We start from the raw sequence: 144179 nt of genomic DNA, 5'->3' as shown, positions 1-144179 counted from the left end.
TGCTGATTTCACGGTCTTCAGCGGGACGGCAGGAGACTGCACGGGACAGGGCGGCTGGCGCCTCCGGGATTGCAAAGCAGGCTGGGAAGGGAAGGGTGGCCTGCAGAAGAGTGGGGGAGGAGGAGGGGAATAAGATAGGGATGGAATAGTAGCAAGGAGGGGGAATAAATAAAGAGCAGCCACACAACATCTTCAAACTGATATTTACTCAGCAGACACAAAATATTTTAGAAGTCCTCAAAAAGAACAACAGCGATAGTCATTCCAACAAAACAATTTAAATTCAAGTCATGATGAGGGGAGTGAAGAAAGAAGTCAGGTGAAGTTATGGATCAAAGAACCATCAAACTTTAACACATTGTTTCCAACCAATATGCAAATATTTTAATATAGTATTTACTTGAAGCCAAACCTTTCCCAAAATCGCATCAAGTTATTTTTTATTGCTGTCAGATCATCAAACAAATGATTTTTTTAAATGATTCGTAACGGTTTGGGAGGGCATTGAAATGTGATTTCATCTCCGTTAGGCACAATATGTCCTTATTTTCCAAGAATACCCATCACGATATCAACTTGCTGGATAAACAAATAGCCAAAGACTGCGATATTGCACGTATTATTTAACTGATTAATGAATGAGAGATTATCAGAAGAAACTGCACTTTAAAATGTAACTTTTATCGAATCATTCACTCTTCAGCCGACTTCCCTTACATACCTTGATCTAACATGCCAGAGGCATTAAATTAATACAACAAACAATTTGTGGTATATTAATGCAGTTTAGCAGAACTAAATATCGCTTAATAACTAGTATATGTTTATTTATATGATTAGTATCGCCATATTCAACGTTTTCAAAAATTCCATATTTTTCTAATTTAGGATCAGAATATGAGTTTAACTTCAAGCTGTTACAAACAATGTATTTTGTTTAAAACTACTCTGTGACTGTTTTTACTCACACCATCCTGCTTACTCTTTTTTTCTCCGTCATACAGGAATATAAAACTTCAGGTGATCGCTCTGCACATCGAGCCTCTGGAGGACTTGTGTTTCACAACTTGTCTTCACTCCAGCAGCTGTTGTCATTTCCCTCCTCCTACTCAGGCCCTCTGCTAACCAGCTGCCTCACAGAGCCGGTAAAGCATTGTGAGGAACTGCCAGCTTGTGTCATCTGCCTTTCACTTCCACAATACTGTAAATACACATACGACTGTATAATGAGACGGTTAATTAGTGGATTATGGTGTTTTTCTTGTTAAAATGTGTGCATTATCCGAAGCTAGCCCAGCTGGTTCCTAAACGTGTGTAAGAATTTGTTAATGTGCTTTTTTCTGTTTGGTCTATTTTCGTACTTTATGTTCTCATCAGTGTTTTTACATATACAGTCAATATTGCACGCTGAACAGATGGGCGCTGCATGGGTGTGATCAAAGGAGACCTGAACCCTGTTGTCCTGATGGCCGGTACAAACCCAACAAATACCAGGAGACTTGAAGGCTCTGCTCAGAGGTCAACACATGTCCGGGCTGGCACCAACACACACTGAACAGATGTGTGATTCAGATCTGGGGACAAATAGCATCCCAGCAAAGTGCTTTATTCTCTCTTTAAAGTAGCTTCACAGCTTTTGGGTTGTTATTTGATCCTTAAAGACCGCTCTGAGATTTAGATTCTCTCCTTTATTTGAGTATGAAAATAAAAGTCATACTGCAGCTCTTGTTCATACGATATTAATGTAAAAAAAAAAGATTACAATTAGTTAATTAAACCAACGTTTACTTTTGGTTTAAGTTACATCAACATCTGTTGAATCATTGGCAGCTCTCTTCAGGCTGCATCACTTCCAAATCACTACAGAGTATCGCATTTATACTCATGTCAAAAAGGTAAAGCTCCTTTTGAAAATCTTTGCAAACTCTGGTAAAATTGCCCAATTAACTATTACAACCTTGACCATCTCAAAGAAAATGCAGATTGAGGATTACCCTCTAGACATGCACTGTCACCTGTCTGAATTCTTAATGTTATGAATTTATCCAGAATATAGAGTATTGATGTCACAAAAGCAAAAAAAATGCCCATGGCATGTACTATACTTTTAGCTACAATGGATTTTATAGAAGTGATCAGTGATGACATAAATGATTATGATATTTTTCCTGAAAATCTCTCTTACTGTTTTTAAAAGTTGTGTGTCCATTACAGAGGCAGTGTTAATTAACGAAGGGAATGTTTTGAGACCAGGAGAAAACTAATGTAGGGAGCCCTATCAAATCAAACGTATTTATTCGGTCATAATCAAGAAAAAAGTCACAATAACACAAAGAATACATATGCTGATTTCTTAGTGTAAAAAAACAGCTTGATTGTAAAGTCAAAGTTCTCCTGGCAGTTTGTAATCCCTCCCTGTAGCTCTCCCGGTGTCTCCACAGGAGGGGAGAAAGTTGACAGCAGCTTTGATGGATGACCTCCAGTCAACTCTCCTTCTCCATCTCCTCCTCTCTCCGTCCCTCTCCTCTGGCTCTCCTTATCCTCTCCATGCATAACACAACGTCCCCTGGGCAGATTGGGACAGGGGGCCGGTCTAGGAGGCCAGACCCGGAAACAAAGCCCCCCCCCCCCCCCCCCCCCCGGACCCTGTCCTCCAGGGAGAGTGCTCCGCTGTTAATAAGCTGCTAATGAGGAAACAGACCTTCCTTCACTGCTAACACCAAGACAGATGGACGCACCCGACATGTTGGTTTTACACTTCCTACTGACATGACGGATTAGAGCACAGAGATGCTGTGATTGGTCCGTTTGGCTGGATTAAGAGGCATTGGATTGATTGGTAGTGAATTTAAGTGCTATTATTAAGAGTTGAAGTAACTTAATTCAAAGAAAATTAAAAAAGCAATATGATTGTGTGGTTGGTCATGGCTAACAGGTTTTTCAAAAATGTATGTTTATTTAATTCCTTTTGCTGCTGTATTGCACAAAAAATAAATCCAGAGATAAACAGGTGCTGAATCAAACACAAAGCACACAAAATAGCTGCAGAATAAAACATTAAATCATTAAATGTGAAATGTTTGAATCTTTCTGAATCTTGCCGATCATAATCACCGTGCATGTATTGCTTGTTCAGCTTTGAAATGGTTATTTGACAATGCATGTGGAAGGTTTTAGCTATGATCAAACTGTTAACTTTTATTCAATGTCCAAATCATTTATTTGCCTGATTCTTACAAAATACAACCAGGGCTGTTGTATCATGGAAAAATGTACGTTAGCACTTTCTACACTTCATAGTGTCCATGTCTATACCAACAGCTACTTCTAACACCTAAAAACGCTCTAGCAGACATCAACAGAAATAAAAGTTTTAAAAATATCAGCTACAGTCGGACTCTCTGACATGTGACTTGATTTAGGATGACAGCAAAACTATATAAAGTTAAGGATGATTAGATAGTGATGAACAGAACATGGTAAAAGACTGGTGGCAAAGGCAATCATACATTCTACATCAATTGCATGTTATTAATTGTATGGTACAATCTGTTATTTCAATGAAAGCATAATGAATCACTGCATATACAGACTGCTCAACATCACAGTCTGATTCCATGTGTGTCTTTGCCCTCACACACTTTCTCCTCACTGCAGCATCCTTTCTCTCAGCTTGTTGGAGGAAGTGGCATGCTGTAAACTCTGCAGGCCAGATGTGATCCAAAGAGACAACTGATGGTATTAAAGACACCAACAGGACTAGGAAGTGTGCCTTTTCAAACTCTGCATTGTCTACTGAGGTCCATCAGTGCAACAGGAGGACTGACAGGAGGTCCGCACTCAAGTGGCACGCTCGCATTTAAACCCCTTCCCCTCTCTGAGGCAACAGGAGGCCCATGCAGTGCTGCCTGTGCCGGGCAGGCCGCCTGGCTGTGTCTAACGGTGGGAGGTGTCACAGACAGGTATTCATATGGATCTCTCTCCAGTAGACCCCAGCAGAGAGCCTGGGGACCGTTAATGGGCCTCTAACGGGATGACCAGTGCGGGGACGGCCCCCTCCGACCCCCCAGCTCTCACAGAGAAGAGGAGAAGATAACAGATGGAGGGGTTTCTCCCTGTTTGACGGACAGAAGGAGAAAGGTGGTGGTAAACAGGGGGTTGGGCAGGGGGTGAGTGACAGCTCTTGGTGAGGCATCAGAAAGTGACACATCAGGGAAAGTTTTTCTTTCGTAGGCACCTGTTACTTTAGTTTGGGAAGTATTGCATGGGTTGCTTATCAATATTTTTGAGAGATAAGCACTTTTACTTCTGATTGTTTGTCTGTTTCCTGTCTGTTTTTACTTGTGCACAAAATACAAATGTATTTTTTTGATTAAATAATTTACATTTGATTGAATTGAAATGCATTGCTGGTTCTAATACACTTCAGATACCGTAGTAGTGTCATTGGTATCATTTGCCAGTTTTCTGCTTGTATCTAATCTCCTCAGTCCTGTTTTAGTTTCTTCAAAGTGTGAATTTTCACAACCAGATTCAGAGAAAGGCCTTTTTCGAGTGAAACTGCACTGTCTGTTTACAGTTTTTTTTTTTTTATATATATATATACTTTCACATTTATGAAAAAGTTGTAAGTAGCTTTTTGGGTCTCTAGAGGAAGACGCGCAAATCCTGCTTTGGGGCTGCTGAGGAAAAACATTTGGGAGTGTGGAGGATAGGTATAGTATGAGCGTACCATACCTCAGAAGCCCACTACTCAGGTCTGTTTGAAGCCAGCATATTAACACTTTATTAGCCACTAGCATCATTCACCAACTTTAGGTCAAGTCAGGTCAAGTGACATTGTTGGAAATATAGGTGCTAGATTTAGAAAAGGAATACAAATGTATGCAATCAAAAAATGCAAGGTTCTGTTGCATCGAGCAGGTCTGACACTGAAGACCCTAAACAACACTTTCAATGCAACACTTTTCTCTTTGGCTGTGGTTTAAGCCATTTCGCTCAGCAAGTATAAACTGAGTTTTATGTGTTGTATTGCCCCTAAAAAGTGTGAAAAAGTGTTGTGTGCTGCTCCTTGACTGCAACAGGGTTGTGCATAACTTGGCCGTTCTCCCTGGTGGAAGTTAGTGTCATGGTTACCAGCTGCTGGATTCCAGTGCAGCATCCAGCGGCTATTAGCACAGCATCTGCTGCCGCTGACATCCTCAATACAGCAAATCAGAGCAGTGCTGCTTTTATGACACTGTGTACTAGAGAAAAAGATTGCTGCACAAAGCTACTTTCCCGTAGTTATGCAGAGCAGGACTGTGTGTGCATGTGTAAGGTAAGGCAAGGCAAATGTATTTATAAATCACCTTTCAACACAAGGCAGTTGTGCAAAGTGCTTTACAAGAAGGAAAGACATTAAGAGCATTAAGGATTAGTGCAGCAGAAACACATTGTAAAATGGTGTATGTGTTTTATCACAATTGATTCTAACTTGGATTAAGATTAAGATCCAAACACTGAATCGCAAATGTCATATAGTTGCAATCGCTTTGACCAAGGGAGGCTTTTTACTTTTTATATCATGGAGTATTTACATGTTCTGGAGCTGGCAGACACGTTGTTCCATCCTTGGAAGAATTGCATATATTTGCTTGAAATTCAATATCAGCTAGACCTATTGCATGTTCTCGTCACCTTAACAAATCTGAAATATGAAAGGCAGGGTTTTTAAGTCTTTGGGCCTCTATATCGTAGATTGCAAAAAAAGCTTTTTGCCTTACTCTCCACAACATCATCATATCTGAACCAGATACCAGATACACCAGAAATGAATGGAACAATGTCAAGTGTACAACTTGATCTGACTGCCTACTTTCGTCAGACTCATCTTCAATAAAATCAAAAATCTTCCATATCCATTGATGTGTACAGTATAGCAACAAGCTGTTCAATCATCCAAAAGAAGCAAACTAAAAACTGAAACAATTATTAAAATTAAACTTCCAATCATTTTGGGGAGAGCTTTTTTCCTTGAGAAAAAACTTATTTTATCCCTATTGAAAACAATCAAGTTTTTCATTGCTGTAATCCTCTTTTAGTTGATTTGTAAATGTGTTTTGGTCCCCCCTTGTTTGGTTGATCATTTTGTTTTACAGAACTTTGCAGTAAAAATCTAGTTATTCTTTGAAATATGCCGTAGTCAAGCATGAAATTACTCTCTGCTAGCAGAAGGGTTCCTCTCTCTCTCTCTCTCTCTCTCTCTCTCTCTCTCTCTCTCTCTCTCTCGCAAACACAAACACACATACACAAGATGAAAATATTGCAGATTTCTAACAAGATTTAATGACATGTATGAATTTGAATATGAATTATCGTTTCTACCACACACACACACACACACACACACACACACACACACACACACACACACACACACACACACACACACACACACACACACACACACACACACACACACACACACACACACACACACACACACACACACACACACACACACATCCCCAGGCCTATTCCTGTGTCCTGTCTGATTGGGTGAGGTCTCGAGGGAGTCATTAAGTACAAAGCGTTAACATCTGCCAGACATTACCGAGCCAGAGCAGTTTTGATTTGTCCATATGATGACTCTGGCCCATACAGACGTTTGGTGTGTGAGTGGGTGTGTGTGTGTGTGTGTGTGTGTGTGTGTGTGTGTGTGTGTGTGTGTGTGTGTGTGTGTGTGTGTGTGTGTGTGTGTGTGTGTGTGTGTGTGTGTGTGTGTTCCTAGTTGCCCACTGCTGCTGTCACTTCTGGTTTCACACCCATGATAATGCCTGTTTATAATTAGAGCTGTGCTTGTGTTTCCCTCTCCTCGCCGGCGCTGCGTTCACACTGCTTTGCCAAGGATGGCCATCTTCAGAGCAACACGGGGATCTCAGTGAATTTTGTGTTGAAGTGCTTTTTAAGGAAACTAAATGTCTTATTTCCCCTTGATTTGTGTAGAGCTGATGCCTTTCCAGCTATAAGGATGCTGCCGCTGCTGCGTATTAAGCTATTCAAATGATCAAATATTGCATCTTCTTTTTCCAAACACCAGATTATAGAATCAAAGAAACCAGAAGAGGTTTAACATACATGACTAAAATAGCACATTACAGTTAAAATAGAACCATAGGTATAACGTATGACCAGAGTTAGCATCTTCCTTGTTGGCTAACATGTTAGCAGTTAGCTCACTAGCTAATGTATTTCCTAGCTTTAAGAAGTTCCGACAGTGCATCACTCTCTGATTTAATAAGGATCAAACCATTTCAACTTCGAGATAATGGTCAGATTGAATATGAGAGGTAAGCTTCCTTAATTTAGGTGATCCTTGTTCGACATTCTAGGTAAATTCATAAACTCTCGTAGAATTCAGAAGTTTGCTTTCTGCACAATATTTTGATTAACTTTAACAGACATAGAACGCATAAAGTACTCTGTTGGTTAAAACAAAACATATACTGGTTTTACCTGGTGTGTCCAGTAGATCAACCTTGATTAAAATATATTCTTCCGCATCTGCCCTAGGAAACTGAACTCAAATCTGGAAAATTAAATTGGACAGAAATGTTATGGGTTTTTTGTGTTAGGTCTCCATAGGTCTAGCTTGTTTGTTTTTCATTGCTTTTATGTTTATGTTTATTTTATGCATTCATATACAATATTAAATATCTGTTGGTTTGTTTTTTATTGGCTACTAAAAGGTGAGTTTCCCTCTGAGAGGTAATAACATGAAGTGACATAAAGTGAAGTGACACCATTTTTTTCATATGTAGATGTACACACACACACTGATATCCGAGGTAAAATAAATGTGTTTTTCTTGCCCTCTCCACCTATAAACACCCCGTCCAGAATGTCAGAACGTGTTGACGCATTATTTACATGTTTGTTTGTTCTCCAACAAGCTGTCTGGGTGTTGTTAACGTTGATATTGATCAAAATCACCAACTGTGATGGAGTCCGCCTGGCAGCGCCATCAATGAGGTCCGAACGTGCCAGCTGAATCCAGGCCAAAGGGAGGAGGCTAATGTCTGCCCTAGCTTCAGCGCCAGATCGCAGAGAGGGTTCGGTAGCGGGCTAACGCCTGGGTTAACAGAACTGCCAGATCACATACTCAGACCTGAGGAAAAGGTTTGAATCCTCTGAGAAACCCTAAAGCTGATTGAGTTTCTTTGTTGAAGACCTTTTCAGATATACTTTTGATCAGGTCAGCTGGCACGTGGAATTGTAACATCTGGACAGACTGAGACCAGTGCAGAGGTGTAATGTATATGTTACTTCTGCTGCCAACTGATGCAGGACAGACAAGAAGAAGGTTACACTGGCTGTGGGGTGTAAACGTGTGCCGATGCCAAGCCACGTACCTCCAGTTTGAGGGGTGTAATGTCTGTTTTTAAACTGCTGCCAACAGAGATGTTAGTGCCATTCCCAAAGGGCTCTTCTTCAGTTCAGCTACAAAAGAAAGAAAAGCTAAAAAGAAGGGTCACGTCAGGCAGTCATTCACTTTAAAAACAATGTTCTCCTTTTGCTAATTGTGCGATACCATTAAAAAGTCAAAGAAATAAGACTAAGATGTTGTTAACTTATGATATAATTTAAATATAGTTAAATAAAGTTACTGTTTGGTATATTACAGGCTATGACACCGAATAGTTTTCTTTGCTTAATTTAAATTGTATATTTGCCATGTTCACAAAACGTATTTTCTGATCAACTGGAAGGTATTCTTTATTAAACCCCCAAGTAATGAAAGCAACAGCCCTGTTTTGACAGCTAAACCAGTTTACTGTAAATGGTAATACTGATCTAAACAATAGGCTAGGTGAGGACAAATTCATTTTTTTGTTAATTTTTGAACACAGCCCCTTACAGCTGTTGTACAGATGTGATTATAAATCTGAGATGATAACTAGCTTCAAATCCATGTTTAGAATAAAGACTGGAGGCAGCAGAAAACAGATAGCTAAAGGCAGCTGGCCCACAAGATCATTTAAAAAATCTTAACTGATGTTGAAAATGTGATACAACCCAGTTCAATCTATTCTATCCACTTTTTATGATTTTACAGTGTGGTTCATATGGTGTGTGGAGAGAGCAATGATATTGCCAAAACATGCACCAAACACAAACTGATTCTATCACCAAGTTAACAAGGTACCGATACAAAAAACAACCTTAAATCTCGCGGTATCTCCCGCGATCAAACGTGACTTTGGAGTAAACAAACATGGCGGACGCCGGGCAGGAATAACGCGGTAGTTTTTGAACTTTTTTGCTCTTTCATCTCACTAAGAAAGAATATGAATGAAATAATAGAGATGTTGTGAACATGGACTTTACATGCTACAGGTGAGTAAAATCACAAACAAAACGTCTACCTTTTGCTTTGCGTTTGCTTCTATGGTTTTAATTTACCTGCGGTTTGTTGCTCTTCCTACCTGCTTGGTTCCCAATTGGCTGTCCTTTCCGGTGGTGTGAAGTAATTAAGTACATTTACTCAAGTACTGGACTTAAGTACAATTTTGATATGCTTTTACTTTGAGTATTTCCACGTTTTGCTTCTTTGTACTTCTACCCTACTACAATTCAGAGGAAGAATACAAAGACTTATTCATAAACAGGACATCATTTCGACCTTGACCTTTGGGTGAACTGCGCTCCTACACATAGAGCTAGGAAGCAGCATTATGAAGACTCCACATTTTCTGTAGAGACTTTAGCGAAAACAAATTACGTATGATAGCGATAGCGAGTAGGGAGGGACTTCCACAGGCCGGCCGAATGCTCATTGGAGGATCATGTTGCCAAGAGACCTTTTTCAAAGTCTGTGCACCTACCAAAGAGAACCAAGTCTAAACCACGGTATCTCTTCAACTAGTCTTGACCAATCATAAATGTATGGGCAACGCCCCTTGTAATAAAAAAGGTATTAGGCTTGTTTGAGACAAGCGAGACCTGCGCAGACCTGCGCAATTTCGATCAACGTCTTGCTAGTGCGTTGCATGATGGTTAGTCATTTTTGTTCGACTTGCTCTGGAGGCTGGTAATGGCTAGAAAGGATCCGTCTAGTGTAAATATGACGTCACGTTCTCGTTGTAATTGGAGCGACTCGGAAACACATCTACAGCAGTAACATGATGCAACATACACATTAATGCAGTAGCAATATTAATAGAGAAACTGCGACAACGTTGACTTGCCTGTGAATAAAAAATAAACCATAGTGTTGGTGATCTACAGTGTTGTCATTCTTCTTTGAACACCAGCAAGACCGCTCACACCCTATTTCAACAATCACACTCCCTGTAATTGACATAATTAATAGATAGTTTAGCTTCTCATCATCATTTGCTGTGGCCAACTGATGTTAACGATCGTAACTGAAAGGCTGCCTGCCAAACGTAAACATTCAGCCACGTGACATTCAGCCAAACTCTCGCGAGAGTTTTACACAAGACGGATCCTTTCTAGCCATAACCCTGGTGGCTCGCCTACATGAGAGGTTGAAATCTCGCGGGACAAAGACGCCCGCAGCCTTGAGAGCGAGGCGCGGCGAGGCGGCGCAGTTCCTCTCCACGGGCTGCGGAAGCGAAATGCTTGATGGGAAACGACTCGCTGGTATCTCGAGCTGAGCGCTTTGGTGGTTTTTACCACGTGCTGGTGATGAAACTCTCCATTGGCTCGGCAAAAGTTTGTTGTTGTTTTGTGTCAGTTTGACGTCGCCCCTTCCATTAACATTGTTCATCATTGTTCCACAATGTTTATCATCATGAAATTAATATCCATATATTTTATACTATACTTGCACTGCTTACCGTTTTCATACTTTATATATCTTAGCATATTCATACACACTGTTCATACTGCTTACAGGCTGCTGTGTATATTCATACCCCTCACTGTATTCATCATTCAATTCATTCTATATTTTATTCTGTAGATTGTGTACATTACTTTTCACTTTACTGCTTGTTGCACTCCTGGTTGGAAGCTAAACTGCATTTTGTTGTCTCAGTACCTGTAATATGTGCAATAACAATAAAGTTGAATTTAATCTTGAGCAGGAACAAATGTATTTACTTAGTACATATCTGACATTAACGATTAAATGCATGTGTGCATTCTTTATAAATGCAAACCGAGTCAAGCCGACTCCGGAGGTGGCAGTGTGCACCTTAAAGTTGTTTGCAATCCGCCAAAAAACCGAGAGAAGAAGAAGAATAATAAGAAGAAGAAGCCGACTCGGAGCTGTCCGACTTCAGGCAAGCTTTTTGAGACCTCCCCCGGCTGCGATCGGCTATTCTCGTCTACTTTCGAGGCGAGTCGCAACGCGTCTCAAACAAGCCTATTGTCGCACGAGGCTCTTTTCCGGAAATAGTGGTTACAGATTACAGTTTTGGTGCCTGTAATTTCTATGACGTGACGGAGTCCTTGGCCAAGTGAATATATATCTTTTGCTCTCTTTTAATAAATAGTTGAACTTAGAAGTCGTTTTTCTTTCCTGGAATTTTGAACACAACATACTTTAAGTATATTTTGATGCCAATACTTTTGTACTTTTACTTTAGTTACATTTTGAATGCAAGAGTTTTACTTGTGGAGTATTCACTCTGGTGCTTCTACTTTAACTACAAGCTCTGAGTACTTCTCCCACCTCTGTTTCTTTCTCACATTAGTGTGGCTTTTTCAAAACACAGACACATATCAATGAGGTAACCCTAACCCTGTTTCTATACATAATAATAACCTAAAATGTGATGGTGAACTATGCCTTTCTTTAAGCCACTGGCATCTATTCACACTGATGTGAGACCTGAGTTTGCAGTGTATTTTGTTATAATAGACATGTTAGATGCCAGTGTAAAACAAATAGATCCTATTGAGGATTGGTTTTGATTCCTTTTAAATGCTGCCTTTACTTCTATCTGTTGAATAGAATCTGTGTTTGCCTATGCTCACTCTCCCTTTTACCTGTTTAGTTCTTCTTCCAAGTCTTTTTCTCTTTGCTTCTCTTGTTGAATGTCCTTGTTTTAAGTCACATTTGTTTGAAAGCGTCCATAATCAAAGTACTTACATGCCAGGCAAAGGCAAAATGCGATTTTTCTGCTCTAACAACTGACAACCTCTATAAACATTCACTGTATCAACTACAGAAGGGCGTCATGTTGCGTTCAATGCCAAAACAACTTGGTCCACATTCAAATTTCTCTTCATTCAAGAACTTTTTGTTGTGTGCCATATTTTCATTTTGCCTTCAGTGAAGGAACATAATCAAACAGGTTTTTTATTTCATTTTGAACTGGACCGTACAAAGAGGTGGACTGATCTCTCTATTCGTGTTGTCTGTTCTTGGCTTCAGTCGTGGCTCGCTCTCCTCACGACCATGTTTCACTTTGTCGCCTGACTCTCCCCGCTGAGAGGGGACTGTCACCCAGCGCTGTGCCAGGCCTGGAGCTGACACACGCACGCACGCACGCACGCACGCACGCACACACACACACTCTTCTCTCCATCTCCCATATTTAAGAAAGGCAAACAAAAAGTTCTGCTGTGTTTTCCCTGGTTCATCTTGCTGAGAGAGTTGCTCCTCCGGGCAGATTTGAAGCATGTGGTGGCCAGAGATTTAGATAGATATATCTCTCGCATTAACATCTGCTCCCCTGGCCTGCTCTGCTCTCTCCAGAAGGCCACCACACACACACACACACACACACACACACACACACACACACACACACACACACACACACACACAACTACGCCATGGTTCAGCCATGGTTGACAATCAAGGACAGTTGGTTTTGAGCAGTGTCAGGACAGTTAGACTCTCACGGGGAGTCTCCAAACTACAGGCGACTGGCACACAGACAAACACTCAGAGAGCACATTTACGGCCAAACACTGAACGCCATCTGTCAGTCACTGTAGGAGGACATTACTGCTGACACACACACACACACACATTCACACTAACACACACACGCAGGCTCTTTCTGTCTGGCTGAATCTGTATTTGTGACACAAAATTCACACCCAAACTGGCTTGTGTCTGTATTTGTGTGTACACTAGTTTGTCTTCTTGTGCATATTTTGCCTGCTGTGTAAACACAGCATGTCCGTTTTGTCAGGAAGGTTGTTTGTGTGTTGTATGTTCTTTATTTTACGTGGCCATAATTAATAACGTTGACAGCGATCATGCTCACATGGTGATTTGCTTGATAAAAAGTAGTAAAATCCTTTATTCAAAAAGTATAATCAGCAAATGATACTTAATTATATAAGCACGTAAGATTGGTGTGTCTCTGATATATTTATATAAGTTCATTGTATTTTTTTTTATATTGAACATCTCGGGAAATTGCTAAAAAGGTTTTGTTTGACTAACAGTCCATAATTTAACCTCAAAGAAATTAAATGGACTTTTCTTTAGAAAATTGAAATCCTCATAATAGGAACCTGGAACAAGTGAAGGTTTGGCTTTTTCTTTCAATCAATCTCCTGTCATTCCTCCAGCTAAATGATTAACCATTCGTTATACATTTAACTGAAAGCTATAGACACATCTTACTTAAGATTGACCAAATAATAGAATATATTATAGGTCAAACTAGCCACAAGCATATATTGATACACATTATACATCATAATCGACAGTTAAATAATGTAAGTGGCAATTCTGATCCACTATAGTTCAGTAGTTTTTTAAGTACTTTTCCTTATTTCACAGCTTTATTTATTTTTACTTATGTAAGTAAAGGAGTGTCTGAAATAGTTTTCTTTTGAGTTCAAATTCTCAACTACCTCAGAATTGTATATAAGTACGAAACTTAAAATGAGTGGAATTATATATTTAAGCCACTTTTGTCCTTTTCACATACTGAGAAATGACTTAATTACAACCAACTTACAAACAGCAAAGTGGTTTATGTATGTATATTTTGATGAATCTTCAATCACAAGTAATCAAATTAACTTCATCTTGTTTCCATTGTGTTAGTATAAGTCCCATGATAACAGATGGAACAATAACACACACGAATGTCATTGTGCAGCCCCATCCTCTCACTTCCCGCGACCCTGCATGGACAAAGGGAAGTGTCAACACCACCTCTCTAACTGCACAATTAACATGCAAATGAGCCCAGTCGCTAATGGCGATGGCAAAGCGCTCTTATGATGGAAATATGCTTTCTGTTTTGGCAGTATGGGTTAAACATTAGTCGGTGGAATCAGCTGAGGACAGGAGGGCAGAGGGCCCTGAGGCTTCCCTGAGGGCAGGAGGGGAGAGAGGGAAAGGCCTCTGCACCTGCTTCACTGACTACAAAACACACACACACACACACACACACACACACACACACACACACACACACACACACACACACACACACACACACACACACACACACACACACACACACACACACACACACACACACACACACACACACACACACACACAGAGCACGACCAGGCAGTTATAATCAGCCTCGTTCAGGCTGTCAGCCCGCTCAATAACTTATCCCCTCAACTGCTTTTGTTCTAGCAGCAGCAGCTCGGCTGATGCGGCCGCTGCCCCTTATTCAACTGACATTTATTTTCAATTTCTGCCCTCAGGCACCGCTCACTGACCGAGCAAGTAAACAAACCAGCAGTTCACACACTCCACACGTCAGGACTCTTCAGACTCAATGCAGCGACAATCTGCCGTTGCCATATCAGATGTTTAAACTCTGGAGCTTTAAAAGTATGAAATAGTCCTTACACATCTGACTGAAAAGCCTTATATTTGAAGCTTTGAAAAGGTGTAATGGAGCTGGATAGCATCTATCCGTTTTCTTAATTAAAAATACGTCTATTTTTTATTCAGTTTTTTCCATAAAGGCCGGCTGCAGGGACACGATGGAGTCTGACAGCATTTCTTGCCTTGTTAGCATCCCTGTCAAAAGGCCTGTTAGTGTGTGTGTGAATTTGTGTGTGTGTGTAGAAGCTGAACAATGCTTGGCTCTAAGTGATAAACCTCGAGTGGCTCCCAGTAACAGGTGTGTGCTCTATAAAAGGACCAGTCGTTTGTCAAACCTCATGAAAAGAGGAGGTGACGGCCATGAGTCCATTTAGTCATCGCTAACCGGCCTGAAAAACCAAAACTCACTCTCTGAAGACATTAAATCTATTATCTGTCCGTCAGTGTTATTTATGCAGTGTGGACAACTCTGTTTAAAAAAAAAAAAGAAGACATAACCTGAAGCTTTGAACACTAGACTGGTAAACTAGGGACACTTAAGGTATTATAATTTTAGGTTTGTCTGCAATTATTTCCAGTATGTATGTACCTCCGATTTATGTCTTTCGTACTCTTATGCACACTTTTTTCAGACGATTTATTTTCTGCTAATTTTTTATTTTGATAAGTTCTTATGGGTTTTGTTAAGCTGCTGTCATTTGCACTATAAGATCGTATTGCACTGGCAATACACTTGACTCATGTATTTTGGCTAATTTATTCACGTTTTAGGTTTTGATGCTTGCTGCAGACTTTTACAAAGCAGGATAAGTAAAGAGAAAGCAACAGAAAGAAAGTCGAGAAGTGCAAAATAAGTTCTTATTTTAATTTAATTGCCATTGGTAGAATAAAAGGTTGCTTGTATTCCTGCATTTTAAAGCCGTTTTCACAACTTTCTGCCTTTGCTGGGCATCTCTTAATGAAAACCATGCAGGAATCTCAGTGGGATTTACATGATTATGTAAAGTATAAATACACATTGGAGTCTCATGAGGATAATGTTTGTGAACCCTGCTAGGAAGATAAGCTGCACCATTAGGATAAACACAGTGGCAGAAAAATGTATAATTCAATCATTGTTTACAAGTGTTTGATTACTTTTCCATTTACTTGTGGAGTTTTTGTCTTAATTACAGTGGATACTTATTTTAATTTCATAAATACTCCGGTTGCCACATTTGTAACATAACAGAAAAGGCAGTGATTTACATGAATCTTTTTAACATTCAGCTGGCATGGTGTGCATGTGTCCTCTGCATGTTATTTGCATGTGCATGAGTGTTTTGTGCATTATGTGTTGGCTCACTTACAAATGATCCCCTGAATGTAACATGTTCTTGATGGCAGCAGCAGTTGTCTCTGCTTTCCTCGGCTTCTAATTAGCCAGAATTAAGAAGTATTTCTCGGCCCATTGAAGAGTCCATTTCCTTTGAAACCAGAGCATAATAAACCTTAAGTAATTACCCCAACTCATGACTATTAACTCGCAAACCGCCAGCTTCCCTTGACAACATCCTCCTCAGTGTTGTGTGGTTAAAAGGCCATTGCAGCTACCCAGCTATTTACATCCCATCTGGCAGGGTGCGAGCGAGAGACAGGCTGAACTCATTCCTAAAGACAAAACCCGAGACCCCTTTCACTCTTTCTCAACTTGTGTTTTCTTCCCTCCAAATAAGTTACAAAAGGGCTTCTCCTTTTTCTTTTTCCGTCTTTCTTTTTTTTAATCCACTCACTCATTTGCATGCACCGAGGCCGAGGTGGGGGTCTGAATGTATAATCTTCCTGCATTTAGTAGCCTGTAATCCCGACGCTTTTCCTGTGATGTGATTTTCTCCTCTTGGTCCCCCATGAACAATTAACTTGTAATCTCCACAAACATACATTCTGTCGCTGCAGAGATGAGACGGAGGAACACCCAAGGGACCCGGCGGACAAACTGCTCTGCGCTCCCCGAGGCGGAGCTCCATTCAACCGGGCTCCATTACCGCAGCCCCGCGCCTCATCTTCCCTTTCGTTAACATTCTGTCAGCTGGTCGGAAATGTTGAGTAAATCCTGTGTGACCCTGTATCTGTTTTGGTTTATCATGAGCTGGTTGGGCAACATGGGCTGAGACACAAGAGAAATTAAGTACCTGATAATATGATATCAGATTTGGGATTTTTTTTCAAGTGGCGGGTGGTTGCAGGAAATTGACCTGAATAGGAATTAGGGATTTATTAACTAAATTGTATAGTTGTTTCCAAATATATATTTTAATATACATTTCCTTAAAATCCTTAAAGCGCTGCTTTTCCCTTATTTATCCAGGGAAATTCAATTCAAAGGAGGAATAAAGTAAATTATCAGAGAATATACATTTCGTTTTGGCGTTTGAGTTGTGTTAATAATCAACAAAAACGAGTTTATTCTATTATTTAAAATATTGTCTGTAAAAGGAAACTCATCATAATGTTTTTAAACAGAGGAGGGCTTTGAAATAATACACACAACTATTTTAGATATTTAAAAATCAAAAATATATAAATGTTTTCATATAATGATAATATAAAAATAAAGTGAAGGTATATGTTTGAAGGGTTTAAATTAGCACTTTTGATTATACAAATAGGTAAAGTAAAGAATAGTAGGCTACACTTTAATTAAACCAGATTTTAAAAGTGTAACTTGACCTTATAAATGTTTTTTAAATGTTTGGGCAGTAATAATATAAAAACCAGGGGAAGACGGTGAGATATGATCCACAATTTCAGTTTTATTGAAATTTCAGCCAAGGACGCTGGGCGATAATAAATATTTCATCAGTCACCAACAATGTACAAAAATAAAGACACGGGGTCTCTTGGCATAACAAATTAAGTTCAACAAAAAACAATCATGCTGTGATAATTATACCGTCATGCAAAAAAGAAAAAACGACTGACAATAAAAAATGGAAATCAGAGCACAAATTAACACACAGTGAGCCACCAAATAAAAATAAACCTACAGAATTTAAAACAAATATAGCCAATAAAATAAGCCAAATACATAAATGTCATTATTTTCATTTACAACTCAAGTTTAAAATCCTTGGTACAAGGCACAGAGAGCATTCTTCGTTTTCACAAAATGACGCCTGATACAAAAGAAAGGAAAATCAAATCAAAATGTTCATGCAGCCTCCTTCCACTTTTACACTGTGGCGTGAGACTATAAAACTCAGACACACGGAGATGTGGCACCTTGTTGCATGACACACAACTTTTCTTTTCACCTTAGATCGGCAAAATCAGCAGTCTTTAAAGTCCTTGTTACAAGGAGGAAAATTACTTTTTTTTTTCTCATACGCCAAACAAGAAAACAGACAAAACAACAACATGCACCAGTGAGACCAAACCCCCCCTCATGCCCTGAATCCTGTATTTACAAACACCATCACATGGCTCAGTCTCTGCGGGTCTGCACGCATCATTTCATCAGGTCCTTGCCCTCCACTGAGAGTCTGCTGAGGCTGGAGGAGCTGATGGGCATGTGTGGAGGAGTGGGCACCTGGCAGATGGTGCAGGGGCACGGCAGCCCGGCCCAGTGCTGGAAGCCGGGGCCCAGCTGCAGGGCCTGGGGAGCAGACGGGACGCCCTTCATCAGGGGGTGGGGGGCTCGGATAGACGTGAGGCCCGGCAGCGCGCTGGACAGCGAGGAGGATGTGGGTGTTGACAGCGCGCCGCCGAGCAGAGGGTGCACCTGGTGCGCGGCTGCGGCGGCGGCTGCAGCAGCGTGGGCGGCAGCTAAGGGGCCACCGGCGTGCCCACCCGGGCCCCCGGGGTGACCCACGGAGCCGCAGTGGAAAGCCGAGTTGTGCCCTCCGTAAATCTCCCCAACCAGCCGCTTCATCTCGTCCAGGGAGCTGTTGAGCATCAGGATGTAGTTCCGGGCGAGGAGCAGCGTGGCGATCTTGGACAACTTGCGCACCGAGGGCCCGTGCGCGTACGGCATCACCTCGCGCAGGCCGTCCATAGCCAGGTTGAGGTCGTGCATGCGCTTCCTCTCCCGGCCGTTGATCTTGAGTCGCAGGTGGTACATATCTTCTTCCGTGACTGGCTTCTTTAGCTTGAACTTGTTGCTGTCGCCGCTGCTGCTGTCGCCGCTGCTGCTGCTCTCCACTGACTTCGGGTCTTCGGATCTCAGGAGGTCGCTGGCGCTCAGCTTCTGGGTGGAGGAGGACACAGAGGATCCGACGAGGTGGTGGAGGTGGTGGTGGTGGTGTGGATGGTGTTCTCGGAGTGACATAACGTCCATGTCCGGGGAAGAAGCTCTGCTGCTATCTGAGTCTGAATTCATTTTATGGGTTGGCTTCAGAGGTGGTTGTAGGAGGTCTCTCTCACTTTCCCCCTCTCTCTCTTTTCTCCCTCTCTCTGTCTCTGGTCACCTGATGTTGTCCCTCCTGTCCCACGCTTTTGTCCCTCTTATCACATCGGTGTCCACTTTCTCTCTATCTGCCTCTCTGTGTCTCTGCGGTGAGGAGGACACTGATAGTGGGTATTTATACACGCAGGGAAACAAAAGCGGCTTTCCTATTCATAACGCCTTAGGAGGATGACGTGCTCGTTAGAAAGGGGGCGGTGTGCTTTGACTGTCCCAGTGACCGCGGTGCGCAACCATTCACTGCCATTGTCAGGACACTGCTGGGGGGCACAGCGCGCCTCTCTTCTTCTTCTCCTTTTTTATTCTCTTCTTCCCTTTCTCTTCTCCTCCTGGGATCAGAAAAGTTGCTCCTCCGGGGACGAACATGGTCAGTTTTGAAATTGCTTCTTATATTCGATTTTTTTAAAAGACTATTTTATGTCATAGAAGTTGTTTTTATTAAAATACGTTTTTGTTGTATTATATTTTATCCATAAGCTACCAAAACACCTGTAATGGTCTTGTCTGAGCATTTTATGTGCTGCGTAATTTGACTTATACGCACAAAATCCTTGTTATAACATCGCCAAAAGTGTTGCTTTTTATTTCAGCTGTTTCAATACATATTTTTTTGGTCATATGCAGCAAGAAAAGTAAAGACTGTTCTCTAAAATACCTCCCCAGCTTCTCACACATTGTTAATTTTCAGTGTTTTTCGCACGGTCAAATCTCAAGGCAAACTCTCGCTGGTTGCCTGAGGGAGTGAGGAGGAACGAAGGGAAATTGCTTCCCCATTCAGCAGCTCCTGTGCCGCAGGGAGCCGGACTCCGCTGGGACAGAGAGGTAACAGAGAGGGAACAGGCCGCTCCGACACTCCGCACTCTGCTGGCCATATGGCAGCATGTGGGCCTCGTGTCTGGACCTCCATAAAACCTCTCATAGCTCCCACGTCTTATACTAAAATAACATTTTCGTTTAATTTCTTTCATTTTTTAATATCCGATATTTCATAACTTATAACTGTGTTTTCCCAAAATTCATTCAAACAATGTTTTCCTTAAAAATGAACAAGGAAACTATATTTGGATTAATAACATTTAGCATATAGTTATACATTTCGTTTTAGATTTAATGACAGTCAAAATACTGAAAAAAAACTGCTCATATAACAGCCATTCAACCATTTTCAAAAATGTCATTACAAATACTTTATTCTTCCCTTAAGGCGCTGTTTGAGGCAAACACCACACACTGAAATCTACAAGTACAAAATAAGGAAGAATATTACAAAATGCCATGCTACAAATATGTTTAAAAAATAAGGCAATAAACATTATACATTGAAATCACATTGAATTATATTTCACAATAAACCGATTAATGAAAAATAAAGACAACACATTTAGCCTCTTCAAATATATTTTATTAAGCAATCAGACGGATCTCTAAAGGTGTGTTTGTATTAAATTAATAGAAGAATACACTAAATTGAGTCAGCATTGTCTATATTGAGCTGCTGAGAGTGCTCTCTCCACTCTGAAGAGTCTCCTCCAGATCTGTTTTGTGAAGGTGGAGTGGAGGAACAGGCCTCCAAACAATAACATGTGGAAGTAACTCAAGCACGACCACCTCAGCCTCCATCCCTCCATCCGTCTGTCCGTCCGTTCATCCAACCGTCTGCACACCCACCCACCCACCCAGCACTTCAAACCCATAATAAAGTCTGTCTCAAACTCTGCTCTATCCTTCGCCAATGAGATCCCCCTGGTAGAACAGTAAAAATGAGTATTCTCGGCCTCATTGTTGGCCCTGCAAAAGAGCCCTTCTCATAAAGGTGCTGCCAATGCAAAGAAAAGCGCTGGTCGGCTTTGCTCTCTCTTGGTGGCATTTGAAAGTGTAAAGCTTTGAATACCAATTGCTTGAACTGGACATATGTGAATCCGCTGTAAGCCTACTAATCCTGTCCCCAAGTGTTTCTTTGTGTGCAGGGCAGCCTCGCACACCCGAGAGAAAGTGTTCCTAATCCGGCCAATGTGGAGAAATGTGTGAATGAGAGGGCCAGCGAGGAGGTGTGTGAGCATGAGTGTGTGTCAGGTATCAGTGTGTGCAGGAAACACATGCTTTTTGAATGACTTTATTTTGCTTTATGAGTGTGTTTTTGAGTGTGTGTGTCCATCTGAGGCCCCTGGCTCCACACCACCAGGACACTGGTCTAAATGGAGGCAGTTATTCACCGTTCCACACAGCACTGTCGCAGCAGGTCGCCCCTAATGTGCTCTTTTCACTGCGTAAGCTCCTCGCTTTCCCTTTATTCCTCTGTTCGTATCTTTCTTTTTTTTTTTATCTCTTTCCGTCTCTCCTCCTCTCAAACTGTTCCTCGCTTACTCTCGCTTACTTCTCCTTGGTTTCTGGCTGCCTTTTCTCTTTCTCTCTTCTTATAAGTGGCTCTTTGCCCTCACTTCAGATTTTGTTTTGGCAGCAAAAGGACAGCTAGTTAGCTGCTAATAGCCATTAGATCAAAATGTGGGTCAACACTGGGTTCCCTTTACACTTTGAGAGGGGAGTTATCTTTCAGCACAAATTAATCAGACAGTAAATTAAAGGATGTATGGGGAATGTGATCTTCCTTTAGAGAAATACAACACTTAAGGTGATTCATAACATGTTGCTGAGTTACAGGTCATTGTTCTGAATGCTATGAGTAAATGACCTAATGTCCAAAACAGTGAAAATCAGTTACATCTTAAAAAACGACTCATCAGAAATACCTGTATACACTTTGCCACATGCCACACCCTTTCTATTCCCCTCATATTCTTATAGATTGAACATCTTTTTTACAATTCACTGCTTCAAAGTGTATCTCCGAATGTGTTTTATTTTCCAATCAACCCGATAACTTTGTATTTCCTTGTTTATATCGGTACTTTATACGAACACAAACAAAAAGACCAGGATGTTTTTTAAAATCAGCTTATATGCTCAAAGTACATGATGTCTTCAAAGCGAGTTTGATATTACCAATGAAGAGACTGACAATGTGAAAGGTGTCAATAGTATTAATGATCCAACAGAGAATCTCCTCTTTAATATACAGCTTCCCTCTTTATGGTTATCATTTATAATAAAGTTTCAGCTCATTGTTAAAATGTCAAACCCACATATTTACTGTTTTGGCTCACTCATTGCTCTAATAGCATCATTTCTTGCCACAGCATGCAACTGTTTTCAGTATAAAAGCTCTAAAAACCAATTGTACTCTACCTGTTCAGCACCAAACAGTAGACAGGCACACTTATGGTGAACATATTTAGGCATTTAGCAGCTAAAGAGCCCATATGTCCATCAGGCATGTCTAAAGAAAGACCAAAGCAAATAGATTTATATTGGACTTAACTGTCTCTTACGTGACTCCAAATGAATTATGATGTTACTTTGTCACATGAAATAACTTTAAAGATCCAAGGTGAGTACAGTAGTAGTTTGGTTATACTCACCTGTGTATTGCAGTTTTAAATTCCTCACAGAAGTAAATCAACACGTTCCAGAAGGCAAGGCAAGTTTATTTATATAGCACCTTTCAACACAAGGCAATTCAAAGTTAAGAAACATATTATAAAATGGCATTTAAAAACATTCATTTAAAAGCAAAGATAATGAAACATGAATAACAAAGGTACATGAATTGAAGTTACAGCAGTGTCAGATACACACATCTGAAATTTTTAGGTCTGACTCTGTCATTGCGAACTTTTTAGCAGAAATAGTTTTCTTTGACCTCACTTTCTTTCTTTCTACTTTCTTTTTTAACTGATCCTTTAGTTATTTCAAGTATTTTAATCTGCAACCCAATATTCTGAAAATTCAACGGATCCTGGCCATATTTGTGTAAAATTAATTTGCTCCCAGACATCCATGTGGCTTGCTAGTTTTGGACCCCATCTGTAACCCCAAAACAAACTATCTCCTCCCCGTTCCTCCCTCCTGGGTGGGCCACTACCCCCCCCTCTAATGAGCTCAGGGCCGTAAACAGTCAATGGGGGCGTCCCTCCAGCAGCATGTGAGGACAGTAGTCGGCTGTTTCACCATCACTGAGACACAAACGGTGTCATTTAAACATCTCTGGGTTGAAAGGAGCAAACACAATATAAACTCGGAGGGAGACACGAGGTCAAGGTCGCAGCCAAAGGTTTTGAAGGTCGATATTCAAGTGAAACATTATCTCTTGCAATCAACCGTAGTATGCATATTCATGTGAAATCCACAATAATAGGTACGTTTTCGTTACTGTTTTTGAATATCTGTTGCAAACGGAATCCATATCCTTTTATTTTTTAATTTCAATTTTATTATTTGAATACTGGTCATCATAGAGATTGTTTTCGGTGTCAGTTTACTGAAAATAGCTCCGATTTGTTACTCCGTCTAAAACATGCCGGCACCTTCTGAATAAACAGCTGCTGCTCATTTGTTCACATTACAAATTGTGTCCCTGTTTTTACATCAAGATATCATAAGTCTGATTAAGTGGGGGTTTAATGTCATGTAGTTAAACAACGAGTGACAACTGTTTGAGTTTACCAAAAATATATATGATTATCATCCCCTCAAAACGTGACAACCTTATCATAAATAATTGAATAAAAAAGTCAGAAATAGGTATTGTTGCGTCGTTGTTGGTTCTCTGGAGACTCGGGGTCAATTGGGGAAAAATACTTCTTCCAAATTATGAAATGAACTGCATGTATTCAGGATGACTAACTCATGAGGGACTCCAAAATGCCAGTGGGGCTTCAGAGAGATTCACTTACTTAACTGTGTATTGTCAAAGAAATCAACACAAACTGTGCCTGTTTGCTTGCACCATGTTGATGTACAGTATACAGTATACAGTATGTTTGCCAAATGCACGAGTAACTGCCGATCTATTCTCCTTTTATTTTGCCTGTCAAAGCCACCATTTGAAGTTGCACAAAGAGAGATTTCACGAAGGTTGCAGCATTTGAATGGCAGATGGAAGACGGCAACACGAGTATAGAGATCTGAGACCCTCCAGCCATCTTTAAAAGTATATTTCTCACATTCCTATATTTTAAATTAAAAGCATAAAAAAGTAAAAATATGTGCTGCACCTCTCAGCAATGTTTGGGTAACTTTTTCAATTTTCCATCGCTTGGTAAATTCTGTGTAAAAGAGAATATCAATAAGATTTCTGTCTTTCTCATTCCTTTTTTGTGAAAAAGTAAACAAACCTTCATATTACAGCAAGCCTTTAATTAAGGAGACGATCAAACAATTAAAAGCTCGTTAATTACAGACCTCACAAGCGTCTCCGCCAACATGAATATTGAGGTCCTAATTAATATTTGTGAGGCTGTTTTGTTCTGTGAAGACATTGGCGTTAATTAGGCAGGAACAAGTCAAATTAACATTTCATTAATGAAGAAACCTACCTTCATGTTCTTATTTCTCTCTGTCTCAACACGCTCTGATACACATTTGGCTTCTCAAAGCTTTCTGAAGCATGTTGATGAAGAGTTTTATCAAACAGAAGCAAGTTTTCTGTTATGGATTAATTTCCATCCCGATGCATACTGCTCGAGGTGGGTTTTCCCCTTTTTGAAAGAGAAATATTTACTGCTGTTTGAAAAGTCACAATTGAGTTGAAACTTTGCTTTCTTTGTATGCGAGAGATCTCAAATCCTGATTTAATGTCAGATTTGCTTCAAAGACAAATGTCACTTTATCTCAAGTTGTGTTCACCTAATTCATCAAGTCAGTTGTTTAAGTTTACACAAAAGTTCAACACTGTTTTAAGGTGCAAGGGCGATACGCTTATCCACTTTCTTGAGGAGAGATGGATGAGATCAAAACCACTCATTTCTGTCCATAAGATTGATGGTAAGTCGATGGACAATGTTTCCTTAATGTCAAATTGTTGATTGTGAAGCTACAGCCAACAATAATCCCAAAGACTGACATCTAGTTTATATCTTGTCAGTTTATTTGAGATTTTTTGTATTTGATTAAATTATCTTTATATAATGATAACAATATCAAAAACGTGGGAATGTCACAGGTCTGTAAGCATTTTCAATTGATTTATTGTGCCTGCATTCAATTATTGCATGGTTAACCTGTTTTTCTGCGCACACCCATTGCCATGATCTTCTACAAAAAGGCAGCTGAGTACTAAAAATAGCCATGTTCTTATGGTAATGTTAGGTGGTGGTTGGATATGGTTAGTGATGAGTAGCAGTAGTCCGGCAGTGCACGTCGTTCATTTAAATGCTGGACTGTCTTTCGAGGAAGTCCCTGGGATGTTTGCATACTTTCAAAATAGCCTTACTTTTATCTGAACAAAACTGAAGTGGAAAAATGATGTTTCTCCATTTCCCAATTGTTTTGGCCATGATTGACTTTCTTGGTTGTCCACTGGTTGTCTTGCAACTGTTGAGCGGCAGGAAGTATTAATGTAATTATTTCTAATTGTTGTTTTTGTGATTTAGCTTTTATACAAATAAACAAGAAGGTATTCTGGGTTGATTGGTGAGATTGAGAGGTGCTTGAAGGCAGATTTGGTTTTCTCTGGACAGATGCAGGCTAGATGTTTCCATTGTTTATGCTAAGCTAGGGTAATCAGCTGCTGGCAGTAAAGCATCATATTTAACAGACCAAAAGTGGTATCAATCTTCTCAAAAACAAAAATCGGACTATCCCTTTAACATTTGTGCCAATCATCTCCAGTATCATCCTCACCTCGATCATCAGTCACCCTCCTCCTCCTACTCATTAGACTCACACACACACAAGCACACAAAGACACACACAGAGTTACACACACCACCAGCACTTAACCAGCCTCCAGCCCGGCCCACCAGCTTTTGCAACAAGGTTCTCCTTTTAACTGTCCCTTTCAGCGCGGGACAATCGAACACCTCCCATCGCCTCTTTTCAGGCTGCAGCTCCAGCCTCCCCCCCTCCTCCCTCCATACTGCTCCCTGTGTCACTTTGTGTCCGCTTCGCCCCCTCGCAATGGGTGCACATGACCAGAAAATGAAGCAGGGGTCTCTGCAAGCGGAGAATGAAAGTGAGTATGTTTGTGTGCGTTTCAGAGAAAAGAGGGAGAAAAGGAGAGAGATTAACATGTAGGATTTAAGACGGTGTGATGGGGTGAGGGTGCGGGGTGAGGTTACATGTAAAGTTCTGTGTGTGTGTGTGTGTGTGTGTGTGTGTGTGTGTGTGTGTGTGTGTGTGTGTGTGTGTGTGTGTGTGTGTGTGTGTGTGTGTGTGTGTGTGTGTGTGTGTGTGTGTGTGTGTGTGTGTGTGTGTGTGTGTGTGTGTGTGTGTGTGTGTGTGTGTGTGTGTGTGTGTGTGTGTGTGTGTGTGTGTGTGTGTGACCAACCATACATCTCAATCTTCATCCAACAGAATCCCTAACAGATGTTGTGACCATGCAACAAGCATATCATTGTACATTGACTTAATTACTAAACAATTTAGCATATTTTTGCTCCTTAAAATATATTTTAATACTGTTGTCTTTTTCCTAAAGTAAAGCTTTAAATGCATGCTTGTACTTCTTACAGTATTTCTGAACCTCACTAAACTAAACGTGTTGTAGTTTTACTTTTACTGTAAGTACAAACGATGAATGTTGGACTTCAAAGCACACGCACACACTGAGAGTCGTGCAGCCTACAGGGTGTAAAGATTGGTTACTGTAAGAGAGATGATCACTTCATTAGCTGCTGATGAAAAATCAATTCAGGCAGCTCTCCTCCTGCTCTTGTGCTTTGTCTCGCACCGTCTGATGTTTTCTCACCAATCATTTGATTTTTTCCACACTCAACTACAAAAAACCCACTGTATTGCTCATGTAACTGCATCATTTAAAGCTTTTAGGCACTATATGCATATTCCTACAAACATATATCTATATTTGACCCTCTTCATCATTATCTAACAAATACTGTAATTGTACTTTTTTGGTCTATTCTAATCTATTTCTAGGAGTTTTTCCTTGTTTGAATCAAAGGTCTAAGGAAAGAGGATGTCATATGCTGTACAGACTGTAAAACGCCGTGAGGCAAATGTGTGATATTGGCTTACATAGACACGACTTGACTATTAATTCAATTGTTAAAAGAACCTCTTTGACCTGCTTATTCACGGTACCATTTAAGGAAGTGTCATACTTTCTTCAATCACTTTTACAGGGTTTTGTTTCGATACATCCAAAGGTCAACACTCCTCTTAAATAGATCACCAGCATGCCTTGTGTGCAGAGACAACAGCAGTTACTGTTAAATCAGATTGTTCATCATCGATGCTCATCAAAGCTGATACCAGACCTCCTTTTCTGGGGCCTGAAGGATGAATCGTTAAGGAAATGAATCGTCTGCATATTTTAATGCTCTGAGAGAAACTTTATGGCGTGAGAGAGAAAGAGACTTCATCAAACACATCATCTGTCCTGTGACGCTTTGCCTTTTGACACCAGTTTGCTCCTGTGTACAGCACTGTTTATTTATGTGTCTGCTCGTGCACACTGTTCTGTACGTGTTTGAAGGTATGTGTGCCGTGTGTTTGTGTGTTTTGACTGCACGCAGCAGTAATAAAAACCGCACCAGCACAGGCCACATTTTTCAAGTTTGTTTGACGCATTTAAAATGCTAATAACCAGTTTATTATGTGCTACATCAAATGCAAATGCTCTGTTTTACTGCCGTGAAGTTGGGCCGACGTTAGCATTTGCATATCTTATGTCTGTCTCCTTAGCATGCATGGAGGAACTGGATAGCGGGCAGACTCTCAATAAATAACATTAACAGGCACATTAGATAAACAAGCTCCAATGATGCTGCTATTAGGGAATGCAGAGCCATAGCCCGTTTAAATGAAGGTGTTTGACACAGCAGCATATGGTGTGCAAATTCCCCCAAATCAACCTAACGCCAACGTTATCTGGAAATGTCAGGGAGAGCAGACGGATTGAAAAAACATCGCTTTAACGGCAGACGCTTTACGATGTTGAGAAAATGCTGCGGAAGAATTTGCCTCTTTAAGACCAACTGGCGGCTGGTGCCTCTTGTGTGTGTGTGTTTGTGTGGGTGTAGGAAAAAGAAAGCAGTTTAGGAACTGTAATTGTAAATGAGAAACTTTGTCTGGTTTAATGTTTGGTTCACTTTAAGTCTTAATCACCTTCAGGCTCCATTCAGAAACCCACTAAGATGTGCATTAAACATTGTATAAAGAAAGTTCATACGTTCACATTAAAGCATCTTTGACTATCATAGCAGCAATTCATTATGAATATGAGATGGGACATGGTGACACTTTAAGGAGCTTGGTTTTGTTTCTTTACAGTGAGTTTGTGATGGCATGTTGACAGATGTTGCCACTAAGGAACTTTGTTGATATACAGTGAAAAGTTTACTTTTTATCCCCAGTACAACACAGTCAGATATGAGAAAACACACAAGACACTAGAGGGTTATTTTTTCAATTTAAAGGGCCCATGTCATGCTTTTCCGGTTATTACCCGTCCCCTTGTGTGTTATGAAGGTTTTTATGCATGTAAACGGTCTGCAGAGTCAAAACCCCTCAAAGTACACCCTGTAGCAAGTAAAACTCTAACACAGAAAAGACCTGTCTATGCTGCCCCAAAACGCCTCGTTGGAGATTTCTCATTTTCCATTGTTTGCTTCCTGGGTTCTGTGACGTGTGAACACCCAAATCAACAACAAATGACCGGATTGGCCCAAATGGACCAATCCGTGGAGCACCTCACACACCGGGATCCCTTGGCTAACTAACAGGGACTCCCCATTGACTTGCATAGAGCTCCCTGAACGCTGGTAATAGACGAGTTGGGATCGCGGAGAAATGCTCTCCGTAGACCCATTCTCACAGCGTTATAAACCTTTTTCTTACTCAATATCAAGCTACACTTATTGTTTTTACTTCGGCTGTGAGTGTTTGTGTGTGCTCAGGATGAGTTTCGCTTGTTCTCGCTGTATCGCCGACCCGGAAGCCTATCCGCTCCTCGCAGCAACAAGCCTCGCAACGTCCCGACCAATCAGAGCACACTGGGCTCACAGGGAGCGGGGGGGGGGGGGGGGGGGGGGGGGCAGGAGCTCCAACAAGCCGTTTAGGACAGAGAGTGAATACCTGGTGAATACACATACTATACAGAGATGCTGTATGAGAAACCAATGTGATTTTGGAAAACTGCACAATTTAAATCTATTCTAGTAGACCTCAACAATGGAAATATGATCAGTAGAAATGGCCATGACATGGGCCTTTTTAAGTTTATGACAGCAGCATTAAAAAAGTATTTGTAATACTGTAGCCTATATCCTGGTGGCACATGGAAAACTCTTTTTGGTGCATGCACTCTTTGTTTCGCTGCTGCTGTTTTTGTGCATACAGAGAAGACATAGAATTCATATTTATGAAACATGCATGCATTAAGTCATTTACATGTTATTTACATTTCATAAAGTAAAGTAAAATTACAAAGATTTTAGCTAATGGTGATTAAAAGAATATAATTTTGGTAGAACGCATTTGCCTCATATATCATGATGACATGTTTATTTAAAGCAGTAAAAGTTCATATCGAGCTCAAATCATATTTTTACATACCATTTTTTTTGTAGTATTTTGGTGGCAAAAAACATAATTCAAAGGTGAAGAATTGTTCAAACACAGCGTACAATATTAAATGTTATAAGGAAAATGGCTGTTCAATGTTCAAAACCAAAATGATATGTGCAGGATGCAATATGATCACCTCAACCTCCACTAATGTCATGGATATTCTGCAGCATTTATTGAGTTCAGCACGTTAAATTACAGCAGGAAACATAAACAACCGGCACAACTCAATATATAGCTGACCTGACAGTTGGATGGAAACCTTATTTCCTCTCTTTTTTAAGTGTTGTGGTATAAATATGTAATTATAACCGTGTTAAGGACTGTCTCTCTTTAACCCAACATAATCCCCTCTTTAGCCCTTCTCTCGTCTTTGTTAAAGGCCACTTGTGCCGAGAGGCCAGCGTTCACCTTGTTCCTCCATTTGTACTCACTGTAAGCCGGTCACCTCCGGACGAGTGACAGCTATAGCACAAACAAATGCTGAAGTTTAGATGCTAATGCTCTCTTTCTGTCGTTCTCTCCTTCCTCCTTCCAGCCTGCCTCATAATCTCTCATCCTCCTCCTCCTCCTCCTCCTCCTCCTCCTCCTCCTCCTCCTCCTCTGCTCTCCCTGCTCCTAATCCGCTTCACAGCCGTGAAAACTCTCCATGAGGGAGAGATGACCCGTTCTAATGGGTGGAGGCAACCACCCACACACACAGCCGCGGAGGGTCCCAGCCAACACACACACACACACACACACACACACGCACACACACACGCACACACACACACACACACACCACACACACACACACACACACACACACCCACACACACACACACACACACACACACACACACACACAGAGACACACACACACACACAGAGACACACACACACACACACACACACACACACACACACACACACACAGAGACACACACACACACACAGAGACACACACACACACACACACACACACACACACACACACACACACACACACACACACACACACACACACACACACGCACACGAAAACATCAGATCCACTAAGCTGGCCTTGCTTAGTAGATTGTCTGAATAAGACGCAGCGAGCCGGGAACACGCTACGTGATTTAAACCCCCATTATAACCCATTTCAAGGAGAAGAGAATCTGCCCTGCTTTTCAGCAAAGAGGGTCAAAACACGTGTCTGGTGCTGAAACTGTTAGTTCATTAATTGATTAATCAGTCGACAGATCAGTTGTTATAAGTCAGATTTTCTCAGATATTTTCCAGCTTCTAAAATGGGAGAATTGATTGAGTTTTATGTGATGCAGAGACAGAAAACAAGCTATTTGAAGACATGTTTGGTTTTTCTGACATTTCACAGATGGGTAATTATTCACAGATTAATCAGTAATAAGAAAAAATCTTTGCAATTTTAATATGCAATGGTTCAAGCATTTAATTATCTTTATTCCTGTTGGATTCACCAACAAATTACGGATGCAGGTTAGTCACGCGTGAGAAAAGTCGAACAACTGGTAAATGCTGCATCTTTGCTTAAATATCCCATGTAAGAACATTCAAAGTCATCAGGTTTCAGTGCCCTACAGATTATTAAAGTAAACAAAGATTTACTGAGCAGCAGTAAAACATCCAGTGTATCAGAGCAGCTGTTTGTGTGAGCTGAGTGTGTGCAGGTGTTGAGCTCTCAGTGGGATCATTCAGCCATTTTCCTGCTGGTTCCCGTACACTTGTTTATTAGACGCTTTAAGGACCATACAGCTGCTTTTGAATGCTGTTGACCAGTTAGGCACAGATTGCTTAATGTTTTACATCCCTGCTGACCATTTACCAGAGCTTGCCAAAAAAATGTTCTCTTCACTTCACCTTTAAACTATCAATGATGCAACTGCAAACTTACTTGAGAGGCAGTCAGTAAACATGATTCCCCATTTTTTCAGTCACATGTCAGTACCCTCAGGTCGGAGAGTTGCCTGGTAAACAAAACAGTTGTGATTGAAGTGATCGTTTCATGTACAGTATCCTTTTCACGATGCCAATGTTCTCTTTTTAGCTAAATATTTCATTGTTAAATTGACTCAGATTAATGTACCGTAAGAAGGTGAATGTCGGCGAGGGACTGGATTATAGAAAACAAGTGTAGGTTGCTGCTAAATTGCTTATAAATTAGGCCTCTTCAATATAAGAGAAAAATAATGTGCTGTTTCTCATTAATAACTTATGAAGGCTCACGTTTTTATTGGTGGGATCGTTTACGACCAAGCTTAAATTATAAAAAGTCCCCCCAAAAAAGAGACAATCATTTTATTTTTGTTGGACAAATGTGCCGGGGAACATCTGCCCTGGGATGCCCTGACACACACCCTGCATCCAACAGAAGCACACACTCCTGCTAGTTAGCAACAGCCCGGCTAGCCACAAAGCTACAGTAGCATTTCCTCTAGACCAGCTCCTCGGGTCCTGCTTCAACAGATGGCCCAACTGGTCCCTTGACAGGCCTGCAAGGAGGGGGGAGAGTGGGATGATGGGAGAGTTAAAGGGGGATGGAGGGAGGATGGGGGAGTTAAAGGGGGATGGAGGGAGGTTGCGGGGGGTTGGCACCCTCTTAGGAGGACTGGGGGGGAGGGGGGATGTGGGGAGGGTGAGGGAGGGAGGTGGAAGACATATGTCCACAGCCCTGGCCCCTGCCGACCGACTGTCTCTGCTGGATGCCTGGCGCACACACACACACACACACACACACACACACACACACACACACACACACACACACACACACACACACACACACACACACACACACACACACTGTTTTTGAAACCAAAACAGTCACCGAAACACAAATCTTAAAAGTTAACCATGTGGGGACAAAAAGACGGTCCCCATAAGGGAGGTTAGTCATCGTGATGTGACTGTGTAAACATACTTTGGTCCCCGCCATGTCAGTAATATGAGTTTACACACACAGATACACAAACTTACTCCACTAAACCTGGCACAGCTCCTCTCCCTCTCCATCTGCACCTAAAAGACCCACGCGCCCCGACAATGAGGTGACCATGTCACTGCCTGAGCCGAAGCAGAGGGAGAGAGTGAGAGAGTGAGAGAGGAGAGGGAGGGTACGAGGGAGGGACACATTAACAAGCTATAATCTCAACTGCCTTATCCATAATGCATTGTGTGGGCCAATTTACATGGTGCTGGTCCCTCTGGGAGAAAGGAGATCATCCATCACATTACTTTATTAGCTCCCTCACAGTCTCTCACAGATGCACACACAAACACACATACAAACACACGCACACAGACGCACACACATACAAACACATGCGCACACACACACACACACACACACACACACACACACACACACACACACACACACACACACACACACACACACACACACACACACACACACACACACACACACACACACAGTACAAACACACGCACACAGACGCACACACATACAAACACACAGCGCACACACAAACACACACATACAAACACAGGCACACAGACGCACACACATACAAACACACGCGCGCACACAGACGCACACACATCATTATTGTCCTGCCTGTCCTTCTCTCTCTCTCCCTCTGTTTTGTTGGCCTGTTTTGTCATGGTTGTTGTTTTAAACTGCTGCTGCCTCTATAAAACAACTCCACACCGTGTCGTGTTGTGCAGACTGTGACAAACAGGCAGGGATTTTTCTTTTAAAATATACAACAATAGGTCATTTAAAAAAATACGACAGCCTCGGGTTTCAGGGTGAGTCATGGAGGAGTTTGGAGTCAGAGGATTTAGGTAAATGTCAAGAATCTGATGCCAGGCTTTGTTTTTCTGAACTAAACTTTGTTTTTTTGTGTGTATGAATTAATAAATCTCGCAATAGTAAATCCACAAAGTATCTTTAATCCCCGATAATTTTTTTCAGATTAACATAAATTGAGTCACTTTTTAGGGGAGATTTGAGGACATCTAAAACAAATACAAACCTTTTGGGACAGCAGAGTATTTAATATTGTGTACATGCATTTTGGTTAACTTTTCGTCCCCACTGACTTATAGTAGACACCCACTTTGTGTTTGTATGTGGTCATTTCGCAACAGTCTCATCTGTCCATCTGGGAAAATATAACTCCTTTTTCTTGAGATTTTTTTGAGATTATTTGTTTTATTAAATGAAGACATTATCAACATTATTGCAAATAATCGTACTTTGTGCATACATAAATGTTGTTGTTCCTCTCTGAAATATCTTTCAATCACTAGGGTTTTTTATGCAGATTCTAGTTAAATTGAATTGAACTGCACTTTTTAAGGACTCTAGTTAAACATCACTGAATAGTTTCGATTCTAAAATCAGGATTAAAAATCATAGTTTCAAATATGTCGTTTTATACATGATCATTTATAAAACAAAAACATGTTGAGCACACGTCCAATTTAATGCATATTTTTCAGATGGTATAGTCCATATACACAACATAACTTGGAATTGTATTTCATATGAGTATCTCAAGGCTTAGCCACACTTATAACCATTCAGTTAACTTTATTTGTATTGTTTTTATTTAACCAGTTATTATGATCTAATTATTATAGTGAATAAGGAACTACATTAAGGTTTAAGATGTTGAGAGGAGAAATTATTTCCTTTTTAATTCTAAATCAGTCCAGATGATGCATAAAGAACACATTAACTTGTCCATAAAACTGTTCTGAGTTCTGTGTGTGTGTGTGTGTGTGTGTGTGTGTGTGTGTGTGTGTGTGTGTGTGTGTGTGTGTGTGTGTGTGTGTGTGTGTGTGTGTGTGTGTGTGTGTGTGTGTGTGTGTGTGTGTGTGTGTGTGTGTGTGTGTGTGTGTGTGTGTGTGTGTGTGTGTGTGTGTGTGTGTGTGTGTGTGTGTGTGTGTCTCTCTAATGACTGGATCGAGTGAAGTCTTCCGTGCATGTGTCTGAGAAACGAGTTGTTGGCACCTTAGCCACACACACATACACACACACACACACACACACACACACACACACACACACACACACACACACAGAGATCCATCAGTAGTGAATAAAAGAGCTGTAATTGCAATCATATATGTGGGGCTTCAGCACTACGCGCCATACCGTACCATTAGTATCACAAATAAGTAATAATTTGCTAATGACAACATTATGTTGAGTCAGTTTAGGGGCAATTAAAGTGAGTGATATTTACATATGCCCAATGAATCACCGAGCGTGGCAGTTCAGGCGGTCTCTAATGAATATTCATCCAGGCATTTCTCCCCTGCGCGCTGCAGTTATAAACTGAATTATGGCTGATTTGCCCTTTTAAAAATGAACATGGGCGCATCTCCCACAAGGAGGCGGCGAACAATAACGTCTGATTATAAAATGTTTTACTGCTAAACTGCCGGTGAGGAGACGGTGGCAGCGTGGTTAAAGGAGGGACCTAAAATCAATCCGGTTTAGTCCCCGCCTGTCCACCTTTTAGACACACATATTACGCATTTAGAATATCAGACTGAACGTAATTGATTTGATTTTTTAGTAATCAGATCTTGTACTTAGGGAAACGTAGAAGTAGATTTTAGGAATACTCTGTTACAAGTAAAAGTCCTGCATTCAAAATGTTACTCAAGTAAAAGTACAAAAGTAGGTTACTAGCATAAAAATGTACTTTAAGTAAAATACTTATTATGCGGATGGGTTGGGTAGAAGAACAGCAACAAAAGTAAATACTCAAATAACGTAATCTGAAGTGTACTAAAGTACCAGTACTTTTTACACCACTGGTAGTTTGTCTTCACATTATCCCAAGTGAAGGTCACAGTTTCTCCCCAACCCTTTAGGTTGGATTTCCGTAAGGCGAGGCTGCCTCAACAACTCATCCGGGGATTTCTCCGGTAATTGCCCCGGTGTTTGTCGGGGGCGGGGCTGACCTCTCAGGTGCAGGATCAACAGGCGACATCAGTTTACATTCAGGGCGCTTAACAAGATGGGCTGCACGTTTATCATGCAAATAAGCAGCTCCCTAGCAGGTGTCAGCATACACACACACACACACACACACACACACACACACACACACACACACACACACACACACACACACACACACACACACACACACACACACACACACACACACAGCATGCAGCGTCTTTAAACAGGACTGCAATCATTATCAAATTAACAAATGAAAACAAAGACACACACGTCTTTTTTTAATGACCAATGCAGCTGTACCTCGTAATGAGTATATTTAAATGTACAATGTAAAAGCAACAACATTTTATTTGTGTATAGCTTTAGATTGGTCACACCTTTAAAATGTGACACAGACGACAGACCTTAAAGCATTTCTTTATGAAACTCTAAAATCAACAAATGGTTTATATGTATAATAATAGATGTGCCACTGTGTATCATGTACACATATTGCATATTTTTGCAACAATTCCCTCCTCACGTGTCTGATGGTGGAGTTCATTTGATTTGGACAGACCAGGTTTTGGACAATATTAATAATTGATTTACAAGTCATGAGTTAATCATTTATTTTTGTTTTTGTTGTAAACAAGTGCAAGCGATAACATTGTTAATTTCACTTTTGTAAACCAATAAATATCATGCCACACTTCATTTACTCCGAACAATGTATCTCGCAACAATGTATGTCATTCATCAAAAGCTTTTAAAGTGCGGAAATGCTTCATGACACATTTGTGGAATTTAATGTTTACTGGATTTTTAAAACAGTTGAATACCTTAAGAACAAAAAGAAGAAAAACATGTTTTATCTCCTGCTGTCATATTTATGTATATTATCTCAGTCCTTCCTCAACACTTCAGTTTGCTTCTTCCTCTTTTACTGAGATGTATCTGCTGCCATCTTGTGGTTTAAAGCTGCATGCATTTCAAAACAAACTTCAATGTCCCAGAGGAGATATCTGTGCTGTTACACAGGGACCAGAGGTTAGTATCAGCTGGAGAAAATGAAAAAGCAGAGCTGCGAAGAATTCATTCTGTGTCCAAATGTGTGGAATGTCCTCCCTCCTTAAATACTAAACCCTCCTGTTTTTCTCATCTGATAAACATGGCTTCCTGAACCGAAGAAAGAACAGCCAGCAGCTTTTCATTCAGTCTGGATTCAGACGTTTTGTTGGATGAATTCCTTGATGGAAGTTCTCATTTCTCTTTTTGGTGGAGAGGAAAAACAAGAGGAAAATAAATGCTCAACACGTTCAAAGCCACCAGATTGTCACTATCATTTCGTATTAGGGATTACACCATTATCTCATTTCAGTATTTAGAAACAAAGGACTCGTCAGCTGGAGGGGGTTGATATTCTGCTCCCTCAGGGGGTCTCTCATTAGTTTACATATCTTCTTCTATCATGCTGATAAACAGCTGTGCATACTTTCCAGTTCGCTTGGGGAAAAATACAATTAAAGCTATTTGATAATAAAATCGTATGTCGTTTTCTAAGGTTCTTAGGGAATGTCCCTAAGTAACTTAGGGAGTTTGTATTTCAAGAGCCTCCTTATTTATTCATCAAAATATTGAATAATCTCTCCTTATTTCGGTACCACGACTAAGAAACTTTCCCTTTATACGTAATTATCTATCTCAAATTTGAGTGTCCATTGCTGTTTTTGCTCAATCTTTGTATTTTTCAATGTATGTTATCGTATGTGACAATGATAAATACAAAGTAGTTTAGCCCGGCCATGTGAGGAAAGATTGGTGGCCATTGGTTAGAATGTTTGGTAACCAAGGGAAAAGCAATCGGGAAAAATCCTACTTTAGATTCTCCTTAAGAAAGAGGATAGTTTCTGAAACAGGACCCCTGCTGAGCAAGACAGAGATTGTTTGCAGGTCCTGAACACTGGATCCTCTTCCCTCTGTTGTTCTAAGTTACTCAGTATCAGTACACAAAGCTGACATATATGACAGAGGTCTCTGGTAATTTCGGCAGGTGGAGGTCCTGAAAGGGCAGCATGCCGTCATTGTCTATATGTGTTTGGACAGTGTAGGCTTTGGCCTCCGCCCCCCACTCCAGCACGGAGCTGTGGATGACCCCCAGTCGGGCCTGTTCATGAAACGCTGCTCCCAGCTCCCTGCCCAGGAAGATGTCCTGGATCTGGGATGGGGAAAAATCAAAGGAATCTCTCTGCAGGTCCTCAACCATTTCCATGTTTGTGTCTTCTTCCCTGTTGTATCTATTTGAGTCAAAGTGAGCTCCATTATCCCTGTCTGGGTCACTGTTTGAGGTTCTAAATCTGTTTGCATCTGAACTTTGATAAACAGGACTCTGTGCCATGTTCACCATGGTCAGTCTCTCCAGGTGCTGCACAGAAAAATGTCCCTCCAGGGAAGAAGAAGGTGTCTCTCTGGATCCACAGTGGATGAGAGTTAGGTGCCTCACCTCAGAGTTGTTGAGCAGACGTGCCGTGTTTAGCGGCGACGTGAACCAAACTGTTAAACGTCTTGCCCCGAAAACAGGGGTGGAGTACGACTGGATGTCCTTGCATCTGCAGTCTGTGAGGGACGACAGGCTGCAGGGCTGCGGGAGCTGGCTGCAGGAGTAGTAGAAGAAGCTGTTGTGGGTCACATAGGCCAGGCGCAGGTCAGAGCGCTGCAGAGCCACCGACACACACAGCAGCACACATAGGAGCGGGGCGGGGGGGCTGAGGGCCGCCATCACTGCTGCAGGAGGGTCTCAGGCAGCATGTTGACTCATGTGGGGGGGGGGGGGGGGGGGTGTGTCTTCAGAAACACACCTGAGCCTATAGAAAAGAGAACACAATCAATATCAGGGAAGTACTAATCAACATTTTACACACTGCAGTGTTTCCCCTAGGTTTACTGCTTTGGGGGGGGGGGGGGGTGCTGCCTGAGCTGGGGGGGGGGGGGGGAGGGGGGGAGTTGGGATATAGATTATTTTTTTAGGGTCAAAAACACTAATCTTACTACGCAGCGCTCCTCCAAGACAATGGTAGGGGAAACACTGCACTGTATACTGTATATTAAAGGGAACAAATTATGCTTTTGGGGTTTTCCCTCTCCTGTAGTGTTGTATAGGTGTCTGCATGTAATGGTCTACAAAGGCTACAATCCCAAAGTTGCCTCCGATGGGAGTTTCTCTCCAATACACTTCCCCCCCCCCCGCCTGAAGCGCCTCCATTGGACTCCTTTGTTTACTTCCATGACATAGTGACATCACTATATAACACCAGCGCTTCTATTGGCTAGCGCTCCAACAAATTGTACAAAATAGGCTAAGGGACGGAACATCTTTAAGCAGTTTACTCATCACAACAGAGCTGGCCGGCTAACTAATCAGAGCAGACTGGGCTCTGGTTCTGGTTCTGGTTCTGGTCTCAGGGTGAAAAGAGCAGCATGGAAACATGTCACAAATACCAATTTTAACCTGAAAGAGAGCAGAATAGGGCCCCTTTAAAGGTGGGGTAGGTAAGTTTGAGAAACTGGCTCGAGATACACTTTTTGTTATATTCAATGGAATGCTCTTAACATCCCGATAGCAATGAATATCTGAAGTGCTTTGACAAAAAATCCATTAAAAAATGTCATCTGTGTCCATCTGTGCACAAATTTATCTCGTGCCCTCATTGGTCATGTGCGCGTTCGTGTGTGTTGGAGGAAGAGCTCTGTAAGGAAGTGGAAGATTTTTTCCGGCTGTGTATTTTAAAATTCTAGCGCACTTGAGCTGGTTTCTCCAAAATTACCTACCCCACCTTCAAGTGAAAGATTTGAATATTTGTTCACTGCATTCCAGCAGTATTATTTATGTTGTATTTGAATCTTTTGTTAACACATCGGTCCTCCCCATGTCCGATTCTATTACTCCGGTTAATGATTTACAACAACCCCGGGTTGCTGGTGTGAACTTTCATTTCATCAACACAAAATAAAGTTACCTCGACATAAGATAATAATCCTGACATTTTTGTGGCCAAAGTTCAACTGCTGTTCAAAATCAGCATTAGTGAGAGAAATGTTTATATAAAAATCTAAATGCTTGGGTCTTATAAACAAACTCAGGACTCTTTCAGCGCAGGTCAACTTTCATACGGGAGATTCATGTTATTGGATAGCTGAGTGAAATGCTCCGAGGTCGCTCCCCTGTGTCTCTCATCCACTAAGTATGGCCTTACCAAGACATGAAGAGAGGGGATGTGGACACACTGACAGCTGGTTTGGATCAGCTCTCTGACACACACACACACACACACACACACACACACACACACACACACACACACACACACACACACACACACACACACACACACACACACACACACACACACACACACACACACACACACACACACACACACACACACACACAGGCACACACACACACACACACACACACACACACACACACACACACACACACACACACAGGCACACACACACACACACACACACACACACACACACACTTGGCACTTGGAGCCCTCATTGAATTTCCCACATACACACACATTTAGAAAATTATAACTATGAAGATTGCTTTGAGATTCCAGGGAAAACATTGTTTAGAAATCTTGGCTTTCACAAAGGTCTGGGCCACGAACACGACTCTGCCTGGTTTTGAAGCCAGGGCAGAGTTGACCACCACATTCTTCCTTCCTGCCTCATGTGACTTTAAAACAGAAGTGAATTATCTACAGTACATTTAACATCCTGTTTCTTATCCCCCTTTTATGCCTTTAATGTTGTACAAATATTCTTATTTCGCAATGTCTGACAGTATTAGTATGTGCTTTAAGATTTTTATGGCTGCACAATTCCATAAAAAGGCTTGTGCATCATTTTTACGCACATGTCACACTGATATTTTTGGAGACACAGTTTGGAGGGTCTGAACAGTGTTTGGCTGCATTAGTTTTTACTTACTGACCACAGCAGGCCAGAGACTTTTAGGATTCTTTACTTTTCAGATTGTGCTTGCTTATAAAAAAGATCTCACAGTAAATAACATACTGAATTTGTTTAGGCATGAAAAATAAGCTATTCAACTAAATACATTTGATGACCACAGTGTTATTGACATTAGGTATAAAGATGTGCTTAAAGGTACATCTTATGATGCTCTGAATTTGTTAACTAACCCTACAAAAACATCAAGACTCTTTTGGTAACAAGCGTTTAGCTAAAGCTATAGACCTCCATCGTTCCCAAAACTATTACCGTCTAAGCTCAATGAAAGCCCATGACATGTTTTTTTCAAACCGCTGAACACAGGAACAGCTGTTTAATTTGCGTCAATGGGTCATCCATCTTCCTGCTGCCTAACACATTTCTAAATTACCAAATCAAATACAACTGCAATATTTAATTATGTTTGAGTAACATTTGCTCAAATCGGCGGTTGCTTTTTAAAAAATCTTTACGTTTTTTTTAACAAAACAAATGCAGAGTATGATCGCACCTTTTAAGCACAGGTTCACACACATGTCAATAACACTGCTGTCATCAAATGCATTTATTTTAACAACGTATTTCTCATCACTAAACCCATTTATTTCGACCTGTGTGTCTTTATGTATAGGCTTAGGGCTTAGAGCCTCAGACAGGCTGGGGAAGTTGTAAACTACACTTTGATGGCTTAATCTCTAAACATGTAAAAATATCAGCAGTCCTTCAGTAAAGCTTAAATTGCTTCCTTCAAAAATGTATTTTCTCATTCAATACAATTAGATTATTTTACAGTAGTTGTTTGAGTTTTCTAAACTGTTGTTATGAGTCTAAAATGCTGCCCTCACCACTTGAATCAATCGCAACTCATGCAAACCCAAACTGACCACAGCTGCCATGCTCAGCGACAAAGCAAGTCACAAACTTTGAAGAGTCACCTTTCAAGTGTGCAGACAAAAGGCTTTGGATTCTCATGAGGTACAAAACGGGTGGATTATCCCTTTGAGATGAACATACAGGAATAGTTAAGAATCTCCTTCGAAGAAAAGCCACAGCTTCCTTGATTTCAGTGTCCAAACAACAACAAAAGTCTGAACTGACAAACCCCTCTAGCAGCCGTAGTAATTATGACGGGAGCAAAGACCGCGAGACAATGTTGTTTTGTAAAGCTTGACCACGACCGTTCCCGAACCTGAACAGTTTATTTTTGAAGCCACACTGACAGAGGTTGCCTGGCAAAAAATAGTAATTTTCAAACCTTTGTCACAGATTTATTTTTCAACTCTGAAAGAGTGTTCTTTTAGAGGTCATGGACAAACAACATGGTTTGCTGTTGGGAGACTTTATATGAGTCACTTTCAGGCTACATTTTGGGAAACAAACCTCATTCATTTCTTGCTGAAAGATGGATGACAAGAGATACACGGTAGTACTAAATTATATAAGCAAACCACGAAGCAAAATCACTTCACCAGCACCTCTAAATATCACTTTTTACATCTTATATTTAATCTGCACAAGACAAAAATATAGAAAATTAACTTTTTTTCCTATTTGGATGTTTTGTTAACTTTAGATTTAGATTTTTACATTTAGATTTGACAATTGACATCTTTTATTTATTATTTTGACCTATAGAACATATTTCTAAAAGTTACACAAAACAAGGTTAAATCTTTTTCTAAAATGTGAGGGAAATTAACTATAACGTTTTCACTGGAATTTTGCACCACATTTTTTTTTGTTCAGTGCCTTATCATCTCGGTAAGAAAGCATATTGCCCAAATGCTGAGGTATTCTTTTTAAAGCGATAAGGTTTTTGTAAAAACAAATGATTTAAATAACCATGGCCTCTCCATACTGAAGATATCCAGGGCTAATGCACTCAAACTTACAAAAAACGTTTTAGACGCCATAAGAGGCAAGACACAAAGCTAGTTGAATGTTTGTTTTTTTATAAATATGAAAATTATATTTCTGTTATGCATATTGATGCTGAGAACAAAGGGAAAAGCAGTAGAGGAGGAAGATGTTTTACCAGCGTTATAAAACACTTATTGATAAAAGCTCAATTTGACTGTCACAACCACGTAGCTCTGCCCAGCTTCGTGGAAATGTGTGAAGATTTACTTTCAGATTGCCACAGTTTGGTTACTCAGAAAGTGGTTGTGTCCTCCTGGCTTTACAATACTTTCCACCCACAGAGATTACCATGAATGAATGTCTGAGCACATATCTGAAAGAGCTATTCACTCACTTGAACATGAAGTGACTCAAGCCTCAAATATTTGGATAAAGAAAAATGTTTGTCCTGAAGACATCTATAATTTATTCTCACAAGGTAAACATTCAGAAGTTCACAGTGGGATTTAACGGTCAATCCAGCATCATAAGCAGCTGCAGTGTTTCTCAGTGAAACATTTTACACCTTTTCATCACAACAGATGCGGGAATGTTTCTATTACATAACTCTCAGACACAGGAATGTAAAAGCTCTGTAAAGTAATATGAGAATATACAGCAATGCTTGGCTCTCTGTTTCTTTTACGGTCCAACTGCAGGGAACATGTAAGCTGTTAAAGTACAGGAAATAATCACCAATGCTAGTACAGTACTAGTTAGAAAGTGTTCCAGATTGCTGGGGTGTAACTCACCTCAAGTTGCTGCTGAAGAGCTGATATGTGAATGCGTCAGTTTGAGGCTGGGATGGGGAGGAAAGATCACATCCAGCTGACGTCATGATGGGGGAAGTGTTCCACAGAGGAAGCTGTAACTCACATCAAGTGCACATTAAGTTCAGTCTCAAGAACTGCAGACGAACTTATGTGTGGTCTTACCATAAAAGACCTGAAGCAAAAAGGGCATCCCTTCATTGTCGATCTTTATGGGCCATTTTATGTTTGCAGGTCCATTTAGTAAGTTATCTTTTGATATAAATCCCATAATGTTTACAAAAACATAGTTTTGAAAACTGTAGCCATACCTAATCAAAAACATTTAGATGTGTTTGTTAAAGTATCATTTATAAAATTTTATGTCAGGTCCATTTAATAGGCTATATTATCTTTTGACAGCAATCCAATCCCATTTCTTATACATTTGTTTCTATATTCGGGATTGTGGGAAACGGTATATTTGAATCTCTCTGTCTGTACACACAAATTGGAAGATTGACAATAAAGTTGACTTTGACTTGACTTTGATACAGATATGTTAATGTTTACAAAAGTACATGGTCATTTTGAAGCCTAAAAAATGTAAATTAATAACTCAAATAAAACTCCAAACATCTTATATTGGGTTACTTTTTTGTAAAGCTCTTTTAGTTTTAAACCTGATTTTTATAAGCTTCTTAGTTTTTGCAATAGTCTGTAAATATACACAACTTTATAATAAAATACACACATGAACGCGCAAACGGAGGGGTAGGGTGTAGGGGTAGGGTGTAGTAGGGGGCGGTTTGGGAATGGGCTGTCTGTCTCTGTTTCCTGTTTGAAAAGTGTTCCCTCTCCCATTTTGTCTGTTGCTGCTGATAGTGTTCACCTGGTGCCCTGTGTTGTCTCCTCCCCCCTCACCTGTGTGTTGTTGGTTTGATTAGTCAGTGTGTATTTGGGCTCGGTTTTTCCTTTTTGTGTGTGTGAGATCCTTGTGGCTGCTGACTGTGTTCAGGGAGGACAGTCATATTGAGGCTGTCAATCATGTGCCCATGATTTAATAAATGCCCACACCGGGTTATATTTGAACTCTCTGCCTCTGCCTCCTTGCTTGGTCGGGCCGCTCAACTGTCAGCTTCACACCGCCATAAAGAGTACATCTTTCTCAACAGGAAATACAGAGGCCTTGAAATCGTCCTTGGAAAACCTGGTTATTTCCCGGCAACGTGAGATACTGTTAACACACAAGCCAGCTTTTGCTGCATTCAAGTGCTGTCGGATATACGAACTGTAGGGTGTTCACGTTATATTTTTATTTTCTCCTTCAGATTTAAGTCGTTTTACTGTCCTGGGTTATATATCATGGATACAGAGATAAACATTGGAGGGGTTTCACCGACAACAAAAAAAGGGTTATCACTTTTTCAAATTTTTATTTTACAAAACATTGATGGCAGGGGGGGAAAAAAATCCAATATAACATGTTGCGTGTCGTTTTGTCTCTTTTTTGGCATACAAAATAGCTTTATTTGTATGCAAAGGTGGTAAGTAACCAAGTACATTTACTCAAGTACTGTCCTTAAGTAAAAAATGTAGGTACTTTACTTGAGTATTTCCATTTTATGCTACTTTATACTTCTATTCCATTTAAAAGGGAAATAATGCTATTTTACTCCACTACATTTATTTAACAGCTTTAGCTACTTTTAACCAAATGCATCTCTAACAATTTAATAAGTGGACTAACTCTTAACGTCACAAAAGAGTCAAATTATTTAAATATTTTACAAAAATTCAATCAGAACTGTGTTGGTCTCCAAACTTAAAATGCTACTTGATGCAACAGTATTATCTAAAAATATCGCATATGTAAATATAATTTCCATATGCAAATTAAAAAATTACTTTTACTTTTGATACTTTAAGTACATTTAGCTATTTTTGTACCTTTACTCAAGTAAGATTTTGAATGTAAGACTTTTACTTGTATTGGAGTATTATGACAATAATGCAATGGTACTCAGAGGTAGAAGAAGTATTTAGATCATGCACTTAAGTAAACGTATGTACCAGAATACTCTGTTACAAGTAAAAGTCCTGCATTCAAAAGGTAACTCAAGAAAAAGTACAAAAGTATTGGCATCAAAATATATTTAAAGTACTTGTTTCGCAGAATAGCCAATTCAGCATTATAAATTATATGTTTTGATTATAATTATTGATCATTAAAGTGTTATCACAGCTGGTAATGGTGGAGCTCCTTTTTAGTATGCTGCAGGGTAGCTTGTTTTACTCCAGGTGTAACTAAAGTATTATTCAAGTCACGTATTGTTTATATTTCACTTCGTCATTAGTCAATATCTGCAAAGTAACTAAAGGTATTAAATAAATGTAGTGGAGTAAAAGTACACGATTTACCTCTGAATTGCAATGGGGTAGAAGGTACAACTGGTAGCACACTTTTGAAATACTCAAGTAAAATACAAGTCTCTCAAAAATGTTACTGAAGTACAATATTTGAATAAATGTTAGTTACTTTACACCATTGCTCATTGGCCTACCATTTCATTTCTTAAATGAATCAACAGCAATTTGCATCTTTATTTTCACAAGTCCAAAATTACGAGGTTTGGGAAAGGCAGCATTAAGGAAGGTCACATCCGCTTTTGGATCTCCAGCGGATCACATTGACAAAGCTGCTGATTGTGGGAGACGTCCTGCTGCTCACACTGTAGCTGTTTGCCTGCAGCTTCCCGATGCAGCTGTAGATACGTTAAACTACACATTTTACGAACTTTAAAAATATAATAACAATAAACATTTGACTACCAGTTAAGTATGGATTTGGCGACATTTCATCCCGTTATCCTGTTTCTCGCCTTGGTACAAGTTGTGTTGGCCCTGGGTAAGTTGTTGCTACGTTACTAGCTTACGTACATCCATTAGCTAACTTAAGTCAGTGTTTACATCGTTATGTTTGTTTGTTTTCAACACTTATATGAAGCCGAATTATTAAGAAGGTGTAAAAATACTCAATTATGGAAGTTCTTTACTGAATATCGTGGTTTATGTGGCATTTAATGAATGTTTAGTATAAATAGGCGATAGGAGGACGGGGCCCTGGCTGCAGGAAAACGGCGAATAACTGCTAACTAAAAGCGCTCTTCGTGCTTGTATCGAGGAGTAGGGTTTTTCTTTACTGTAACTTTTCAGTAATCAAGATTATTATTCCGTGTTAGTGTTATTTCAAATCTTTAAAATATATGTATTCGATACCCTTTACAGCCAGAGAGAATCGGCTAGCGTTGCGCACATCCATTGTACACTAGGCTATGTTTGGGCATGCAAACAACTGTAAACAATCTACTTTGATAGGAGAGGAGTTGTAAGGGAGGGAATTAAATCTTTAATGGTAAATCTACTAAACTAATATATACTGTACAGAGGTGGAAGAAGTACTCAGATCTTATATACAAAAGTATTAGCATCAAAATATTCTTGAAGTACCAAAAGTAAAAGGACTTGTTATGCAGATTGGCCCATTTCAGAATGATATACATTACACGTTTTATTTTACCCTTGACTGTTATCAAAGCTGGTAAATGTGCACCTAGTATTAATTACGTTTTATGCAGCAGGGTAGCTTAAATACTAAAAGTAAAGTACAAGTACCTTAAAATCGTGCTTGAGTAAATGCACTTAGTTACTTTACACCACTGAGACTGTGTGAACATTTGACCCCAAAACACAAACATATACTCTTGTTAGATCCCATGAGGCTGATCAAACCGACTTTGCCGAGCTTGGTCTTCTGTTTTCGGGGGGGTTTCCTTATTTCCTCTTTGTACCTTTCAGTATTACCCAAGAGACTGTGTTTGTGCAATTCCTGCATTTTGTTCATTGTTAGAAGCACGTAAGCAGACTTTTCAATAAGTAGCCCAACACATTCACAGATCAAAACCTGCAGAAACCTACAATACATCAGTTCTGAAGTAGACTCTGCCATTCCTGCTCACGTTAAAGAGTAACTTGCAGGTTAGAGACACCCGTTAATAAATGTGTAGGAAAATGATGAATACACTAGATTTTCAAAAAAATATACAGAAATATACACTACAGTGAAATCTGGCGTCGTTTTAGGAAGACATTTTCACTTCCGCATAAAAAAAGCCTCCGCGCGTGACCTCCCGCGTGTGACGTAACATGGGGGAAACAACGGGGAGAGCGGCCGGTCTATGGGTCTAACGTATGAATAAACATGGATCACAATGCTAGTTTTGACACAGAAGAGGTTGAAAATATATATTCGAATGCATATGATTATAATTATGAGCCTGCTATGCGTCCAAGAGACCAGGAGCAGCCAAGGATTAGAAAAAATAACGGCCATCGGAGAGAAATGGAGCTTTGGTGTGTGGAGAACCAGTGGAGAACAGAGCAGCTGTCTTGGTGAGCGACCGGCGTTAGCTACAGTTAATGTTAGCTAACGTCAGTCACATCACAACATTGTGAAGTTAGCTATCATATATCAGGCTATAACTAAAGTAATATTGATTATATAGTAACGTTACTGGCAGGACTGTTGATACTCATCCATAACAGAAACTAATGCGCAAGTATCAGCCGTATCTCGCGTTACCTAATGCAACTCCACACTACGGTGCTGTGTACCGGAGGAGAGAGAGAGATACGGCTGATACTTGACGATCTGGCGGAGAAAGGTTGTGGAGCCTCCGTTGATAAGCCGTTGTAAATGGCTTGATGGAAAGCAGGTGTGTAGTCAGGGAGGGTGCACAGCTGATTGCAGCAGGTGAGTGGAGGTTGAGCCGGGAGCCAGGAGTGACAGCCACCACGCACACACAAACAACACAGACAGGGGGAAACAAACAAACACAAAGGAGACGGCTGGAGCAGTACAGCCACCACAGCGTTACCTAATGCAACTCCACACTATGTCTTACGGTGCCGTGTACCGGAGGGGAGAGAGAGAGAGAGCAGCGAAGGGGGTGGGGGGGAGTGAGATGTAATACGGTTTCTTGATAAAGCTGTGGAGAGTATGTGCTGCAGGGAGGTGGATGCACAACGCACCCAGGAACGAACGCTAGCTCCGGTCCTTTACCCGTGAGGGAAACTGTGGACTCGATGTCCTGACAGGCTGGAGTTTGTGCAACCTGCACAAACACAAGCTCACCATGATTACAAATGGTGAACTGCAATGTAAAATTACCGAAAACATACCAGCTCACTAAATCACAACCGCTCAAACCAACTACAAACTACTACCGCGGATTGGGCAGAGAACGAGTCCGAGAGAGTCGCTCCCCCATGTGACGTAATATGACGAGTTTGACGTATGACGTTAAAAAAAAAAGCAGTTTTTAGTAGCAGAGCTCAAAACGGCTCCTTTTCCTCTGAATTCCTGCCCTTATGTCTTGTAAAACATATCAAATCCTGCATTAACATTTTTAATTGTAATTTTCAGGCAAGGTTAAGCATAAATGTAGTAAAACAAAAACCCTGCAAGTTGCTCTTTAAGTTTCGAATTTGATGAAAATGGTTTGCAGTTCTTTACTCTTTTTGGCATTTTTACACTCACAGAAAAGACCGTCAAAGGGGGCAGGGTGGGTGACAAATGGTGTCAAAAACACGATTTGAAACCGGCCGCTGGAAGAACCACAGACACTGCTCTGCTGCAGGATGATTTAGTGTCTGTTATTCTTTGTGTGGTGTAGCTTACATCAGCTCTATCCTCTCATATTAAATGTTGTTCACAGTCTAATGTACTAGTGCCTCTTTTGGCCCTCACTGATGGAGGTGAGTGGTAATAAATAACGCTAATGACCATTTTTGGAACATATCCTATCATCATTTATTGCACTTTAATCAATGCATGGTATCTAACCTCTGCAGTCTGTGGAAATTTCTGCAAGACAATGAAAGCTTAAAAGCATCTTCTCGGTGCTATCAGCAGCAAACGGCTCTAAACTCAAGCATTAATGCCACCAGACTCTATAAAGAGTGGAAAACACTCATTACTTTCAGCTCTATTATTCATAAAGCAGTGATTAAAGGTAGGGTAGGTAAGAATGGAGAAACCAGCTTGAGTGCGCTAGAATTTGAGTGTACGCAGGAGAAAAAAAATCTGCCCCTTCCTTCAGACTTCCTTACAGAGCCCCTCCTCCAACACACACGAACGCGCACATGACCAATGAGGGCACGAGATAAGTTTGTGCACAGATGGAAGGCTGACAGGCAGGTAGGCCATCCAGGTATTTTAGCCGGGCCGGCACAGATGATTGGTCGTGCTTTTTACAGCGCCACGGCTTCCACAGATGAAATGTTTTAATGTATTTATTGTCAAAGCATTTCATGTATTCATTGCTATCAGGATGTTTAGAGCATTCCATGGAATATAACAAAAAGTGTTTCTGAAGTGAATTACCTACCCTACCTTTAATGTTGAAAATGGAAACCTTTTGACATTCCCCACATATAAAGTAAAATGTGTGAGGGGAGTTCAAATCCTTTCAGACGAAGCATTTTAAGCATTCTTCCTGATATATCGGGCCTGTTTTGCTCAATCGTCTGAGGATTACTCCGATCAATGACACAAACACTTTTAACATTAGACGGAAATCCTACCACAGAGCAGGATTTGATACTTAATTATACACTTTTTATGACTTTTACAACTTCCTAAAGATGCCAGTATGCATCTCTAATAAAGAAGTTAATGTTTCAGTACATTTTTTTCACAGTGGTATCAAGACTCAAGTAATTACTCGGTGTTGTTTTTGATTTCAAAATGTCTGGCAAAGTGACATCCCCAGTTAGGAGTGATTTCCTTCCCTAGGAGGTGGAAAAGGACAGGCACAGGACACAAGGTTAACTGCTTCTTATTCCTGCATAGGTGACTTGTGGAGCTACATGAGGGATTGAAAACCCTCACGTTTCCTTTGGTTGAGAGTTCATCGACATCCTGTCATTTAGAAACAGGAGGCTGTGTAATGCGGTGAAGGTGTATTTCATGTTGTCGTCAGAGGGGGGGCTTGTGGGTGTGAACTGCTTTGTATGTGATTAGTTTCCACCGCAGCTTTCACAAAGTCTAGGTGTGTTTATACGGTAAAGAGTATCGTCAATTTCTTGTAAAACACAACTGGATAGTAAAGATCTCCTGTTGTCTTGTGTGGAGTCTGGACATATTGCCATAATTCCCCTGAATTTAGACAATTGTGATGAGTCAACCAATACCATCACACTACTTGTGTCACAACAAGTTAAAGTCAACAATATATATTAAATGTATATTACATTACAGCAGGAATCAAACATCTCCTGTTTTTGTAGCATAGGCTGAAGTATGTCCTTAGACGATTTTATTCTAAGTCAGTTGCCAGACATTTAAAAAGCAACTTTTACGACTATCAATGAATCAATACGTTTCCTTTTGTGCAAGTGAAACTGCCAACAATGACCAAATTCCATCTTTTCAGTTGTGAGGATGTGCCTCTTTTCTCAGTTTACTTTTCTTTTTTTTGAATGTTATTTAGTTGGCTTTAAAAAAAAAAAAAAATCCAAATGTTATCATCCGTCAGATGTTACATTTGTAATCTTGTTGGTGTTCTTTTTGATTGTATTGCTCCTAATTTAAGATGACATTTTAAATGTAATCTGTCTGTGGATCTTGTGTGACTGATTGCGTTTTAGACGGTTAACATTTGAGAACTTTTGGCTCTGTCTGTTAGTATTTCTTAGACTTAGACAAAAATAGCTTTGACTAGAATGGAAAAAACGATCCCAAGACTGCCGTTATTTATTTACAACAAAGACAACATGGGTATTCAGTGTTTCCCACAGAATTGGATTCTATTTGTGGGGGCACCCCCCAGCAAGAAAAGCCAAAGGCCTCTTGACCTATTCGGGTGGCCCACGCATCCACCCCCCCCCCCCCCTCAAATAAGAAAATACATGCGAGTTCATGGCTATTGTAGACAACGATCTTGTTGCTCTGTGTTGCGTTGTTAATGAGTGAGACACAGCGGAGTTGAGGATCTGTGGGGTTTATTCTCCCAAAAATATCATTTACAATTTAGGCATTTAGCAGACGCCTTATTCCAAAGCGATTTACAACGACCAATTACAGGGACATTCTCCCTGGAGTAACTGAGGGCTAAGTGCCTTACTCAGGGGCACACTAGTGGTGGTGTTCCAGGCGGGATTTGAACTCGTAACCTTCAGATCATCAGCCCACCTCACTATCCATTAGACCACCAAAAAAAATAAGACTAAAGTTTTTTTTTTTTTTTTTACCCTAAATGAATCCACAAATGAATCGATGTATGGGAAACACTGATCAACATTGAACAATTCTTGAAACGCCTGTATTAGCTTACATTGATTGTGATCTGAGCAGAGCTTGTGTTGCTTGCCAAGTCTTTATTTACAGTGCAGTGTTATAGTGTCATGTCTATATACCAACTAAATACCTACAGTGAAGGCAGCCATCTGTTTTGTAAACACTCTTCATGCAACATGTGGAAACGTCTGCAGTGAGAAATATTTCCGGCTCACTGATTAAATCTGTCCGAGACACTGCACCGACAGGAAAGCCGGGCGTAGCTGTATCCTCTGTGTGTTGACGCATGGTTTGGCGGTTTTATAGATTTTAACTTAACAGTTTGTGTTTGTATCTCCTCGTTCATCTGCTCTGTCCTTCCTTTCCCCTCCTTTGTGAAGCTCTTTCACGTCTGTGTCTGTTCTGCTTCTGACTGCACATTTCAATAGAAGCTCCACTATCATGGTCACAACGAAACTGTGATCTGTTGCAAAGTTATCCAGAGTTATACATGTACAAAAATATATCAAAATATAAGCAATGCGGTGTTAAACTTTGATTACTGGGCGGCGGACTGACCAACAAGTGCTATGTTTTTATTTATTTTTTATATATTTGGTCTTTTTGTTCCATTTATACACATTGTTTGATCTCTGCTTTTGCATCATGTTATTAATAATGGACTTAGACTCAGAGCCCTTAGATTTGTTTTTTGATGTTGATTTTTGTCCTGTCACAGTCCATTTTTTGTTTTGTTTTTATTTATTTTTTCTTGTTTTGTCTTTGTTTTTTATCCTGTCGGACTCTAATCACACTGTTGTCATCCTAACTTGTTTGCCAACTGCTATTGTGCTGTCTGTCTGGCTGTTTATAAAAAGTGTTTTTTTTTAAATATAAGCAATGTAGAAAATGAAAGTATTAAAGGCATGATTTTACAAAAACAAATCTAACAATAAAGACAGAAAATCAATGTAAGCTAGGAAATACTATTCCATGAAATATATTATTATCAAGAACTAAGTACTAACTACTGTTCCTCCATACGTCTATTTGATCTACACTCAACCATTTTGTTGCACATTGAAACAACACAAAACAACAACTAAAGAAATGCTTGCTTTCACGTGTCACTTTTTAACATCTATGTTTATTTTGTAAGTTTAGAAAGTAAGATATTTTTCACATCTTACTTTCTGTGAAAAATAACAGTTTCTTGGGGTAACCACCGTTTTTAAACTCAGTTTGAAAATGTTTTGTTTGCTCAAGCACTCAGGAAGGTTGTCAGTTATTTTGTGGCGATAGCAGCACACGTCAACAGTGACCTCTTTTTTATGTCTGATAGGCGGAGCTCTCTCTTCCTACTTTCTGAAATATGTTTTTTTGCTTTGTTTGCACAAATCTGTCTGCTGCTGTGGCTTCTGCAGTCGGTCCCGCTGAACTCTTATGAACTGAGAAACACGCTCAGTGTCGAGTAAACATTACTGAACAATACTCTACCTATCCTCAGCTGGAGGATTTAAATGATTTGTAAAGTTCACCTCCTGCCTTTTGTAAATCAGTGGCTCCTGTTCACTTGCTGCAACATGTCTTTTTTTACACCAGACTTTCGTAGGACAGCTTTTTAATATTCCCTCTTTCAAGTTCATGTCACGTTTGATTTTTGTAGACCTACAATTTGGTAACTCTGATTTGGCATTTAATCAATTTGATTCGAAGATACGTTTTAAACATATGAATAAAACCATAGTTATAACTATATAACATAAAACCCAAGTTTAACACAAACATTTGGTCAAAAAACATTTCAACGTGGACCCACTCCAAAAACTCTCCAGAAAAAATGTATGTTTGGGAGGGGGATTAAACGAATTTGCCTCTGTATATTTTCATTATCAAGTTTCTTTTGGCAAAGTTCAGCATTCATTTAAATATTATTTACAGAACATAAAGTTGTGCATTAGCCACTGGATGTCCTCGCTCTTTAAGCCAGTTTTTCAATATTTTAAATCATTTTTCTCAGACGGCATTTCATGGTAAACACTTATGGCGCATTTCCACTGTGCCAAACCCGGCCCGTTTTTTTTGTTGCGTTTCCACTAGGGGTAGTTCCTGCTGATGCCGAAGTAACAACATACTGATACCGGTTAGTAAAAACCATGAATTAATGCTTTGACAAGTCTGCAGACAGACGGGAGGCGATTTTTTTTTTTTAAATGTGTGTTGTCTAAATGGAGATAGGCTAAGCTAACGCAGCATATGCTCCGACCGTCCACACTCACAACAACGGCCTATACAGACATAAATAAACCAGCGACTGTATTCGCCATGACACAGACAGTCTGTGGTTTGTACTTGTTTCACTTTTGTCTAGTTTCTGAACAGATATGAGGAGCTGTGAGCTTGAGTGCTAACAGCTAACGGCTGATGTTGGTTTTCTGTGGTTCGCATTGAAGATGACGTCACGGCTCCGCCTACAATGCGTTACTATAGTTACTGCCCCAGCTACTAAACTATAATGGAAATGCAGCATAAAGTGAGCCTGGCCTAACCATACCGTACTAAGCCCTGCGAGGCCCTGCAGTGGGAATGCGCCTCTCTATGCCTACTTTAAGTTCAGAGTCATTCTTTTTTTATTGCATTTTCAGATGGTGTTCAGAAAACACTTATGATGAGACATTGAAACGGAAGTAAAATGCTGAAGTGAAATGTCGTGGTTACACGTGTGGCCCCGTGCTGCAATGTGGTGAACGCCTCAGACCGACTTCACTGCTGCGGTTAGCACTGTAAAGATTTCCCTTTAACACCTTCTCACGACTCAACCTAGATTTGAGGCTTTGGTTTTTGTGTAGGCGTTTGTTATCACGTGCCTGAACGTAAATGTTTGTTCAGAGAGGAATTGAAACTGAAATGGATGATAACGGGGACGACTCATAACAATCTGTTGAAGGAGTGTTAAGGAACACATCCGTAGATTGTTTGAAGCCTTAGTCTTTTTTATTGAACTTCCTTAAATTACCTTCCCAGGCCAAGGTGTCATTGTTCATATGTTATTAGTAATTGTTTGTGGTGTGTGTGTGTTGTGCAATGCTCTGAGGCATGGTTTCCTGTAACAGGTGGTTACCACACATATTTTCACAAGTATCCACCACAATGGTTGAACCTGCTTTTACAATAAGTTGGTCTCATGTAATGTACATTCAGTGAAAGTGAAAGAGCTGAAGTAAAAAAATCAGCCCACTTTTCAAAGTGAAATCAATGTTCATTTTTTTTAATACTCTTTTTAGAGATCATGAGCAAGTATGTGCAGGCTTTGTGGAGTTTATTTGTTTCAGTGTCAGAGGAGACCTGCATGAGGTTTCCTGTAAATTAGATTACCAATCTGCAATTTCCACATTGGCTTAAAGCCTTAAATCTCCTGACATTACTTCCTTTTTTTAGCTTTTGTGTCTGTGTGGGTAAAGTAGACCCACTCAAAGAGGTTAAGCAGGAGTGTATCGTATAAGTTTGAATGCAGTTCCCTCTAGTGGGGGGTTCGTGTTAGTGAAAATACCCATAGTCAATGAATACTATGAGCAAAAGGTTATATTGGAGTAAGGGAACTTCTCCTTTCTTTGGCATCATTTATTGGACTGTGTTGGGAAAATACTGAATGTACTCTTCCAATATCAGAGTACACATGATAACAAAGGCCCTACGTAGCTGTGTACGTAACAGGATGTATGATTACCTAGAAGAGCGCCAGGACACACTGTTTTAGGCATATGATAGCTATGTGATTATCAGTGTTTCCCACAGATCTGAAATATACTTGGGGGGTGGTGGTAGCGGGGGGGGGATGGGGGGTTGAGGTGACGTGCAACAACATTAACCTTTCTGTTGCTCGCTTGTTAGCAGACCATTCACGCGATGGCAGAGCGAACAGGTACAGGCAGGGCCCATAATGATAGCCCTATAGTTTAAATCTACTACCCACACATAAACATATGGAAATGGGTTACTATTTAAAAAAAAAAAGTATTTATAAATGTATTTAGGAACCTATCCATGTGATTATAAGTGGGGGTCGACCTCAAATCCTCTAGGGGGGTCCGGGGGCATGCTCCCCCGGTAAGATTTTAATTTGAGTTAAATGCATCAATCTGGTGCTTTTTGAGGGGAAAATAAAGAGACTAGATCTATGGAAACACCTATATTAAACAGAACTGTATACATTTCAATAATCATAAAATCATGGCCATAACCAATAACATACCATTTCCAATATGAAAAAAACACTGAAACTTATAGTTATGAGTGTGTCTGTGCTCCTGAACCAGCCTCTCCTGTCTCTCTCCTCTCTCCTAGTTTTAGCTCTCAACAAGTTTTAAAAGTGTATCTTACCTTTTTTCACCTAGTTAACTTTTTATTTATTTATTCATGCATATTTTACTAATCACATTACATGACATTTCATTTAGCTGACGCTTTTATCCAAAGCGACTTATAATGACCGATTACAGAGACATTCTCCCTGGAGTAACTAAGGGCTAAGTGCCTTACTCAAGGGCAAACTAGAATGAACTCACAGCCTTCCGATCTTCAGCCCACCTCACTATCCATTAGACCAATCACTACCCTCTCAAATGGAAATATGTGTTTACATAAATGGTGACCACACCATTTGAGACCCACTGAGAACTTAGACTAAGTTAACTATCTAAACACTCAGAGTCCTTTACCTCAACTGAGCTGAGGTTATCCCGAGCTTGAATGACACACAGAGACCAATCAAGGGCTTTGATTTATGATCTGTATGACAGTGGCCATGTCGGCAGGCCACAGGCCATCATGTAGACAGCCAGTCACCCTGTGTGAGGCAGGCCACTTAACAGGCCAGAAGGAGGCGAGATCAGAGCAAGGGAGCGAGGGATCATTGTCCACAAGTTAATCGATCGCAGATGGCGTCGTGGTCACGGACGAAAAAAAAAAAAAAAAAAAAAAAAAAAATTAAAATAAAAAATTAAAATAAAAAATTAAAATACCTAAATGGGTCGCGAAATATACTTGGGCGGCCGTTAATATACCTGGGCGGCCCGCCCAAGTATAGTCTATGTGTGGGAAACCCTGAACATGATGATCAGCCCCTATGGAGATAGACTTATGACTCATGTTTATTGCTTACGTGGGCCTTAGCTAATCTAAACTAAACATTGTATACAGCTTTGAACCGGTATTCCTCCATCTTGTGACTGAATAGCTCCCTCTCTTGTATATCAGCATGTAAAGGACACAGTTCAGGAACTAGGTGTCCCATATGCTCTGTGTGTCATGACTACTTAATACTTAATAATAAATACATGTATCCCGATTATTGAAACTCAAGCCGGTGACGAGCGATATTTTCTTAACAGACTGATATTAATTTTGAGGTGGTGTTCAGTGTGAATTTGAAAGCCTTTCAAATCTCCTCACCCTGGTGTTTGTGTGTCCACAGTGGAGCCGCCGGCCAACGTGACCCTGCAGTGCCACAACATGCACAACGTGCTGCGGTGGGACTACGGTCAGCTCGTCCCCGGGCTCAGATTCAGAGTCAATATCCGCTCGATGGGAAGGTTTGTGCCTTTCCTTTGTACGCATTATTCTGTCTTTGGCTGTTAAAAGGTGTATTGTTTACCTCTGCTTTAACTCTGCAAACAAACACTGCAACATTAAAAAACAACATGTATTCAGATAACAGTAATCCTGGATCAGACTTTGTTCTGCATATACAGTACAGACTTCACCAAAAAATACTCCTTGACTTATATATATATATTTATATATAAATAGTCTATGTCCAACAGCACACTAATGGGGAATTTGTTAAGGGGTTAGACTAAAGGATTCTGCTCCTTTTTAAAGGGTATTTTGATCATGACTCACAGTTTAATTGTTCATAAACATGGATATTTAAATTAAAGATATCCTCACAATCGTTTTTCACAATTAAAAAAAAAGTCATGTTCAAATCAAATTTTAGGTTTGGCTTTGAGATAGTTTTCTTTGAATTAATATTATTGGCTCCTAACGAAAAGCATTGTTAGTAACTACTTTTATAAAACTTCTTAAAGTTCTTCTTAACTTTAACACATGATTATAGTCTCTGATTTGAGATACTCATATTCTTTTCTCTCTTATTGGTTTCCACAGACCTCCCAATGAGAGTTGGGTGGAGCCGCCAGCGAAGCAAGCCGACGTGTCGTTTCTCTCTGATCCAAGCGACGAATACATAATTTCCGTAACTGCTGTGATTGGACAGAAGGAGTCTAACGCCGCCCCTCCGGACTCAATAGAATTCAGCTATTTCCAGGACACTCTAAGTGAAAGAAAATGTGAGCATTGATGGCATTGTAGAAGAAAACGAGCTGATATCACTAAACCTTTTTTTATATATTAATATTTGAGTTTTGTCCTGGGGGCTCTGTTGGGCTGACAGGTGTTCAGTTACAGGAGAATGTTAGTAACAGACATGTTAAGATAGCTATCATTGTCAGAACACTGTTCAGGCATTAATGTGAGGGGTCGCCTTCATCTTGTTGCACATTTATACAATTCAGACACTGAATTGATTAGTTTACCAACATGTCAAAACAATATTCGGACATCTCTAAGCAGATGACCAATCACATCAGAGCCTGCCAGCTAGCCAATCAGAGCGCACTGGGCTCTGGTTTCAGACAGAGGGTGAAAAGAGGTGCTGCATCACAGGCAGTAAGAGAAAAATAAAGACCTTTTTGAACATCAAAGCATGTGAAAATGTCACAGAGACACACAATACACATGAACCTGAAAGTGAACAGAATGGGTCCCCTTCAAAAGTAACATGTGAAGGTTTTCACCTCTAGCGGAGCTATAGAGCAACTAATATGCTAAAGTCAACATGAAATCTAAATTACAATTAAGAAATGGTGATGTTTGTTTTTCAGGTTCTCTTGACCTCCCTTCAGTAAACGTCACAACCCTACATGATGGCAAAATCCTGGTCCGCTTCGTGCATCCCTGGCTGTTGTACAAAATCAAAATGCCCATCAAGAGGAATAGCAAAAGGCTCCCCATATTTCGATACATGGTCGAGGTGGTCCACCAGGTCAGACCTTCTATCACCTTCTGAAGATTCGTATGGCATTGATAAAGCATGAGCAAATATCTCAGGTTCATAGCCGTCAGCAGGAATTATCACTTCATATTTGTATTTGCTTATTTGATGGTGACAGTGCAACTTAATGAACATCAGTATAAACATACATGAAATACAGGCGTTAGCTTAAATGCTCATCTGCATCCGTATTTCGTTGGAAGGTCACAAAAACAGATTGTTTACAAGTCAGAATAAACTAGAATTTACAAACAAAACACAAGTACATAGATGAAATGCATTGCACTCCATGTCAAGTGAAAGTAATCATACTGAGTTCTGTAAATGAAGTGTTTGTATGAATAGTTGCACACCTGCTTACCATTATAAGTGTGTGTGTGCAGAAGACACACGCAGACCCTTCTGACTGTGAGGAGAGCGTGTGTGAGCAGAACGTCATAGTGGCCGCTTCTCAGGAGAAACACTGTGTGACGGTTGAAGGCGAGCTGGAGAAGATGTTAGTGAAAACCCCCCGACCGGTCTGTGCCGCGCCATTCGAAGAACCACCAAGCTGTTGAGTAACATTTTCTTATCTTTTTTTGTTTTGTTAGTTTCATACTTAAAGCTCACTTATTATGCAAAATCCACTTTTTCATGTCTGTTATACATCAACATGTGTCCCCTCTGTGTAAAGAGATTTGGAAAATTTTAGGAAAAAAGACTCTCTCACTTTTTGTCCTGATCCATTTATATAAAAACCTGTCTGAAAATGAGCTGATCTGATTTTGGCCACTTTATGATGTCATAACGATTTTTGGCTTGTGTAACCATTAGCCAATCACCAACCAAGGTAACCAAGGTTGTTTTATTATTATTATTATTTCTTTGTCACCAGTCCTCTCAAACCTGTGATATATTCCTAACTCATTTTACCGTGCATCACTCCTATGCAGCCACACCTGGAATCTGGAAAGTGTTTATCTTAATCTAAAAACTTTGCAGAAATGCCAAGTTTTAACAGAATGTCCCAAAAGAAGCCACGCGGCATTCGAATGTTTTAGATCAACATTTGATTAAAGCTTCAATCTATTTATATTCCTCTGTTTTAACCGACAGAATAATATTGGTTGGTTTGCCCTCCTTGCTTCTTTCAGTACAACAACAAAGCCCCTCTGTCAAGAACCCATTACATTTAAAGTGGACCTATCATGCTATATTTGAATAATATAGTGTAGGACCATACCTATATAAAAGGCATATTTATACTTTTTATTTTTCTAAATACCAAACAGATCATGCATTTTAGCCATTCCTCATTTCGCTCAATTTAACACTGTCTTTGCATGGGCTGATTCTGTGAGAACAGCACCATCTACAGGCCTGGCATATGTACTACAGCGTCTCCAGCGCTTTCCAACGGCAATGTCCGTGGCTGTCTCCTCCTGATTGGTGGAGTTGGCCCAATAGCCGTAGCGCCACTTCTCTGACGTCATAGAAGTGTTCAAATCTGGATCAGTCTGTATCAGATCCGTTGCGGCCCCTTTTTAAGAGATTTGGGTATGGAGGAAAATAGAGAGGGTTGTGTTTTCTGACACTTGGTGAGTTCCCTGGAACACCGGGGACACATATTCATGTAGAAAAGACGTACAAAAGTGCATTTTGCATGATAGGTCACCTTTAAAATGATTTGGTATTTGGTTGACGCTTTTAAACATGATGGCAACCTGGGGTTCAATATCTTGCACAAGGACACTTTGTCACGTTTACTGCAGGGGGGGTTGGACTGAACACAGATTCAGAGCTACTGGTTTCTTTGCTAAAAATGTGTGTTTAAGTGAGTCTATAAATATATTGACTTCCTATCTGTTTCCACTAGATCTCGTCCATGTGTGGGTGGTGAGCGTCCTGCTGATCTCGAGTGCGGTTGCTTTCGTCCTCTTCATGGTCTACCGAAAAAAGACCAATGCAGCAACTTCTATACCAAAATTCTTGGTGGGCTTTGTTCTTATCATCAACTCCTATTTTACTTTTAACAATTGTATTTTCAACCCACACTTCCATCTAACAATTTCTGTTTTCGTCTTAAAGAAATTTGCAGCCAAAGGAAAGCCTGAGAGCAAAGGATACCTGCAGGAGAAGATCTTTGTTCCTGAAGTGGTGCCCTGCCCTCCCACACCGACGGACGAGGAGAAAGACGTCAAATCTTTCATCACTCCCTGCGATGACTCCGTGCTCCGGATGCGCTGCGGCGTGTCGGCAGAGGCAGACAAAGGCCTTTCTAACAGCGTGGCGGTAGCGACCGACGAAGAATCCGGCTACACGCAGGGCAGAGACTTGGAGCCAGACGAGACGCCCTCTGGGTATGAGAAGCGTGCGGTGGTGGTGTCGTAGGCTCCGGGCGAGACGGCGGCACATCGAATGTTTGAAGTCGGGTCAAAAAAAGGGAACTCGTTTGCAATCACCTTTCATTCAAATTGGAAAATCTTAACCCCAAACAGCGATTTTCAGTCGCGGTTACAAATTCCAGGTGGTTTGGGTTGTTGCCTTGTCAGACCGTCTCCAAGGGAACAACGAACCAGGAACGTCCCAACTGTAGGTGCACTCAGACATCGGTTACATTTGACTTTGCACTAAATGCGTCAGAGCAAGCAACAACATTAAAATGGCCTTACAGACGTGTTATATAATATAGATCAAATGAATTACTCAAATCAGACCAGTCACCAGTGTCAGTGTCGTAATGTTGTTCATTTAAGTTCTTGATTTCTGATATTTGTTTCAAATGTTGCATCCTCTCATGCCTGCATGCTTAACATTTCCAGTAGCTGCCAAATCAGCTCAATTACCTGTGATTGGTTTAGACGTGCATGCCACCGCCACAGGAGCTTCATGAAAGGAGATGTGAACGATCCATAGCTGCCATATCTGAGAGAAATGTGAAGATAAGCATCTTTTCTGCAGAACTCTTTTAAAGTGCTTCTCATGACGCCATTACCTCTTCACTGACATTTACCTCTGAATTTAAATGTCAGGGTTTCAACTGTTACTCAAAACAAAAGCGTCACTAAAACACACCTTTCAATGAATCCTAGATTAGTGATTGAAAGGGACTTAACTGCGCTTTGTATTCTGTAATGCACATGGAAGTAAAACTATTAACGTTTTCTGTAAATACTGTTATATCATAAGCATCTGTTAATCATGCATTCTCATCTCTGTTGACCCCATGTTCAGCCGTAACTATGCTGAGTAGTCACTGTACTGTTTTCTATGTATTAGCACGTCTTTTCTACCTGAATCCAATCCTTTAGTCTCTCATTATGCTAGTTGCACCTTAAAGTCACAGATATACATCAGTGACTTGTGACATTTCTTTGACTTAAATGAAATATTCGGGGGGGGGGGGGGGGGGTTAGTTGATGCAAGTCAGATTTGATTGGATCCCAGAGTGAGTGTGATGGGGGAAATAAGAGCAATATGGATCTGTAGAGTATGAGAGTATTCCTTCTGGTCGACCAGGAGGAGAGAGGGAGAACTACTGATGGATCATTTATTCACTAAAAGCCAAACACGCTCCCTCCTGTTTAACAAACTGCCCTAGTAGCTGCTCTACTTACAGACTGAACCGTGGTTTGGGCCGTTTCCCAAAGTACATTTCTTAAGATACGTTTATGTAGACACCCGCCAAGTTCAAGACGAGTTGTCAAAAAACACTATTAATACGAAAATGTATTAAATTCTTGCCAAATAAAGGCTGTTAATTGAACGATTAACACAGGGTTACAAAATGTTTGAGTTATTTTACCCAGTCTTTAAATGAATTGATGGAATTCGATGAACTAATTTTTCTCATGAAATGAGAGGAGATTGGCACCAGAGGAACTGAAGTGATGTTTTAACACTTTTACTTGTGCCTTGTTACCGGTCTTTAAACGTCAGCTGTTGAGTTGCTTATTGTTGTTTTGTGTTTAACTTGTTTTTTGTTGCATAACTTGAGACTGTACGAGTTGATGAGCCTTCCCAGCTAGAGCTGCTGTACAGAGGCTGGATGCTGATAATGACTTTGAAAAAAGGAAATGGTGCTTTTTTTTTATTTGTGTAAAACATTCGGTTCACAATTTTCAAAAAAGAAATGCCGGGCTTGATGACCAGCTGGAGTGATTGTCTGATATTTGAATGTTGTTAACATTTGATTTGGAAAAGTGCCCTGCCCATTAACCTTGAGCACTTGTTTTTATAGTTTTGCTAATTAACTCTTAATTATGCTTCCTCAGTTTCTGTGCCTATGTCCTTTATAATGATTCCTTTTCCGTCTGAAAACCACTGTTAATGGTTATTATCTTGTGTGAGTTTTCAGTATTACTTCATTTCAATAAAAGTAAAAAAAAAACGTTTGTTCTTTTTTCTGTTTGTATCCTAAAGGATGTGGTTATAAAGCGGATGTTGTACACACTAAATTACTTTATGTGAAGAGCTACAAATAAAGGAAGGGAAGTTGGTATTTCAGTGTAGTGAAGCAGCTCATTTACATTTAATGAGCAATAATAAAATATGTCAGATTCGGCCATGTCACTTTGTAAAGGAAGAAGCATGCACGTCCTGTTTCATGACATGCTATCCGCGTTCCTTCCTCTAGAGCTGTGTGTGTGTGTGTGTGTGTGTGTGTGTGTGTGTGTGTGTGTGTGTGTGTGTGTGTGTGTGTGTGTGTGTGTGTGTGTGTGTGTGTGTGTGTGTGTGTGTGTGTGTGTGTGTGTGTGTGTGTGTGTGTGTGTGTGTGTGTGTGTGTGTGTGTGTGTGTGTGTAATGTTTCCTTCCTCTTTAGTGGTTGTGTGTGGGAGTTGGATTTGGAGACCTTTTGGGTTCCAGTAACTACACTACATACTTCACTATTACTGTAGTCACATGTCCTTGCAGGTAAAGAGTTTCTGGTAATCTGCAGCAGCTCTGTCTGATATTTCCCACTGCCTCATCAGAGCTTGTGTGTTCATTTCTACTCAATTTAAAATGGATGTTACTTAGCATTCTTAACTACAAGGTCTGAAGGCAGAAATTGGTTAAGCATGACCTTTTAAATCTTTTAACCCCCCCTATTTAAAGTGATGAGGATTAGGGCTTCACTATATGAAGAAAGTATGTGCTCTGCAATATAACCGCAATAAATAAACCTATATATTGCAGACCTGAAGTTGAGTGACAGACCAAAAGCAGTTAAACATACATACAAAGACGAAGACAGGTAGAATTACACAACACTGAGATAAAGCCAATGTCATTTTTAATAACCCATATTTTTGAAAATATGCTAAGAAAACAATTATATAAAATGGATTATGAGGCACACCTTTTCAGTTTACTGATGTGTCATGAAAAAAACGTTTCAATACAAGATCATTGCGTTATACTGCTCCCATGTCATGTGACCAAGTGACTCGAAATAAATGCAGATTTGTGTAACTACATTGGACTTCTCTTTATATTGGATTTAGTGTTGTTTTGTATATATCAGCCTTTATATAAAAGTCTCATTTCTGAATTAAACTTTTTTTTTTAATAAAAGATAGATAAACAGTTAAATAAAAAAGACGTGTCCTTGTTCCGTTTAGTATTAACATCTGGACTGTATTTTAAGTCATTGGGTCACATAGCATGAGCTATTGATATTCAACTTAAATGGCATTACATGTTACTTGTTGGACGCTTTTATCCAAAACGACTTACATACATTCAATATGGACATTCCCCACAGGAGCAATTTGGGGTGAAGTGTCTTGCCCAGGGACACAACGACATGCTGACTGCAGCGGGACTCGAATTAAAAATATTATTAAATATGAACACAAAGCGTTAACATGAAATGTGATCAAATAAGTCGATAATTTGTTTCACTATTTATACATTTTGTTTATTTAAACATTTTATCTTCACATTTTATTTATTTTTATTTATTTATTTATACATTTTATTTATTTATTTATACATTTTATTTATTTATACATTTTATTTATTTATTTGCATATATTTATGCATTTTATTTATTTGTATGTATTTATACATTTTATTGATTTTTATGTATTTATTTACTTATTTATCACCATTTATTTATTAACTTATTTGATTGTTCATGTTTGGTCTTTTAATGTGATGAGTTACTTTTTTAGGATTTGCTTGTCGTCTGTGTTGTTTGTGTCACATGTCACGGTTTACTGGAACACTTGAATTATAGCATTTGAACTTTTTTCCCCCTAGTATAATAAGTCAATCATTCTGACTTGAAAAGCGACTTCAAACTTGAACTTAGATGTGTGCTTTGACATTATTAATTTAGATGCATCCTTTAAGCATTTACATCTAAAGTAATGTCAGTGTAGCAGCAGGAGAGATGTTATTTTAATTCAATTAAAACTAGATTTAATTTCTGACTAACTTCTCGATAAATGGTTAACATTTCCATGAGTTTATGTGGCCATGCACTTATTTGATCTATTAGAGAGATTTATGTTTTGTATGTGTGGCATATCTTTAATTGATCTACACCATCACACCTCCGTGCTCTTTGATTTCTATAAGGATGGATTTCAAACAGCTGATGAAGCTCTCACTGGGAGTCAGTGAATGCATCCTCATGTGTAGGTTTGTGTGTGTTTCAAAAAACTATTTTCAATAGCTCCCATGTCATGTGACCAAGTGACTCGAAATAAATGCAGATTTGTATAACTACATTGGACTTCTCTTTATATTGGATTTAGTGTTGTTTTGTATATATATATCTAATATTTATATGAGTATTCAGCCTTTATATAAAAGTTTCATTTCTGAATTTAAATACATGTTTTAATAAAAGATAGATAAACAGTTAAATAAAAAAAAAACGTGTCCTTGTTCCGTTTAGTATTAACATCTGGAATGGATTTTAAGTCATTGGGTTACATAACATGAGCTATTGATATTCAATTTAAATGTTTTTTTAAGCATAATTTCCCCAAAAATGTGAAAGTTAGCACAGAGCCAGATATTTTTAAAGCCATTGAAAATATGATTAAATAAAAACACAGAGCGTTAACATGAAATGTGATCAAATAAGTCGATCATTTGCTTCTCTCCTCTCTCTAATGTCACCGAGGTCATTATGCAACACGTTTCCAGTAAACTGTTCAGGTTTTCAGTAAATAGTTTGGACCGATGCCAGTTATCATTTGTTCCTGTAGCTGTCACCCTGAGGAAGCTCACCCACTCACCTTACGAGAATACACGTAATATTTATTCTTTTGAAGAATCTATCAATAGACCTTTTTTTGATGAATAAACCTATTGATATGAAAATCACAGGTCAGGTGTGAATCACAAAGTTAATGATGGATAAATTATATTGCATGATGAACTAGATGTATTAGCGTTGCATCGATGCTGTGGAAGCGACACAAAATTATTTATATTTATACATTTTATGTATTTGTTTCACTATTTATACATTTTGTTTATTTAAACATTTTATCTTCACATTTTATTTATTTTTATTTATTTATACATTTTATTGATTTATTTATACATTTTATTGATTTATACATTTTATTTATTTATTTGCATATATTTATGCATTTTATTTATTTTTATGTATTTATAAATGTTATTGATTTGTATGTATTTATTTACTTATTTATCACCATTTATTTATTAACTTATTTGATTGTTCATGTTTGGTCTTTTAATGTGATGAGTTACTTTTTTAGGATTTGCTTGTCGTCTGTGTTGTTTGTGTCACATGTCACGGTTTACTGGAACACTTGAATTATAGCATTTTAACTTTTTTTCCCCTAGTATAATAAGTCAATCATTCTGACTTGAAAAGCGACTTCAAACTTAAACTGAGATGTGTGCTTTGACATTATTAATTTAGATGCATCCTTTAAGCATTTACATTTAAAGTAATGTCAGTGTAGCAGCAGGAGAGATGTTATTTTAATTCAATTAAAACTAGATTTAATTTCTGACTAACTTCCCGATAAATGGTTAACATTTCCATGAGTTTATGTGGGCATGCACTTATTTGATCTATTAGACAAATTTATTTTTTGTATGTGTGGCATATCTTTAATTGATCCACACCATCACACCTCATTGCTCTTTGATTTCTATAAGGATGGATTTCAAACAGCTGATGAAGCTCTCACTGGGAGTCAGTGAATGCATCCTCGTGTGTGTTTAAAAAAACTGGAACATTTGTTAAGTGATGTAATCCCTGTAAATGTTGCTGTATGATATCCTTTTGTTGTTCTGTTGTTTATGTTTTTATGTCTTCATGTGGAACCTACTGCTGCAGGTCTCCCTTGAAAAAAGAGATCATTGACCTCAATGGGATTTCACCTGGATAAATAAATGTTTTGAATTGAATTTGAATTGAATAGTTCAGTGTTTTGTAAGGAAACCACTCACGTAATTCACAAACATGTACTTCTGTATCAAAACATGTAACACTGTAGAGTCACAAAGGTCATCATGGAATTTAAAAAGGGGGAAGTTGACGGGACATTAAAGGTCTGCGTGTTTTCTGCAGCGTCAGTTCAGCAGCATTGTGTCTGTCGTCCTCCAACCTCACCACCATGAGCCGTCTGCTGCTGGGAGCCGTGCTGCTGGGGCACCTGGGAGTCTGCAGCGCCACTCGCGGTGAGATATCATTTATTTGTATGTGATTTATGACATAAGGATTGTTATTGTCTGGCTAGATTTATTTCAAAGTCACATCGAATAAAGGTTCAAGGCTTTTATTGGTTATACGAACATAGCTACAGTGTAGTTATGATGACGATGAAAATCTTAGGTCACAGGTTCCTCCAACAGTGCAACACAATAAAAAAGATACACAGAAAAAAATAGTCCAAGTAAACAGTAAATACAAAAAGAAAAAAAGTGAAATAGTGCAATAAGAGTCTATATTCAAGTTATTGGAATATAGTATATTAGATAAATAATTTCTAAGTAGCAGCCAGATTCTATCTCAGATCGCGGTTAACGTTTTTTAATTCACAGTGATGAGTGTAACTTCAAATGTATTGCTCTTTAATTAAAATAAACCAACCAATAATAACTCACTAATACTAGATTAAACGCACTCGAATAAAATGTAATAAAAGGCAACATTTAAAGGGAAATAATAAGGGTTCAATTAAGTGAAATGGCGTCAGATACCGAGTGTCTCTAAATCATTTTCAGACATCAGTAACAATTTGAATTTGTTATTTATTACCAGTAAGCAACAAAAAAGGAAATATATTTGTTTGGATTAGGAAAATAAATGTTTCGTGTGTTGCTTCTTGCTCAGGAGCGAATGACATGTGAGTGTGAAATGAACTCTGAGATTTCGAGGAATTACATTTCAGGCCAGGTTTAATAACAAAAAAGCCTCAGCATTTCAGGAACAATGAAGCGCATCATGAGGTAGAAGTTTTTGTGAAAGTGTTTCTAAGGAAAAACAAAGGCCTGCTTCATACCAGACGGATGACTGACTTCTTAGAAATAATTTGCAAGGACCATTATTTTCATTGAAACACGAATTATCCCAGTGTGAAATAAAACACAAGAGGTAACTTCAGTATTAATGTGGACATACAGTTGAATTCTCCAATAACATATTTAGCTTGTTTGTTAGTTGGACATTTTAGCTATGAGACAAATGACCAGGATCAAAGTCCGTTTTTCTGAAAGGTGAAAAACATCTTGCTGATACATTTTCTTAAAGAGTCACTCAAGGGCTCAGAAAATCTCTTTTGTAACACAAAATAATAAATGTTCTGAATAATTTAAGAGCAGTTTTGGGAGCTAAATTGTTTGGCTGCACCTCATTTTTTTTTTTTCGATTTGAAGTTTCAACTGTCATACACTTTTCCCTCGTATTTTACTTCATTTCTTGTTTTTGTATTTTCTCTGTGTTCTTCTGTCCTGTTATATTTGTAGTTAACATAGGAGCTTTTCTTTAATAACAAACCAATTACCTCCTTTTATATTCATGCACTTTATGCTCTTATGTCCTAATAAACCATAATGTAATCTATTACGTCCTCAGCTCCAGAGATGCTCTCCAAACCCACCGAGGTGAGGTTCGACTCTGTGGACTACAGACACGTTCTGCACTGGACTCCGCCCGGCAACAGCAGCTCTCTGCAGTACTCCGTTCAGTGGAAGATGTGAGACACACACACGCACACACACACACACACACACACACACACACACACACACACACACACACACACACACACACACACACACACACACACACACACACACACACACACACACACACACACACACACACACACACACACACACACACACACACACACACACACACATGATCCGTGCTGAACAGGATCCTCTCTCTGCTCCTCCTCAGTTATGGCGAGTTGGATTGGTTGGACGTTGACGGCTGTCAGAGGATCCAGAAGCCTCAGTGTGACCTCAGCGCCCTGACCTCTGACCTCAGAGAGTGGTATTACGCCAGAGTGCACGCCTCCTCTCCGCCCGCCAGCAAATCAGCCTGGACGCTCTCCCCGAGGTTCAGCCCGCGGTCGGACAGTGAGTGTTTCATGTTTTCCTCTTCATCGTCATCATCCTCTTCTCCTTTGTCCTCTGGCTTCACCAAATTGAAAATGATAATATAAGTAGCTCATGTTTTATTTCCAGGAGAGGAAATGTGTTTCAAATATTTTAATCAGGGAGAGGTTATAGTAAAGATTTGAGAATAAGATATAAGGTGTTCAGATATTAGAAATTACATTTACATACTGATTATGATTTGCTAAATAATATGTATTTTGACTTTATTATACTATCCATTGTTTCTGGTCCCCGTCTCTTGCTCAGTGCAACGGTATTTTTGTTGCCCTTTTTTTCTGGAGAAATTCAATCTTTTTATTTTTAAATGAAGAATACGTTTGACAAATCTATGATGCTGCCTGGTATATAACCCCCATCCTGCAAATTGAAGTCCTGTTCGAAGCAGTCTGTCTAAAATGTGAAGGAAGTACACCATGACCGGTAATAGGATGTCAGAAATGCAAAACCAACTTGAAAAATGATCTCTTCTTTCATGTCTTTTTGTAATCTGTCTCTCTTTTATGACTTTGAATCTGTGTTTCAACATTGTGTAAAAATATATTAAACTAAACAAGATTTATTCTATTGTACCTGCAGCCAAAATCAGCTCTCCTTTATTGAGGCTGAACCGCACGGTGCAAGGCATTGTGGTCCGTGTGAAGCCCCCCAGGCTGCTCGTCAGGAAGATGCACAACAGCCTGCAATACAAGATCTACCTCATACACAGCAGTGGAGAAGAGGTACACACACACACACACACACACACACACACACACACACACACACACACACACACACACACACACACACACACACACACACACACGCATACCATATATGCATCACTTCAGGGGACATTACATTGACTTACATGCATTTCCTGGAGACTTATCTTAACCTTAACCCTAAGTTACCCGACACAACCCTAACCCTAACCAAGTCTTCACCCTAAAATTAATGATTCACCTCCATTATGTCCCCATAAGGGAGGCGAGTCCCCCACGTGAACAGATGTAGGTCCCTACAAGGATAGTAATATAGGTCACACACACACACGAAAACCAGGTGGTGATATAACACCGAAAAACGAAATGGTTATTTGTAGATTTTTAAGAGTCAGCAAACTAATTATACAAATATTTGTTGAAGATTTATTTTTTCTGTCGATCGACTGATCAGTTACCTTTCAGCAAGGAAATCACATGGTAACAAACAAATGGATGATTTTTCGAGCCTGGAAATGAATAACATTTACTATTTCAATGTGTACACTATTAAAAAAGTACATCAAAACTCCCACAACGTATAGAAGAGGAAGAAGATGAGGGAGAAAAGGCGAAAGGGGAAGAGCAGAAGAAGAACAACAACAAAACAAGAACAACTGGAAGGGCACTCGGAAGCACAGACATGTGCCAACGCCGTTTCCAAAAGAAAAATCAAATGTCCACTGATTCAAATTCATTTCAAAAGCTTAATCAAATTGGTTCATCCAAACCAATCCAGCAAGTTTCATTAAAAATGGGCAAGCAGGTTTTCTAAAATCCTGCTGACAAGAAGACAAACAAACCAAAAACAACCTCATAATAACTCAAATAAAAGAAACATTGAGAAACCAAACCTACATTTTTCATACATACTTCCTACATTTCTTCTTTACGGCTGCATTTGCTGTCAGACTCCTCAAATCTTTTGTTGAGATAGTTTCACTTGAACCACTGTGCATTAAAGTCCAAACCAAATGCCCTCTCACGCTCCTGTCTCCTCTCCTCTGCAGACGGTGTTTGATATGGACTGCTGCTCCAAAAAGCTGACTCTGAAAGATCTGAAGCACAAAACCAAATACTGCCTCCAAGCCCAGACTCTGATCCCCGCGCACGCCAAGAGCAGCACTCGGAGCGCCGTGAAGTGTGTCACCACCCTCTGAACACACAGGTATGAACACACACAATAAACACACATTTGGAAGTGTTAACCTCTGTTAACCTCTGCCAAAGAAACAATTTTTTTCTCAATATTTGTACACATTTTCAGTTGTTTGTTGAGTCAAAGTGCAGATCACTGCGGTAAATAGCTACTCTATCTGTGAGAATATGGTGCAGGCAGTGTTGGAAGAAGTACCCAGAACCTTAACTTTAGTAAAAGTACACATACAATGGTCTTAAAATACTCCACTACAAGTAAAAGTCCTGATTTCAAAAGGTTACGTAAGGTAAAGTACAAAAGTATTAGTATAAAAATGTACTTAAAGTACATAAAGTAAAGTTTCAAATAGCATTATAATATAAATACTTGAGTACATAGTTACTTTCCTCCGCTGGATAGCCTACAGGGTTCTGCTGTGTGTGTGTGTGTGTGTGTGTGTGTGTGTGTGTGTGTGTGTGTGTGTGTGTGTGTGTGTGTGTGTGTGTGTGTGTGTGTGTGTGTGTGTGTGTGTGTGTGTGTGTGTGTGTGTGTGTGTGTGTGTGTGTCATAGCAGAGTGAAACATAATATCACACACTGAGAAGTCAGGTATCCACGGCCTGAGGCAGCGAGACAGAGAGCGGACATGAAACTCCTGTGAGGAGAAACATAAGAGTTTCTCCACAATCACTATAATTACCTGCGCTCACCACGCCCTGCGCTATTTTTAGATCTGGGTAATGGATGTGTAGAGCGCAGACAATGTTGCCTGGACAGCTATTACTTTAGTTTCTGTCTCACTGCTCTCTGTTCTTTCTTCTTTTTGCTGTAGACTACCAACGTGACACTGAATGACTTTTCATCCATCAGTTCAGCTTCAATCATCAATCACTACCTCCAACGCTGCTGCCATAAATACCTGCCAATAAAAGATGGGCTCTATTCCTGAAAGCATTATTGATCCGGCATGTTGAAGTGCATAGGACTTGAATGATTTCAGCCTCCAGGATCCATCCTTCTGCTTTAAATAAATGTTGTTTGTGGAAATGAATTAGAAATAATAGTGTGACGAAATATTCTAATAAATTATACTCACCAGCTTTTCACTGCAAATGAGTGACATCACGCTAGTCAGTGGACCCTTAGTTAGGATTATTTAGTTTTTATCTTGTTTTATTTTTGATGTAGCAGTTTATATTTCAATAAGGACACACTTGACGTCAGGACACCCGTGAGTTAAAGGTGAAAACTAATATGTAGCAGTTTCGTGTTGTGAGAACATATTGGTTACATTACAGTTCCATGTATTCAGTTATAGGAAATATGTAGTTTTCACAAGTGACCACACAGTGTACTTGTTGGTTTTGTATGTAATTCACACATGGGAATCAATCTAGCCATCTTAACATTTCTTTAACCCTTTCATGCATGAATTATGAAAGCCTCACTCAGGTGTTTTTATTGCTCTTGGGGCATTAAAAACAAGATTTTTAACTCTAACTAGTTTTTTCAAATTTTGAAAAAAAAAGTTTTATATGTTCACTCAGGTGGACAGTATGAGTTAAAGTCTAAACTGTGCAATGTGCAAACTTAAAATTACATTATAATAACTTAAGTATATATATTTAAGGCCCAAAAAGATATTGCAAATGAAGTATTTTCAAGAAGAACAGTAGCAGTATGAATTTTAGTTGAAATATAGCCAGTGATGCATGATGTCCACTTTAGTGACAGGTGAATAATCATGATTTCCTGCAAACATAAAATCAATACTTTGACAATTTATGAATTATATGATTCCTTAGTTGTTACTTGATGTCACCAAATGTTTTATACCTGCAGGGAGCGCTTTCCGAAAGGATTGGCAGGATATCGACAGGTGACTTGGTCCATCTGGCTTTCTGTCGATCATCTTGGTTTAGAGACATTTATCATGCACTTGCACTGACTTTCCACTGAGTAGCAGTGTATGGGATGATGCAATAGGGTCCTATGTAGTGGCTGATGGTGCGACTATGCCATCAAAACCCATGCATATACAAGAAAACACCTTTTGAAAAGCTGTCCACTGCAGTGACCTCAATGCGTGAAAGGGTTGGAAAAATATTGTGCAAAATGATCACTGCAGCATTACCTTGAAGCCATGACACTATTCAGATGCAATACTTTAAAAATGTAACCTGTTTTGTTTTGTATGTCATGTTACAAATAAAGCCAAAGACACTGTTTACACTGGTCATTCTGTCTCATTGGGTTTAAGCTTTCCTTCTTCAGTTGTTTGAAACTATAAGGCTGTTGTTATTCTTCCCATATTATTTATCCCATGAAACCAAAGTAAACAAAGTATTTATACTGTTGCTTAATACTTTGCCTTCCCTACAGTAATTGTGCCACTCAGCCCCAAGCTCATTGGTTAATGAGCTTTAAAGTAATAAATGACAAATAACAAATTTTCATTGCTTATGAACGTACATTTGTAAAGCCTACCAACTGTCACAAGACAAGCTGTGATTCTAAAAATCAGTATGAAAAATGCATGAACATTAAAGCATGTAAACATTGTAGTGTGAACCTAGACATGTCAGATTTAAGAAGAAAACAGCGTTAAATAATTCTAGTAATTCTCCGTTAGAATAAAAACAAAGACCTGTCATTAGTCTTGATTTAGACTTTATTCAAAATGTTGATAAACTTGATACTCTTGATCAATCAGGCGTGAAATAACCAATACTGTAATGATAACAAAAAACGCTCACTGAAACAGATGTACTCAAAGCTAACCTGACCGAGATGTTCAGTGATTTACAGGAAGTGTTGCATTAAACAGGAAGTCGTGTTATTTGATCGGAAGGTGGCGGGCTGCACTACGCCTCTGAGGTTTTAGTTTTTCGTACGGAGTGTAAGAACTCCTTGCTAGCAGCTACTTCATTTAGTGGTTTTGGTCCTGAAGACAGAGGCCTTAGAGCTGGAAGAGTTCAATTTGGTCCCTTAGCCAGACGCCTGAATGCACCTTATGGAGAACCGCCATCACACACATCATGCTGCAGTTTGTCAAATGAAGTGGAATGTCTTTTTGGGAATGTCCAGTCATCGTTTGCCTTCAAAACCTTTCTTTTTGTTGCTGTAAACAACAACAACAACAACCTGTAGGCTTTAGACTGTAATACAATACGTTTAGGGGAATATACAGCACCAGTGCATCATGGTATTTACAGATAACCCTTCATGTGTAAAAATAAAATAAAATAAAGAAGGGTAAATCCAGTGATATCTTGGCTTGTAAACTGCCCCTTTGACAGCTTGGTGATTAGTAAGGCCTTTACAGTGTGTTGCTCTGACAGTCAGTGGTCATCAAAACGCAGAACATGGGGTACTTCACATTCTAAACCATCATCAGATGCCACAGTAATACACACAGCAGAATCACAATTATATTTACAGCATTTGGAAGTTCGTACCTTTCTACAAATGAGCCCTTGGTTCGTCTTTCAAAAGCGGGACACATTTTCTATTGAACTTCTCCAAAACAGACTGAAGGAGGAAGACAGAGATCGAAGTCAGGGGGATTCAAGAATCAGTCATTTGTTCAATTTGAGGAGCGAAGGCCCGGGAGTGACCAGAGGTACAGTATATTTCCTGCATAGTCAAACCTCCGTTCATAGAGGTTTGGAGAAAACTAAATCAACTTACCATGAATGAATCCTGAGGAAGCCGTTCTCTTGGCTCTAAAATCATAGTATGTATAATAATAGAAAACTTAGTTCAATTCTGTTCTCAAAATTCCCCCGACCCTCCTGAACGTGATGAGATGTGGCTTCATGGGAAAGCTGCTTGTTTAATGCTACAAAAGTGTATAAATAGAAATAGAACAACACTTAGATTCTGACTCAACTCGATATCAAGGCTCAGTTTAAAAAGATACACACGCTATTTAAAAAAACGAGGATTTCATTTAGACATTTTGTTCTTAAAGGCACAGGGTGTGTTTATAGTAAGCCATTTTGTGCACTCAGTGTTCTGTACATATTTCTCCAATGTGGCCACTCCCGGGCTGTTTAATAATGCTGTGTCTTTACAGGCCTAGCCAATCAGAGAGGTCCTTTTGAGTTTTGAACGTAGAAAAGATTCCATGTTTGCTCTATCGGACTTCCAGTGTTTTTCTACCTGCTTGGCTAAAATCGTCAGGGCATTCTGGGAAGAAAACATACTTCTGATCCAGTATGCGAGCCGTCTCTAGAACACCAACGGTACTGCAGCATGGGTGACTTTAAAACACTCATAAAACAGCATATATGCAATACAAAACCAGCATTAGGCTGATACTGGGAGAAAAGAAATATTTACAAACAAGGCATACGGTTGTTTTTTTTGTTCAACATTTTAAGGGTACATGCATGCATGATTCTCAAGTCAACAAATCTAAAAGCGTGATCGCACAACTCTGAAACTGACATGGAATGTATGTCCTGCTGGTAGCTAAGGTAAGGTCAAGTCTCTTCATATTAAATTACCTATAAAAATATATATATAAATAAAAAGGTGAGGGTATTGTGTTGCGAAAGCTGCAGCAGCGGTCAACGTTTAGCTGCACCGACAGAACTAGAGAAGAAGGTAACAAAGGGGAGAGAGGAGCACCAGAGGATGCTGGGAATGTTCAGAACTCCAGAGTGTTCCCAAATGGGACAAGGCAGTGTGTTGGACTGGGGGGGGGGGGCGGGACATCGTAGACCTGCTGCCACGCTGTTCAGGTTCTAGAGCTCAGGCTGCGTCCAAAATCACTCACTGCTCACCGACTGACTTTCATTTCCATGTGCCTCAGAATGTAGTCGGGATTCATGGACTCAAAAGTATCCCACAATGCATCGTGAAAATAAGACATTGCTAATACAATTTTATATTATAACATTTGAAGTGGCCGCTGAGTATTTTCTACAAATGCTAAAAGGTGTGCCTTATGTGAGTAGTAACTTGGCATTACCAAACTTGAAGTATTGGAGCTAAAATTCTCCAACCTAATATGATTGTTTTTGATGGTTTAATTGTTATTTTTCTCATTAACTCTTATCTTAATCATTTCACTTTTTTTTAACGTTCTGCATCAAACATGCTGGATGAGGAAAAAACACCCAAATATGTTTTTGTACTTGTGTTTCCACGGATCTCTAAAAAGCTTTTATAGAAAGACTATATCGAGTATTTTCAGTGGGAGTGTGTTTACATATGTGAGGCTTGTGGTGCAGTGGGTTGTGCATTGGTGTTGGGATCAGGGGGTCACAGGTTCAAACCCCACTGCAGTCAGCATGTCGTTGTGTCCCTGAGACACTTCACCCCAAATTGCTCCTGTGGGGATTGTCCACAGTATTGAGTATGTAAGTCACTTTGGATAAAAGCGTCTAACAAGTGACATGTAATGTAATCTAATAACATATAGTGAGCGAGTGAATCATTTTGGACACAGCCTCTGCTCTAGAACAAAGACACAGCGGGGTTCTAAGTGATAGAACCCTTTTTAAAACTTAGATTAAAAGGCAGCCATGTTCTAAACCCTCCAGGAGTTTTAGGCTAAAAATCTGTCTAAGCGTTCTGAACCTCTCTAGATTGTACGGGATGAGCTATGAACACAGCAGACCATTTCATACAGCTCCTACAAGAGGAACTCTTTCTCCAGCTCGAAGACGGAGGGCCGCCCCGGGGAGCTCTGGATGCGGCAGAGCGGCACCGTGCAGTCTCGTTTCTGGCCCTCCGTGTCCATGTCCAGCAGCGAGCAGCCCATCCCCACGTCGGAGGACAGCACCACGCTTATGTTTTTAGCCGCCTTCTCCCCGGAGTAGTGGCCCAGGGAGTAGCTCTTGTTGCGCCCCCGCAGCAGGGCCCAGGCATGGGGTTTGGCCCTGAAGGACACCGGCCGGGGTCTGGAGAACGCCTCCCCTTTAGAGGGCTTCTCTGAAACCTCCTTCTCTTTCTGCTGCTTCTTCTGCGTGGAAGGAGGAGGCAGAGTGGCTGGACACAGAAGGAGGAGATACATTTGAGCATACATTCTATATTTTAAGGCCATACACACACACATGCTTATTTCCCTTGAGCTTCCCCGTGTTCTGTGATACTCACTATTGTGGTTGGTGGAGTATTTCTTCCTGCGCAGACGTGGCCCTGTGTTGTTGTTGTTGCTCTGCTCTGTCGGCTGGCTTTTGGTTTGCACTGGTGTCTGTGTGTTAGCTGCAGTCCTGTCATTCTGGCCTTCTGTAGGAACTGCTGTGATGGGCCCGGGTGTCTCTGTGTGATGATTGGCCGCCACAGGCTCCACCTTCCCCGGGCTGGTCTTCACCGCAGCCGCCTCCTGTGGCTGGCCGAGACACTTGTTGGAGTTGCATTCCATAATGGCCGACATGGAGATGAGATTGACCGGCTGAGCGGCGGCGGGGTTTGACGATGCCTCGTTTTTCTGGGGTCGTCCGCTCGGTGGCGAGGTGCTGCGGCGGAACCGCGTGGCCCGCTGAAAAAGCCCCTCCTTCTTCTTCTTCTCTTTCTCCTCGCGCTGGGGCTCGCAGTCCTCCACGGGAGCCGAGTTCTTGAGCGCTTCTCTGATGTCATAACCGAGCACCACTGAAGCCAGCAGCGCGCCGCAGCCGTAAAGCGCCGAGTCGGTCTTACGGCGCGTCGATGCCCGCTTCAGGCTGTTGGTGGGGGTGAGCTGGGGGGTGGTGGAGCTGGACGAGGTGGAGGTGGTGGTGTACGGGTCGTCCGGGGTGTCCGGAGCGCCGCCCTGACCTGCTGTACCGATCCCAGAATCCCCCGACCCACAATGCCCGGCGGGGCTCTGAGGCTGCTGCTCGTCCCTCCACATAGGTAGATCAATGTACACCTGGTTGGGGAACTTGAGCTGCTTTGGCTTGGAGCTGTCAGGAGAATCCTGGGAGAAGGCCTCGTCTTTACCGCCGCCCGCTGGACACAGAAAGAGGAAATCAGTTATAAAGTAGATATGATATGATATATTCTCAAAACCCCTTGTTTCAAAGACATGCAGTACGTATCAATATCCTTGGGAATACTGATTGCATTGCATACATGTGTTTTCCCCTGTTTAGGAATATCTTACGGCAGAGTAGATAGAGTTCCCTGCCACTTAACAACACATTCATGAATTGTGTTTGTCTGATAAACCTCAAAAACATGTAAAGTAAACTAAAAGTAAACAAACACTTAGATTTTTAAATATGTTCAGTCAACAGTTATTATTCACTTGAGGCATTTTAAAATGCACATCATCACAATAGATTTCCAGCGGACCTTGTTCAGTAAACAGGGCGGCGAGGGGGACAGACTTCTGGGATTTGACCAGGCTGGTGGACCAGGGGTTACTGCCGTCTGACAGAGGGCGCACTCTGAAAACAATTTGGACAAGAAAACATGAACATTTGAAAATGTTGACTTGTATTAGCCTCTTGCTTGTGGTACGACGTTACCTTGTATTGTATATTTCTGTGTAAAAGAAAAAACATATCACTTCCTAACTTAACATTTAGACATGAGGATGTTATACTGTTTAGGGTCAGGAGCCAACAATGTGTGTACACTGTACCTCTCGGCAGCAGCAGGCCTCTCTTTGCTCTGGACTGAACTGGGGCCCCAGGTTCTTCCTTTCTTCTTGATTCCCTTTCTCACATCCTCAAACTCCTCCGGCCTGAAGGGGGTGCTGCGGCCCCATGTACGGTTGCTCTCATCTTGAGTTACTGTAAACACAGGACCATAAATGTTACCATAAACGAAAAACTACTGAAGGAAGATATCAGAAACCCCAGCCATGGCAGGAAATCCGTTTGTGATTTATCTCACTGCAAATATGTTGCAAAGATAAGTTAAAAAGTCTGAATACGCCAATCTCTCTTCAAAGTGGAGGGATTGAATGCCATTCTACACTTGATTGATATACTCTTTTAATTATTAACAGAGTTTAATTCAGGGAAGATTCAGATTTGTTGTGTATTAATTTAAGAACTTTTAAAAGCAAAGAGCTGAAGACACCAAAACCCCAAACGCTGTTGTTATAAAAGCTTTTTATAGCTGCGGGTTAGTCATTGTGAAAGTGTGAGTGAAAGATGGTCCACCAAAGATTTCCGGGCAACAGACTCGGGCCAGTACATACCAGTATGTTTAAAAAAAAAGGGCCAATTATTTTATTCCAACCAAATAATATAAAAAGATTAAAGAACAAATATGAAAGCTGACGGCCCAAGTCTGTGGCAATAACCTCATCATTAGAGTACCTGTGGAACAATTTTAAACAGCAGCAAAAACACCAAAGTTCTGTTAAAAGGATCACATCAGGGAAACCTTGTCAATCATCACATACAGTCCCAGTGAAAGCTGTTAGGCCTCAAACCCTACTGTCAGTGAGCCGAGCATCACATGCAGCGCTTGGTGCTGTTAGCCATACGCTCTGCATGTGGTTAGCCAATAGCTTGCCTTTCCTCCTGAGCCCGCAGGAAGTTGTGAGCTCGCTGGTCAGATCAACTTCCTGTTGGTAAACATACAAACTGTCCTTTCGCATGTGGGACGTCACTGAGGAGGAAAACATGCATGTTACCTCTGACCAACTTCAAGGATTCAAGGCTTTAATTGTCCTTTGCCCATAGCTACAGTGTAGTTATGACAAATACATTCTTAGGTCACAGGCCAACAATAACTATCCAATGTTTGACTAAGCTAGGAGCCTACCTCAAAATGCACTGTGAAACACAACATGAGGTAAAGATTAGTTAAACAGAAGAAGGTCTGTGAATTGTGGCTAATCATAACAAACACAGTCTAAAGACCAGCATCAACCATTAATGCTCAAGAGGAATTTGTTCCAGTTATTGTAAGGGCGTTGGTGCGAGACTAACAACATCATCCAACTGTTCAAACAACTGGCTGACAACTTGTGGCTCTGGAGCTTTTGTTCACAGGGCTCTAGCCATTGTGACACGGTTCCCATTTTCCCAGTTCACATGGCACTCTCAGAGAGCTGATGTGATTTATTAAGAACACTAACATGTGTTTAATAAAACACTGATTTGACTTAATCCAGCTGGAGGAGAAGATCAGACCTCACACTGAGGTAAACAACAGACTTACGCTGAATGGCTCGTAGGCGGGGGATGAGGGTGGGACTGCTGGGGGGAGAGGTGCTGGCGCTGTGAAGGCTGCGCCTCTTGTCCATGGAGGGCGACGCCTGCACCGTGATCTTATGCTGGAAGTCTGGAAAGCCAAAATGCACAAGCACATATGGTCATTAAAATCGCAGAACACTCTAAGTAAAATGTTTGCACAATCCAAATGTTGCACCACTGGCGCACAAATGCTATCCAAATGTGGGGACGGGGACGGGGAGGGTGCGGTGCCCCCACAAATAAAATCAAATTATGTGGGAAACACTGCATACTATAAGGATTTGAGATAATTAAAAAACACCCCAGAATTATCAAAACAGTGGAATGGTCTCTAACTTTGTATCAATAGGCGCTTTCACACCGGAGTACTTTTCCCAGGAATAGTTCCGAAAGTTCCTGGGGTTTTTTGCGTTCACACCAAAAAGATCTGGAGCTAGAACTTTTTGTATTGAACCTTTCCACCCCTTTTCAGTCCCTGCTAGAGAGGTGGTACTTTCCAGGGGAGGAAAAGGTTCCAATTTCTGATTGGCTGGGCGGATTGCAAACCACGCCCCGTAAAACTCGGAAACGTTTTTGTGAAGCCGCCATTTTATTTGCTGGCATTAGCATTAGCATTAGCCCAGCGCAAATAAAAGTACTTGGGTGTGAAAGCGCCTAATGTCTGGAAATGAAGGAATAATAAAATAATGAATAAAACCTGGTCAAGACAACTCTCCGCTCACCTGAGGGCAGGCTGATGCGGTTTCCATCCTTCAGTTTGAGGCGGGAACGTTTGAATTTGCCTTTCCTCTTCTTCACGTTGGGCTTATCTTTGTTGAGCTGGAAGATGAGGATGTTGAGCTCTCTCTCCAGCACGTTGATCTCCCGCTCCGCCAGCTGCTGCTCCCGTCTCTTCAGCAGCTCCTCCTGAGACTTCTGCTGGAGGGCGGCCCTCGTCAGCTCCTCTTCTCTGGAACGTAGCTCCTGGAGGAACCAGGTGTTAAGACACATAATGGTTAGAGAGAGAGAGGCACACAGGCTTCTGTTGTTATGGGTACACCGACACACTGACAGGCCCAGGGAAACAGTTGTTTATGTTTCAGGACGATGGGCATCAGTTTATGTTATCTACAACTGAACACAAAGACAGACTATTTTCAGCTCGTGAGCCCTGTTACAGGTTACAACAGATGGGTAGAGTCTTTAAAACAGAGGCAGTCACGTTGCATGTAGGGATGCCTGCCAGCGATTATTCAAATATTCGTTACAGTCTCCATAATCGAAAATTATTTTTAAAATTCGATTTTATTTATATGCGGGGGTGCGGGTGCGTCGAACAATCGATTATTATTCGCCAGGTCTGTCCGATTTTCGATTTTGATCATGGTCAGTTTCTGGCATCCCTAGTTGCATGATGGGTAATGTAGGTGTAAAAAAAAGTCATGCACAAAAAAACCACTTTATGTCTGGTTCTACTACAGTGGAGTGCTCTTTTGATTTATTTGAAATCATATTTACATTGTTTACACAGAGAGAGTACCGTATGGATCCAGAAAGTATTTTAAAGCCCACTCTGGATTATTATTAAACTGTGAGGTACTTAGTCATGTTTATGTTTGATGTGTGCTCCTTGTCAAATTTTTGAATAAAAAGTAGTTTTCCTAACGTCCATACATGGCCACGTGGATATTCAGGTTTGCAAATATTCCCACAAAACGAGAAAAGCTCTTGCAGACAGACGGCTGTGAGACGGGCGTGAGTGTTAGCTGACTGCTCGATAACTCCCTCGATAACATGTCGGTTTCAGGAGATTACTGCCTGCTGTTTCAGGCCGTGTTACAAAGCTAACCAGTCTCGTCTCCTCCCATGGCTTACTCTTTCTTTATTCCCTCCATTTTCCTTTGAATTGCTCTCAGCTGAGTTATAATAATCCTTACTGGATGACTTCCATAAAGCAGCTTTACAGTGAAGCCACCCACCTAGAAAACAGTGTGACGTTTACAGGAAATGTGCTGATGTAGTGGATACAACAACATGAAATATTATGGAACTTGCGATGGGAAGATGTTGATTAGGCCTAAAGTTATTTAGTTATTTATTCCCTTAATTCTTGGAAATCTTTAAAAAGGTTTTTATGTCATTGTGAGGCACATAACTCTATCAGTGTTAAAGGTCCCATGTCATGCTTTTCTGGTTATTACCCGTCCCCTTGTGTGTTATGAAGTTTTTTATGCATGTAAACGGTCTGCGAGTCAAAAACCTCAAAGTACACCCTGTAGCGAGTAAAACTCTAACACAGAAAAGACCTGTCTATGCTGCCCCAGAACGCCTCGTTGGAGATTTTTTTTTTCAATTTTTTTCTTCCGGGAACTAAGTGACGTAAAGACGACTGGTCGAAATGGACCAATCCGTGGAGCCGTTACGTCCAGGATTGTCCACGGACTTCCTCACACACACACTCAATCTTTTCTCAGCTGCAGCTCCGCCGATTTCTCCTCCGTGAGACGGAGCGAGGCTGTGAGTCGCTGTGTGTTCGGGATGGTTTCGCTGTGTCTCGTTGTCTCGCAGACGGCCACTGGGCTCATAGGGAGGGGGGGGGGGGCAGGAGCTCCAACAAGCCGTTTAGGACAGAGAGTGAATACACATACAGAGATGCTGTATGAGAAACCAATGTGAGTTTGGAAAATTGCACAATGTAAATCTATTCTAGTAGACCTCATCAATGGAATTGTGACCAGTAGAAATGGCCATGACATGGGACCTTTAAGTGTTTAAGTAATAAGTGTAAGTTAGTGTTAAAACGGTGGTTTAGCATCAGGTAGAATACATACATTTATAATGCAAACACAATACAAATGATTAAATATACGCCACAAAGTAATTATTTTAAAACAAAAAACTACACCTGTAGAGTTTTCCGTATCTGTGTCATTCAGTTGACCATGCGTTGATCCAGCTCTGTGTGCTGATCCTGCTGTTTTCTACAAACACTCATTAACCCCCCCCTCTTTAATCCAGCGATGGGGTATTTAAACAGGAGGCAGATTAAGGTCTTAACAAGGGGAAGTACGCCAAAGCACCTTGGCCATTAATCACTTGTTTTTATAAATGGCGATTAGCTTTTCCACTGAAAGTAACCAATTAATGCTTTTAGTCCGTTAAAAGCTGTCCCAGGGAACTCTGCATGGTTAGACTAAATGGTTATGATGGATCGTTCAACATGTAGAGAAAGTACAATAGGGATAGGTTTCTATGGTGTAATGTCTACCTTCTCTTTGGTCCTGAGCTCATCAAACATCTCCTGGATCTCCACCCGCCAGTCGTCCTGCATGCTGTGGAAGGAGTCCTGCGGCATTGTGGCCATCACCGCCTCCTCGATGGCCGACAGCTGCTCCAGGATGCAGGAGAAGGAGGGACGCACGTGGGGGTCTTGGTCCCAGCATTCTGGACACAAACAATGCAATGAAGAGATTGACACATGTGTTTTTCCAGTAATGGGATATTCCCAAATAGACCTGGAGGCAAGCTCTGACAGTTATTGACTAAGAATATGCCTAAGAATAAGAAGTCTACCCAAAATCTGTAAAGGAAACATTTGACCCAACATCCCACACATATTGACTAATGAAAAACTAGTAGAATAATTGAATTGAAAGCAAATGAGCCCTGTGTGTACAGCTACCTTAATGTATAAACAATAAGTAATAGAAACAGGCTAGTTTAATGGCTGTCCAATGTTTTTACAAGTATAACTAAAGACAAGGCCGATTTTATGTTTTATTGATAGTAATATGGTTAATTAAGGGATAATGTTTTTATCTATAGACTTGTGTACTGAGAAAAATACATTTTTGATGAATATGAAACTTTGTTTTCAACGTATAAAAACGTATCTATACATTATAATCCTCATGCAGTCTGCAAGTGTGAAATTCAAATAAAACAATAAACAAAATATATTTGAAATTCTTTTTTCTAACGTATTTACCTTCCATTAGCTTGGCGAAGGGTTCTGGGCAGGTGGAGGGGATTGGTAGCGTTAATTTATTGACCGCCACACCGTAGGCAACAGCAAGGCCGTCTATCCCGCGATACGGCACCTCCCCTGTCAACAGCTCCCACAGCAAGACTCCATAGCTGGATGACGCACAGACAAAGGAAGGAAAAGGTGAGTAAAGGAGAGAGGGAGGGATATTAAACAAAATGAATTGGTAATAATGTCAGGCAAATGACTAACAGAAGGTATTTTTATTCTGAAGTATGCTCTCTCATACCTCCAGACGTCACTGCCTTTGGAGAAGAGCGATGACTTGATGACCTCGGGGGCCATCCAGGAGTACGTGCCTGCAGCTGACATTTTTGTGGTTCTGTGCCACTCCCTGGCAAGGCCGAAATCTGTGATCTTCAAGGTCTTCCTCCCGATGTCGTCATTCTCAATCGTTTCAAATAATAAAACTGAAAAGAGAGAGGTGTACGTTAGGGAGGGGCCGTGGAAGAGACTGGGAGTGGGAAGGAGGCAGAAAGGGAAGATAAAAAAAGATCAGATGAGGGCATAACAAGCGATGAGTGATGAGGATGGGAAAAGTGGAAAGACAGGATTGGGATGAAAGAGACACATGTGAGGGGGGTTAGAGGAGAAAGGAGAAAGGAGATACAAAGAGGGTGGGGGGGGGGCAGAGAGAAAGATGGCTGTGCAGGGTGAGGAGATGTGAGTGGATCTGGAAAAGGGTCAACACAGGTATGCAGGTCGTTTATTACTGTAGAAACAGAAGGTTGACAGCGCCACAAAGCACCTGTCCTCCGGTCCTAAAACTGATCAACACATTGAAGACAGCCGGAGCCCTCCAGAGCTGCCGTAACACTATCCTTTGAGCTTTGTCACAGCGAAGCTACACACATTGACGACGTGCAAAGTCAAGTTTTATTCAGCAATAATATTACAGCCACATCATGTAAGAGTTCCTGTTATGTGTTAAACCTAGAGATGTCCCGATCCGATCACGTGATCGGGGATCGGAGCCGATCACGTGATTTTCAAAAGATCAGAATCGGGAGAAAAAAAATCGGGGATCGGGATTTTTTTTTTTTTTTTTTTTTAAATGTTGTATTCAATGTTACAAAACAAAAATGACCATGTTCAAGTCTTAAAGTCATCCTGAGGCCTTAGTTTGGTTTCAAATTACACAACATCATGTATGTGTTGCTTCTTTGGGGCTTGTCTTCATAGACCTGGTTGCTTATTTCTCTCCAATCTGGCAACAGAGTGGGCAGGGCGCAGTGTCTAATTGTAGCACTAAGCTAACGAGTACTGATAAGCTTTATTTTGTTTTGATCCAATGCTGCACAACTGAACTGATCCAATGCTGCTGTGAAAGAAAGAAGCTATATCCATGTTGGATAGAATATCCAATTTAAATAAAAAAATAACCTTAAGGGACAACTTGAATGCTTTTTTTTCTCTTAATGCATTGCATAAAGATCGAATCGGGAAAAATCGGTCTCGGCAAATTGTCAAAATCAAATGATCGGATCGGGAGCAAAAAAAGGTGATCGGGACATTCCTAGTTAAACCCCCTTTGTGTTCTCATGTAAACAGCTGTATATGATTTTAGACCAGTTTTAACTCGGTTGGATACACATCACTGCATTTAGTCATGATACAGCATTATATATTATACAAGTAACATTTCATTTAACTGATGCTTTTATCCAGCGGTATATAATAAGGCAACCATTAAGATACAAACTCAGAACAGCTAGAAACCTGCATTAACTTCAAATAAACAATGACGGGCGGCCTAACTAATAAGTCAATGTCATAATGAATTACGGAAGAGTGAATATTAAGCTTCCACGTAGAAGAAAGCAAGACACAAAGGAACTTGTGCCACCCACGACTAGGCGAAGAGTGGGTAGTATAAATATTGTTTCAATGTCCAATGTTTCTTTTCAATAACAATAAACTCTCTTCTCTCTGTGTGCTGACACAACAGCCACATATATCCTTTATATCTCTATGACAAAAAAAAAAAATCCCTTCCATGAAGGGGTGCATCACAGCCTCAACACTCTTGGATTTTGTTAATCCTCTTGGTATTATTTTCAGCATTTGTTATTTCCTCTGCCAAGATCTCCTTACGTTACAAACCGTCTCCTTTCATTATTTACAAGCAGACCTAACACTTCAGGTCAATTGGATCTCGTCCTATCAGCTGTGTTGTGTGCAAAGCTAGCAGAAAAACTTCAACTTGAGAGACTCAAGAGGCACTCAGTCAGGATTAAAACAAAGCTTGCTGACACATACACTCCCTTGGTAATATTCCCATGGGAAAAAAGAGGTGGAATGATAAAGATACATAGTGCAAGCACTGGAATAAACTTCCAAGGCATTCATACTGTATCACAAGGGATACTTGAACAAGTTTATCAGTTTAGAGGCTATTTGTTAACAGCTTTTAACAGAGGCGCTGTGAAGTGTGTGTCTGTGAATATGCTGTTGTTATCAATCACTGACCTTGGACTTCCTCCTCCACAACAGTACCAAACTAAAAGCTGCCAAAGCATACGCACAGACAAACTTTTTCTAAAATTCTTAATCACAGCCATACATCTACTTCTTTATTTAGCCATCTGTCACCCAGTTGGTACAGTATGGTTTACCTACTGTCAGATCTTGAATCCACACAAGACTCCTTGCATTAATAACACAACAATGGGTCAAGACTGGAACAGGACTAGTGAAAAGGTGTAGGAGGGGTAGTAAGGAGGGAGAAATTGGCATAGAGACCTAGAAACAGGCTCCACAGGGATATTTGTGTGTGACGAAAAGTAATAAACTTGTGCTGATTTCCAACTTTTCAGTACGACACCAAATACATCCCTGAACCTATGTCAGTGCTCGTTTTTTTCTACTATAAATATGTAAACCTCCACCTCCTTTGTAATAAAGCAGATCCACCTTTAAACAGTAACACATGCATGGAAAATTCCAACTTAGTGAAAACAAGTTGTTGTTGTTGTTGTTGTTGTTGTTGTTGACACATTAAAGACACTGTTTCAGATTGTGAAATGATTCCAGGCAGTATGTTAGCTGTAGTCTGACTGCGATGGGTCTCCACTAATCACAGTGGTTTTGGTGCCATTACTAGCCCGGGGCATGGAGGGGATCCTCTACCCAGGCTGCAACAATAGGAATTCCATTACAAACAGGTTTCACAACACCAATGATATACTTCTACTTCCTGTTGTCAAGTCCTCTCTCAGTGATTCCATAGATTCCTCCCAGCAGGCTCTGTAGGTTTAGAATCACTTATGATGGGTTGGTTACACAACCTAAAAGAACAGTGGTTTTGGTGTAACCCCGTCTGCGTTGATTGGCCTATAGAATATCATGCCAAATATTTTCTTTGTAGTGCCATGATACTTCGTGTCAGCCCTCTAGAAATGTATGATAAAAGACCTTCTCTACCTGACTCCATGCTGACGTGATGCTACAAAACCAGCTAGCTGTTTTGTTTGGCTACCGGAGTCTTAGCAGTGTTAGCATCAAAGCTAATAACAGATCTTCACTACATAGCCAATGCTTGTTTACCTGTGTCTAGGACTGCAACTCAGAGCTAAGCCAATGCACAACATTAGACTCTGGTATTATTGTGCTTCTATAGAGAATTCAAGGCCGGTTTGAAGAGAGAATGAACAGCACTCTCACTGTTACATGGAAGCAAATAGCCATAGGTTAAAGCAAATGCATAAAGGTGCCAACGTAGGACGAACAAATGATTTCTGATTCTGAAGCAACAAAAGCCTTAAAATTGTTGGTAAAATAGAGTATTTTTTAAAGTAACTTTAAGTGCATCTTTTGACCTAACTTGTCAATTGATGAAAAAGCTTATTATCTCTTTCATCCAGATTTGCAAGATAGGTTTAAGTTAAGTTTACTGGAATAAATGTAACGGTATGTAGCTGTCAATCACGTTATGATTATGTTCGATTATTAGGTTTGCCAGCTGAAAAAGTGAAAAGTGTTCTTTGATACCTGTTTAGTTTCAGTATGATTTAAGATCATTTTATCCATTGTATTTTGCATTTACAAATGTCTTGTGTTATTTTCCGTACTTTTCCCTCACTCTGTATTTTCTCATTCTTTTGAAAAGATAATGTTTTTTTTAGCTAATAACAGCTAGATGCAACTTGAGATGGATATGCCTCGAAGGCAGACCCCACCCTCGGTCCAGCCCCCATTTAATTCCCTTTTCCAACAGTGGATCTTCAGGCAGTCCCATCCTTCATGGGGAAACAGTGGGAAGATCAGAGGCAGAGCTGCTGCCTTCAAAGCAGATCCCACGCTTCTTCCCATTGCTTTCTACCCCTCGAGGTAAAACAGTAAAACAATACTCTTTTTGGGAAAACATGGCCATTTTTTTTAATCTTTAACAAACTAAAAGTACCTATATGTTAACGCCCTGCAACTCTGCGGCAGTTAGAATCCAACTAACCATAAATTATAAATGAAAGTGAAGAGCATGTTTAAAAAAAGGTTTTGGAAGATATTTGCACATTTGCAGTCAGTTACCCAATCAGAAGACAATACATCTCTTAACTCTTAAGTAAGTCATTTCCCTTTATAAAAGAAGTCAGCTGCATACTGTATGATACATATATCAAATAGGCACAGCTAAGAAAAGCAAGTCTTGTGTACTGAGGAATGAATTAAAAACAACCGAAACGCTAGTTAAAATGGTTAAACTACTTGTATCTTTAGCAACAGGCAGAGCTCTGGGAACTCCCTATGATATAACTTAAAAAACATACTTTAAAGTGGTATACTAATCTATTACTCATTTCAAATCAAAGCATGCATTCAGCATAACATTTAGTGGCATAACTAAGCATTGATGCAACATGGTCCGGAGTGATTCCTCCTAACTTGACGTGGCAGTATTTTGGTAACTGTGTCAACAGACTGAGCATGAGAGTAAGAGAGCTTCCTGTAGTAAGCAGAAACAAGGCTTCAAAACATTCCCCGACTGGTCCGTCTCTCCCGGCTGAAATGAGAGCGCCCCCAGGCATTCTGGTTGATGGGAAAGGATCAGAGCTAATGGCTGGCTAAATCCATCTATCATGGTCACGTCTCTCTGGGCCACTTGCTCTTTGTCCGGCCTCTTCCCCTGCTAGTTTAAGCCTGACCCATAAGTAAGCAAATGAAAACATGACAAATGTTAAAAGGTGTACAACCAGTACCTTTTGCTGTTGTAAGCATCTATCAATGTGCTAGAGAGCCACGGAGGGGATTGGTTGCTTTAGAAGGCAGCTATTCTCAGCTGTGGGCCCTTTTCCTTTTCACCCTGCCCTGCAACAATAGGTGCAGTCAGGGAGAGGTCATAAAAAACAGAGTGAAAGCATCTCCACTCCTCCTCTCTCCCCTCTGCCCATTCTCTGGTCAGAGAAAAGACAGGCAGTAACTGTCTGTGTGTCACCAGGGGTAATTGTGGGAAGCCTGAGAAAAGTTGCCCTGCAACACCTAGTCAAGCTTTGGTAATGCTTCCTCTTAAATTCAACTTATTACAGACGTAGAACAAGACAACGGAGAAATAACAGGAGGAAGATGACCCAGTAATAAAAAACAGGGTTTCCCCAACAGGGAAACACCAATATATAACACTTCAGTGTATTAATGCATAACGGTGCAGCAGTAGGGGAAATAAGCTAGCACTGCTATTAACCGATAGTAAGTGTCTCTCTATTCTCTTAATTTGGGCAAAATGTGTGTCTTAATTAGATTTGAATGTGCTTCATATATTAATGGAATCTGTATTAATTTTAGTGCATTGACAACATTTGCAATACAAATCTACAGAGTGATGGCTGAGTAAATAAAGGCCCTTGGAAGAGGGAGGGGAACACCGATGCAGCGTGATGAAGTCTAACAGTAGCTAAGATTGATGGGAGAATGCTGCTGCACACGCTCCAAACTGAACGCCGTACGGTTCAATAGCGCTTGGCACACATTCCTGACATACTATCGCTCGCAACAAGATGTGAAACTCCAAAGTTAATGTGGGTCAGGTTTCAGTGAGATTTCTTTTCTTATCTACTGCTCTATGAAAACGTCTACTCTTAGGGGGAGTGTTTGAATCAAAGTTGTAAGATTGCAAAGAAGGAAGGATCAATGGAAAGATGTAATGGATATGACTAGGATAACAAAACAAATTCCTTTAAAGGCTGCTTTCAGAATGTATATGTAATGTGTTGTGTCCATACTCTGCTGACATGCTATTGTATTTAGGGGAGAAGTTATTTACGAATTATCATAGCAATTCTAGTTTACTTCTCGAAGCTTGTCAAAATCGCAGTCTATGGTCAAAATAGCAAAAAGTTGAAAACATGGATCCACAACTTTGAGCATGCACTGTGACATCTGACATACATGTAGCCATTTTGGCAACATTTCAAAAACAAACTACATTACTAATACTTCTTTTAATGAATGAATATGATGATATACCCGACCCGTACAACAATATTAGTAACCAGTCATTTTTGGTCGACAATTGAGCTCTACGGCACACAGGAATTTGCTAATACTTTTTAGTATTCCATGTTGGGTTTAACTTGTTTAGTAAGTTTCATTCATATTTTTTTTTAAAGTTAAGTGTGCAACCATTTAAAGTTTAAAAATTGCATTAGCCAAAAAGTAGACATGAAAAATAACAAGGAGCAAGAGGGGCATAAAGGAACAACAGGAGAAAGGTAAGTAAGGGGAAAAATAACGAAGTAAGAAGGAAACCCCCTCAGTTTGTGGCAATAAAAGAGTACCGCTGCTCTCTGGGAGATTAAATATGAACGGAACAAAACAAAACGAGGGCTTTGAGACCCTCCGAGTCCTAGCCATTCTTCTAGCCACAGTAGCCTAGCAACCGCTGCTTGACCAGTCCATTGTGCAAACGTATGTTAAGCTTTTATCCCTCATTAGCAACATTCCTCCCTGCAGGCTGGGATTTTACAGATTAGGTTGAAAAACACAAAAGAGATTGGACAAATCTTGCTGACTTCCAACATATTACTTTACAGGCTAATCATTGATCAAATAGCTGTATGTTTTTACTGTGTGGAGCATGTGTAGACTGCAAGTTGATAAATGGCAGGCCGAGTGGTTGAGTGAAGGTGCAGAAGTGTAGATGTGTGTATGTACCTGTCTGTAGGCTGGTTAAGGAAAACACTAGAGAGAAACAACTTCATACCAAAATAGAAAAGACAGACAGCCAAGCCAACAAACATGCTGCTCATTAAATATTGAAAAGTGACAGATTACTGATAAACAAGCGCTTATTGCAATGTATCATTTTTCTTTTTACCGCCTGCGTAGATAATTCTCAGTCCTTTTATCTTTTCAGACTGACGCACACACAATGCCAAGAGAAGCAGACAACAGGCCCTAACCAGCAGATGCAACAACTTCTCTAAGCTGCATTATTCTAGGTTTTTACTGGGGAAACAACCCAGCACACCACAGGGTGCCATTTGTGTGTGTTTGTGTGTAGGAGAGTCTTTTGTGAACTCACTGCCCTGATTCAAAGCAAACACATGCAGCTTCTTTCATTCTTTCTTTATTTATCTGAGACCGTATATTGACTACAGAAACTCAGACTTCTGACCCTGGGACGAGCTACAACCTGCAACTAGGAACAATGTTGGTCGAATTGAACTTTGTTGTTCTAATTCTGTGGTTAACAGCTTAGCAGTAAAGACAAGAGTGAACTCATAAAAACGAATATGTATTCAACAAGCCTACAAACTTAAGGTACATTGTTGAGTTCCCAAGTTTGACTTAAAACTGCACAGAAATGCAATAAGCTGAGCATAATGGTCTCTCCTAAGCTTTATTTTAAGGTTTCCCTCTTTACCTAAAGCTTATGCCGTCTCTATGTCACAGTGAAGTGGCAGGACAAACACACTGACTTGTGTTCGCAGGCAGCACCGTGCCTGCTCGGGGGAGTTTGTTTGTGTATGTTCACCAAACATCCGATTAGCTTTAACAGTCTAAATGGTAATTAAATCCTTTCTCTCCATCTGCTGTAGACTGTAATTAACACAAATCTGCCATCTTAAATAAGACTATAGGGTTAGGCTCCTCCTCTGCACTGTTCATTACATGGCATCATACAGTATGTATATCAAATGTATTATTTTAAAGTAATACATAATAATACAATTATGTTAAAGTTTCATTTTAGAGAGTTAATCAGTTTGAATCTCACTGTATTCCAAATATATTCCTAATTATTTATATTAGGGTTTGGAAGGTGTTATTTGTTAGATCTATCAGAATTTACTTACTTCTTCTGTGAATATAAGCAGACTGTAAACACTGCATTCACTATCCCTACTGTTTATTAACTGAGAAGTTAAGAACCATGTGTTCAGGACATGTTGCAGCACATATAATCAGTGGGCATATGATATGTGTGTCCGAAGTGGGTGATCAAAACAGGATCCTCTATTGTAGCAGTGGTAGGATTTATTTTTCTTTTTCAAATCCAATCCAAATATCTTGATGGTGATTAAGGTCGGTGCACATTTCACATGTTTTAGCTCTACATTCACACATCGGCACTCAAAGCTAGAGATAAACAGACAGCGGGGTGATTCCCCACATGGCCCCAGGTTGATAAGTCCCTGATCACAAAGGGAGAAATAGTCTTTGGAGTCATATTTCACACATAAACACACCTGAGTTGAAGTGGGTAGCCTGTGTCAGTGGGTATATGACTCAGACTCTTTTTTCTCATCGAGTCCTACCCATTCATTATTCAGTCCTGGGAAACTAAAGTGTGCTGGCGTGTTGTCACTGAACAGTCCATGAAGGAACAAGCACAGAGCCGAGTTCTTACAACATGACTATTCAAAAGGGAGACAAACCTCAAGAGTCTCAATCTAATTTATCTTTCTCTAATTATAAACACTTGCATTAATTGTAAAACTATGCCTGGCATACACTCCTGGAGTGAAGGGTTTTCTCTATAATTAAACGTGGATAGTTTGTCTGCCTGACTTCTTTTTACCCTATGACCTCTGGTATTAGCTCTGGTTGGTCAAGCACATGGCCTGATAGTGTGGACTGAGTGTGTCTGACTATGTGTTTGGCAAATCACTGGCTTTATTTGAACAACATTTCAGCTTGGATTTGAGAGGGGGCTGGGAAGGTGTGTGTGTGTGTGTGTGTGTGTGTTTTAAAAGAGGAGAGGTTGAATGCAGGGAGGTGGGAGGCATCCCAGCTGAGCAAACTCTTTATTTCACATCCTCTTGATGGTATCCCCCACCACTTCATACACCCACACAGACCTTTTACACCTCTTAAATCCATCCTGAGTAAAGGGCAGTGCTGCAACAGCAGTGTTGTGAAATATGTGAATTTCAGCAGAAATATGTTTTCTAATAACATATGAGCATGGGGTAAATATTTCCAAATGCCCCAAGTCATTAGTATGATATTAAACAATCCTATCTGTGACAGGTTGACATGTAGAGTTTTTCTGAAAAGGAGTTATCCTTAAATAATTGCTATAGTTACCTAACACTAAAGGAAACTTAAGCAAACATGAACAAACTATTAATAGTTATAGTATGCCTAAAATAGGAAGGGATGCATGTGCAACAGGTGGATTCCCCCAATTAGGGCTTTCTTCTATAAGTAAATAGGTTATTCATCATGATTGATGTCACAAACACATACGATCAAGCACACTTTAATCTTGGCTTACTGTTGCAAGACTTCAGGTCACGGTGGATGATGGGTACCACGGCCTCCTCGTGTAGGTAGAGCATCCCGCGTGCAATCTGTACGGCCCAGTTAACCAGGATGTGTGGAGGGATGCGCCTTCCGGTCAACGCCCGGTTCAGTGTGCCGCCTCGGGCATACTCCATGACCAGGCACAGGTTAGGCTCCTCCAAACACACTCCTTCCAGTTTAATAATATTGGGGTGTTGCAGCATGGAGAAAAGTTTCCCTTCTTGTTTAACACCGCCCGCGGTGGCTGCTATGTCCTCATCAGGGTCTTGCCGAGCCGCTTTCACTGCGACCTCCTGATCTTTCCATGTGCCCCGGTAAACTTTGCCAAATCCACCCACGCCGATGATCTCCTCTAGTACCAGTTCACTGAAGGGGATATTGATGGGTGCGCTTGGGACTTCTCGTGTCCCCACAGACCCACTCGTAGTAGGTATACGGTAAATAGCCGGCTGGTAGGTGACATAGTTTGAGGGGAAAATCCCAACACGGTGGTTGATTTTACCCGTCCACCAACCCTCGTCCCCGGAGATCGCTGCGTCTTTGGACAGCACCTCCACCACGTCCCCTCGCCTGAGGCTGAGCTCGTCCTCACCGCTTGCCTCGTAGTCATACGCGGCCGTCCATAGGGAGCGGGTCGGGCACAGCGGAGCAGAGTGAGCCCACGCCCGGGCTGTGGGGCAGTCTGTCCAGGCATGTTCCCCTGTCTCACCGCCGCCGGGCCGCCCTTCACCGTTTGGGAAAGCGGCCTGCGAGACATCCATTTCTCGGTGGCCGTAGCGGCACCATAGGGTGCAGAGCTTTTAGAGCAAAACTTTAAAACGGTAAAATGTAACTTTTTGAAATCCTCATGCTGTCACATCTATGAGACTAGCTGATGAGAACAGAGGGGCATTCCCTTCAGAGGATCAAACCGTGTCCAAAGTCCTGTGGGAGAGAGCGTCCACAACCCTTATCCACGTCGCCACTCCGGTAAAAAAAAAAAGTATGAGGGTCAATAACTTGCTAGCGAGGTTTCTGGTTAGCCGAAATATGTTTCAGCTATTCTCAGCACTTAAAGTGTTGAACAGCAGTATAACGTTTGTAACTAACACCTCATGGCTTAAATCTCAAATAATCTATGCAATGAGAGATAAACTGGTCCACAGCATAGTCTCTGCTTCTCCTGAATGCTAACAAGCTAAGGCTAGCTCAGTACCGATGGAGCTAACGTTACCGCAGGTGCCGCAAGAGGTGCACCTGCACCGTCCACTCAGACCGGCGAAAGCGAGACTCCGAGAGGCAGGTTTCTCTCACAAAGTCACCAGCAAATCTCATCTAGTCAACGAATCCCGAAATATAAAGTTATCTTGCTCGTTTGAGGACTTTTACCACGTTTTTGAGCTGCTTTTGCTGGCGGGTTAGCTTAGCATAGGTCAGTCCACTGACTAGTTAGGCAGTTGAAAAAAGTTTTAAGATCGGTTATTCCAACGTTCGTCTGTTTGTCCTTCGGCGACTTGAAGAAAGACCAACGGTTGAACACCTAGAAAGAACCAAAAACATCCTGGACTTCAACGCAAGAATGTGGTAATACAAACTTGATTAGGAAAATCCATCAACTTTTATCAAAACAACCCCCCCACCGCAGTTGTCACCAGACGAAGTCGGACCCAGCATTGCTGTGCGGAGGATCAGGGGGACGCTGATGTTGCTGCTCACACTGCTGCCTGTGGGCCCTCTGATTGGTGGATTACAGGACACGTGACCGCAGCAGCAGTAGGGGGGAGGAGGGAGGAGCTACTATAGGAATGTGTGAGGAGAGCGCGCCTTCAGGGAAATTATGGGAATATCGGACTTTATAAAATGACAAACATATACACACACATACACCACACACACGAATGCACACACCAGCCATGTGAAAAAGAAAACAATTTCAAAGTGAAAATATAACTACTACCCCTACTACTAAAGCTATTTTGGCCGTCTATTGAGGTATCCTACACAAAGAATTTCACTCTGTTGTCAAGTGGCTCTCAGTATAACCCCCTCACACACTGTGACAAGAACAGTGCAGACCTACAGGAAGATGGACATGCTGCTAGACAAAGACAAAACAATCCTAATAAATAGATAAAGCATCAAACATAAAAATATACTAGGCATATGATGTACTACTGCTGATAATAATAATAATAATAATAATAATAATAATAATAATAATAATAATAATAATGCAATATAAAACCACTTTTATTCACTCCACCATTTGTTGTGCTTTACCTTGTAGCCCACGTATCATAGATGCTATCTGTTTTGTAGGCTTTCTTGTACTTTATGTGTATTCGTTCATTCTTTTATATTGGACTCGATCAGACAAAGACATGTATCTGCCTTTCCTTAGTTTATAGCCTAATATCGTGGTTTCATAATGAATTCGGCTGTTTCCTATGCATGTCATACATACACAACCTTAACCACAACAACAATAGGCTACATAGAAAAACAGTACACGTGTGCATGCGTACACTATATCCTAGTCAACACACAGTCAAGCTATTATTCACAGATTAGTATATGACAGAAAATGACAGATTTATACTGAAAACTGTCAGCGTGTGTCAGACAAACACTGAAGGTGTGATTCATATAATAGCAAAGGGTGGAGGGGGAGGAGGCGGAGGGGAGGGGAGGGGAGGCGGTCGGAGCTGCGCATCTGTGCTGGAGAGAGGAGAGGGAGAAGGAGAGAGACGAACAGGACAAGATGAGGACCGCGGCTGCAGCAATGGACGAATCGACAATGGGATGGGAAACTGCAGACGACAGGACACCACCGAGGAAGAGCGAAGAGGCATGAGAGAGAAGGATCAGGAGACGTGCTGCATCGCCCCAACATGGAGGCGTAGCGACAGTAGCATGCATTAAATGAGATCATACCATTGTAGCCTAGCAGCAGCATCATCCGTCCTTCCAGCCTGAGCGGAGGAGAGGAGGAGACAGCAGGAGAGATGGGCTCCCAGGTTGTGCAGACCCTGCGTCAGGGAGTGTGGGCATCTGTGACCGGGGGCTGGTACCACGACCCGGACCAGAATAAATTCAACAACTCCTGCCACCTCTATCTGTGGATATTCCTCCTGATGTTGCCCCTGTCTCTCCATCTGGTGAGTCTATTATGGGGGAACATGACGTTCAAGGCCTCTCAGGGGGTGTGAGATGTTCACGGTGCCATAGGTAGCGTTTTTTTCATGCGCGTTTTTATCCTGGATTATCCAACATCCCTCATTGTCTGGATGCTGCTATGGGGAAGTACTATAGGCTAAAAAACAGCACTGTCGCAGTATTTTCCTCTGCATGCAGGGAACGCATGGCTGCTCCTGGATGATGTGAGAGTCAGGAGGCACAACTGGTATTTACATCGTATACATATGATGGTGTGGATGAGAAATAGAGTTGCTGTTATGGGTCAAACAGTTTAACCTTAGCTGTGTAGTATGATGACAACAACAGCCATGTGTAGTACTAAGGGTGATGATCTGATTGCAGCTTGTCTGTTATTGTTTGTGACAATGATATACAATAACATTGTAATGGAACAATGTCAACCAGTTAACCTTTATTCTCCTTATCATAAAACAGATTATGTGTTTGCTCTCAATATCCCTGCTCTCATGTGTCAACAGAATAATCCATGGGCTAATTTGTATAGGAACTGTGGGCTACCCCAAATTGGATACCCATTTATGAAAGTTAGTGAGGCAAAGTAAGTTAATCTGGTGTGTTGCCACCATTAAAATGTTGTCACTGACACTTTTCAAAGTCTGTTTGAAAACACCCACTGCTTCCCGTGCATAAACAACACACGCTTTCTGAGAGAGGTGTTTCGAATTTCAAGTTTACAAGCAATTTTATCAGAAGGTCGCATGCAGCACTCAGCAAGTATTAATACCAAGTTGAATAACAAAGGAATGTAAGCACAAAAGACACTATGCATCTGTAACAGAAGATGAAAGTGTCTATTTTAAACACAGCAAGCATCTCTGTAGATCAGTATGACACATGTATGAGCATGATGCAGATACTGGGTCTTTAATCTTTCTGTTTTTTTCCCCATGGGCCATTCCTCCCTTGGGGATCAATAACCTTCATTAATCCACCAGTTAATCAAATTAGATCTTCTGTTTCACTGAGCATGTAATTCACTCCGGGAACTGTGATAAGCTATACCTTTTGCAGAAATCCACTAATAAGAAGAGAAGTGATGTTCAAACATTGTTTTAGTGGACATATGATGAAGCTCCTGTCTCCTTACCTCTCCACAGGCCCTGCCCCCTACCACCATGGCTTTGAGCATCTACTGCAGCTCCATCACCGTCTTCTTCATCCTCATCAAGGTGGCCAACTATCGGCTGCACCTGATGTTCGACGAGGGCGAGGGGGTGGTCCGCAGCAGCCTCTCTGATCTCAGCAAGGCTCCGGAGAAGAAGAGTAATGCCTCGGACTCCTGCCTGCCCACCAGCATCAGGTAAACCCTCACACTTATAATGCTGAAACTACTGTCCAGTCAGAGGGATCCTTTTAAGGGAGCTGAAATATTCTTTCACACTATTATAGACATCTGACTTTACCTCATATTGGAGGCTTTTGAGAAAGATATACAGCAACATACGTTCAACAAACCAATGTTTTCCCTTTGTATCTCAAGCTGCTCCCCTGCCAAGTTAGTCATTACCATATCTAGGCCAGAGGGATAAATCCCTAATGATACTACTTAATAATTTAACATAACATTTTACATTTGGGTTTGAGACCTCTTTTTAGACTAATTGCACTCATACTGACTGAGTGTGTTACAATTGTTGACATACTTTTTTTATTTAATCAGTCTCCTTTTTCTATGTCTGTATTCGTATTCCCTTTCTTTGAGCTCATATTGGCTTTGTGATCAAGTGTTTTAGAGAGGGATGTAGACTCATTCCACTTCAGTTCAAAGGCTCAGTACAGCTTTGGTGAATGAGGTAATGAGGGGGGGTCAGGGATCTTCACTCCGCTCTGACACACTTGATCTACACAGAGATAAATGTATCACTTCCTGTTCCCTCTGCGACTGCATTTCTTTTATATTTCTAAGCCTGTGGAGAGATGATACAGCAATAGCAGAGGCACACATTTGTACTGCTTTCTCATCCTAATAAATCACTGGATTGAAGTATTTAAAACATCAGAGGTTGGGAATGAAAGTCAGATGATTTAATTTGAAAGTGTTTATGTATTGACTTCCACAAACTCCCCAACTTTGAATCCTCCGCCTCATCATTTATTTTCTCCGCCCGTCTCTTGTCTTTGTCTCATAGGAAGAGCAGTACAGTCCCCGACAGCGTTGCCATGACGATGTTGGCTCGGAAACGTACCAGTCCGGTGATCCAGGTGACAGTGAAACAGACTGAAACTGACCCAGGACTAATAGGGGTGGTGAGTGAAGGTTAAAAGATAGACACCTGAGAAAATAATCACGCTGTACAGAAAACACTGGTTTGACCTACATTATGTCTGAATGTTAATCAGGTGTTTTTTTAATCCTCCTCCATACAGGACTGTTCGAAGTCAGACGAGGGGAAGACTACAGAAGGTGATGTTGATTATTCTCTCTACCAAAGGAAATATCTGAATAAATGAGTGGGAAACAAGACAAGCCACTAAGTGACTGTGGAAGAGCTGAGACAGCTGTGGCTTCTTAAAGGGATATATAATATTTTTGGGAGTAGGGTTTTATGAGGTATTCAGTGCAACACAAACAGCAAATGGCAGTCTTCATGCCCCCAGTTTAGAGAAAAAGACAGGAGTAACGTATTCGAGGCTAAGCAATGAAGTGTTTTTAGGTTGCTATTGCCAGACTTAATATCAGTTTAAGTTCTCACCATATTTGAGGAAGTTTTATCCATCCATGCTATCTTCAAAGCCACCAGACCTTATTGAAAGAAAACAGTAATCTTACCAGGTGTAACTCAGATGTTGTTGGTTTATCACTAACTTAATCTTCTTGGTTTTTCTGTGTTATTGTTTGTCTTTGATGAAAAAGAATCTTGAAAACACCATGATAATCCTGGCATCAAGGCAAATATGATTGGGCTACTTGGAGCTGTTTCTTTAACAGTTTCAGAGAGATCCTGTTGATTTTGTGATATGGTTAAAATAACTCTGACATTATTACAAGGTGGTAAGTTAACACTTATAGAATGAATACAGGATGTGGAAAGACAGCCACTTGCACGCCAGTACTCCCAGGTCATCTTCAATTGAGGTCCTAATGTTTTTTGTCACTATTGAGGCCCTGTATGTCATTTGGGGTAACATGTGTTCTGTGTAGTGTCAAGTCAGTTAATCTGTGCTGGAACACATCATTACATTACATTACATTACATTACATTACATTGCATTTAGCTGACATTAGTGCGAATATGCTCGGCAAAGTGCAGAACTAATAGCCAGACAACAAGATTAGCTGCCTGCTTCCTGTAAATGTATGACCTAATGCAGTGGTGATGAGTCAGAAAGAAAGTCAGCTTATTGATAAAAAATATGCAAACTCTGGGGTAAAAAGCCTCAGACGACAACTGCACTCAAGTGTATCCATTTTTAAAAGCAGGAGGAACGGTCCCCTTTGGCATTTGCAATTTTTCTAGGATGGGATTGGCAAATACTGCTGTAGACAATAGGGATGTTTTTGGGTTGTCGCTCCAGAGAATACAAAATGTCCATTTCAAGTATTGTAGGATTGTGTTGTGTATTGTATTATTATTATTACATCTTAAATCAAATTAATTCGAATTTTCAATTTCATTTTGTTCCAGGAAAGGGTGATTGTGCAGCAGAGGAGAGGCCTGTGCAGGGAATCCTGAACCCGAGCCCTTCTCCAGATGACCTCTCCAGCCCCAATCCAGACCAGGCCGCTCCCCTGCTGCAGGCCCAGCAGAGGACCCCGTCCCGGGCTGAAAGGGAAGAGAAGCGGCCTAGATCTGGGAGCGGGACAGGGAAAATGGACGCAGAAATAATTGAAACTGAGGAAGAGGGTATAGACATTCAGGGCTCTATGTTCGGGATTGACAGAGAGCAATTAGAGAAAGACTCTGAGCAGGGCAGAAAAGACGTCGGTGAGGTTAAAGAGACTGCAGACAGGGAAACAGCTGATGAAGGTCTGCCGCCCTCCAAGGGAAGTGGAGATGAGAGCGAGGAGGAGAATGAGGGGCAAAAAGAGTCCCAAGATGCAAACAACAACTCACTTGAAATTGAGGGTAACCCATTTATCCAGGACCGTCAGGAGGATTTAATCGACATCCAAGAAGCTCATGCACAGGTAGGCCTCGAGGAAGTAAGTTGTTATACATTTTGGGGGGTAAAGAAGCGATTAAACTATCATTGCATTGTTTTTATTTTCTACACGAGTACAAATCCATCTGTCCTTTTTGTTGTCTCTAAGGCTATGCCAGTAGAGGAGACTTACTGTTCTGATGAGATTGAAGTGGTTCTGGTAGACAACTCCGCCCCCGGGTCTGCATCGGTTCGGCTGGTCGATAGTGACACAGTCAAGATCATCATCACCATGAGCTGCGACCCTCAGACTGCTGCTCTGCTGGAGGAGAGTGTCAAGCAGAGCCTTTTAGAGAATGCAAAGGTAAACATAATTTCAGACCAACGTCAATGTCTTGTTCTAATGTTTTCAGCTTATTTTTCATGATTAACATTCATCTAAATGATAACCTGGTTTACCTCTAGGTGTTGTTACATTTGTATAATACAGTGTGTGTGACATTTGTGTCCTCCCAGGCTCAGAAGGATGCAGGAGAGTGTCACATCAAGATCCCCGTCATCACCTTCGACTCCCCTGAGAAGGAGAAGCTGGCGATGGAAGATGAAGGAGAGGAAGAGGACGAAGAAGCAGCTGGCTCAGAGGCCGACTCCACCCCGAAACAGCAACCAACAGCCAGCCAAAGTGAAGAGTTTCACCTGTGTAGAGAAACATCCATCTCTGAGTTCACCACACTGGAGGGTCCGGATCCAGAACTGGAACACCTCTGTGTGCAGATCACTGATGACAGCACACAGAGCCCGCAGCTGACCAATGATAACAGCTCGTCAGGTATCGACATCCACTCCCACCATGACGACACAGATCCTCTGGACCCTAATGTGGATTCACATGGTTTCCTGCGTTTGCCGCCAGCTTTGGGTCGTTACGGGCCCGGAGGAAGAGCTCACATCCGTGGCCTGAGCATGGACAGCGGGAAAGATGCTGTGCTGCTTTCAGACCGCTCACATAACACAGTATGTTGGATGTTTGTCTTCTATTTCTAGTTATCTCCATCTATCTGTTCATTCACATACTGTAGTTCAAATCTCAAGGTTCAAGGTTCTTTATTGTCAAACTAACATAGCTAGTAATTATGTCGTTGAAAATCTTAGGTCACAGGCTTCTCCAACAACGCAACACAATAATACAGATAAGCAGACAATATTAAAACAATATTAAACTATATTATATTAAAAGTAATACAAAAAAGAAAAATAGTTTTTTAAAAAAGTGAAAAAAAAGTGGAATAGTGCAATACGAGTCTATATACAAGTTATTGGAATGATATATTAGATAATAGATAAATAATTACTAAGTAGCAGATGAATGTTATGAAATTGTTTCAGCAGTTGTTTAACAGTCTTATTGCCTGTGGGATGAAGCTGTCTCTGAATCTGGTTGTTTTTGTCCGGATGCTGCGGTAACGCCTGCCAGACGGAAGCAGACTGAACAGTTTATGGCTGGGGTGATGGGGGTCTTTTATAATCCTGAGGGATTCCTGTGTCTCCCTATCAGAACACCATGACCAGTTCAAAGTCAGATCTGGAAGCGAAGGAGGGTCAGATTCCCAACGAATCCAACTTCTTGGAGTTTGTTTCCCTGTTGGGGTCGCTCAGTATCAGAGCGGGAGGGGCCAGCTCACAGGAAAGGGAGGGGCCTGAACCTAAAGAGGAAGCAGAATCTGCAGAGGAATGGGAATCTCAGAAAGAAGGTTTGTTCTTTTACCTTTCATCATCTACCTGTTATTCAGTGTTAATGCATCATTTTATTCAGTTGTACGCAAAAATCATTGCAATTTCAGCAACGTTTTATGAACTGCAGTTCTTACTGTTTCTCTTTGTGCATGGTCCCATCAGCCATATAAGGTTACATCTTTATACTAATACTATCCTTATAAAGATATGTTATAACAATGCATTGATTCTAACTATTCTTTCTAGTTCAAATGACTGTGGTGTTTTTAGCTAATACTGCATGATGTCACTCAGTTGCTCAGTTCTTTTTTTCACTTTGGTCAAATTATATAAATTAAGAAGCACACATTTTCGTTAGCAAGTTGTACTGCTCAGTAACAACTTATAGCGGCATAAAATACCATGCAATCATAAGTATTTGGTTAATTTCATATACATCAATAGGCAAATTAGCTAAAAAGCAAGACCCATGCAAGGAAACCAAAGCAGATTGTGTTGGAACAAAGGAAAACATGTAGAAAATAGAAAATGTAAACAAATACATTTAAGCTTTTCCCAATTGAAGATCAGCTCTGTTATTTCAAACCAAAAACATTTCCATTTGTCTTTGCTTACAGATAATCTGAGTGCGACTTCCAGACAAGAGAAGACGATATCAGAGAGCAACGCGGAAAACAAGCCAGAACGACCCAAACCACCCACCAGTCTGCCTACCGACACACTGTGGGCCATACCACCCACACAGATCCCAATAGTCTCCCCTGACAGGTGCACATGCCTGCACACCCACACACTTCAATGAAAATATGCACAGTGCTGAAATCAGTCATCCATCCAGCATCTCCAGTTATAGTGTTTCTCCTGTGTGCAGTCCACAGACGGACAGAGAGAAGGATCCGGACTACGACTCGCTGCCTTCACAAACCTCTCAGTCAGAGAGCTCCATGCTGCAGGTCATCTGCAGACCAGAGGCCACCAACAAAGAAGATGCCTACACCTTCCATACTGTACACAGTAAGCAGCCATCAAAAAGAAAAATCAACAGTTAAAATGTTATGTAATGTTGTGTGTGCGCTGGAAACAAAGTGAGATGAGTCACATGCAGCAGTTCCCTGATCAGTTTTAGCAGTCTATTTGAGTTGGCTCCTTAGACTGTTTGCTGGGGCGGTCTGACAGATTTTTGATATTTCAAACAAATTTACAGTATGAGTGACAGCAGCTGATGGATCCACTTTTAAAACAGCTTAAAAAGATTGAATACATGATAACAAATTCTGTTTTTTTGTTAGATGCTTGTCTATAGTTCTAAAATTGGAAATAAATCCTGCATCACCCGCTTGTTCATTATCTCACATTAATGATACACTGACACGTGTTCGATGTGTGTTTGCCCCACCAGGAGACCGTCCTCGTAAGCTGTACGCAGAGAGAGCTCTCAACCTGCCCCTGGGAGCAGAGCTCATCACTGGCAACATGTGGTACTGCTGACACATATTTCCTTCTACTCTTAATTATTTCTTCCTTAAAATAATATTTTTCTATTAATTTCTTCCATCCCCTTTTTCCTGTTCTGTGTGCTTTTCTTGACTTCCTCTTACCATATTGCCTCCTTTGCATCTCATTCTGAACTACCATCACTGCCTAAGTAGAGAAGTCACCCTCTTCTTTGTGTGTGTGTTTGTGTGTCTCCAGTGACCTGCTGTCAACCTCTTCTAACTCTGAGGGTCAGGACGGGCTGGCGGGGGGTCACGCTGACTGCCCTTTCCAGAGACGCATCATCCCGGCACACCGGCTCCGGCCCCGGAGGACGCACCCTGAGATATTCCAGGTGTCCATCTGCTTTCACATTTTCTTTCTTTTCCTGCATACCAATGATCTCAAAAACCTGAGTTACTTAGACTAAATAAAGGATTTGTTTATTTAATGAAAAATGCATGGAAATATGTGTTATGGGTCTTTTAAATCCTATGGGTTTTGACCAGTAATAGTCTGGAAAATTACTGTGGAGCCTTTTTGTAAATGCACGAGGGTGATACGCAGCTCTCCGGGTTGCACTACTTGTTGCACTACTCAATAGTTGGGGGTGGCAACGTGTCAAGAATTGTAGCAATGTGTCAACAAAGGGAGTGTACAAGGAAGCTGTTAGCAAGCAAACACGCATACAAACAATGTGGGTTTCACATTCTTACTATTGTGTATTCTCTCTGATAAACTGCACAAAAGGAAATAAACTGCTGATGTTTGGAACAGTGGCCATATGAACACATCTAAATCAGTTCACGTCAGTGCTGCATACAGACCAGCAGGGGGGACAAACGCTGCCAGGATCAGTTGTTTAAGATGAAACTACACAGACGCTCTGCTGAATCGTTAATGCACCACTTAGTGTGTGTTTTGCACATTGTGAAAAATATGTTGTTGTGTCTTCTTATGGTGATCCCGACTGTGTTTTGAAATATCCTACATGGAAAGTCATGTTGCATATGAATTCATGTAGGTATTAATTATTTATGTTTGTGTGTCAGGAAGAGGACTCTTTGGATGAGTCGTCAGAGACCTCCACTCAGGAGAAACCCACCAGAAAGATTTATTACAAACTCAAACTGTTTCCTGGGAAGTGGATCAACATTTTATACGACAGACTCACCCTGCTTGCCCTTCTGGACAGGTAATCCAAACAAACTATTTTTACCATTGTACCTACTTGTATTGAAGTCTAAAAATCCAATATCATACATTTTATTCAGTTCGCAAATGTAAACTATACAAATAATATTTATATTATTATATAGTATGTCAGTTTTTTTTATATTTTCTCTGTCAAACTTAGAAAGAAATTCAAAAAATTCGGATTTTTCAGTTGATTTGACCCATACTGCATAAAGCCAGTCACCAGATGTGTGGTTGGTCCATTTTGTCATAATTCAGTGTCATATATGTTAAATGTAATCATCAGTTGAGCATTAACTCAATCCATTAATATATGTCTATCATCAATACTATTCAGGAATGATGCTCTTCATTAGGTATGCCTTTGTTTGTGCTGTTTTTGTATAGAAACCAGGAATTTCTTGAAAATCTAGTGGCAATCTTCATGGCCTTCATGGTGTCCTTCCTGGGTTTTGTGCTTCTCAATCACGGCTGCTTCAAAGACTTCTGGGTCTTCCAGTTCTGTCTGGTCATCGCCAGCTGCCAGTATTCATTGCTGAAGGTAAAAACCACCTAACCATAGCTTTGTGTAGTTAACCTGAATCGTGTGTGATCGTTTTGCGATGGTTAAAGTTTTAAAACGTGTTATTTTATTTCAAACATTTAATTCCTAAAACTATCTTGGTTAAGGAATAATTCATGTGTGAGCTTAGAATGTTTGCTACCTTATGTAGATTACATAAAAACTGATCTCATGCATTGCCAGTTCACTTTTGCTGATGGTTACTTCCTCTCAGATGTACAAAACTGTTTTCATGTTAATTTTACAAATACTAATTTAACATTGGCCTCTGTGGTTTTGTTTTACAGAGCGTTCAACCGGATGCAGCTTCACCAACACATGTGAGTTTAATGTTACCTTGTCTTTGACTTCTTGAGGAAATATTACATTGTAAGGATAAAACTAATTCATTCAAATAAATATTTAGCCCTGCATTATAATTACCAGTATTTAGGGTAATTAATTATAATTGTTGCTGGGTTTTGACTGATGCCCAAACAATGTGACCACAGACGATATGACCCCTTATAGTGCTCTTGTGTCATGTTACTGTGAAAAGGCATAAAAAGGACTTAAGATTTGCCTTATGTGACCAAAAATGGTATTAATATTGCAGTTCTCATTAGCTGTTGTTATTATCCTGCTGTTACTAACATCCTAACCTCCTACTCTCTGCAGGGTCACAACCAGCTGGTGGCCTACAGTCGAGCGGCTTACTTCTGCATCTTCTGTGCTCTGATCTGGCTGCTGGAGCAGATCCTGAGGAGCAAAGACCTGCCCGTCTCCACCCTGTACGGAGTCACCATCGCCTGTCACGACGCACTGGGCTTCTTACGAAACCTGCTAGTGGGTAGGGATAAATGTACCAGGAGATAAATACTATTCAGATAGACACATATAGCTCGATTTGAGATTAGTTTCAGGCGGCTTTGAGGCTGCTAGTACACGTCACATATTTTATTTCTTGTGTAGTTTATTGTTTGTTTTAATGCCTGTTCAAAATAAGCACTAATACATGTTTTTCACCTTGAACAGGTTTTACTTACTGCTTCCCACTCACCTTCCTGGTGGGCCTTTTCCCCCAGATCAACACCTTCACCATCTACCTGCTGGAGCAGATCGACATGCACTTATTTGGAGGAACAGGTTGGTGAAAGTGTTTCTAATCGTTGGATTTCAGTAATGCTTCTGTTTATGACTCAAGATCTGAATTGGATGTTCATTTTCTTTCTGTGTTTACTGTAAACGGTCATTTCTGAATGCATCAATGGATTTAAGGCTCAGGTTTGTAATCTGTGTAAACTGTATACAATTCGCTGAGAATCTTCTCTATGAGATTAAATATTTGTCGATGTTAATCAATTAGAGTTTAAGATGCCCAAACTACCATCCATTGATAAGAGGAAACATATATCAAGTGTAAAGTCCAAAATGGTTCTTACTTTTGCCCCAAAGTGTATTTATGTGTGAAACCAAAAGGATTGAGAAATTACATTTTCAGGGTCTTCAAGTAAAGAGAAATCGTTTTAGTGATTTAACAAGAGTAGTATTATATAAACACAAGACAAATACTAGAGTAAATGCTAATTGCTCTCATTGTTTAATCCTTATGCATATTTGTTCATCCTCTCTCTAACTTGTGTTTCAGCTGCTACGAGTCTCGTCTCTGCGGTCTATGGCATCCTGCGCAGTCTGATCGCCATCTCTCTGCTCTACGGTTTCTGCTTCGGAGCTCTCAAGGTACAAATGAACTGCATGTAAAACAAAACCGAGCATATAGCAGTTAGGAGATGTGAGTATAGCCATTTCTCCTCTCCTATTCTCATTTTATGGCTCTTGGTCATCCAATAAAAGAGGAGGCAATTTCAGCAACAAATACAAAGCGCTGCTAGTCATTCTTCAAAAGTGACAAGATTGCAACTGCGGGAAGAAGGTTTTAGGGGTGAAGAGCTAAAATCATTTGGTGGTGCACGGCGGTATTATTCACAGTGTGTGTGTGTGTGTGTATATGTGTGTGTGTGTTACAGGAGCCGTGGGATGAGCAGCACACACCAGCTCTGTTCTCTGGGTTCTGTGGCCTTCTGGTGGTCTTCTCCTACCACCTCAGCCGACAGAGCAGCGACCCCTCTGTACTAATGTGAGTTCAGAGTGTGTGTGTGTGTGTGTGTGTGTGTGTGTGTGTGTGTGTGTGTGTGTGTGTGTGTGTGTGTGTGTGTGTGTGTGTGTGTGTGTGTGTGTGTGTGTGTGTGTGTGTGTGTGTGTGTGTGTGTGTGTGTGTGTGTGTGTGTGTGCCTGTGCCTGTGCGTGTGCATGTGCGTGTGCGTGTGTGTGTGTTTGTGTATGTGTGTATAATGAGAATACTTTTCAGACATAAAAAACCCTGATTTTTTTTTTTTTTTTAATTCATTATTTATTTGGGGTCACATTATAGTACAAGTACAGCTTTTCAAATCATATATTTTTAGAGACCCGAAAGTGACAAATGAAATAGCAAACAAAATTAGTCAAAGTAAAATAAAAATGAAAAAGTACACAGGGGTTGTTTGAAATAGCAAATGTCTACACATGTACATATGCATACATATCAACATACATATATATATATATATATATATATATATATACATTCAATACACATACACACATACATGTGACCATACATACACATCTATACATATACATTCAATTGGTGTATAGAAACAGTCAAACAAGGGACGGTCGTCTTTGGGATATGTAAATTCTATACACTTTTTCCATATTTCTTCAAATGTGTTTTCCTGAAGCCTCATTGAGAAGGTGATTCTTTCCATAACATAGATTTCATGGATTTTGTCGTACCAGTTGTCAAGAGAAGGGATATCCGCTTTGAGCCATTTTCTAGTTATTGCTTTTTTTGCTGCAAAAGTAAGAATTCCAAATAATTGTTTTGTTTTGGAGTTTATGGGGAGAATACTTTTCAGACATAAAAAACCCTGAATTTCATGTGTTTTTTGTGGTGAGGAAAAAAATGTAGTTTATAAAAGGTCCGTTTTTTGTTTTCCTTAAGGATTGGCAACCAAACATTTCTTTATATTATTCAACAAACACTATCTTCTTATTTATAATGTCTCATCCTACACATGTGGCATTTCTCATTTACAGATCTCTGGTCAAGTCAAAGATAATGCCCACTTTGGTAGAGAGTGAAGAAGAGGAGGAGGAAGACACGGAAAGTAAAGACCCGCTGCCAGAGAAACTGCAAAACTCAATGGTGACTAAAGATTGTTTGGTTTATAATCAGCAATTGCCATGAAGTCATAAAAACACTTAACAGTGCAAATGTTCATCCTATGAAGTAAACTCTTTTTATTGTTTTGAATTGCTGCAGCCCAGAGCCATATTTAGCTCTGAAACTTACAATGATCACATCAGGAAATCAATACTTATTAGCGCCATGCATGTGAGTTGTTGAATTCTTACATTTTGTGTGCGGGTACCAGAGTGTTTTAAACTCAGATTTGCACGTGAGATAATGAAACAATGTCTGCTGTCGATCCTTCAGTGTGATTAGAGGGAATTATGCATCAGAGAAAACAAGCCTCCCGTCGCCTTGTACCGTTTTAATGTGGATTATAAAAGTGTTCTCCAGCTGCTGCATCTTTGATCTCAAAAGTTAGTACGCTTAGACAGAAATAATCTAACACCTAAATGAGTCTGATTAGGGAGTGGGTTTTCATTCAGTGTGGATTATTAATGATTGCAGCTCTCCCTCTCACTTGTTTTCTGCAGAAGGAGATCCTGCTGTCGGATGTAGTCGTGTGCTCCGTTGCCTACATCTTAACCTTCGCCCTCACTGCGAGCACCGTCTTTCTGTCTCTCAAGGTGGGATATAATGTTCCCTCTTTCTGTCCCACTTTACTTTTGATCTCTGTCACAGTTTGCAGGAAGTGATTTGGCTCATAAGTATGTATCCTCATTATGTTTCTTTTATGATAAACCAACTTGTATCCAGCCCTTTGTGACCATCGTGCTGTACGCTCTGGCGGGGACGGTGGGGTTTGTGACCCACTACCTGATCCCCCAGCTGAGGAAGCACCACCCCTGGCTGTGGATCTCTCATCCGGTTCTCAAGACTAAGGAGTACCACCAGTTTGAACCCAGAGGTCAGCATGCATACTTTATATAGTCCAGAGGTTCCTGTTAATAAATAAGCACTACCTGCAAAGAGCACACATAATCGCCAAGGCTTTAAAGGTGTCTACATTTGTCATTTGACCACACAGTGATGAAATGGCTTCATATTTTGCATGAATTCTACATTTCAAAATGTACGGAAATGTTTTCAGCAGTGATAGGGATATTGTTTTAGCCAAGAGACGGGTAAACAAACTTAAATAAGATAAGATAAGATAAGATGGACCTTTATTAATCGCCGTGGGGAAATTCAGTGGTTTATACAGCAACAGGGTAAGAATGAAAAACAGGACAGCCCAGATTAACACAAGATTAAAGATTAATACAATTAAAAATAACATTAAAATGATATACAGTAGTTAAGTCACTTTTAAAATAATTAATCAATGAATTAAATTAACATATTTACTTATTTGGGTCATATATATATATATATATGGGGCGAAGCCTGCGAGCTAGTTCAGGCAGTCAACTCGAACACCAATGATACATTAACACGTGACCCACCTCGTCCCTCTTACAACCAACCAAACACATTCTCCTAAACATGCCGCTCTATTTAAACTGCCAGGTCTTCCTGCCTCTGCCTCGCTATGCTGCTTCTACCACTGCTTTGTTCATGTTGCTGCTGCTTGCCTGCCCCACCACCACCCCAGCTTCCACCTGTAGGCTCGGGTGATAGTTATCTAATCATCAATCAATGTTCTTTGTAAATCTGTGGAGTGATGAGGCCCAAGCCTAGACGCCAAACTCAAACTACATCCTGCTTATAATAAACATATTAAGGAACACGTGAGTTGTCTGACTGAAATATATAAATGGCTAAAAAAGGCGCCTTCCCTGGCAGAAATAACAACAATCAACAATTATGAGTCCTCTTATGATCTCGTCTCCTGAGTACATTAAACCCATCATTGTAGAAACCTTGAACTATTTCTCTCTGTATAAAACTGTGATTATGGTCTAGCTGTGTTATTTTTGTTATTTCTTGTGTTACAGAGGATGCCGTGCTGATGTGGTTCGAGCGACTGTACGTGGGGCTCCTGTGCTTTGAGAAGTACGTGGTGTATCCCGCCATCGTTCTGAGCGCGCTGACTAATGACGGCTTCGCCCTCAGCCATCGCAAGAAGCTTGGAATCCAGTGAGTGTGTGTGTGAGTCTGTGTGTGTGTGTGTGGCGAAGCACCTTTTGAATCTGTTGTCTGAAGTATTTTCTGTGCTGCCTCCAGCTGTGACGTGCTGCTGACGACTGTCGCTGGACTGAAACTCCTGCGTTCCTCCTTCTGCGACCCCAGCTTCCAGTTCCTCACCCTGCTCTTCACACTCGTCTTTTTCCACTTCGACTGTCCGCACGCCTCCGAGAGCTTCCTGCTGGACTTCTTCGTCATGTCTATTATTTTTCACAAGGTACAAGAGCAGGGATTGTGTTTCTGTTTGTGTCTATGTGTCTGTGAATGATAGAGACAAACAGTTATCTCTTTCCAACACCAAAAACACACTCACACGCTCAACACAGAATCCAACAGCTTCTCAGAAATAGAAACAAACGTATTGGGTAAAGTTCATAAAGAAAGAAAAGGACATGAGGATAATGCACCTTGGCTCTGGCGTGAGATGTTTAACAGAAAGTCTGTGTTGGAAATGAAATGTGAAGAGTTTCAAAGACATGTGCGTATACTTGTCATGGAGGATCAGTAATGAACAGTAATACAAATCTTCATAGTCAGCAACAGATCTGACAAAACTGGCTGTTGATATACTTTTTGTCAGATCATAAAATATGACCTTCTCAACTGTACTGCATTATGTTTTGTCTGCTTTTGCCACTTACATATAAAGGGGAATACATTATTTTGGACATGCGTGTTGCTAACCATTGTGGACTTAGTTTTCACTTTTTTTTGCCATGGGACAAAGTTAGTTTGAATTAAGTAATAAACTCCAATGTCAAATATTCCAGTATCCCTTAAACGCTGCTTCTGCTCTGATGAAGTTTGTTTGTAGGCGACTGACTGTGTGTTGTTTGTGTCTCTCCAGATGCGTGAGCTGTTGCTGAAGCTCCATTTCATCTTGGTTTACATCGCTCCCTGGCAGATCGCCTGGGGCAGCGCGTTCCATGCTTTCGCTCAGCCGTTCGCTGTGCCTCGTATCCTTTCTCTAAGACCTGTACAGTGTGTGTGTGTGTGTGTGTGTGTGTGTGTGTGTGTGTGTGTGTGTGTGTGTGTGTGTGTGTGTGTGTGTGTGTGTGTGTGACTCCATCAGTACCTGCTTCTCTTTCCTTGACTGCTGTGTGTGTGTCTAGACTCTGCCATGCTGCTGCTCCAGACTCTTCTCACCACCATCTTCTACACTCCTCTGGCTCCCTTCCTGGGCAGCGCCATCTTCATTTCCTCCTATCCACGGCCCATCAAGTTCTGGGAAAGAAACTACAAGTAAGGCCCTGACGATGTGTGTGAGTGAGCGAGTGTAGTATGAAATCCCAAACAGCCTGGAGGTGTGTGGAAACCGTTTACTCACATTGTGAATCGCATTGAGAACATCCTGACACACTGCTATTTGAAGAATTGGCTCAAGTGTCGAGAAATCCAATGAAAATACTGAAACCAATATTGCAACAATTTAATATTAGCACATGCTTTTAGCCAGGCTGATTAACAATATCTTATTTATCTGTGCCACAGATATCAACTGTTAAAACTATTGAAGACATTAATGAGCCTCACTGTTGCATGTTCATTCATCACTATTAACACACACTGCAGTTTATGTTGTAATCCCATCCTGCTGCTGTAAATAGTCACTGGCAAAATAAAATTACTTTTTCATTCAGTTTGAGTTGAGCTATCAGTGCCCAACTGCTTCAGGGACCTATTGAACCTTTTATATCATTAAAAGTATATATTTTTGACATATTTTAATAGACTTCCAGCTTCAGTAGAAATAAATGGGCCTGGCTTTGAGAGCCACTGGCACAGCAGGGAAGTTGAAAAGTATTTAGAAATTGTAACTGATGATTTCTTTCATATACATTCAAAATATTACATATGTTTTGGAGAAGAAGACATCGAGCCAATCCTTTTGAGCAGAGTTAGTCATGTTTACAGATAGACCGTCTTCTTCTTCTCTCGCTCACACTTACACAACGTACACTATTCTGTCCACTGTAACTTATTGATGTTCGTAGTTCAGCTCACTGAGAGCTTTCCAAAAACACTCCTGTAGCTTTGTTCTCCAAACTTCAGTGGTTTGACACGAAGCGGCCCGTGTGATTATATTTAGATGTTGGTGTCTGAGACTCGTGACAGTAAAATCACTGACTGATTTTAGTGTTTTAGGCAGCAGTTGTAAAGGTTTGTTGATGTGAACCTCTGCCAAACACCAAGAGAACATGACAACCAACATAATAGTTGAGTCTTAAAAAATCTTTTGTTTGATAGCTTTAAACCTTTTTTGGGTCCTACAATCTATATGATTTTAACTGTGTTTTGTCTCTCGTCTCTTGCAGCACAAAGCGTATTGACAACTCAAACAGCCGACTGGTGTCCCAAGTGGATAAAGAGACAGGTGAGTATTTTTTACTACATCAGATACAGGGTGCATCCTTTTTTAGATACCTGGCTGTCTCCTATAAATCAAGCAATTGTATATTAAGTGTTTCTTGTTAGATGAATTAGGATAATCATTTGTTCCATTACTATATTGATATTCATTTAATATATTTGTATTTTCATAGTTAATAATCAATTCGAGAAGGAAGCTACCAGACTTTTGTGCACCATCTCTGTCCTTTCTTTATCGGTCATTGCATTCTCCTGATGTATTTCTCTTGCAGGGTGTGATGATAGCAACCTAAACTCCATTTTCTACGAGTACCTGACCCGCTCGCTGCAGCACTCGCTCTGTGGCGACCTCATGCTCGGCCGATGGGGAAACTACAGCGCCGGGGACTGTTTCATCCTGGCGTCTGACTACCTCAACGCCCTGGTCCATCTCATCGAGATCGGAAACGGCCTGGTCACGTTCCAGCTGAGGGGGCTGGAGTTCAGAGGTACAGTCTGACGCTCTCCACCTAGGCAAAGGACGATATGTACATTTAAGGTCACAATATTCCTGTCGGAAATTATGCTGTTTACGATGCTATCCTGAAAATCATCAAAATCTATCGATAAACGTTTAAAGTGACTCTATGCACTCATTGTAAGTCTCATTGAATAAAAACATCAGAAATGTATGTCATTTATAAAGCACCTAGGAAATAAAAAATACTTTACAAAAAACCTTTAAAGCATCAACTGAATTTCCCCCTCAATAAAAGTCCATCTTCTTCTTCTTTCTTCTTCTTAAGATATAGTGCAATAGAAACACATTATAAAATGAAAGTCATTTAAAAAGCCAAGAGAATAAAATAAAAATAAAACAAGTTCAATTAGAATAAGACATGTAAAAAAATAATAGAATACAAGTTCAACTGCAGTGTAAAATATGAATAGTTGCTGTAGTTAACATTTCTTATTGTGATCCATGATAACATCCTTTATTCGTCCTTGCACAGACAGTTAGTAAGATTGATTTCAGCAGCCACTTGTCTGGAAATACCGAAGACTAGAAACGGTTTTGAAAACTTTTTGTCACGTAGTGATCGTCTTCTCAATAGAACATCTTTGATAATGTCTTCTGGCCAATCAGAATCAAGATAACGGCGTGGTGTTGTTGCAGGAAGTCCTGACGGAGAATACTTTTGCTGTAGTACATCTCTATACATCGATACAACATTACGTGTTGATAGAAATCAACACGTAATGAAATAAGACCCCACGGTTTGATTATTGATAGGTGTGTGGGCTGTCTTTCATTTTGACACACAGAACAATGTTATAATAAACATACATACATACTTGTATGTTAAATGGATATATCCGCCTTCTTTCATTTATCTTTCCATTCCCACAACAATATACATAAAGAGAAGGCATATTTTGGACATAGTTCGAATGGTGATTAATCATGATTAATTAATTTTTAAGCTGTGATTAATCTGATTAAAAATTGTAATCGTTTGACAGCCCTAATATTATTATAACTCGCTCTTTGAATGATCACCTTCATCTCTCCATCTCCCAGGAACATACTGCCAGCAGCGGGAGGTGGAGGCCATCACGGAGGGGGTGGAGGAGGACGACTCCTGCTGCTGCTGTGAGCCCGGTCACCTGCCCCACATGCTGTCCTGCAACGCCGCCTTCAACCTGCGCTGGCTGGCCTGGGAGGTGATGGCCACCAAGTACCTGCTGGAGGGCTACAGCATCAGCGAGAACAACGCCGCCACCATGCTGCAGGTGTACGACCTCCGAAAGCTGCTCATCACCTACTACCTGAAGGTACTGTACGCTGCATTTAAGTAGTAAATGATATCACTTTGTTAAAGTAAAGAGTATACAAGACATATTGCCTCTTTACTACGTCACTAGTTATAATTATTTAAACATTATTCTGATGTAAACATTTAAACTGCAAGGATAGTTAGTTAGTTGGTTTGTGTCAGTTGAAAATATATGCTCTTGTTACACCAGACCTGACTTCTAATTTTTACTTGGTTGATTAATTTGAATTACATTTGAACTCATATTATCTTATTTCATTCTTATTTATCTCTAATAGTGCCTATTATTTCTTCTTCTTGTTGTTGTGTTTGTTTAAGCTCGGCTATAGTGTAAATTAGGTCCCTATCTTAACGTATATCTTAACGAATTTCAGAGGTAAAATAAATGTTAAATTAGTTTTTCATATAGATGAATGTGAGCCTAGCTTAATGTCGATGCCGAGACACATTTTGCAGCAATGTCAAAACACCTTAGCATACTTCACGCCCTCCTGTTATCTCTTTTTGTTGTTTATAAGATGATATTTGAATACACTGAATTAACTGAGTCTCTGTTATGGAAGGTAATATCGTACAGCTCTAATAAGGCATCGACCTTTGACATATTCAATCACCCGCTCTTGTCTCAAGGGCTCTTAAGTATTCGCCTGCCAAAATGTTAAATAGATAGACTTGTATCTATGCATTAATCATGATTACACACGACAGCTTGCCAATAGTTGCTCCAGATGTGTCCAGCATCGACAACACAGCCATCTCTTTCTGTTGTGCTCTCTTTGTGCTTAGTATTTTTGTTTTGATCTGGTCCCTCCCCCCCCAGTGTATCATCTACTACCTGATCCAGTCTCCCAAACTCTCCACCTGGCTGAAAGACGTCCCGGTGCAGGAGGCGCTGCTGTCCTACACCAAGTGGCACCACATCGAGCGCGACCCTCAGGTCTTTAGTGTGAAGATCGATGAAGACTACGTGCACTGCCTTCAGGGAGTGACGCGCGCCAGCTTCTGCAACGTCTACCTGGAGTGGATCCAGCACTGTGCTGGGAAGATGGAGACGGTACGCCACTTAACGATTATCCTATCAAGCCTCATCATGGGTCTCACTGAACTTTTTTTTAACCTGTTTAGTCTTTAAAATATATATATATATAAAATATGTTTTTTCGTACCAGCAGTTCAAAGTCTGACATTCTTAGTTTAATGATCCAGCAAATCTTCTCATTTGAGAGGAGGAAACTAGTGATTATCTGATACTGTTTAAAAAAGAATCTGAAATACTTTAACAATCCCAGGGGGAAATAGATTTTCATTGACAGATGTTCAATTTAGAATGTATAATATAGAATAAAATAAATTACATGACATCTGTGGTGCATCTCGGAGGAATGAGTCTTTCACTGAATAGTTGTTATTCTATCATAAAAACATCGTCCTTTTTCCTCTTTTGACCGGCCAATTGTTTAAAACAAGAGTAATTACAGTGATAATGTATCTCAGAATACATTTTAAGGTCATAAGAAGACCAACATTTGAGAAGGATCTGTACTTGTTTTTATATGTTCTCTATATGTCTTCATGTTTCCCCTGTCTTTGTGCTTGTGTCAAGCCTGTGGACAGTGATGAAGACTCTCCTTTGGTCACTCTGTCTTACGCTCTCTCCGTCCTGGGGAGGAGATCCCTCGGCACGGCATCGCACAACATGTCCAACAGGTAAACCTTATTCAAGCTAAAGGGCAATACAAACAGTTTATTCAGAGTATCAGTAGCAGGGGCCTACTACTTGCGTTGCCTGCAGTTTGATAGATTCACCTGAAGGGGGCGGTAGAAACCAACTTTTTATCCAAACACTGAACTCATGACTTTCTGTCTTTGTGTGGTTTTATAATCTAAAAACAATCTCCCCTCTTTCTCCTCTTTCCCATTATATCTACTTTTCCCCCAAAAACCTCTGCCTTTCCTCACAAAGTCTGGAATCGTTTCTGTACGGTTTCAACACCCTTTTTAAAGGCGACTTCCGCATCGCCACCAAAGACGAGTGGGTTTTTGCTGACCTTGACCTCCTGCAGAAAGTGGTGGCTCCTGCAGTCAGAATGAGCCTCAAGCTGCATCAGGTAAAGTACACCATACTTTTTTTATTAAATGGCTGATGCTGTTACTCTCAGACTGTTTTCTACAGTCTGACCAAAATACTGAAGTGCTCCATTATGCCTTTCAGGATCACTTCACCTGCCTGGAGGAGACCGAGGAGGCCTCCATCTTGTACGAAGCCATCACAAACTACCGCAGCAGCCTGGTCATCTGCCACGAGAGCGACCCCGCCTGGCGTAAGGCGGTGCTGTCCAGCCGCGACACGCTGCTCACTCTGAGACACATGATCGACGACGGCACGGACGAGTATAAGATCATCATGCTGTACAAACGCCACCTCAGCTTCAAGGTCATCAAGGTAAGAGTCCATTTTTTGAGTTTGAAAATGTTGTTAAAGACTTTTTAGGGTTTTCCTATTCCTGTAGTGTGTCCTCCAGACTCCTTTATTTACTTACCTAATATAATGGCATCACTATGTCACACTCACGCTTCTATAGGCTAGCGCTCCAACACATTGTACGTGATAAGCTAAGGGGCGGGACATATCTAAGTGGTCAGTGATCAGAGTAAAATGGGCTCTGGTTTCAGACAGAGGGTAAAAAGAGGTGCTGCAGAAAAGGCAGTATGAGAAAAATAAAGATCTTTTAAACATTAAAGCATGTCACAGTAGAGGCACACAATACACATATGAACCTGAAAAGGAGCAGAATAGGGACAAAAAACAAAGTTTATCCAAGCTATCACAAATACCTATCTCTCTTTCTTCTCTCATGGATGAAGCCGAAGAGAATAGATGATCAAATAGTTGTATTTGCTTCCAAGTTTAGCGCTCCTCATATAAATCTCTGTACTGTCTAGGTGACATTATTAGAATAGGGATTTATATACAAGCTATCAGAAGCTGTCGGAACATAGTTTATGCCATTGTCAATCAAATATTTCTTCCAATGGAGGATGATAAAACAGAATTTACTTTAAAAAGTATTTATATATTCTTTTATATGATGTAATCTGATTCTCTGTCTGCAGATCAATAAGGAGTGTGTGCGAGGTCTATGGGCAGGCCAGCAGCAGGAGTTGGTGTTTTTAAGAAACCGTAACCCGGAGCGAGGCAGCATCCAGAACTCGAAGCAGGCGCTGAGGAACATGGTGAACTCGTCCTGCGACCAGCCGCTGGGATACCCCATGTAAGTGTCGGTCACAGCTAGAAGTGTTGAGCATGACACCGACATTACAAGCTTTCATGACTGAATTTAAAGTTTCGGCATCAGTGTTGCTCACTCACCCTCTGCTGGATGCATTTTAGATATGACAAAAAAAAAATCGTTATAGTTTTGTCTATGTGTAGGGGTCTCTTGTCGCTGATGTTTTTTCTATATCTTCTAGGTATGTGTCACCACTGACAACATCGTACGCAGGAACACATCGTACGCTCCGCAGCATCGGAGGAGGCGCCTTAAGCTTGGACGCCATACGATCCTGGCTCTGCTCCAAATGGTTACGGTCAGTAGAGAATAAATACATTTCTGCATATTTAAAAGCATATGTTATATTCCCACCACCACAGTCAAAAGCAAAGTCCTTTCCTCCTTGCCTATTCGGACCTCCCTTAAAAACTCTCCCTTTGAGTGTACTGGTAACTTAACATTCCTCACATGCTAAAGTCTCTCATCATTTTATATTAAGTTCGGTCTAGTGGGTAATAAGGCAGCGCTGTAACTGAGAGGTCATGGGTTCATTTCCTGGAAAAACGTACTTGAATTAGATACCCGGAAAGCTCAGAAGTGTATCTCAACATTTTATATCAGCTCGGTTTAATTTATTTTGCATTATAAAGCAAAAACATCTACAGTATGTCATATATTTAATCCCTTTCAGCCTGGGGTTGTTGCTCAAGTGGTATTTGGGTACACATAAAATGGTTTTCCTTAATCATTCTTGCCAAAATCGCTTCAAAGCGAGCTGTATAAGCATTAAGCACACAATGCAATGTAATATGTCTTACACACTGATAGTGGTTAGTTTCAATTTGTTGTTTGTAAAAAAGAAGGCTCTTTTTGACATTGTACTAAAGGAGTGCAAACAATCACAAAAACAAAACAACCTAATTATAAGTGGCAAAAACAAGTACAATATAATCTCCCATTAGAATAACTGTTATTATTGTATTAAAGTTATTGCACTAAAACACATTTAAGCGCTGCAAAATATCCATTACCCTCTTGAAAAGAAAGTCGATCACTTGAGCACTCATTGTGAAATTGGAAAAGTTTATGAAGTATTAAATTGATAAAACAGCAATAAGAATGTTTTTTTTTATAGCTGTTTAGGGGGATTTGGGACACCAAAACACAACATTGGGTTTAAGATCTTAACCCCAATGTAGTTTAGTAACTTCAAAGTGTTTACTTATTATTCAGCTGGTTGTATTTGGTGTAAATCCCTCTGGGTAAGGTGCAAACCGCAGTGTAATGCTGAGTCAGTGCTCCTCTGTGCATTTACAGTTATTGGCTTAGTGGAAGTCAGTGCTGAGGAGGCACTGCCAACTTTATTGTCATTTTAAACACAGACACAAGGGCAGTGGGAGAGAGAGGATTGCAGAGTGGGAAGACAGCCAACAATATTACCCTTGTTGCTCCTTTATTCCCTCCGTCCCTCTATCTTTTTCTCTTTCACCCAGTCCCTACAGCATAGCTTATTGTATAGGCTCTGCATTAACCTCTGCAGGTCAGCTAATGTGTGTGTGGCTCTCTCTTAAGCTTCTTAGAGGCTGAGTTTTCCTTTCAGATTAGATTAGTTTGTAAATCCGGTTTCATCGGCCTCGAGTTAAAGGTGTATTCTTAATTTCAGTAAGTAGCCGAGGAGCCTGGGAGACGGGCTGTGCCTCGTCAGCTTGAACACATTTAACTAATTTAAGAGGAAGGCTGCAGTAGTGTGTGTTCCGTCTGCCAGCAGAGTTACGTAACTTCTCCCTTGTTGTGTATTTATTTATGTGTGTTAAACACGCTAGAATACTTAAGAGTTGCTACATTTTTGATGGCCAGTTTGTGTCCCTTAGAGTGATGGGAACTAAATCAGTAAATCTGAGCTTTGTGTGTGTGTGTGTGTGTGTGTGTGTGTGTGTGTGTGTGTGTGTGTGTGTGTGTGTGTGTGTGTGTGTGTGTGTGTGTGTGTGTGTGTGTGTGTGTGTGTGTGTGTGTGTGTGTGTGTGTGTGTGTGTGTGTTTTCAGGGTGCGTAAGGACAACCTGACCAGCTGTAACAGTGGTGTGAACATGGAGGATGTGGACTGCGGTGCTGGTGGTTCGTCATCGCTGAGCAACAACCGGCCGTCCTCCGTCGCGTCCAACAGCCTGAGCCTCTACCAGCACAGAGCCAGGACCACACACAGCCGCAGGCACCACAACGCAGGTACACACACACACACGCACACACACACACACGCACACGCACACGCACACGCACACGCACACGCACACGCACACACACACACACACACACACACACACACACACACACAACAATACAATAATTACTTTTACATCTAGTGCATTGAAGTTAAACAGCGAACTGATTTAATGTTATTTTTATTACAAAGTATTAAAAGGTACATGATTCATCAGACTTATCACAAATAAAACATCTTTACATACGTGTTTATTCTTGTTTTAGATTCTAAAGTTTTGGTGTGTGTGTGTTCCTGCAGCTAGGAGAGAGTACCGCAGTCGGTCGGTGCAGCCTCAGAGTCAGCGCCCCCCCGTCGCCAGCCAATCAGGGCCCATCCTGGACTCAGGCTCCACCCACGGCCTCGTCCAGCGTCTTTCCAACAGTCAGCTGTCCTTCAACACTTCCATAGCCTCTATATTCTCACAGGTATTCACCCACAAACACACACTCTGAAGCATGCATCCTCTAATAGGAGTATAAAACAATAAGAGGATGTTTCTCTCCCTTCAGGTCCCCCGTCTCTCAGGAGCCGGTGGGATCAACTCGCAAATCCAGGCAGCGCAGCATCAGCAGCGCAGCAGCCAGGTTAACGCTAGTTACACTTCTATACATCCACACCTTCTGTTGACAAACACACGAGATCAGATGAAGATATACATTTTTTTTAACTCACTTGGAAATTATACACTTGCAGTTTACCCAAATCCTGATAAAGGGCGATGAAAACCCTGTATGAAACATGTTTGAATTAAAGAATACTTAGAAAAAAAACATCCTTCAATATTGTATTTTAGACTTAACATACACAGTTCATCTTACAAATGGTTGCTTATCCTATAACTCTAAATATAATTTTTGTCTGAGACGTTTAATTACTATATTGTACACATCATGAAAGATATAAATAAAGGAAGTCTAATACTGAGAGGTCAGAAAGTTGCTTCAACTTGCAGTAGGAACATGTATACCCCCTCCATTCAAACTGAAATGTTTCCATGACAGGATTCTCATGCCACACCAGCTTTCTGTATTTTAAGTGTTGAGCATTAAACCCCCTGAATTACACTGTATATTGTTTGTGCAAATGTTACATTGTTTATGTAATGATCACTGCATACTTGAAGCAACATTCTGCATTTTATCTCTCTCATTATAAAATCTTATCAAGGAAACATTTCACACCTTCAGGCTAAAGCGTGTGGTTATAGTGTAATATTGACTTAAAGTTATTCTCAGTTACAGATAATTGTTGTGCATGAGCATATTTGTGTTTTCTACTCTAATCTTAGTGTTTACTGTACACACCTATGTCTTCCCAGGTCTCCTCGTCTTCGTCCACTCTCAGCTTGCTGTTTGGGAAGCGTAGTTTCTCCAGCGGCCTGGTGATCTCCGGGCTGTCCGCTGCTGAGGGGGGGAACACTACGGACACGCAGTCCTCGTCCAGCGTCAACATCGCCATGGGCCCCTCGCACAGGTCCGGCAGCAGAGCCACGCAGGTAGGGAAAATCAATCATGTAATCATGTAAAGGTCCTAATGCAGAATGTAGTCCCCTCATCAGTGGCGGATCTAGACCAATTTGACTGGGGGGGCCAGGCTGGGGCCAGTTATTTTCTGAGGGGGGCACAATAAATGCGGGACGAAAAAGACAAAGAAAGTATGAAGTAATTGCGCATAAGAAAAAAATGCAATACAGTTATTGGTATTTGTTTCAGTACACATATTTATTTCAGATACTTATCGTTACAGTTTTTACGCTCTAATGCAGGGGTCTCCAACCTTTTTTAGGATGAGAGCTACTTTAAAAAAATAAGTAGTAGTGGGCTACTTTTACTTCTCTTGTTTTAGTTTTTTGCAGTGTATATATTTAACACATTTTAACATTATACTTTGTGTGCTGTTTGGGTCATGTGGGACCCGTTTTCAGTGTTTGCTAAAAGAAAATGTATGCAATTTAATTATTTTAAGCTGCTTTATTTTGGGGTGGACCTCACATCCTCTAGGGGGGTCCGGGGGCATGCACCCCCGGGAAATATTTGTTTTAAATGTTGAAGTTAAATGCATCAACCTGGTGCACTTTGAGCACAAAATGAATTTATGGATACAGCTCTCAACACTCAGATGAAAGGGAGCTGTATACTTTTCAATAATCCAAACATCTTTAAAATATTCTTATTTTATGTTACCTATAGTTAGCATTCTTTCTTTTTATTTATGCATATTTTACTAATCACTCACCTTTCAAACTGTTGCAAGAACGTGATTGGTCGATATTGATTGTGGGGGGTGGGGGGAGAAGGGGTGTTGGATAGATATAGAGTTGTAGTAAGTGGATAGAGTTCGCTAAGATTGAGGTTTTGTTTATGCATAGGGTAGATTCTTTTAATTACATTACATTACATTACATTGCATTTAGGGAGGGGGTCACTGGCCCCCCCCTAGAGCTGCCCCTGCCCCTCATTACAGCATTCACTCGGGCAAGCTGAATATATACAGAACAATATGTAGCTTCATATTTAGCAAAGCGTATTTGACAAAAAGGTCAAACTTTGCCAAAGTATTCAAATATAATAGGCAGATCAACACGCATTTTGCAAATTGGAGGAACCCTCTGGACAACATTTGCATTTCTAAGCATCTTTCTGGTAAAATGTTCCACGAACGTCAACAATGACTGTAATCCCTAACTTGAATATGAATTGGCGATGTAATTAATGTTGCAGCCTCTGGGAGACACTAGTGATGCTTCTTTATTTAAAGTCATGTCACATGGGAACTTACATCATTTAAAAGTGCAGGTTAAATTCAGGAATGTGTGTTTTGAAATCCAGTCAAAATGGGCAAAATAATTGTATCAAAACATAGATAGAATATTTCTTGCACAGCGGGAAAATAAAATTCCTTCTTCCTAATTTGACTTTAGACACAGATGTTGTGATTACAGAATAGGCGATAAACAAATGAAATGTAAATAATGCTTCTGTTCCTTGCTTCCTCATTTTCTCCTCTCTCAGTGTACATCAGAGCCATATGAAAGTATCGACGCGAGCTACTCCAACGCAGCCGTCACGGTGAAAGACGGCGTGCAGTCAGCTGAGCGAGGCTGCAGCCAGGAGTTAGACGAGACCCAGGAGGACTCAAAATCTGCCTCAACAGCTCCGGAGGCCACGGAACAAAAGACTGTCTGAAAGAGAGACCACACACACACACACATTCTCGTGCCCATATACAAAGAGGACTGTAGGAAAAAGTTACACATATCCACAAACACATACAGAAGATTGTATGACAGAGCACCCATGCACTCGAACATGCCTCCTCTCCTGTCCTCAGCATGTGCTCTCACCTTGTTGTCTGAATGTAAACAAGTCTGAAAAACATGATCCCGGATCCGGTTGATGAAATAAAGACGTTTTTAAATGAGGCTGCCTTTTCTTTGTAACTCAGGTTTTGTTTAAATGTGTGCTTTAAGATGGGAAGTTGTACCTTTGTTAAGAAAAGGCCTTATTGTTGATTATTAGAGTGTGAAATGCATAGTTTACATCCCCATTTCCACTTGAAATCATCCTTCATTTATACAAACCTCTCCAATGCTGTTTCTGGAAATGTCTCACAAACAATGCTGTTTTCCGCTTTTGAAGAAAATCTCTATATATTTTTTTTTTAGGCCAGCATGTGATCCCTGAGACATTTTGGCTTTGAGTCAGCACTCTGAGCTGCTTACTCTCAACGGAAACACTGTTATGGATCACTTGATGAGTAGTTTCACACTGCGGCTGCTGAAACAAACAAAAACACATCATGGAGGAATTAACTAACTAATAAACTCCTATAGGCCTTCAGAAGCAGGCGCCAAGGTGTGTGCTAGCATTTCTAATTCGACAAGTTAACGATGGATATTTTATGTGCTTCAAGTACTTTTCATTTGTTTAAACTTGAATACTTTAATTATAATACATTTTATTTATCAAAGACACTTTACAGAGGTAAGAAAAAATGAGATAAGAAACAAAGTCTAATTAAAATATGGAAAAAAATATGGACTCATATTTATTAAATCCTGACTACAGCCATAAATATGTGATGAAGGGTAATTTTGTCACTAAATGGCCACTATTGTTTACGGGAAAAAAAAGTGTTGGACAAGAAATACAACGTGTATAATATAATTTAAACACATCAATTACAGTTTTTCTCGATTGCTAACACACATTTTTTTCCGAATTGCTCAGTTTCTCAGAATACTAAACACAATTCACAAAACCACACGAGTGCAAAACACCTCATTTCTCCTGCTAAGTGAAGAACTGCACTCAAAACTACATAAACACTTACCAAATGCAAACTTTTGCACTAAATATAACACTTCATTAACAATACTAGATTGTTTGACCACCCAACTGCACACTGCTGAGCATAATCTAAAGCACTTCCATCTTTTATGAGGTTTCTGCAGAGAAAGTTGCTTGAGTATACAGAAATACAGTAAATGAAGAAATACAAATGAGATGTTGAAAAAAATCATATTTTATTCAAAGATAACATTGTGCAACATGCATCTCAGCACATAGTTACTATGCTTCGGATCTCTCTAAGTGTGATGGCATTGTTTGTAACTGCTGCTTCCTGTGCCTCATTGAAAATCCTTAACCTTCCACCTGCACCTCTTTGTTTCTCAGTCCTTCAGATAAACAACACAGATATAGGGGTTGGTCAGTGTCTGTGTTGCATGAAAGTAAGTCTACCACAGTTCATTGAACAGGATTTGTGTACAGTTATATAGTATGCAACATGCCAACAATTCAATTACAGTAATGAAGTGAATATGTTTCACACAACAGATATAAGCACTGATATATCATGAATTATGCAGAGCTACAAACTGGTAACCTGTTTTCAAGTCTAAGTGTCCGGATTACAGAGGCAACAGTTCATCGGCTTAGATTAGGCTGAACCCTCTGTCCAGTCAAACCATGGTCTCTCCCTCCAGCTCTCCCTCTCACTCTCACCCACCTCTTCCTCCTCCTCTCACTCTCGCCCCACCTCTTCCTCCTCCTCTCACCCCACCTCTTCCTCCTCCTCTCACTCTCACTCCACCTCTTCCTCTTGCTTCCATGTTGGCTTCCATTGTTGCTGTAAGAAAGTAGCTTGCTCACCTGTGGTCTTTTTATAGTGCTAACATCCTGATTGATGAGCCAACAATTATGCGATCAGGTGTTTGGTCAGGTGGAATGCGTTTCTTGATCATTGGTCCATGTTTGAGGCATTTTGAATATCAGTGTTTTAAACCAGCTAACATGTGACTTTATGTCAGATTCCTGTGTCTAACGTGGAGAAACGTGTGCAGTGGTTTGCAAAAAGTGCCATGTTGATTTGAAAATTGTGTGAAAAGCTGAAAACGTGTTTAGAGTTTTGGAGATTTGAGCCGATGTTTTGCTCTTTGAGTGTCAGTTAAAATAATTGTGCTTTGTGTTTCATTTTAGTGTGTTAGCAATCGAGAAAAACTGTAATTTACATATGGATAAGGAAATGTGATTTCTTTTTTGCTGAGAAAAGGGCCTTTGAAATGTGGAAACCTTAATACTTGTGGTGTTGTAAAATTGCACCCTCACAGAACAATGTTTTTTTTAAAACTGCATACAGGAACTACATCGCACACCTCCAGTCAAAGAAAGACACAGGCACATTTGGCAAAAATCTATTAAGTATTTATTGTAAGTTGTTACATTTAGATTTCTTTCTCTAGCAGCACTATTTAAATTACAGATATTCAAGGGCAGTTATCATAGATTGGAGTTTTCTCTTAATACAAGATGTCATCATGTAAAGAAAGACAAAGACTGAACCTCAAAATGAACCACAACTGAACACGCTGGTCATGTGATTCGTGTGGAGATAAAGGTGAATAAACAACACTTTCAGTGAACTGAAAGAAGAAAACATGACTGAAAGAAACCTGCTGTTAAAATAATTTATAAGAATACAAAACATTTTTTAAATAGTTCACAGGTTTTTTGTGACAATTAGAATTTCAGTTGGATCGGTTGCTTGTAATCCAGATTTGTCAAAATGCTGTTTACAGAATCTTGTAAAGGTCTGTTAGTTACATGTCCATGAAGTAGATTACATGTGGATGATTCAGAGAAATGACACAAAAACTCACGACAGCAACGTGAAAAGACAGCTAACAGAATGTGATTCTTAAGGAACATTTGCAACAAAATATATGATTTCATATTCCAACAATACCTTTGAGCCTTTTGCATTAAAACAAAAGTTAGATTATAAATTTGGCACGTTTTATTTCCTAATACGCATCCTGGGAGAGTTGCATTGATAAGTTTATCAGGGAAATTTCAACCCTTTTCCTTTTGACTTTTACGTAGCTCAACAATTTATTTTAAAAGGATTTGAATAATTGTTTTTGCTTATTTGAATTAAACGGCACTCTCATGTCAGGAAAAAGGTAATCATCAAAAAAAGGGTGTTTTACAATTTTGCAAATTCTAGCCAGACAAAATAATAATAATAATAAAAAAAAGGCATATTTATGTATTGAACTGGTGACAGGGTTGCACTCCAAAATCTCCTTGTATATTTTTGTACAATGACAATAAAGGCTTTCTATTCATGCAGAGGATTGCCAACACCAACATGATTAAATGTTTCTCACAATGTACAAATTCCCAAATGCTCAGTCGTGTTAAATCTGTTAAATCCTGTTAGACTCTACAACAGAAGATGGTGTTCAATCGAGCTTGGACTAATAACACAGGAATGTATTTTCTTTGCTACAGTGAAGAGATTCCTGCATATCAGGGCGTTCCAGACAGCGATTTCTGTTCAAGGATTGATTTAAACTCTTCAGCTTACTCGCTGCTGTTCGAAGCTCCAGCATCATTTTTTCCTCACCTAAACATTTAACATCTGAAGCCTTGAGGTCACATTTGCGTTGTGTGGCAAGATGATACATTAACTCTGCATTTTGTTGACCATTAGTGCACAAGGAAAACATCTTCCTTCATGTGAAAAAAACTCAGTCATCATCACATTTTTTCAAGCTTCCAGTGGAAAATAGTCAAAGTGAAGCTGGCTGCACTTTAACTGTCCAGGTAAAATTACTCTGCGAGTCATGCATGTGGAAATAACCAACCATAGTGTATATTCGTTAATACAGAGGGGGTCATTTAGTCATTCTGGCAATTCACGAGACACTCGAACAAGAATTAGGAACCCATAACCGCCAATATTAGTGAAACATACGAGAAGAAAAATATGAACCTCTCAAGAGAGTTTCTGATATTTGTAATGTCTGCATACTGCAGTACTTGAATACATACTCATACAGTATCGTTTATAGCAAATAACTGAATTATTTCATTTATTTAGCAAAAAGCATGCTGAGTAGAAAAATGTCACTTGTATTTTATCGCGTAAAGTGACAGTAAAATTCTTTTTATTTTCACCTGCGGATCATTTCTTAACGACTGTGATCTATCTACAAAGGCATGACAAAAACCAGGAGGTTTAGGCATCTAAATCAATAAAGAGAAAAGTGATTGCCTAAAACTGTTGAAACTTCAACCAGGTACCTGCACAAATAGAAACTCTTCCTTCAAGTAGCACAAACACCTCTCGAAGAGGTACAAAAGAGACAATATGAGGGCGTCAGGAGGAGGAATAAACATTGGTGTTATATTTGCTGTAAAACGGGACCATCTCACTTTAACTGCCATTTTATTTGAGAGACAGAAAGAGATCTTGAGGTCTGTTGTGAAGCGTAGAGAGGCACCAAATCACATTTCTAACCACCATCAGTTGATAAACCTATCTCTGTTCAGTCATGATGCACTGAGTACTTAAGGAGAAAGATCTATACATCAACCCTCCTATTGTCATTTCCACGGAGCTAAATCTTCTGTACAAATAAGAGTTCAAAAATAAATTATCAGACCTAAATCAACCCTCAACTCGAAGCTTAAAGATGCTCTCAGGAGCAGAGTGAACGGTCTTATAAGTAACATAGTATTGACTTTTCTTACACCTTGCATTAGGGGAGTATTAAAAAAACAGAAAGCCCACTTCTGCTGATGTGTCCTAAATCAATGCTACTGTATTAGCACAGTGATAGTCTGACTGGATGTGGCTACATAAAGAATAAGAAGATGAAGGATTGTAGAGTAACTTCCTGCTGTTTGCAGACGATACCGTGCTGCACACTTTTAATTATTAACTCGCACTAACATCTGTGCAGGCTCCACTGACGCACAACAAAAAGATTATCACCATCACATTTTTATCATTTCATATAACATGGATTTCTTTTTTATTAACGGATGACTGGATAAAGAATGTGACTTAATATGGACAGTGTCCATGCTCAAATTCAGCCATTCAAAGAGAGACTATGCAACTTTTCAACAAAAATAACAAAAGCGTGTGTGTGTTCCTAATGAAAAGTTTAATTAATGAGCAGTAAACTCAACATGTTCTCATTTTGATCGGCTCAAACATTTTGGCGTTGCAGCTTTACTTAGATTGAGTGTAGCCACGAGCGGCTAATCTTAGCTAATGCTAGCAATATGTTCCTAGATCTCACCCTTTTATTGATATTACAGTCAGTTGCTGACTTTATGACTTGTCTCTATTTCTAACACAATGTTTTGGCTTCCACCCATTTACTGTCACCAGTGGCATCTATAGCTTCAGTTAAGCAAAAGATACATAGTCTTGCTTTAAAATTGACCAAATGTTACACTGAAAAATGAAAAAGACGTAAGGGCTGGAATAAAGTACTTGTCACAGAAAGTCATGATGTGGTTTCTCCTTAGATAAATAAACGTGTTTCCCCTCAGTTAGGGAATACTGCAAAGGGTCAGCCACTGGTTTTGAATCCTTTTGTAGTCATGAGGGTTAGTGAGTAAACTCTTCTGTCAGTCGTCATTTTACCAAGACTCCAGCACACAGCCACATGTCAGACAACAACACATTTATTTGTTTTCAGCAAGGTTTCTTTTTTATAATCACGAAGGCATATACTATTTTCTCTGTATATTAATTGTTATATATACAGTATATCTATATATATATAGATACATAATATTTATATAGAAACAAAAGAAAGCGTACATTTTTGCTGAATAAGATTGAAGAATATCAGCAAAGGGCATTGTAAACCATGGTCCATCAAACAGGTGAAAGGTGCGGTAGCTCGCCCTTTCCCAACTCACCCACAGTAACAGATTTGCATAGGCAAAAATGGGATTAGCCCTTAGACAGTGGATTCCTGAATTCTTTATAGAGATGCAAAATCTAGTTCAGCTCAACACAATTAAAAACAAACATACAAACAAACAAAGAAATAATGTCGACTAGGCCAAGCTCTCTTTAACCCCTCTGGTCATATACATAGTCATTTTTCTGTGCACATTTTTGTTTACAGTGTTAGGCTTCAAGTAGATCTAAAAACAACTTGTACATTGACAACTAGATGTGAAATAAATTAACCAACATGAGAGGTAGTGAAAAGCCTACGGAGACGCTTGTTGTTTTTTGTTTATACAAAGGAAAAAGAATAAAACGTGTCAGTAAGGCCAAAGCTTCGCAGACCTCCTCCAACCAATCAGGACACTTCAGCTCGCAACCTTTTTTTTTTGTAGTCGATAAAACCACAGCCACGTTTCAAAATCCCACTCACTTAAACCCATGGAAAGTTAAAGACACAAATCTAAAGTCAGCGATGACACTACATCACTTCACATCATCATCATCATTGCTTGTAAAATCTACATTTGAAATGCAGTTATTAAAAATAAACAACCGTGTACTTTTCCCCACTGTGTACAAGTCACAATAAATTATGAGGAAAGGACGTGAGGCTCTGCTGCGTCTGTCCTCCCTGTAAACCCTGTAAAGTGCTAATGGAGTTAGCACTGGGCAGAGACTGGCTCTCTGCTCACACTGAGGACAGTTGGCTCCCCGCGGTTATTCAATAAGGTACACACATCTCACTATTTATAAATGTAAACTTGGTTTAATTGCACCACGATTTCATTATCTGGTTGTTGGTGAAACATTCTCGTGTTAAATTACTGTGTAGTCAGCAACAAGGAGACGTAGCTGTACTGTGCAGAAGAAGACATTTTCTGCTTTTTATGAGTTACAGGCATTCTTCTATTCAGTCAAAAAGTTATAGAGTTGTCCAAATGCAACGTCTAAAGTGTGATTACTGATCCCTCAGTTTCAGATTTGGCTAGTTACTCTGAATTCTTATGGATCTGATATAATCGGTGTAAACATGCAGAGCTCTTCATTATAGCCGCCAAGCAATATTAATCAAGGTAGTAATGTATTGCCCATAGCATGGTTTCAATAAGGAACAATGCAAAATGTTTGGTGATTATTAGTTTAGACTCATCTTCTTGACTTTAAAGTGTCAGTTTTACCGATTTAAAATCAATATTTGACAACAAAACACTTATATTGTCACTTTTATTTGACTTGGCAGATTAATCTAGTTAGCATTTTCAACACTGCAAATATAAATAAGTGTTGAGGAAAACTCAACTATGGATAATCTTTTCTAGCAGAGGACCTGCATTTCTATTATTCTACTTTTTTTTTTTAAAGATAAAATAAATAATTTATTACAACTGGCAAATGTTAATTGAATACGGCAAGATTTTTGAATAATCCAAAAGTGGCCTTAAACATTTTGAGTATCCTAACAGGTGTCATGGTTAGTCATTTATAAGATAAACTTTTCAAAATGTATCCAACACAATTGCACTTCATTAGTCTGTGGACATCTTGCACCGTCTACTTTTTAATTTGATCTAGACCAAACTTGGCACATGGACTTCAGGTAGTTAAAAGAGGTGGCAACATGGACGCCTAGATTTATCAATGAGGAGTGGCACTGTTTTAATTGACACTTTAAGACTGCACTAACCATCACACCAAGAGGTCAGCTATCCATCATGTTACACAATGAATATACTCGGAGGCCGGGTTCATTAAACAAATTAGCATATACTGCACTCATGCACTTTCTACTGCACATCCACAGGCCAGGAGCAAGGTTCAAATGTTCACACCATCTACAAAAACAAAATGTCCTTTTATATACTACAAAATGTTAATGGGACATTTGGCAAGACCCTCTTAAAGTTATTTTTTTTCTACATTTTCCTGTTAAGTGTGTAACTACACCATACACACACACAGCAATTATCATCGCATGCTGTGAAAGTCAGATTAGAAAACCAGAGTGTGTGAGGGCTGGCAGTTGGCTGGAGGGTTATCATTGGCTAGCACAAGCATGCTGACTGCTTGCCTAAAGCATGCTAACACCTAGTTAGCCTTTTTTCGAGAAGGTTAGCATGTAGCATGACTACGCAAGCGTCTTCGCTAGCCCGGCACGGTAGTTTGTGAGCATTATACCAACCCTCTTCACTAGCTCTGGAAAAAAGGAGTGTCTTGAATGGGTGGTAGCTAACTGAAGGACAAACATACATTCTCCCAGCTCAATCTGCAGGAGAGACCGACATGCACCAGAAATACAGAGAGTCTCAACCTGGTGACCTCGTCACATCTGATATCACAGCATCTTTAAAATCATGTTTGGCACCCGGGTTACGTATCTGCAGCGTGAAACTGGACAACAAACTGCAGGGACTGCCATGTAACCTACAGCATCTAAAAGGTAAAGCCTTACAGTCAAAGGCCAGGGCTCCAAAACCCTATCAGTTGAATCAGTGCCTGCTGCATCTGCGTATGTCCCCCAACCAGTTTTTCCTAATTAAAACACTAAAAGGTAAACCCTATTTATCTGCGCAAAAATCTCATGATGTATCTGCAGTCAACGTGGGTCTATTTCAATTCTCTCCAGCGGTGGTTTCTTCCCTCCCGTTGGGCACCTTGTCAGGCTGTGATGGTCAGAGTCGGAGGGAAAAAGATGGGAGGTAGGGATCGTTGGACAAACTGTGGTTGCTTTCCAGAAAAACTCCAGCAGCACCTTTTCTTACATGTAAAGGCATTGTGATTTTTTCGGTGGAGAGATTTCTTTGTCTAAAATTCACGAGTTATAATAATACATGTAGCTGCCCAACCACAATTCTAGCCCTTACTTCTCCCAGTTAAAGAATCCTAAAGAAGGACAGTGCTTGGACGGACAGACGGACGGACGGACGGACAGTCGGGTGGATGGGTAGGTGCTGCTGCCTTTACTGCAGAAGCCATCAAATCTGCTCAATAAAAAAAACTGCAGTATGCTTCAAATTGGCAGAAGTGTACTTTTTCCCTTCACCGAATAAAGACACCCAGACAACGAGACAGGACCCTGTCTAAATACATCTCAATATTCAAAAATAGTTGCAGTCCGCGGCTTACATCGTCAAGCTACTGTAGAGAGAGAGAGTTACATGCAGAGCCAGTGCTTCAATTGGTTAAACGGGCAGAGACACCCCGACTCCCACCAACTACTAAGTGTCATGTTTGGACAGTGAAGAAATAAAACGTTTTACACATCGGAGGAATGTGACAGAAATAGAAAAACAAAACAATATGACAGAATGAGTTTGAGAGAGAGAGTATTAAAGTGAGGATAGAAAGCATGAGGTCTAGATATTACAGTACAGGAACAGTTGGCGTGTCCTTTTCGTCTCTCTCTCTCTTTCTGTCCCCACCGCCTGAGGAGTCCTTGTCCACAGTAAACCAGCAGCTGGCCGTCAGGTTGGCCATTTCAACCGACAGCTGACAAGTGGGTTGGCCAGTAACAAACAGCACAAATCGCTAGCAAAACAATCACTGGCCAGCATTCATGGTCTTGAATTGACCAAAAACCAACCAGCAAAGCCCGACCTCGCTCCAGTGGAGAACTGGATATAAATTGCTTAAAAAATATAAATAAAAAAACAACCAGCTATCTTGGATGTCGTTCAGTCTTTTCAATCAAAAAAGAGGGAGAGATTTTTCCAAACCCGACTTCTGGCACCATAGTAGTATTTGAAATGTAAGTAGTAGTCTCGTTGGCGTACGATGGCGATGAGGGAGGCTCGGGGGGGTCTAGGTCTCCTGGCAGGTGCGCCTCTTGTTGGCCAGGAGGTCTCTGTAAACGGAGGAGTTGAGGAAACGGGGGAAGGAGTCGCGGTGCATCAGGGTGTAGATCTGGAACTGGGCCTCCTCGTACATCAGGTTGCTGGGCTCCGCCAGGGTCAGGTTGATTCCTTCTCTGACCCGCGAGTCCAGACTCACCTGAGGAAGACGGATGATACAGGCTCAAAATGACAATCCTAAGACACTCTGATCAACAATGGTTTACCACTTTCAACATCTCCGTATAGCGTGTTGGCATGCTAACATTAAAGTTTTGCTAACATTTAAAATAGGATTAAAGCAAAAAAACAAACAAGGTTAATGGGAATACTTTGAACTTTAGTGAGCACCAGGAAAAGCACTATATAAATCACATGTATTATTATTATTATTATAAACCAAAGTATTTTGACAATTTGACACATTTTCATGATAAAGGCACAACATAGAAGGTTAGTGAGAGGCATCTTATAGAAAATGAATGTCCAAATGTAACCAATTTCATAACAAAAATGGATTTGAGGGGTGGACTGACAGCTTTACCATCACTAGAGCCAACGTATGATTACAGCTTACATTTGCTGATCCAACACAAACACATCCCGTACCTCTTTGGGTGATAATATGGACACGTAGTCTTCATATATGATCCTGGACTTCTCCTCCACCACTGAGGGATCTGTCTCCTTCCTCAGCTCTTCACAGGCCAACCAGAACAGCAGATTGTCCTCGCTGTACTCCGAGCGCAGGAACTCCCTGAAGACCTCCCGGCCCCCCAGCGAGCGCAGCATCAGCTCAAAGCTCCGAGCCCACGACAGCGCCTCGTCCAGAGTGGGTTGTCTACAGACGGAAAAATGAGGACATGCATTTGTGAAAGATTACGAAACAATCGCACCACACAAAGGAATTTGAGGGTTTGCTGGACTTACTGATCTTCTGCCTCGATACTATCCATCGTGGTGCAGGTCTGTCGCTCACTCCTCTCAATCCTGTCCTCGGTCCTGGAAACAAGAATCACAAGAAATGATTAGCTCAGCAAAACCAAAGTCTGGACACGATTGAGGTATTATAATTCGATTTAAATTTGCAGACAGTCTCACTTAGATCAGGATTTCTCGCATTTAAATTACATATTTTACAAGTTGTTGGCTATATTATTGTGTGTAGAAACAATTTGTTAAAAAAAGGTTACATATTTCCTTTCTAAAAGATCCAAAGTGATATTTAACAATCACCATGTAAATAATCAGCATTCAATAACCTTGGTACCACCCAAGAAAAAATAACGAAACACCATTTCCAAACAACTTCATTTCTATCTCACTGGGGATATCCAGAACCGATCGACAGTTCAGTATCAAAGCTTATTTATCTTGATGATAGTCCACATCGACTCTCAAAATACCCAAATGCATGAATAGTTTTACAATTGAATTCAGAACATCAGTAGCAGGTGAACAACAGGGCAGAACGAGCAAATAAATGTCCGCCACAAGTTTCGATTAACTTTATTTACACTGACGGCATGCACCAGTGACTGTCAGCAAGCACGGCTGCTCTGGGTTAATAAACGTTATCTGTCCAAACCTTCCAACCACTAAGCTACATTTGTGAAACAGTACAAAAGGTCGAAGGTAAAGACTCAAGAGGCATCGCATTATTTGTCGTGCTCAGCATTCACCTACTTAACAAGCTCTGATCACATGGTGTGAATTTGGCAGGTTCTTAAACTGATGTCCTTTATTTAATAATTTCCAAATTCTTTTTTTCAATTCTTTTTTTCGGATGCTTTCGTGTTATGCTTTATCATGTGATGTCACGAATGGTGGTTGATGATCTTCTGATACACTGTTGTGCTCTTTGTGCACTGCAAATTCCACTGGGGAAAACAAAAGTTTGATTCATTCAAATACAGGATCAGCAGATAAAAGATGACCTCATATAAACCTAACAAGGATCCGGATCCAGAGATAGATGGAATTTTTGTAACACATAAAAACAAGTAAATCTCTCTAAAATAGAACAATTATTTTTAAAGACGTTTTAAGTGTTGTTTGGGTATTATTTTCTATTTTACATTAAATGCTATTGCTTATTTTACCCAAATGACAGTCATATGCATATCCCATGTGATGGTATTATGTTGGTATTGACCTTTCTTTTGCAAAAAATAAATAATTCTTATTTGATTTTTATTAAATGTTTACATTTCTGGTTGAGAAATACTTAAACATGTAAGCCTGCATTGCAAAATGGGGACATCAAGTTTAAGAGGGGAATCATAAAAGACTCTACTAAGTTGCACAAAGGGAAATGGAGGAATGCATGCTTGAGGGGAATTACTTAAGAGTAAAGTCTGGATATATCCGTCTTCATCTTTAATTTTAAGAATTCTGTCTCTTTTTCAAAATGTGCTCTTTAAACTTTATGAAACGTCAATGCTAAAACGCTGGAGCACCCTATGAAAATGTCAACCACCCTACAGTATGCAGACTGAAATGGGGGGCTAAGGTCCAGCAATATTCAGCCCCTAATGCAATAATCTCTCAGATCAGAAAACTTCAGAACCCTAAACTTAATTGTTCACTTAAAGGGATCACTTAATCAAACATTTGATCGCTGAAAAATAAGTCAGAACCAATTTTTATAATCAATACATTTTTCAAGTACTTTTAAAGCAAAGAAACAAATATCAACTCGTGAAATCCTCTCACATTGCCTGCATTTGTTATTTGTCATAGTAATCTGAATATCTCTGGGTTTGATGTTGGACTCGTGTCGGACAAAACAATTAATTTGAGGACATCAGGTTGGTCTATTTGAAATTCCAATAGTAATTATTTACAATTTTCTGACAAAGAAATGCTCAAATAAGGAATTACTGATCAAAATGTGGTGAGTAGATACAACAAATATTAATATTTGCATCACTTCAGTTGTACAAAACTTGTTGAAAGTCCATCAAACAAAAAAAGCTACAGTGCAAACCTTTATGTAAACACTTGAAACACACAGGGTAGCCTATCTGTCTGTCGTAGCTCGGTCACACATGCTGCGTCCACAAAGCAACACACACTGAGATGTCTATTTCTGTCCCACCACGGAGGATCTTTCCTTCCTCTTGCTGTCTCTTGTCAAAGTCCCCATTGTGCGGCGGTAATGCGCTAAGCTAGCCACAGCCCCGGGCGCCCTCACAATACAGCTAAATATACAGGCACTTCTTCACAGCTGTTTTGCATGTGATGTGGTGATGGAAATAGAAGGAACCCCAGCTAGATAAGGGCCTTGTGTGAGGGCAGAGGAGGAGTGGTTAGAAAGTAGAGAGAAAAAAGAATAAATAAAAAACGAAATGTAACACTATGTCGTGACCCATTAACACTTTCCTAGTCCCTCGTTCCCTAAAACTTAGCCAAAAAGGCAGATGACTCACACAAATAAATCCACTGTGGTAGTAAAAAGAGAGCATTCAGTAATTAACAGCCATAATGCTAAAATAAATAAACATATTCTGTACTGAAGTAACATTGCCAGGCTCATTCTGGATATGTGACACCAGCATTTGATTGAGAAACACACAGCGCCCTCACTGCAGGCCCACAAGCTGCCACCACTTCAGATGGAGTGGTGTGAAAGAAGCAGCACATTCACCATTCACTGCCTGAACACAATGTTTCATTCACTGCTCTCTCCTGGCAAGAGTGCAGCGGCGGAGATACACTGCAGCTCCTGGACTCAGTGCCTTGCTCAGAGGTTGGCAATCTGGAAGCATGAGGTTTAGACATGTAAGGCTGGAACAATGTCCATTATCTAGCATTATCATTTATCTAGCAAAAGATAGTGGATTTGTTTACTCCATATTTAAGTGATAGAAAACCTAATTTGATAACTTTTGATTATGTTTCGATATTCTGGTCAAACAGTATTTTTTTTTTTTGTCGTTATAAATACAACTTTTTGAGCTTAAATCAACCGACTACGCCTATGTTTACGAACGGACAAAGAGAACCCCGTCACACTGCCCATTATTTTCTCGATTAACGAACCGATTGTTGGGTTTGTAAAATGTTTACCAAAGTCTTAGTAGACATATTTATATTGCTTGTTTTGCTTCAAAAGCCAAATCAATTCTGTTTACAATCACAGAAGATTAGTCATCATTTCGGGGAATTTCTTATAAATTAATCACACAGTTTTCTGCTGAGTGAGGTAACACTGAGCCCATGAACCACTAATAAAGCCCTTTCCCTCTGAAGTTACGCAAACTGGATATCAGTGGTGACGCTCCTTGGAAAAATCTCACGCAACATTTTAGGACTTTTTACCCTACAGAGGGTCTACAGATGGAGGAAGCCCTTGTGTGTGTTTTTTCAAATGCTTTTCTAGGAACTTAATATCAGCGTAACATCGCAGATAAGATTTGAAGCATGTTTCGGACAGAGGGGGATTTTCTTTCTTCCAAATACAACTATCAACTATAAAAAAGGATGAAGTTGTGTTAGAAAAATAAAGAAATTGCACCCATGAATGTGTGAGAGGATGTCAAAGTCAAAGTCAACGTTAATGTCAATCTTACTCAGTTTGTGTTTACAGACAGAGATCGAAATGACGTTTCCAACCATCCCAAATATATGTCAAATAACACTTGCAATCTCTCTATTTATATGATTTTACAATTAAATTAGTTTAATTCAGAAACTGCTTTGGCTGGGTCGTTGAATGTATACTTATGCTACTTCTAACAATTCAAAACGTAATTCATTTATGAGGTCAAAAGTCATACATAGTTGCTTCAGTCTGCAAGCCCTTGAAGTGGCTATTCGGAAGTTATTTACTGGCGAAATTAACATCTATACACATATAGATTTTATTAACAGTATTCTTTTCCTGGGCCACAGTCTACCTGAAATACCAAATTATAAGAAAATACAGAATTAAAGTAGAAGAAAGGTAGAATAAAGTAGAGTATAGTAGAGTATATAACTGCATAGCATAGCATAGCAGTATTTTCCTACCAGAGACACTTGCAGCAGCCGCACCAGCAGAGGCAGCAGGCGTTGGGTCGGGGCTGTCCGGGGGCCGGGGGGGGGGCCTCGATGTGTGCCGCCTGCCTTTTTCTCATCTCCACTCCACTCACACTGCGGGGCTTCACGATGCACACAGAAAATAAACACCGTTAAATACCCTTCAAGTTAATAATAACATAAAAAGATATTACAGTTTCAAATGTGGTGTGTGTGTGTGTGTGTGTGTGTGTGTGTGTGTGTGTGTGTGTGTGTGTGTGTGTGTGTGTGTGTGTGTGTGTGTGTGTGTGTGTGTGTGTGTGTGTGAGAGAGAAAAAGAGAGATGAAGCGAGAGAGAGAGAGAGAGAGAGAGAGAGAGAGGGATCACTCAAGCAGGACAGAGATGATTCCCTTCCTTGTACGGTACGAGGGTTTCTGGCGTCCAGCCAAGTCTTTCACTTGGCTTTGAGGGACACAACAACACACATTTCAATGGAGTGGACCCAAACAGAGACACAGGATCTACACATCACATGCACACGGACAAACCTATGCAGTAAACACAGAAACTGATGCACACTCACATCAACCTGCTTTTGCATCAGGGGAGATGAGGATCCTCCCTCTATATAGGGACCCTGTTTCATGTGTTTTCTTTCATGGAGGACCATGTTAGTAAACTGCATCCATTCTCTTTTTAAGGAGAACAAAAATGCCCGTACGCACAGTTACATGACTATCTACCAAATAACTGTAGAGACATTTGAATCAAAACCTCTGATGTTGGCCCCAGAATAGAAGTCAGGGGATCACTATCCTACCCTGTCATCATTAAGTCCTATCATAAGTCATTACGATAACTCATCCGGGGACCATGAGAAAGCAAATTACCACATTTTGTGCCAATCCATCTATCGGCCATGGTAATGTCTTCAATTAGCTTGTTTTGTATTACAACTTTATACCTAAATGAGAATAGCTGTAGTTGTTGCTTGAAAAAATACAAAAATTCTTTATAAGTTATTAAAATATTTGCAGATTAGCTTTTCAGTCAGCGATTAATAGACTGACCTTGCTGTTAACATATTTCACTCCGAGTTATTTTAGGAACATTGTGGAGTTAAGCTTGTTGATGAAAAGTCCATAGAACACATTATATATATTTATTATTGACTGCAAGACTCAACAAAAAGGCATTGAAATGTTGGAAGAGTCAAACGGTATTAGTATAATTGTATGACTTTCCACCATCAGCTGCTCTTAGGCTGTGTAATGTTTACAAAAACCTTACATTTGAACAGTTTAACAGGCTTTCATGAGACAGTTCTCCGCTAACACACTGCCCACTATCTAATAAAAGTCACTGGACGATGTGCCAGTCATGCCCCGGGGGTTTCACCTGGTCTTCAGAGAGGCTTTTTGAAGGAGTATGAGGAGCAAACAACACTGATGGGTAAACAACCCTTAAGGCTACTCAAAATAAAGATACCACTCTCTAAAAACTGACTCTAAAGAGATAATGATACACAATATTATAGTCTAGTCTGGCAATACCATTGTTCCTCTTCCTCCAAGCAGAACATAATAACACTCGGCTGGCTTTTTACGAGCTAAATTGGCCGGGAAAACCCTGATCCAGCTATAACTAAAACAGCTCTGTCACAGACTGTCCAACAGCCAAAACCAGGAAACACTGTGAAAATCAGACGAAGAAAAAGATGTCAAGAAACAATTCATCCTCTGTGACCACATAGAGAAACTCCACTTCACAATTTGGTAATTTAAGCTTAATTTCACCAAGGGAGTGAAAAATGAACCTAATTACTTAATTAATTGAAGCCTTGTTGGCTTGTGAAATGAATGAAAGAGAACTCTTACCTCCAAAGCCATAATTAAAGCTCCTTATTAACCAGTGGGCTCCAGTACCAACAGTGGAGTTTTCTATCTCACTTCGTCTACAATGCACACACACACATAGGATTCACTGCAATAATGACACAGTGCATGGCAGGTATAAGGCTAAGACAACCAGCCTGACATGCAAATGTTGTCACCTGACCAGCAGAGTGGTCATCAGTTATTCAGCGACCATGCAGCATCCGTGGAAAACCAGAGTGCTAAATGCAAACGACAGCGAGGGAACGGCTTTGTTGTGAGCCCGTAGAGGGAGGCCGCAATGACAGGACATGCAAATATGGAGTGTAAATACAAATACACCCAGATGAGAGGGGAAAAAGAACATAGCAACAAGATCTGCCACAAATGCAAAGGATTTGGAAAGTACTCAGATGACCCCTCCCTTTTTTCGACATTCTCTTAATGGAGACATCATTTAGGTGGATTAAGGATGCAATATTTAGGACTAAAATATCAGACATCATATCAACCAAAATCATTTTAATGAATGAATCCAAATGCGCAGCTCTACAAACAGGCTAAGAAGCGTATTGTATAGTATAAATGATGGCATTGCCTTCTGCTGCTGCGCTCCTGTAGAGCTCCTGTGGGGCGAGTGACTGAGAAAGTAGCATGATCAGAGGCTTGAAACCACCCAAACCTCACAAAATAGCCCATAGCTAGGAGAGATTTGTAGACGATGTAGATATTTATGCAATATAGCAAGCATTCTGTGTCGCTGTTTGAAAATCAAACGTTTCCTGCAGCTTCACTAAAAGTGTTTTTAACTGGGGCAACACAAGTTGACTTTTTTTTAAAAGTAGTCATGGGAAATCCAATGTTTGTCAGTGAGCTTAACACAAACTATAATTCGTCAGACATGCGTCTACAAAACAACAGCTGCAGATAACACGCTGCTACACACCTCCAACTTCTCAGCGATATAACTACTTTCACAACTACTAATGCTGAGTGAAGCAAAACGTCTGATCATAGTTGCTCACAGAGGCTAATAAGTGTCTGACTTAAATAATAAACTGACAGCAGTTTTGTTGCCTCTAGTATTCCAATACCTGTAGTATTAAACCACATTTGCCGTTTCCCACCAGTGGATAAGGTGTCGCCAAAATCAACAAGCACACAGGGGAACACATTTCCCCTTTGAACAAGCAAGGTGGATCATAGTTTTCTACATGTGGACAGCCATCCATGACCTGACTGAGCAGGACTCCTTACTAATGACAATACAGAATTTGCAATGAGATTTCATTTGGGAGTATCTTTGCTAGTTTGTGTAAGTCAATAATGCTCTTGTGGAAGTTTTAATATACATTTGCTGCTTTTATACTCAGAACCTCATGCAGAGGTGGAAGAAGTACTCAAATCAGACTTGTACTTAAGTGAAAGGAGTGATACCACACCGGACAGAAGTGCAACTTACCATGAATTAGTGATTTTCTGGAAACAGGTGAGACAGAGCAGTCATGGCGTGAGGTAACAGGTTGCTGGATGCTAGCAGGCTGGTTGAAGCAGTGAGGGTCTGGGCGTCTGATTGGCTAACGGACCGGCTGTCTGGCTCGTTGGAGGGGAGGGTCTTTTCACCACAGGGAAGAGAAGTTACTTGTCTCACCATCCCTGAAGACACTGGAGCTGAGGTGAAATGTAACTACTTCCTCTCCCCGTGTCCTGATTTGACTCGCCGTCGCCTACTAGGCTTCCTCAGATCTCGGTGAAAGGGTCATTTATAGACTCGAGAGTGCAGGGAGCAGCGAAAGTACAGCATCTGGAAAGCACACAGGACAAAGAGTCAGAATCACAACAGAACCATTTGATCCAGCGAGTCAAGGTGCAGAATTGTTTGGTGACAAGGATGTGGAGATATATCCACTGCTTGTGCAATGACATAGTGCATACTGTATGATGCAGTGAGAACAGAAACTACACTACTTATCGCCGCATACTAACAATCTTATATTGGTTCTATCAGCTGATATAGATTTTTATACATCAACACTTTTGATAAGAGTCCCTGAAATGTGTTTTTGACCAGAAATGTTCGTACTCTACTTTAGTTTTGGAAAAAAAAGTGTAAATGCTCTTTTGGGACACATGAGGAAACAGCCACAATGTTTAAGGCTAAAACAATTAGCTTATTAATCCATTACCTATCGACTACATTTTAATGTTGTAATAATGTTGATCATCACATTATAGCTTAACTTATAGCATCTAGTGCTATTTTATTTTGATGTTATTGAAAAGGTATTTTCAAAAAAGGGCATGTTTCCTTTAGAAAAATACAATTTAGATATTTATCAATAATGGCAAAAATAATTTGTGACATTCCAATACTTTTATCAAATCTAACTCAACCATAACCTTGGCATTTATGCATGTATTTCCTTTGACGCATCTCCCAACATATGCACTGAATACCGATATATCTGTAATAAGCTCAGTGATTTAATCGAAAAAATATTAAATAAGCTGCATCAGGAAATGCATTATCATCATGATGGAAAAGGCTACCTTTAAAAAGAAATCCCTGGCTTTATGTGGGGACTAGGCCTCAGTTTAGACA

The 144179-nt window shown here is 40.4% G+C and overlaps 7 protein-coding genes and 1 long non-coding RNA gene across 9 annotated transcripts in view; 4 read left to right on the top strand and 4 right to left on the bottom strand.

Annotated features, from left to right (window-relative positions):
* Positions 1–9241: 9241 nt before the first annotated feature.
* LOC307045230 lies at positions 9242–16878 on the top strand. The gene is made up of 2 exons (XR_013809827.1): positions 9242–9378; positions 16709–16878. It is a non-coding gene; the product is annotated as an uncharacterized lncRNA (long non-coding RNA).
* Positions 16879–17583: 705 nt separating this feature from the next.
* olig3 (oligodendrocyte transcription factor 3) lies at positions 17584–19130 on the bottom strand (the record flags this gene model as incomplete). Its single annotated transcript, XM_079690454.1, has 1 exon — positions 17584–19130. The coding sequence occupies one exon, from the start codon at positions 19128–19130 to the stop codon at positions 18261–18263; it is 870 nt and encodes a 289-aa protein (XP_079546580.1). The 3' UTR covers positions 17584–18260.
* Positions 19131–36407: 17277 nt separating this feature from the next.
* Positions 36408–44276, bottom strand: LOC307044488 (uncharacterized protein). Its single transcript, XM_079689773.1, has 3 exons — positions 44221–44276; positions 43470–43582; positions 36408–38654 (listed from the first exon to the last, which is right to left on the bottom strand). The coding sequence occupies exon 3, from the start codon at positions 38567–38569 to the stop codon at positions 37793–37795; it is 777 nt and encodes a 258-aa protein (XP_079545899.1). The 5' UTR covers positions 38570–38654; positions 43470–43582; positions 44221–44276; the 3' UTR covers positions 36408–37792.
* Positions 44277–46137: 1861 nt separating this feature from the next.
* Positions 46138–63299, top strand: ifngr1l (interferon gamma receptor 1-like). Its single transcript, XM_079689791.1, has 7 exons — positions 46138–46374; positions 57278–57395; positions 57973–58154; positions 58749–58909; positions 59302–59470; positions 60774–60889; positions 60986–63299. Exons 1-7 carry the CDS (start codon positions 46308–46310, stop codon positions 61286–61288), a joined length of 1116 nt encoding a protein of 371 aa, XP_079545917.1. The 5' UTR covers positions 46138–46307; the 3' UTR covers positions 61289–63299.
* A 4005-nt stretch (positions 63300–67304) lies between these two features.
* il22ra2 (interleukin 22 receptor, alpha 2) lies at positions 67305–73559 on the top strand. Its single transcript, XM_079690023.1, has 6 exons — positions 67305–67558; positions 68955–69075; positions 69285–69466; positions 70085–70227; positions 71262–71419; positions 72220–73559. The coding sequence occupies exons 1-5, from the start codon at positions 67495–67497 to the stop codon at positions 71409–71411; spliced, it is 660 nt and encodes a 219-aa protein (XP_079546149.1). The 5' UTR covers positions 67305–67494; the 3' UTR covers positions 71412–71419; positions 72220–73559.
* Positions 73560–74040: 481 nt separating this feature from the next.
* Positions 74041–96008, bottom strand: map3k21 (mitogen-activated protein kinase kinase kinase 21). 2 transcript variants are annotated; one of them, XM_079691081.1, is made up of 11 exons: positions 94276–96008; positions 84790–84970; positions 84504–84652; positions 83784–83959; positions 81259–81499; positions 80502–80624; positions 79851–79946; positions 78967–79117; positions 78675–78769; positions 77496–78329; positions 74041–77387 (listed from the first exon to the last, which is right to left on the bottom strand). In XM_079691081.1, exons 1-11 carry the CDS (start codon positions 95063–95065, stop codon positions 77032–77034), a joined length of 3192 nt encoding a protein of 1063 aa, XP_079547207.1. In that variant the 5' UTR covers positions 95066–96008; the 3' UTR covers positions 74041–77031. The 2 variants fall into 2 exon arrangements, with proteins under 2 accessions (XP_079547207.1, XP_079547208.1); XM_079691082.1 differs by lacking the exon at positions 79851–79946 and having other exon boundaries at positions 94276–96007.
* A 985-nt stretch (positions 96009–96993) lies between these two features.
* pcnx2 (pecanex 2) lies at positions 96994–125030 on the top strand. The gene is made up of 40 exons (XM_079689790.1): positions 96994–97441; positions 98600–98802; positions 99632–99749; positions 99870–99906; positions 101129–101631; positions 101755–101949; positions 102102–102599; positions 103141–103336; positions 103937–104087; positions 104191–104333; positions 104719–104797; positions 105012–105147; positions 105845–105987; positions 106377–106530; positions 106839–106871; positions 107209–107380; positions 107566–107676; positions 108179–108270; positions 108558–108667; positions 109672–109780; positions 110299–110391; positions 110522–110672; positions 111703–111844; positions 111932–112109; positions 112740–112848; positions 113005–113134; positions 114208–114266; positions 114535–114750; positions 115824–116077; positions 116900–117133; positions 117683–117786; positions 118043–118187; positions 118292–118522; positions 119194–119351; positions 119551–119667; positions 121395–121573; positions 121869–122035; positions 122120–122194; positions 122929–123105; positions 124622–125030. The coding sequence occupies exons 1-40, from the start codon at positions 97289–97291 to the stop codon at positions 124793–124795; spliced, it is 6429 nt and encodes a 2142-aa protein (XP_079545916.1). The 5' UTR covers positions 96994–97288; the 3' UTR covers positions 124796–125030.
* Positions 125031–127299: 2269 nt separating this feature from the next.
* The window catches only part of rgs17 (regulator of G protein signaling 17), an 18979-nt gene continuing 2099 nt past the window's right edge, over positions 127300–144179 (bottom strand). Inside the window, exons 2-6 of the mRNA XM_079688389.1 lie at positions 143040–143381; positions 139715–139845; positions 135632–135703; positions 135311–135542; positions 127300–134861 (exon numbers count right to left, since the gene is read on the bottom strand). Of these exons, the coding sequence (XP_079544515.1) occupies positions 134673–134861; positions 135311–135542; positions 135632–135703; positions 139715–139845; positions 143040–143042 (627 nt within the window). The 5' untranslated portion in view covers positions 143043–143381 and the 3' untranslated portion in view covers positions 127300–134672. The remainder of the gene's footprint in view (positions 134862–135310; positions 135543–135631; positions 135704–139714; positions 139846–143039; positions 143382–144179) is intronic.

Source organism: Notothenia rossii (assembly GCF_949606895.1).
Source record: "Notothenia rossii genome assembly, chromosome: 6".
NCBI lineage: Eukaryota > Metazoa > Chordata > Actinopteri > Perciformes > Nototheniidae > Notothenia > Notothenia rossii.
This window is presented reverse-complemented; position numbering and strand designations above follow the sequence as displayed.

Excerpts from the sequence above, each read along its gene's own strand:
- pcnx2 (XM_079689790.1), top strand. The coding sequence starts at position 97,289 with ATGGGCTCCCAGGTTGTGCAGACCCTGCGTCAGGGAGTGTGGGCATCT. Across the intron at positions 116,078-116,899 it reads TCATCACCTACTACCTGAAG|TGTATCATCTACTACCTGAT; the intron begins GTACTGTACGCT and ends CTCCCCCCCCAG. Across the intron at positions 119,668-121,394 it reads CTCTGCTCCAAATGGTTACG|GGTGCGTAAGGACAACCTGA; the intron begins GTCAGTAGAGAA and ends GTGTGTTTTCAG.
- ifngr1l (XM_079689791.1), top strand. The coding sequence starts at position 46,308 with ATGGATTTGGCGACATTTCATCCCGTTATCCTGTTTCTCGCCTTGGTA. Across the intron at positions 58,910-59,301 it reads TGGTCGAGGTGGTCCACCAG|AAGACACACGCAGACCCTTC; the intron begins GTCAGACCTTCT and ends GTGTGTGTGCAG. Across the intron at positions 59,471-60,773 it reads ATTCGAAGAACCACCAAGCT|ATCTCGTCCATGTGTGGGTG; the intron begins GTTGAGTAACAT and ends TGTTTCCACTAG.
- map3k21 (XM_079691081.1), bottom strand. The coding sequence starts at position 95,065 with ATGGATGTCTCGCAGGCCGCTTTCCCAAACGGTGAAGGGCGGCCCGGC. Across the intron at positions 81,500-83,783 it reads AGCTCAGGACCAAAGAGAAG|GAGCTACGTTCCAGAGAAGA; the intron begins GTAGACATTACA and ends TGGTTCCTCCAG. Across the intron at positions 77,388-77,495 it reads ATACTCCACCAACCACAATA|CCACTCTGCCTCCTCCTTCC; the intron begins GTGAGTATCACA and ends TTCTGTGTCCAG.
- LOC307044488 (XM_079689773.1), bottom strand. The coding sequence starts at position 38,569 with ATGGCGGCCCTCAGCCCCCCCGCCCCGCTCCTATGTGTGCTGCTGTGT.
- il22ra2 (XM_079690023.1), top strand. The coding sequence starts at position 67,495 with ATGAGCCGTCTGCTGCTGGGAGCCGTGCTGCTGGGGCACCTGGGAGTC. Across the intron at positions 67,559-68,954 it reads AGTCTGCAGCGCCACTCGCG|CTCCAGAGATGCTCTCCAAA; the intron begins GTGAGATATCAT and ends TTACGTCCTCAG. Across the intron at positions 69,076-69,284 it reads TACTCCGTTCAGTGGAAGAT|TTATGGCGAGTTGGATTGGT; the intron begins GTGAGACACACA and ends GCTCCTCCTCAG.